We start from the raw sequence: 123,849 nt of genomic DNA, 5'->3' as shown, positions 1-123,849 counted from the left end.
GGGGGGGCACCTGGTGCCAGCCCCAGTGATTGCAGGGGGACCAGCTGGGGCCAATTCCCACACAGACATAGCTGCTCTCAACCAGGTCTCTGCCTGCACCTTGTCCCACCCTCGGGCCAATCCCAGTCCTGCCTGAGGGTAGTTAAGCAGCCCCCTTAGCACCCACCTCCATTTTCTCCGAGACAAACTGATTATCTCCATGACCTCCCAGCTGAAGCATCAGTGGAGAACCCAGCTATGCAGGTGTGTTCATGTGGAGGTGTTGGGAGGTTCATGCACGTGGGAAAGGGGCATGTGGGTCCCACAAGGTTTGTCACCTCAGGGAGTGTATTGGTGCAGTGGCATTTCTTACTTGTTCTCTCAGGGACATTAATGGTAAATCCCATGGCAGCAAGAGGAAGAGCGACTCAAAATTGTACTTCCATTGTGTGGAAGGAAGTCTAGAATTCTGACAACATGTGTGATGTTTTCTATAAAATCCCATTTTAATCAGTGATGACAGTTTGACGTTTTTCCAGCTGCTCAGAAGCGGTAGACAGTCAAGCATCTCAGTAGGGCATGGGTTGGCATGCTGGGCTGCGTGTAAGCTTTAACTTTCCTCCCACTCACCGACTTAGGCTGGTATTCGAAGAACAGGAGGGGAAAAAAAGCTTTCTGCAGGTTTCACACCAGCTTATGCTATCTGTGGTTTCAGTCTTGTCTTGTAAAAGTAAAATCTTCACTTTGAAAGTGTATCCAGATGCTGCCAGCTAGTATTATCATTCCCAATAGCAAGTGAGATTTTATTTATAAAATGTCCTGGCCTTTGTTGAACAATTAATGATTATGCACGCTTGAGGGATGTGTAAACAGCAATTAAAATACAGTTAGTGTAAAGCTTATGCTCTTAAAGAAAGCAACATCAATTTAAAGGAAGGGATAATGTGCTGTGGTGAATATTGATCAAAATGAGGAAAAAAAAGTCTCAAATGATGGGATAAAGCACCTAGGAGAACAGTCCCCACAGGGTAGGGGCAGGCAGATACCTGGTGCCCAGGTGAGGGTGCTGTGCTTGATGAGAGCACCTGCCCCCAGTGTACTGGCTGGAGATGGCCTCACCTCTGAGGGGCACGGCCACAGGTGTGGCCCTGCAGCCTGTTTCCCTTGGTGGGCACCCTCAGAAGGTGAGGGAGCAGACATTCCCTGGGGTAGAAGGGAGGAAATTGGTTACTTATTTAGTGTTTCCATCTGCATCCTATTTGGGTCCCTTACCCAAGCCTGCCAGATCATATCTTTCCTAGATACATCCATGGTTTTGGCCACTGTTGTCACTATTTGGTCACCACCTCTTCCTCCTTACCCTATTTATCTTTGTGTTGCCCTTCTTAAAGTATGAAAACACTAAAAATCCCTTCTTATAAATGTAAATCTGACGGGAAAAGTGCCCACGGTTCCCGTGTTTGAGGCACTGCTTTGCAGGGCATTTCCATTTACCTCCAGAAGTGTCTAAGTCCCAGGTCTTCACCTATGCCATGAACTCTTCCATGGCATGAGCCCAGTTATCTCCATTGCACTCTGCCCAGTCCCTCTGCCTCACTGTTTCTGTCATCTCTTGCTGCTTGTCTTAGTTTTTCCTCCTGTCTGTTTCTCAGTGAGGACCAGCCTGTTCTCCAGTGCTCAGCTTTTTTTAGACTGCAATTCCTTTGGAGCAAGACATGGTCTTTGCTCACAGCACACTGTGTGCACACACATCTTGTTAGCTAGCTGTATAAACAATGAGAATAAATTGGATTCAAATTATCAATATTGTAGTAGCATGGGGGTAGGCACATAAAATCAATGCTATGGACCTAAACGGCATGTGTAGCTACTACAGTTACACCTAAAAATAAACATTTTGCAGATCAGTAGGAACATCTAACTTGACATGTACTTGCACAACTCTTTGGTGTTCACATAGTTTCAGGCACAGAACCAGTGTATGATGTGTATGGCACTGGGGATGCTGAGACTGGACTGCTAATCAGAAGCTGTTGGTTTGTTTTTAGTTACAGTTATCCAGTTATGTTACTGGATTGTTTTGGGGAATTTGTACATGTCTAAAAACTTCCTTCTCAACAACTCAGCCTCACATCTTGCAGCTTCAGAGAGGCAATTGGATAAATTAATGTTAGTGCTCTATTTTTTTATGAAGAACAGACATTAAATAGAGGAAATAGTTATTAATAGGTGCTGAACTTGCACCTGCAGATAAAAATCCTGTTTGAGAAACCAGGATTGTTTGTTGTCTTTGTTTTTCTGTACCGAGTATATATTTTTAAATGAGTTGTATGTATCAGAATGCATGGAAAAAAACCAAGACATGTAGATCAAGGAGTCAGATGTAATTGGAATGTTGATGACTTATTTACAAATGTTTTCTCAGCCCTGTTGCTTTTCTGTAATTTCTACAGGATATCCTTTTCCTTCTAAGTCTCCAGAAATTACAAGACAGGCTGCTTTTGGGGGGCCATTTGTTAGGAGGCTGGCAAGGTGACTTAGTCAAATAATTGTTGCTGAACTCCTGCAGTACCTGCTGCTTGAAGTGTGTAGTTTGCCTAAATAGTTATGTTAGGGCACAATCATTCTCTCAAAAGTATACCACTTCTGATGCACTTCCATCTTTGTTCATCTTGTTCATCTCACCTTTTCTAATCTGGTGTTTCTGTGCACTGCCAGAGATTATTTGATTTTAGCCTAAAAATTCAATTTTTCCCCCCATGCAGATTACAGACCTTCATGGCATGGGGGGGGGGGGGGGGGAGGGGGGGGGAGGGAAGGCAAGGCTCAAATCCTTTATTTGAAAATATCGATTCTGGTGATAATTATCAAAGATTTAGCTCCTCTGAGTTTAGATGAACCACTAACCATGTCCCCAGCTCATAAATCCAGTCACTAATGAAAATCTGCAGGAGTGAACTCTGTCAGAAACTTCGGTGTGTGTCTGTGGGTTTGCTTGGTGAGGCTGCAGCAGCGTCCATGCTCCGAGTCCCCAGGGCTCCGAAGATGATTAATGATAACAAAGCTTTCCCTATTGTGTTAGCGGGTAGGAAGGAAGGAAGAGTACTCTAAAAAGAGAGTGCATAGAATTTCTGAGTATTGAAGTTCAGGGGTAGAGCTTAACCCTTTAGACTGGCTGTGAAACTTCTTCCAGTTGTGCGAGGAAGGTGTCATCTGCTTCATCGTCACCACAAAGTCTGCCCAGCGGCTGCGTGAGCCCGTCTTTGCCCCAAGCACAGGAGAGTACGGGGGAAACCATCATGCTGTGATGTAGCAACGCTTTTGGATGAGGTGGACTGCTCGCAGTTTAACAAACGGGTAGGCACGCCCACAATCAACTTAGGTTCAGCTTTCTGAAATGTGCTGGAGATTTCTGCTAATGGGTTTTCCCTGTGGGCAGCATTACCAACCTGATTATACAGGTTTTAAGAAACTCTCTTAGGAAGATTTTTTCATCGTAAGTTTTGACATTGACCTACTAAACTGGGTAATTTAGCATTTTATTTTCTAAGAATGAAAAAGAAAATTGAATATTTCATGGCAAGAGAGGGATTATGGTAACACTGCTCTGTACGGGAAGCCTATCATGTCTGGGGGCCAAATCGTGCTTCTGAGATCTGGGCATCAACAAGATCTCAACCCCTGCCTTCAGGACCACAGCTGGAGTTCTTCAGCTGCGATACCCCCAGATTACTGGCTGCAAGAGCCTCTAATGTATTTGTGAGTATAGCTCAGAGCTGCAATGTGAATAACACACCCCTTCCTACTGGAGAAGTTTCCAATAGAGAGGCGGCACTACAAATTACGTTAATTTTTGTAGGGACCTCGTATCTCAGTGAAGGCAGGGATGGTCATAGCAAGGATAACTCTTGCTGGTGGTGGCAATCAAGGGCCTGTGCATGGAGAGCTTTGGCCTCCTGGAGTCTGAAAGTTCCTCTGGTTTTACGAGCAGCTTCTGAACAGAGGTGGAGAGCAAACCTTTGCCTTTGACACATTGCAAGAGAATCTCCGTGAAGAAATCTTGGTGGAGGTTGCATCATAAAAAGCCCACTCCTAAAGCTAACTTGGAGGATGTGGCAATATAGCCCCAGCATTTTAATTGCTATGTTCCTTTAATAGCAATTGTTCTTTGCCATTAAGGGCCACCACATGCAACCTGATTATTAGTTGGCTGGAAAACAGAAACGCTTTGTTTCAGTGAGGCACGTTACCTGATACACCTAACCTGGGATTCCATTAAAGAATGTACTGGGAATTTTAAAACTGGTTTTACAGCAGATACATTTTATCAAAATATTTGCTTTTTAAAAGAAATTCAAATGCTGTAGTACTTGGCCAGTTCTCCTGTTAATATGGTGTGGTTTAAAATAGTTCTTTTCCCCCCTAAGTCTTACATATCTGGGCACAATTCATGGTTTTGGCCTATGCAAAGCAGCAGTATACAGAAGTGTTGTTCAGTATCTGCTTTGAGCTTTAGAGTCAACTATATTGTGCTTGTGAGGAGTGTTCTGTAGCCATTCTTTTACTACGTTTACTGGGTTGTAACAGCCTTGCTACTATCATTTGTTAGGCATGGTGTTAGAAGAGTATTACAAACCCTTTAGCTGATCCTACAGAAAGCAAGGGCTTGTTGGGACTGTGACATTTGATAGTTTCCTTCCTCTCACTGCCCTCATCTTTGTGTTCTCCTTTGTCGACTTGCCTCTGCTCTCTGGTGTGCCCAGAGCTGGAGGGTGGCCAGGCGCAGCCCTGCTGCAGGGCAGCTCGGCACTCAGCTGGGCAGGGGATGCCTCCCCCGAAAATATCCAGAAAAGTGAAGAGTAATGTGGTGACTGTGTGTATGTTCATGAGTGACCATGCTTACCTGACTGCATTATTTATGCCTGTGTAGAAAATGTAATGTGCGTGGCAGAAGTAGAACATCTTGCCATTCAATAACTTTCTAAATATAACCTTGAAAAAAATACTTAGCATTTCTGTGATGCCTGTTATAATGTCTTGGAGCACTTCTTCACCACGACTTTAGTCTCAAGGTAGGATGCAAGCAGGAGCAGCTCAGCTGAGGTTTTTTGTCCTGCTTTTGGGGCTTGCATTAGCTCTGGCTGCAGGAGCTGTGCTGATGACCGAATCCCACATGTGGCCAGGTCCTTGGCTTCGCAGCACTCTCCACCTCAAACATTGGGTTAAGATTTCTTCCTGTGCTCTGACCCCTCCATGGTAGGTAAACAGGCTGGAGCAGCATGAAAGGGCTAGAAGCCCTGTTTCTGCTGGGGCAGAATTCCCCAGGCATAGGCGCTGCTGAAGACGGCGAGAAGGCACCGCACGGGCTCTGCCCCAGATGTCTCCTACCTTTGGTGTGCAAATGGGGGGACCCTGATAGGCGGCCAGCACGGCTCCTTTCAAGTCCTCGTTCAGCTCCTGCTGTGTGTCTTTCCCCTCGTGCTGTGGAGAGAAGAACACTCCAGTTTTGTTGTGCTTAAATTATACCGCCTTTTATATTAGGACAGATCAAAAACTAAAGCCCAAACCATTTTCAGTTCACATAGCTATATATAAGCAACCGGGCAGTAATTAAAATATCTAATTAAAATGTACATATTCCCTCAACAAAAGCAAAATTGTTCTGTAATGTCACTGCTGCTGTGAAGTTTATACAAGACAACATTCAGAGATTTCTCAGTCACTTACAAATAAAAGCAGTTCCAACCCCACCTTTGAAAAAAAAACCCACAAAATTCTTCACATAAATAAATATTCCACTTGCATAATTTATAAATTACTTTGGTTAAAAATGTTAAATTGCCAAGAAGTCTGACTGCAACTGGCCTGGCTTTTCTTTTATATACGTACTAAAAAAAAAAAAAAGGAATGTTGAAACAGCTGAAGTTGGTTTGGTTGAGGGTTAATGTTTGGGTAAGAAGCCTCCAAGGAAACTCGAAGTGCTGAATGAACTCCACTCCATGGTAATTAGCGAGTGGTATTTTTCCTTTGGAGTCATTTTCTGAATCAATGTAATAGCTAGTGATGAGAACGGGGAGGGACACTGGATGGGGAAGATCATAATTCTCAATGAGGCGTAACATTGAGGCTTCGCTGTTACGTTACAGACACGTAGGTGCATCCAGCAGCAGAAGGAATACAAGTTCAGTTGCATTGGCCAGACGTGGAGCAATTAGTTTAAGTTAGAGCTATTTCACTTTTTTCCTGTTTGGTTTTTACATATCCTCAACTTGTACGTGGCATTGTAGTGTCATATTAAATGGCTGCTGTCTTCCACACTTGAGATACCTGAGTTCAGTGGTTGGTAAAATGTTCTCTTTGTATAGTTCTGGAATCTAGTTCTGTAGTTTAGGATCTCTGAATAAATATTGGTCATTGCATTGAACTTTGAGAAGTTCTTTTCTGCATGTAGAGTAGGTACTTTTCTTCAAAGACCTGTGAAGTAGTGTGCATCCAACTATTCATACGTATCCTGAAAAGACTGTTCAGAAAGATTTTTTGGCTTATTCAGTTCTTTGGTTTCCATTACTGATATATATTAAAAAATATGGTATCGGACCTGACATGGCAGTTGTAGACAACAGTAAAGCAGTCAAAGTTCTGCTCTTGCTGAGATTTCTTGGACATGTTTAAGGTCTGATAAAGTTTGGGTCTCATCGTAGGATTGCTTTCTTTCACTAACGCAACTCAGCTTGAAGAGATCACTGTTTAATGCCACGTTACATCTGTGATATAGACACAATGGTGATCTCAGTCAAGGTGCTGAGAACACTGGAAGAATCACTGCAGTGTGTGATTCTTTGGATTCCTCTGCGGAAAGCTCGTGGCTATAGAGAAGGAGGCTTCTTTCTGTCCCTTGGAAGGTATTACTGTGAATCAAGGCTCAGAATAAAACCTAAGTGGGGGACTTCCAGTCTCCAGAGTTGTTGATGTTTTTCTGTTGTTTGGACAGCTTTACTTCCCTGCTGCTTCAAGAACAACTTGTTCCTTAAAACATATATATAAGTGGAGTTGCTTCTCAAGACAGAAATGTCATTTGCTTTTTTTAAAAAAAAATGCCATATAGCTGCGCAGTCATCGAATTTCAAAACATGTAACTGAATGAGGCTTTTTTTTTTTTCAGAATGGCTTTCAAAACTGTGCAATTGTGTAATAAATCAAGGAGCTAACTAGTGAAAGGTCTGTGAATGTCTTTCCCTGTTCCTCCTTGGAACTGTCAGTCAACTGAAGGCTTGACATTTTTTGTGCTGGAGAATTTGATTTCTGTGAATAAAAATGCTTTTTCACTAAATAGAAAATTTTACAAAATTTTATTTATAATGTTGAGATTTTTTGATGATTCAGACTAATTATTTTTTAATAAATACGTAAATATGAGTGTGCAAACTATGAAGGTGCAGCAGAAAAATGTACCAAGATGGTCTTTTTTCTTCCTCTTGCAGGGTCTGTGGCCATCTTCTTAGCAGGCAAGATGCAGGCAAGGCTGGTGTTGCAGTTGGAAGGCTGTCTCCATGGCCTGGGAGAAGTCCTGCTCCTGCTGGAACAGAGCACAGGAGATCTGTGGATATCAGCGAGGTCAGATTTTCTCCAAAATGTTCTTTATATGGCTGCAGCTGCTTCTCACCATCATCGGGGTTATTGCTAATCCTTGGGATGCTCAATTCACCCGTTGTGGTTTTGGAGGTGGGCTGGGGTTATATTGTGGTATGCTGGGCATGGGTTTGGCAGGGTGCTCAGACCGATGCTTCACTCCTAGGCCTGTTGAGGTGTTTGGGAATCAGTGGCTTTTAGGGAATACGTCACACATGCAGAAAACTAGGCATATGCCAAGCAGTGGATTAGCTAGAGCTGTAGATCAGATTTTGTGTATTGTGGCTGTGGACTGTTCTTTCCATCTATTAAGTGATATCCTGTTTTCCCAAGAATATCATATTTAGGAGAAAGCTGGTCAAGAATTCTCCTAAGTAAAAGATGTTTTTTTCTGTACTTCACATAATAACAGTTCAGTGAGATAAAAATAGTACAGAAAACAAATTAAACTTACAAATGAGAGGATATTAGAGTTTGGTCATCTTAAAAGTTGGTATTGGCCTTTTTTCTGAGAGATGATTTTATTTTTTTTCTCTTATTGATTTTTTTTCAATGTTGCTAAGGTTTCTCACTGTTTTGTTGTTGCTTTCTCATAAAAACTCTCCACAATTCTTAAGGGAAACCTTCTCATTAAGGTCACAGTGGTAAAAGAAATCTTTATGGCAAGGTTAGGAAGTACTTCTAATGATTTGGAGGTCTTTTTTTTTTTCAGGCAATTTATCTTTACAGTGGCCATTTTAAACTAAAGTAAAATTCAGAGTAATAAGACCCATTCCCTTCCACTAGACCGTACAGAGTCCTGGACTTCAACAAGGAATGACATATGAAACCATTGAAAATACAGTAGAAGAACAGTAAAACCAACTTTCCAAACAGAAGGAAAAAGTTTTAAAGCCTAAACACAAGTTCTGCTACTTCTAACTTTGCTGATAATTAAGTTGATACAAACGTGCTGATATTTCCCATCCATGTGAGTGAAGAAATGCTTATCCACATGGAGGAGCAACTGCCAAGCACTTTTGGTGTTCACCCTGCTCCTCATGCACTCAGGCTACACTTAGACTCAAATTCAGCAATTCTGGGAGTGTGCAGGAGGGTCCTCAGTGGGCTTTTTACCTTTACCAGCCACGTGCTCTGCAGCTGCCTGCCTGTGGCTGGGCTGTCTGGTGCTGGCAGCCCTTGGTGCCCAGCCATGTTCCCAAGCATGTTTCATTTGTTTTACTGCTCAGGCCTCTAGACGTAGCCTTAGCAAGCAATGTAAGTGCATCTGTGTGAAGTGGTTTACTGTTTTGCATAAGAGTAAGCTACCTCACTCACCTCATCTGAACATGCAGTAATTAGCGTGGAGTTAATAGTATACCTGAATGCTGCAGATTATTATACAATCACATTACTGTGTAGGCCAGCCCTATGTCGTACAAAAGTAGGGCATGTTTGCACTGCTGTTACTATATCAACACTACAGCTTGTACTACACTGGGTTACAAACATCTATGCTCTAACAAATATAATTAGATGAGCATGCAAATGTGTGAAGCTGGCCTGAGCTGTAATGAGCTGTGAAGAGGAAAGTAGAAGATACCAGTGATGACTTCAAAAAGGATTTACTGTTTTAAAGTACATCAGGTCTGCAGGTTTCCAGTGTTACATTAGCTGTTGGTTTTTTAAGTATTCAAAGCATTCCTAAATACATTATTTGAGGACTTGTTTCTGAACCAAGTATGTATTCACCGAGCAGCTTTGCCATAGGAGATGGAACTTCAGGACACCACAGCTCATTGCATAGTACATGCTATATGTGAAGGTGCCTGTCAAAATGTTCTAGTTGGTTTTCTCCTGGTTCTCACTAACTGAATGACACTAAACTCTCTATTACTTCCTTGTGTAATGAGCTGGTGAAGTGGCCAAAGGCAGGCATGAGATGCCAGCACCATGTAGCCATCCAGCTCCTTTCACATTGTCATCAAGCATTTCAGGTACTGCTCTAAATGTGCTCTACCAACCTCAGGCTCAGAACCTACATGCTTCAGACTTAATAATGGAATTCTTAAACTTAGAGTTAGAAAACAAGCCATGTATGTGTAGATGTATTGGTATAGCACAGGGTTTTAGAGATCTGTGGGTCAGTCTAAAGCTAGCTAGTCATTTCACAGGTAGTTACAAAGGAGTGGGGGAGCAGCACAAGTACCCAGTCCCCTTCTGAGGTTTTCAGGTCATTATAAACTTGACTGTCCAAACTTCTTCACATGCTTGTAAAGTTGATATGAAAGGTGTGATTCTCCCAGGCCACTCAGCAGAGCCATACTGGAGCACAGTAACTGTAAAGCAGTTGTGCTTCCTACCACATACTGCACTGCCAAAGCACGTTTTCTGGTACAAATCTGTGTGTGGCTGGTCAGGCTTCTTAGGAGCTTTCTAAAGAACGAAAAATCAAAATGTGAAGTGGTAAGGTCACTGTGATGTGATGTTAGCTTGAGCAAGCTGCATAGATACTGACTGCAGGGTTTTTGAAGCTGTAATGACAAATACTGTTCAGAATCTCTGAACGAATTTTCAGTATTTTCAGTCCTTCCTATTGGCACAACATTGTGAATATACCTCAGTTTTTACTGGGGTTTACAAGTCCTTACTCTCAGTTCTGTCCATGTATATATGTTGGAGCAGAATTCATATATGTGTAAATGGTAACTAAGCATTCTCCATGCATGTTATTAATAAATGAGGTTCAACATTTTGCTAATCGAAGTAAAGGTCAACAATATTGGAGGATAGTAAATGTGAATCTGTCTTCAAAATAGTATGACGTCCATAAGAGATTACATAAAAAAAAAAAAAAGCGTCTTCTTCCTGGAAACACTGTTTAGCTTTTTGTCTCATTCACAGGCATGCATTAAAACAGGCATTTTCCAGAGAATATAGTGATCCCGGTAGATGATTATTTGCAAGTGTCATTTTGCATTTGCTCTTCGAAGAAGCAGGGCTCTTCATGTTTTAAGTTCCCATTTTCCCCTTACTTCTGAAGGGCAAGGTACAAGATTCAAGCAATGTATGTAGGTTCACTATACTAATATGATGGCAGAGCTACCAAAAAAATAACTTCCTCTTTATGAAGAAACTTCCACATCAGAACCATGATTCTGGTCCAAAGTGAGGGAGAGAGAAAGGCAGGATGATCTACAATACCTTCGACTTTTGAATTCCTCTGAGATTTTAAAAATTGTATAATCCTGTTTGCAATTGAAAATTAATTCTTGACTTCAGCAGTTTTATGTCTTACCTCAAATTCAGTCAGAAGTGTTTCTATTTAATGTCATCGTGGGAATCCGTATTTGTCCTTCATTGACTCCCTTGATGGTGCATACTTACTCTTTTTTTAGTAATTGTTGCAGAGCCAGCTTGGGATCTGAAAACTGGCTGGTGAGCTTTGTTTCTTGTGTGTGTTATGACCAGCAATAATGGCTTTATCATCTGAACTGAGATGCCAGTTGTGCTGATAACCCACGAAGAGGACTGCTGGTGGTTGTGCTCCTGCACAGCTCGTGGGTTCTGCAGTACCAGCAGCTTTCCGGCCTCCCTGCTGGGGTGGCTGCACCTGCGCTTCTGAATCCCAGGTGCCAGAGTTCCCCTTCAGATGGATGGGGTTCAGGACAAATGTTGATGATGCAATACATCGTCATAGTCAGTGTCTGTTTGGCAACGGCGACGCCTCAGCCTCTTCCCCCTGACCCTCCAGAACTGGGCTGGGTGGCCGGCAGTGTGTGGGAATAGCAGCGCTTGTATTTAACGGGACATGTCAAACCAGGGCAGGAACCCTCACAAGCTCCCCCGCCACAGGTGTAATAACAGATCAATATTTTACCATACGGTGACCTGTGCTTCTGCAAAGCATCTTGGTAGTGCAGCTCTTCTCTGCAGTGTGGTGTTCCTGTGCTGCTGATTGTCTGCATCTCCGCTTGCTGTTTAGGATGGTAAACAAAGCAACGTTTGGCTGGTGATTGCCAAATCCCCCAGAATGGATTCTGACTTCTCTTTGGGTCTGGAGACCTCTAATGCAGATGCTTTCCTCTCAACAGTTACAGAATTGCTTCGACTTTGGGTTTAGAGCTACATCTGGAGTAGAGGCTTTCTTGGAAAGGATGTGTTCAGTCTGTCAGCGCAGTGCTGGGGAGCTGCCCCTGGAGCAGTTGTTGGAGAGCATGCCCAAACCTGGCGCTTGGTGTGCTCTTTGGTTAAAGGACTGAGCTATCTGAGCAGGGTGTGCATTTTGCGTGTACCTCAGAAGAGAGGAACAGCTTTTCAGGCAGTGCATGTGGTGTGTAAGCCAAATGCTGCCACAGCTGGGCCTGAACTATTGTTTGGTGACAAGCTGGAGGCTGGCTTAAACAAGGGCCATCCTCCACTAAACTTCTTTGGGAAGGCTGGCTCGATCGTGCACCATGGGAAGCAGAATAAAAACAGCTCTTCAGTGTCAACAGAGCACTCAGTTGTGGATGGGATAAGTTAAAGCCTTGTCTGAGACTATTAAATAAGAGACTAATTATTGTCGTGCTTTTGGTAGCTCCCTGATTTCATTCTCTGGCTGTAAGCTGAAGAGCATCACAGTTGTGGAAAGCCGTTGGTACTCTGCTAGTAGTTAAGAATTGTTCTCCAATAAAAATACAGTGTTGAAACAATAGAACAATAATTTATCCAGTGCAGTGTCTCCCGGGGATTAGAGTTGAATATGTTTGTTTTTCATTTTGAGCGCATTCGCTGAAATTTGCAAATGCAGATTAGCAAATGCTTACAACAAACTCAGAACATCTATGTCACATGCACTTAATCATGGGTTGCTCTGTGAGCAGGGCTTGTGCATGGGCATACATCAAAGCTGATATCTATCTATGTTGTAATGTATTCCTCCACATGACCATATCCAATACATGGTACTTATTATTCCATTAGTACCCAAACCACAAACCCTTTCCAATACCCATCTGCGAAGATGCAAATAGCTGCGTACTTTGTTTTATTAAGGATCAGCCATTAGGGGGTCACTGGTTAAAAGTCTGAAGATCATTAGAGGGATTTTTTAAAAAAACAAACAAACAGCTGTTGTCATATATCTTGAAGAGTTTCTGTTGTACCGATGCAATTTTTATCTGTGGTGATGATGTTGTCATGGGAACATATGCACAGGGGAATTAAATGATGTCAGGAAAAGTGTAAATGATGCAAACACACCTCATTTGAAATGTTAATTACCACCCTTCCCTCCACTCCAAAGAACAGTTCAATTTGATTTTATTTCTGATGTAGGGAAAAATATGACACTTTTGTCTAACAATAAGTAGCTTACATTGTTGTACCAAAGTGAGTATGAGTCAGTGAGTTAATCTGCATTGGCAGCATTTGCACTGGGGACCATCTGCAGCCCTGCTTGTCTGAGCATCAGTAATATTCCTCTGTGAATATCTCATCTTGATGGTCAGGGGAGGCAGGCAGCCTCTTTAAAGAGTTCCATAAATGCTTATAATTGCTGCATTAAACTTCAGTTTATTATTTTCTCCAGGTGCAGGTATGCGGATGATATGAAACCCCACTGCATTTACATACAAATTGAAGATTTTTATTAATCAGCCCGGTAACAGGAATCAAACAGCAACACTCCATCAGGTCCTTAAATACATTTGGTGACATTTTTACCATGCATTAGCATGATAGGGCAAGCAGAATATAATGTACCAATGATTGCTTTTCCATTGAAAGCACAAACGGTTTCATTTTTCCTGTCATCTCAAATAAGTGTTAAAGAGGGTTTGGAGGCTATTGTGTACGTTCCGTATGCTAGGGACTTACAAACACTGATGGCCACATTAAATAACCATTAGTGGCTCGGCTTAGATCATTGCAACATCCCTCCTCTTCAGAATTTATTCTTTGATTTAAAGTGAAAGCAATCTGTGACTGCTTTCATAAAGTCCTTCGGCTCCTTCCATTTTTTTTTCCTCAAACAAAATGCATTACAACAGTAATTTTATGACTGTTAAGATAACTGCCGTTAACAAGCACTTAATTAAAATGTACAATAAATAGCAGGCTGCAGTCTTATCTCCTCTCATGAGCTCCCAGCAGCCTGAGACTCCAATGCACAGCCCTGCTGTTCCTCGGCTTGTTTGCAGATTAATTGCTTTTCTGTCTGGCAAAAGCTGCTTCTCCTTCAGCCAGATCGTAAATGACCAGATAGGGACTTTATCAATCAAGCTACTACTTTCTGTGATCACTTCCATTCAACACCTTCTGAATTTCGCATTGAGAGAAACAGAAGTTATAGAGATAGGATTTAACATCTTAGTTTTTGTGTGCTTGGAATTTACGATAGTGCTGTCACCGTTTGACACTGTTAATCTTTACATACAATACCCTTGGAGCAAGGCTGGTTTTGTTCCTGAGCTGGAACTATCCCTTGTAAGGACTGTGAAGAATACGTATGAAACACAGCTGAGGTGCTCTCCACAGCACAAGGTTACATCTCTCCCGTAATCTGCATGCACCCGCCGATGTGCCTCGGCATCTCCCTGTAACCTTGGATGCTGACCAAGCCAGCAGTTTAGTTATATTATCTGAGAGCTTGTTTTATTGTGATGGCTTATTGTTTATATTGGGGTCTGGAAGCCTCAGCCATGGATGAGGGTCCCGCTTTGGTAGGTGCTTAATGTGCCTAATTGTGCTGAAAGCAGGCTTTGTTCACATCAGGAGTTGGTTTCCCTGTTTAGACTCTGCCTATCACCAAGACCCTAGCAGACAGATTTTGGGAAGCAGGGATGTTTGCAGATGAATTGCGATTTCTGAATTTAATAAGATCTAAACAAGTCTAATCACAGTAGAAACGGTATTCTTTGTTTACCAACAGGCTTTAGAGAACAACTGCTACGTGCAGAATACACAGGAGTTACAAATGTAAATACGGCACTGGAGTGCAGATGTACTGTAGGCCACTTCAGGAATGCATTGCTTGAACTGCAGTAGGTATGCTGTTTTCGTGTTACCTGCTCAGAATATAAACAAATTTCTAATTTAGCAGATGTACCTCACATGCTGAGTGAAGGGAATGGATTCCATTTGGAGTTCTAAACATGCGCTGTCTAGTAACTCTGAAAATACACTATATTAACTTAAGGTTGGCTTCTGCATACACATGAAGCTGCAGTGTTAAACATAATTTGTGTAGCTGCTGCGGTGTCATCACTAAGGTCAGTTGTTTTAAACTAAACCAAAGTACCTGCCCCCTCCTTGCACGCTCCTCTTGGAAGGCAGCAGCCCTGTGGACATGGGTTTGATTTTTATTTTTTTTTTCCTGCCAATCAGAGAGGTGGGAGACTTTCCTTGGGTAAGAACTTATGCTGAGGAGAGCCAGAAGGCAGGAATTCCCTGGCAGCAATGTGTAGACTTGTTAGCAACCCCCGCGGACGTTTGAAGCATCTTTGCCAGGGGTCTTTTCCCATCTGAACTCTTGAGCGGTCTGTTCTGAGCTTCATTCTTAAAGCATCTCTCAAAGAGCTGGCTGTAAATGAAGGAAAAGGAGAGCTGCCCTTACCAGGACCTGGCAGCCGATCTCAGGTCGTCCCTGAGCAGATCCACCAAGGGACTGGAGGAGCCCTGGCATTTGGGTGAGGGATGCATATCTATCGGTGGAAGAAAAACCCCAAAGCAAGTGGGGGTGTTCTCAAGGCATGGGAATGGAGAAGCTACTGATAAAGAGTTGTTATGAAGCTACTAAAGGAGAGAATACTCAACTGCTTGGAATCCTCCAAGCTATTTGTCATGGTCAGCACACTGCTACCACCTAAATAAGCAAACAAACAAACACAAAAGATAAAGACAAGAAATAATCACTGAGCATATCAGCAAGAGGATAATGCAGTTCTGTGAAGATAGTAAAATTACATACGGAGGTCAAACCACTCTGCGTTGCCATCCTGCCGCTGCAGAATAGCCCCGGTGTAACATGTATATGCATGGACATTGGCAGCTCTAATGTGGTTATGATAGGGAAATGGTATCAAGGTGTGTGTGTGCACTAGGGTCAGAACGGCATTTACATCTCATGCCTACAACCATGAGGTGAACACAGAATCAAAGAACACTCCTTTGAAAGAGGGAGATGCACAATAAACAACCCTCATCCTGTATTTTTAATATTTTTTGAAGTGGCTTTATTCTTAAACTGGGCCTTGCAGTTACATAGTGCTCATATTTTCCCACAACACCTGTATGTTTGAAATTCTGAGTTCTCACCAGATTTCCCTCTCCCTTTACATATCAGGGAAGAGAAGATGTTTCACTTTTGGATACCTGATGTCTTGAAAGAAAACTTGTGTTTAAAGTTCAGCTGGTATGTGACTTTGCTGAGCTGGCCTTGTTGGATGACAGTAATGGGCTGAGCTTTCCTGATGAGATCTTTCTCCTTCCAGACTCTCCAGAAAATCTATTCAAATACTTGGTCTGCCCTCTTTTTCTTTTTTTCTCTCTTTTTTTTTTTTTTCCTTCCCTGATGTGTTGTTTGTGAAAGCTTTGTCCTGAATAATGAAGTGACTCAGTATTTGGGCTGAACTTTTTCAAATCATTTCAGACACACTTGACTAGCGGCTCAAAACTGGTTGCTTCATATGCAAGATTTTTAAGCAACTTGATGTAGGTTTCATCGTGTTGTGGGAGAGAAGAATGCTAGGACTTTTAGGGCATTCCCACTAACAGTACAGCTGTGGCTGATTAATCCAGATCATCTCACTCCACTTGTTATAGGGTGCTTTAATTTTTTATTACTTAAGAATTTATTTTGAAATTACGGTGATTAAAAAGGGTTGTATTTCCATCAGTACCTACATTAATTCAACCTTGTAAAGTTTACTTCACCCACTCAACTGGGTGGAGTGACTCTTTTATGGATGAGCAGATGTTATAGTTGAGCTGTCAATTTTTATATTACTTAATTTATTCATGAGAAATATTTCAATCCCAAACAATCCACTGTGAAGAAATGGCAAGATTTCTGGATTCTGTGACAATGTGGAAATTCAATGATGTCATCTTCATATTCTGAAATGGAGACATTTGCAAATCTGACATTAAAAAGCTGTTAAATCCTGAATAGAGTCATATTATGAGACTGCGTTCAGCTTGATAGTTCTTGGTAGTTCAGCGGAATGGAGCAGTCATTAACTGTGTAAATCAGTATAACTCCACAGAAGTCAATGAAACAATTCATCAGATGAGGTTTTCTTGTTCTCCTGCAATATTCTTATTTTAGCCCTCCTAATGATCTTGATTCTTTCTTAACAAGAGTACCATCTGAAGGGAAAATAAACATGCACGTAGACTCCAGTTAGTCTTATTTGTTAATCCTTATGGATTGTATTTTAAATATACTGAATATTTTTATTCTCAGTTTGTGGAAATACCTCATAGCAGCTACAGTAGGGAGCACTGAATGATTGGGTACTCGAGAAGGACTAATGAGAACTTAGAAACTTTGGGGAGGCAATGCAATTTCCGGCTGTGGCATTAGCACATTGGTTCAATGCTTCTGCTACAGAGAGGGGTAGGCGTTGGGAAGTACTGGGCGTCCTTTAGGTTTTGGAGTTACCAGTGAAGATATCTTCATGCATTTTGAAGACTGTTTTCACAGCCAAAATAGCTGAAAGTATGTATTTGGAAAGCTCACACCCTGAACTGGAGTCCTGCTGTAAGTGGCCAGCACTGGGATGGCTTTTGTTGTAGAGCCATGCGCAAGCGTGTGACGTGGCACAGTTGTTGGGAAACTTAGAGGTGTAGCCTACTTGGTATGGCGATGACAGCTTTCCTAGCTCTGCAAGGACAGAGCTGCGTGCTGCACAACCTCCAGGCATGTATTCAGGGCACTGCTGATGGCACCGTGGAAAACCAAAAATACCCTTCTTGATGCAGCCGGTGTTGAGAACTTCATTTCCTTAAAAAGAAATCTGGAAGACTTCCCAGATTATGTGTGTGTGCCTCTAACTTCAGAGGATAGGACTGTACTGGGAGACTATGAGTAAAATTAATAGGAGAGGACTTCCTTGTTCTCTTGCAATATTCTCCTTTTAGCCCTCCTGCTGATCCTGATTCTTTCTCTCTCCATCATTGCGTAACGGGTACAAATCCAAAGGGAAAATAAACATGTACATTGATCCCTAGCTGGCTCAGTATCCTGTAATTTGGGGTTGATGAAGAGCAAATGGTGAACTTGAGTGGACTAACTTTGAATTCTTATTTGCAACAAACGAGTAATAATATTTTAATTCACTTATCAATGCATTTACCGTACATTTTAACTGATTCTCCTCTTAATCGATTTTTGTGGGAAAAGACAATCCCCAGTGAGGAGGCTGTCTTGGTGGCATTTGTAACACAGCTGCATGCAGGAAAGATTTTGAAGCTTCGAGTCTGTGCTACAAAGGCTAGGCCAAAAGAGATGTTGAATTCAGAAAATGCTGTTTGTGTGGCTTCTGGGGTGAACTTAAGGTGCTTGGTCGATCTTTTATCACTGGTGGTTTATCAGGCAAAAACCAGTTACACTGTACTGTTCAAAGGCTGTTTTTCAGTGAAACATTTAAACACGTTATTTGCTTTCAGTTAAAGTAAAAGCTGGATCTGGGCTAGAAATCTAGTCTCCAAACATTTTCAGATGTTGGTGGTAATTGAAGTCTTTACAGTGAACCAATGCCCTTCCCCTTAAGACAAGCACTGCTGAACTTCAGGGTGATCAAAAAGTGCATCCTTTTCTGATCTGGTGGCTTGAAGACCACTTGCAAATTTATTAAAGACTTTAGTATTTAACCAGTTCTTTGTTTTGTTCCCTCACCCCAATTTCTAGAAATCTTCATTTGTGTTCAAATTAATTATTGTAAGAGCTTTTGCCCTTCTCCATGTCTTATTTCTGCCCTCTGGCTGATCAGTGGTCCATGGTCAGCTCTCAAATCTCCAAGAAGCTGAAAACACGTAGAACATTTTGACATTTAGGAAGGTCATGTAACTGAAGAGGTTGAAGGACTGGTTTAACTAGCAGGAGAGCAGTTCATTCCCTTTTACATTCAGGTTGTTTAAACAATTGTTTTCCACTTTGAAACAGGCCTCAAACTTGTTCTTTTTCATGTGACTGGTCTATACTGCATAGCAGCCAAACAGGAATCATCTCGTAAACCTTCTCCCTTGAGCGTTATCTTCCAGCTCTCCTTCTCTCTGTCCCATGTCTGTGTTTCACGGGTTGGAGATGCTACACCAAAGGCTGATGAAAATAGCAATAGAAATCTTATGGCAAACATAATGTCTTGTTAAGGGGAGGCTTCTAATGTCTGAGAGAGGGTGTCCCAAAGAGGCATGGTTTCAGGTGACAAATCCATAATTGTCTTCTATGGCAAACAGGGAAAACATTAGCTTTCATCTCAAGCTGATCTTTTTGGAGTAGGCATGCATTGAACCCAGAAGCTCAGACCTAGACTTGAGGACAGATATGAATCAAGACCTAGATTTGAGGACAGATATGAATCAAGAGCTGAATTTTACTAAGCTTTCCTACTTCTAGATTTGATTGCAATAGGATCTGCCACCAGTGTTTCCAATTTGGCAGAATTTCATGCATGTGTTTGGTGCAGGCACTGACTTAAAGCCCCAGGTGACTTTTGGTCCTGAGTAATTAATTTACTCTCTTCCATCCCTGCCTGTGCTGTGGAGATGAGCAGGCTCTTCTTAGAGGAGAGCAACGTCAGGAGAGTTTTCCTTACATCCTTTTGTCATAAGAAATACTGTCTGATCTGGTGTACTTGATTCTAGGCGTGTTAAGCCGAAATTCATGTGTTCTCTGTGGACGTGTACAGGTAGCTATGAATTGATAATAGACAATGGTATTTTTGCCATGCATTTGTTTAGGCAGAGGAGAGGCAATTGCAGTAGTTATAAGCTGTGTGATAGGATATTCTGTGAAATTTAAATTCAGTAAAGGTAGTCTGAGGATTACAGTGGATATTAGTATTAACCAATTACAACAAAAAAATCTAAACTAAATGTCAACCCCCACCCAGGTGTGGTCATTGAAATTCAGATCCAGATGCAAGATTGGCATCTTGTGTGTATCTTTGCTGTGCTGAAACAGTGGCAAAAAGCAACAATATTCTCCTCTGTCTCTTAGCGAGCAGTTAATCGAGCTCTCTGTCTCAAATATCTCCTCAATGATCAGGAGTTCTTAACCGCTCACATTTTTCATTCCTCCCATCACCTGAGAAGGCTTGTCTATTGTTAAACCAAGCAGCAGCGACTTCCCGCTGAAATAAAATGAAACAAAGCAAAACCTTTCTCTCATTCTGTGAGGTCTGTTTAATTTTAATTCTGTTGCAAAATAGTTTGTCTAACTTAGTTATGAGTGAGTGGAAAAGACAGTGTCACCTTGTGCAGTGTTTCAGTGCCAAGCTCTTAAAAGTAGTGTAGTTGGAAAGGGTGAAGACCTGGGAGGCCACCTAACAGCTGCTATTCCCAAGCAGGATTTGTTCCTATAGTGTGTGTGTATATACGTTATATATCTATATATAGGGTAGTACATCTATATAATATATAGGATAGTTCATCTATTTAATGAACTCATTATATAATCCACTTGTTAAAAGGAAATCCAGTGATTTTCTATTATGCTTTTGCTCTGATAATATTATCCCTCTATTTTCTCTTTATGTTTTATGTTTTTGAAACTTCTGTAACTCCTACTGTGTGCTTCAAAGCTGCATCCAAAGATCCAAATTTGGACTGATTATTCTGCTTTATCCACCACCAAAGGGCAGCCCCTCTGGGCTGGGCTGTACCATGCAGGATCAGAGGCACTGACTACAAGCAATGCTCTGGGCAAGGAAAGTAAGAAAGTACAGTGCAGTTACGGAGAGAGTGATGGGGAGTTCAGTAGAGAGAATGGAGTTCACATCCTGGCAACTACTATGTGCTGTAGCTCTGGTCAAAAGTGCCATTAGATCTTTAGTGCTCAAGAGGATCTTTAATAATACTTTAAATTCAAAGGGCTCTCAACATAGAAGTTTTGCTTTTGATATAAAACTTGTTAGAGCAGAGTTCTATTTTCTTCTACACTAAAAAATGCAAGCTGTTTTCTATAAGATGACAAGCTGTCAATCAGTTAGTTTGTTGCTCAAACACCTACATTTTTACAGCCTTGTTTAGCATGCTTTTTAGGGTACACCTACCAGAAAGTATTCTGTAGAGAGGGGTTCTCCCACTATGTGAGATAATTTTGTCAAATGCTGCCCAGGCACTTGTTCTTGTCTCACTGTATTTGTACAGCCTATACAGCAGATTCATGCTCTGCAGAACCAAAGAGTAGTAATTACAGGTAAAGGCTCTGAATCTGTAAAATGTGTATGTTTTTGGGGGGTGACAAAAGCAGATTTTGGAGGAATTGGTCTCTAGAGGCTCCTGTTGATGTTGCCTGGATTGTGAGTGCTCAGGGTCATGATTAGAGAGGAGCTGTACTTCTGTCCTCACCTTTGTCTACAGTATCTCCTTTCAGGTGTCATATCGGATGTACGCTCACCCCTGGATATGGATTTCCGTTCGTGCCAGATGAGGTCCTGGCCCGTCTGCTTGAGTTCATTCTGCCAGAGGTTTTTTCTCCAGGGCTCTGTCAGCAACAGTACATGGTGACCAGGCATCTGTCCGTCCTAAAAAACATTTCGCCTTTGTTTCAGTAGATGCCACAGAAACTGTTAAAACAACAAACACTTTATGCATATGGTTTTTGATGACTGGGCGTTGTGATCCAGGAGGGCCCTTGCTGAATGGTGGGGGCATTACAGCTCTCAGACCAGCACTCTTCAAACAAGAGTTACTCTTGCTGATGGGAAGCTTTCTTTTTAAGCTGTTTGGGTTCCTTTCTGTGACTCTGCAGTCTGCAGAGAAGTAAGTTAATCTAGTTTGTTACTACTTTTCCGTTCATTTTCTACAGATAGCCCTCATTTCAGGTTAAACCCAAACATTAAATATCCTGATAGCCATGTCAATATTCAGTATTCTTTAACAGTTAAGGGTCAAAGCCAGAGCATTATATTTAACACTTCTGGAAAAGAAAAGGCCCAGGGCATCTTGTGCTGGTTGTCCCTAAACCAGTGGCTGTTTCTGAAGAATGAGCTGTATACTTCCAATTTCTTTTTAACCTTTCAGTGTCTTAAGTTTTAGTTTCTCCAGGACAGGCTGTCAGAGGTAGACAAGTAGTTTTGGACAGCCACTTCCTCAGGACAGCCACTTCCATCATGCCCTCAAAATACTCCTTGAATGTGTTATCATGAAGCGCTGGGCATTTTAGAAGGTGGCACCAAGACCACAGTACTGAATTCTACAACTTGTACCTAGAAGATCCTACAGGAGGCCAAAGGGAAGACAAAGTAACTGGGGTGAGAATCACCTAGATGTGGAAGGAAGAGCGATGGCAGAGGGTCGGAGTGGTGCAGGCCCATTGTGAATGCAGTTGTGACAACATAGAGCTTCATGTTCCAGGGCGATGTGTCAAAAGCAGTTGTGCACTAGCATCACTGAAAGACCAACTGTGGGTTTTAATCTGGTGCCTTGGTCCATGCGCCCCTAGCTGAAAACAGAAGTGAGGCCTGTGGTGCCGTGTGGGGAAGGATAGGTAGGTCTGGTGTGCTAAGTCTTTATCCGGTATCTTCTAAGGCGATTTTTGATCCTGTAATTTGTCATCTCTAGTTTGGATTAAGAAGAAATCACTTTATAAGAGCTTCCCATTTAAAAAAAAAAAAAGAAAAAAAAAAAAAGAAAAAAAAGCTTCAGATTACAAGATTCTGCAGAAGAGCTCTGTCTGGACTTAGTCTTACACAGACTAATATAACTTTCTATGTGGGTTTCAAAAACCACATCTAAGGCAAAGGACATTAAATGACAAAGGTTTTCCCTGTAGTTCCTCTTCCCTAGTGCTACGTCTCATATGTAAAGATCATCAGGTCTAAGGTTATTAATTGCTTGTCAATTAGTTTGAAATCCTCTGGATCCGAAGCTCTCACCCTTAGTGCTTAGCTGTTTTTTATTTCCTTGCAATATAAGAAGTGTGGACCTGGGCTCTTTATCCCAAGTTAAATTAAAATCCTGTGTTTCAGTTGGGGTGCACGGGCTGTCTCGCTGCGTGCAGGTCCGTGCAGCTCACTGAGCTGGGGCCTGGCACCTGCTGCCTCTCAGTAACTATAGACAGTGGTGCGGGCTGGATCGTGTGTCCGAGATGGGATTTCAGCCTCTTCTCATCATTTTAAGAGTTTAAATTGGATAAAAGGCTGACCTCAAGTTTGACAATTTCAGCTTAGTGGAATCAATGCTGAGCACAGAGCGAAGAAGGCGGGGTGGTTTGTGCCTGTGATTTGGCTAGGGTCAAAGTATTTACATTGGTTAAAAAATAAATAAAAATGGAAGTTTTCCATTTCATCATATGCAAGGTAGATAAAAGACATGGGTGAGCCTTGAACCTCTTCAGCTCCTCTCCCCTCCCTGCCCCTCTGGTGTGCAGAGGAAGAGGTGTTTGGCTTTGGGAGGCTGGCAGGGTGCAGGTTGCTGTAGGTATGGCTGTGCTTGGGGCAGGAGTCTGGCCTCCAACGTGTTAGTGCTGCACCTCGTCCTGTGCTCACACAGATGAAGGAACCAGCGTTTAGCTGGCACCGGGCTCTACTCTTTTGGCTGATAAGGTTCAGTGTAAACAAATGCAGGTCTGTGAATTATCTGGCTTGAGCATCAGTTAGGGGTGCTGGCTTCCTATAGCCTTAATCTCGTTGGCCTAAATGATTTATAAACTGGCAACATGATAAATGTTGTTTTAAGTGGACAAATCACATTGAAGAGGTGTAACTTTCTGTCAGTGTGTAACATGACCGCTTCTCTTAGGGGAAGAATAACAATCACAAGGAGCAGTAAGGGTAACAGGATCACAAGTAGGCATATTCCTTCTCTGCAGCATAAATCATTCGAAGGGCACTTCTTTCTTTCCTCTTTGCTTGTCCTTCTTCGTCCTTTCTTTTTTCTTTTTTTTCTTTTTTTTTTTTTTTTTTTGGTGCTATTTTCTAGTGCTTCCATACCATTTTGGAAAGCTAAACCCTCCACTTGATTTGTGCTGCAGTTTCTTCATAAATCTATGAAGCTTGTCTCCATCAAGCTGTATTTTCCATTAAAATATGGTTCCCAGGTGATTTCCAATACTATGAAAAACATGTAGCCATAAGTCTTTCACTGATTGTTTATTATCTGTTTAGGTGCTCCTGAGGATTTTGACAGCTAGGACTTGTATCATATGTAATGTAATAAAAGTGAATGTATTCAGCATAACAGGGATAGCTGGCCTTTCATTTCTGTCTGCAAGGGCTGTATTTGTTTTCTGTGTTTTTTTAACGTGAAACTTTGGGTCTGCTCCAAATTGGGTCAGCTTAAACTTTGTGTTTTCTTTGCTATATAGATGAACAAAAGGCAAAAGAAAATCCAAATAAAACACTACAAAAGCTTTCCTGTTATAAACAGCACAGGAAGCAGTAACAACAAAGCTAGTATTTGTGCTGGTGGAGGAATAGTTTGATTTCAGCTGGCTTCCAGCATGGACACACTATTTCTCCTCTGGCTGCAGGAGATGGATCAGGACATTGTTCGTCTACAAAACTGCAACTCTTTCGCAGGCAAAGTTCTCCCTGCCCTTAAAGACAACTTCGCATAGCATTACAGGGTATGCCTGTATGTTGGAACTGACACGTGGTGATGCACAGGAAACCTGGGCTAGAAATAAAACCTTACCCAAACTCGCACAGCATGTCTTGAGTTCAGTTCATCAAGTCTTTGTGTGCTGCCTCTGCTGCCAAAAGAGATGCTGCGCTTCCTTGGCACCTGTGCTGACACGTGTGATGCATTGCAAAGAAACCATAGCTGGCCTGGCAGCGGGCTCTGGACAAATTCTGCCTAGGAAAGGATGACAGGGGTGGCTCCATCGCAGAAGGGAGGGAAAGAGGAGACGTTCTTGAAGGTGGGCCAGGAGATAAGGGAGCTAGCTTGCGTTTGCAGGCCCTGTGGTTACTGTCCAGGCAGTCTTGTGCGTTGCCTCATTGTTTCCCCATCAGTGGATCGGGGAGGATTGGTTATTATAGTAAACCAATGCAGGACTCAGAAGGAAAATAACTAATAATTATTAGTAAGGTTTGTAATTTAAAGGTTGGCTTTGTAACAGGCTAGCAAAGTGATTTACTGTGGTCAGGAAAACTACCCAGTTTGGACTCCAGTGTCTTTGTAAGATGGAACATCCTCTCCCTGCCCTGCGAGGAGATGTCCTTACTTCCCTTCCCAATGGTATTCATGCAGTGGCTGACTAGAATTGATATAACCTTGGGTTTGCTTTGTATCTTCTCCAGTTGGACCTCAGAACTGGTTTTCCAATGAGAAACTACTGTTTCCTAAATGCTTGGTAAAGCACTTAATTGTGAAAATGACTAGTTTAACTTACGCCATCAATTTGAAAAATTACTCATTAATTTTTGAGGTGCAGCCACCTTCCCTGGAGGACAGAACTACTGATCTCATCTGCACCTAAAACCTTGGCTTCATTTGCTAGCAGGCATTTCTGATCTGCAAATGAAATTTGGCTTACCATCTTCGTTTCCTTATAAACACCCCTGACTGCACCTCTGGCAGAACACATGATAATTAAAGAGTTGTGGCTTATACTGTGCAGGCTGAACAGAACTGGCAGGGAAGAGTTTAGATGAGTAGCATGCCACACAGAAATGATGTCTTTCCCTCCACTTTCCAGTGGCATTTAATAGCAAAACTGAAACTCTCAAAGAGCTACGTGAGCTAAAATGTTTGGGTTGCTTTCTTATTGTTTGCTTAATATATCAGATTATTTAGGCCTAAATTATCTATGCAGCTGGTAGACAAATAATTCAACATAAACAGAGTGCAGGAATTGAAGGGGGTGAAATCTGAATAAGAAGCACCGCTTGAGAAATACTTTACCTACCTACAGGAGTTCTAAAGCATCCGGGGTTTGAATTCACTAAATGTAGTGGATGGTTCAAATCCTTGGCTTTTTCAGACCTCCAGAGCCGTCAGAGTTCCACCAATGCAAACCCCATCCATTGATAGGCACGGTAGACACATTTTTCACTGAGATTAGACTTTGTCAGAACTGAAGTAACTTCAACTGCTGCAAATTGACTTTTAAAAGTATTTTTAATATGTTTTGTTTTCAAAATAAGAGTTCTTTGGATCTTTGTTTCACCTGGATGCTGGCCATCACTAGCAAAGTAATTCCACATGGAGACCTCTCCTTTCCTCAATTCTCATCTTCTGTGCTACTTTTAGTCTGCAGAATTGCCATTTCCTCCCTTTAGCCCTGACTGTACAGATTTCATCTCCTGAGTCTCAGCCCTCCTCTTGCCCGCAACATCCAAGGAATGTTCCTGGGCACACCAGAGCAATTGAACTGGGATGCCCTGAGACATCCAGAAGGTGAGTACAAAGTGCACAAAGGTTTTGTCTTTAGTAGTTGATTGGCTTCCAAATTTACTCCCAATGTGTTCTGTCATCATTAGTTTATAATGTTAGCACTGATTCACTCCCGAAATGAAAACCTCTTAAAGAGCAAAGACTGATGTAGATGAAACCCTCTGGGTTATGATCTGTTCATTTAGAGCCAAATGGCCCGCTCGTTAATGCCATTTGCCTTATGACCAATTACTAGATATTTCCTTATTAAGCAGAAAATCACTTTTGCCCAGTGTTGTAAACTAGCTTAATAGCACTTCACCTTCTTCTGCATCATGGCAGTTGAAAAAGATTGGGAACGTAGGGTTCATTTACTGACCAGCTCAACATTGAAGGGGGCTCTTTTTTTTTTTTTTTTTTTTTTTTAATTTTCTGAAAATGAAGGTGGATGGGCAGAAACTTTGTCCTTCCTCAGTAAGGACATTGAAACAGGAAGATGTCAGAGCTTTAGCTCTGACACTCTAAAAGGCTGTTATTCCCCAAAATCTTGGTGCTCTTGTTTTGGGGACTATATGACTGAACCCACCAGCTTGGGAGACAGAAGAAACTCTAATTCACAGGTTATCTTTCTTGTCTCGCTACTCTTTCCAAGCCAGGCATACAAGTTCCACTTCTGTTCCACTTCCATCCGTCTTAGTCCATCAGTCTTCCCTGAAATAGTAAGGACTGTGCGGGTTTGAAAGCAACCTGCTTCACCCAGCCACGTTATACCATTATTTTTGTAATTAAGGTTCCATGATTATATGGCATGTGCTTTTCCTCATAGCTGTTCCAGGAAGTTGTCATTCTCAGCTTTCATAGCCCCAGATCACTTATTCCTCTTTTTCCCTTGACAGGAAAGGATAATTGCTGTATACTTAGTGCTTGCACACCATGTTCAGTACGTACTTACTAAATACGCACATTTACGTGTTTAGGCAACAGCCTTCTTTTCCTAGCTGAGCACATTTTTAGCCTCCTATTGTGCAATACGTTCCTGAAGCTCCTACTCTCCTTTCTCTGTGCCTGTTTCAGGTTGAATTTGCCTCAATTCTACTGCCCTCGGTGAGGGGATCTGTGCCCAGTGCTCCAGGCCTGTGGGGTGCAGCCTGTTGCCCTGTCTTCCTGGGGCTGACATGCTTTGCCTCATGTTCTGGGATTTTCTCTTCTCTTGCAGCCACATCACCAAGCTTGCTTGCCATTTTCTTGTGACTGACAAATATACCCAGGTGCATATCTCAGTGCCAGCTGAAGTGTTTGTACTTCAGTGCAAAGTTACTATTTTTACACAGCATTTGCTTTTTATGCTGTTTTTACCAGTACTTCCAAATCTCTAGTTCTTCCCGTTGTTCTTGGGGAAGATGCTGATCATCCCCTCTACGCTGATAAAGCCTCCCTGGGGCTGAAGCATGGTTACATTCTCACCTTTGTAGTTTGCATTTAGAAGAACTGATCCAGCACCTTTGGCGTGATTGTGGTCTGCTTAAAGACAGCAAACGTGTGGTCGGAGGATGCACCAAGCCCTGCAGCTGGTTACTAGCATGGACACGGTTACTTTGGGATATCCGTGGATATTTCCCAGCAACAGGTTGTAGCTAATACACTCTGACAGTGGCTTTAAAAGAATCCTATGCTCTGGACTAATCTATCTGATGGAATAGGATGAGTTTCAGCTGCTAAACCCTCCCTCCTGAGGCCAGATGCTTTAAGTAGGATCTGATGCAGATCCTTATCCTCGGACTGTCAATAATGGCTTCGGAGCACGTCATCTCTTTTTCCTTTCAAATATAGTTTATTCATTTACTGGTGTTTCCAAGTCAGCCAGCAGTGAATATACAATATTGTGTAAATTGGGTGGAGCTGATTTAATTTATAAACAGCACAGTTCAGTTAAAAACGTACATTCAGTATTGCATGCAAAAGTCTGATGCATACACACGCACAAAAATCAAGAACTTGGTTATCAGTTTTCCAAAGGTTATATCTGAGAATCCTTCCGTGTGCCTTCTGACTCTGGACCTCTCATGTTTTAGGCTTTTGTACGCTAGTGTGAGCCTAACAGAAACCTCCTTTGTATAAATGTTAATTGAGGTTCTCAAGTAAGTTAAATTGTCCATGGGGTTTCCCACTTTCTTTAAGTTAAACCAACAAGATCCAGAAGGATGCAGTGAAAAGCATGAAAGATTCCCTTTTTTCCTAAAAATTTACCTTTGCGTTGGTAGACCTGGAAAAGATTTCTCTTTATTTCTTGTCATGACCCAGGTTAGCTCCCCAGCTGGTGATGCGTCTCAGAAATGTGTGAGGTATTCCACAGTGAGAAGTTGGCACCGACCGTTTGAAATGGAGGTTTGGTGCCGCAAAGGGCTTCGTGCGCCTGGGCACTGCCACCACCATGCAGTTGCATGGGCTCCGGGATTGGCTTTAATAAAGGAGACGTCGCCAGAACTGTGGTAGGACTGTGGCTTCCCCTGCCAAGAATCACAGGCTTTTACATTCCTTAATGTATTTAGGAAAATTACTTGATGCTGTGAATAATTCAGGGAACTTGAAGATTATTGGGCTGGCTTTTTAATCTTGTGCTTTGTTTTGCTTTTAAACACGTTCATTTTCAAACTTGTGGTTTCCAAACAGCAACAATTGTCATTTCTCTCAGACACAATTAAATTAAGGAAAATCTCATGACACTTCATATTTTGTAGTTTATATGTAGAAATCCCTGACAATAACAATAGCATTTTCTGGTGTGTGCGTTCTTGGGTTTGCAGTCTTCCCATGTTTTCTCTATGGGTCCTCCTCATTTTTCAGGCTAGGGTGAACATTCCTGGTTTGCTCCTTGAATATCTGGTAAAGCAAAACCAAAAAAGGTGAAAAGCTAATAGGTATAAAGATGGGAATTAATGTTATGAGGAATTTCCAAGTATTTGCCCAGCAGCTCTCTTGCACATCTCCAGCTTTTGTTCAAGCGATTGGTCTTACTTGAAGCGTTTGCATTTGAGCAGCAGGATTCAATATTGAACCAACTACCAAGAAGTGAGGGATATGGCCTTTATCAAATTTAATAAACCTTTGAGGACTGCAGAAAGAATACACTTGTCTTTAAAAATCAGGCTCTTCAAGTGAAAACTAAACAAACTTGAATCAAATTCTTGGCTGTAGATGCGTTGCGAAAGCCAGCTATTCATTGCTTTGCAAGAGAAATTAGTAATTTTAGCAAAGTATTGTATTTCTTTTGATGCTCTACAATGTCAGTTCTTTGCTTTTTTGTTTGTTTTTGTTTTTTTCTCCTTTGACATGGAGATCAGGATCTGGCCTATACGTTGTAATTACGGTAAGAGAAGTATACAAATACAAGCATGTCTAAATATGTGAATACAAGTCAGGCTATTAATTCAGAGAGCCTTGCCACAATTATTAATGTTCTGTGTTATGAGATTAAAGCTATAACATAGTTATGTGAATTATAAGCATCTCTTTAGCAAGTCATATATTAACCATAATAATTTTTAAAGGGTGGAGTGTGATTTATTGAACATTGTAAGAAAAAAATAAGGTAAATGAGTTAGCTCAGGGGTGGGGCAGCAGCAAACTGCTTGTGGAGACTCTTACTCCCTGAGGTGGTAGAGGTTAAATGCATTACAGAGCTTATAGGCTCGCTCTCCAGAGAGAAAGGGGGGCAGACGTTTCTAGCTGACATGTCAAGGACACCACGCGTTTGCCCTCCTCGCTAATGGTAAGATACTGAGCTGATAGCAAGGTTGCAGTGGCAATTTTCAGAGAGAACACTGGAACACAATAGGTGGCTCCTAATTAGGGAGGAGGGCAGTGTGCTGGGACAGGCCTAGCACTTCAGAGGTCCCCTAGCTGAAGGCACTGTGAGTTTGAGACCACTGACGCAAACTTGGACTATTCAGAAGCGTTAGCAGCCAAGAGGCATTTTAGTTGAAGTTTCCACAAAAACAGCACTCTCTGCTTTACCTTCGTATGGAGAGCTTGCACATCAAACTCAGTCCTGGTCCTGCACCACTGAAAGCAGTGTTCTTCAAGCAGCTGGTGATGGAGATGGCTTTTTGCTCAGCAGTACCCACGTAAAACCACTAACTTTGCTTAGGAGAGCTGGAACAGGTACATAGGAGCAGGACACGCTGCTGTGATGGAGGGGGTGTCAGTCGGTATGTGCATGTGCAAGAAGATGCTTGGGGAATGGAGGGAGTGCTGTGTGAAAGGAGAAAGTCGTAAGGAGGTCAGGTTATAAGAGTGAGGAAAAGGAGGAAGAAAAGAAGGACCCTGAGCAGGTGGGTGGAAGTGCAAGGAGGGAAGGGGAACTGGGAAGGAGCAGCACCTGCGGGTCTCAGTGTCATGACTCAAAAACTGCTTCACATTAAATTCAGGAACTCCAGACTTAACTAAAATCAAAAAATAAAAATCCACTTGTGTGGCGGAGAAAGCTCTTCCAGCTGGCAGACTGCCCAATGAGATATCCATGAGGGTTGGTCCTGGAGAACCACAGCAAGCCAAACTTGTGATCTGTGCTTGCAAAGCTGTTGTACTTCAGGTGTTCTAATTCCCATCAGAAAGTGATTTGTCTCCATGAATATCCTTCTAACCTCGCTCTTCACAAAAGTCCCGGATACAGAGGGATTACACAGGTAAGCAGACAGAACATGTAGCATGCAGGTTTTGCCGCTTCTTTATGAAAAATCTCTTGACAAGTCTCAGCCATGGTCCTGAAGAGCACGAAGATAAAATGGGGATGTAATAGCATGGGAACAAGGAGGACTTGAAGAAGACCCGTTCCAGGGAGCAGTGCTTTCTGCTGCACCGAGGCAGACCCTCTAACAGAGGAAGTGAAAAGGCAAAGCCGTGGGTTTTACATGTTGCCTAGGACTGGCTTTGAGCTGAGCTGCTTGGTAGCAGAGAGGTGCAAAGTGTTGCAATAGATCACACTGAAAGGTGGAAGGAAATGCTCCATTGTTGTAGGTGCCCGCGCAGCAACCAAAGGCATCTACCTGCTGCTCGCCTGCCAGGCTCCTGCCTTCCCAGCTACCTCGTACCCAGCGAGCCCTGAGAATGCCCCCTCCCTTAATCCTCTGCTGGGAGCTTTGGGGCTCAGTGGAAGAAAGGACCTTGAGCTGAAGGAGGGAGGGTTGTTTGGAGAAGGAAATTCAGTAAACTCCAACCTCCCAGTGAACCTGCTGGGGCTGATTTGCTGCCAGCCCCTGGGAACAAAACTGCAGCGCTCGGTTCCTGACTCCCATCGGCTCCCACAGCCTGGAGGGTTCACACTGCTCTATCTGGCACCTCTTCCCGTGTCAGAACAAGGCATTGTGTGCGCGATTTCAACATGCTTCTGGTTTTGTTCTAACTGCCAAGAAACACTAGTTGGGTTATTATGAAATGATTGAGAAGCATTTGCTCATACAAATTATTTGTTTTAAGAGTTTAGTAATTAAATGTCAACACACAGTATTGGTGTCTGAAAAGCTCTCGGGTGAAAGCCCTGCTCTAACTTGAAACTCTAATGTGCTGTTTCTGTTCTCTCAGGAGAGATTTGTCTGGAACACCCTCCTCGGTATAAAGCACCTCGCTGCAACACGCACCATCCTTGGCCTTCAAAGGCACCCTTGTGCAAAGGGCGTGTTGCATTAATTTGTTCAGCCAATTTAGGGTGTGTGGCATTAATTTGTTTGGCCAATTTGTTTAGAATCTGGCAGAGCATAAGCACCCAACGCAAGGGCTGTGCATAATGCCTGTGTCATCTCTGCACCGCATCTCAAGGGCAGCAGATTTACCCCATGGGGCCTGGCCACACCTTGAGTCCCTGCTCAAAAGAAACAAAGGTAGGAACTGAGGTGCTTTATGAGAGCGAGTACGAGAGTGTTTTGTACTGGGAACTGATTTCTAGCTGCGGGAGTGAGACAGCATTGGAGTGCCATCCGCTGCTGCTGCTGACCGTGGTCATCTGGGACGTGGAGCAATAATCATACCCACGGGGAGCCCCGCTCTCCCTCGATGGAAAACCACATCCAATTCAATGTGAAACAACAAGCTTTTCGTGCAGTAGTGTGTAGTGCACTGCAGATTGTTAATGCCGTGCCTGCCAAGCGTTTGATTTGCATAGCAATCATTGACTTTAATCCTATGTGGCTTTGTACAATCATAGAGTATCCCGAGTTGGAAGGGACCCATAAGGATCATCAAGTTGCTTCTCTGTTATTCTTGTTCCCCTGTAATGTTGGTGAGGGGGTATCAAAGTACTTCCCAAGATATTTATTTGGAAGGACCAGCTAGCTATAACTAATAATTACAAATTTTGTGAAGTCTGATTTTAAAATAAGCGACCATTGTTCCAAACATGAGCGCCTATGGACTTCAAGAAAAGCTTCCAGACATCCAGCACTAGGCTTTACAGTGAATTGTTGATGCAAATCCTTATCTGAATATTTTAACAGAACAGGTGACAAGAGCTGGAATTAAAGCTGATTGGCAAGACTTGTAGCATTTTCTATTTCCCGTTAAAATTTCCTTCTCACAAAAGACCGTGCTACCAGCTAGCTTCCGTCAGAATTTAGACTAAATGTCCTGAGGTTTGTGCTGTCATTCTGGGAACACATCTGTATTCCGAGCAAGACAGGCAGCGAGTTCATGGCAGAGCTTTTGCTCGACTTGAGGAAGTCAGGTTTGTGCCCTGGGTATCTCTGCGCTGCCGAATGTAACAGCAAAGTGCAAGAAAAGGTACCCAGCCTAGATACGGATCCATCTAGAGCTTCAGGTACACATACATACTGCGAGCTGCTGTCAGATCAGGGGCTAGGTGAGAATTTTGTGAATTTTGTAAAGTGCTTTAAAATGTGTCCGAATTGGCCAGGCTTGTTCACTGGGTGCCTGGGAATAAGCTGAGCTGCTGGGGAGCGGGATGTATGTGTGAAATACTGCAGGAAGCAGGTGTGCAGAAACGTGCACCTTTCCCAGAACAAGCCTGCACGTTTCAGAGCACCGTAAGGATACTCACGGATGACCTACAGTGAGCTATACACCGTGCGATCTAAAGCCAAGGGCTTTATGTCAGGCTTAGAGATTTTGAATGGTAACACACTTTTCAAAGAGCCTCAAAGTAATTAGCCTTTCGCTCCAAGTTGACACGCTTACACTTTTAATATCAGGAATAAGGAAAAAGACTAAGGCTTCTAACCTCAAATCCATAGCAGCTTAGGCACTTTCACCTCGCCGGTTTTGTTATGACAGCTCTTTGTTTGGCTGATAGTGAGTGGTGTTTTGAATAGAAGTGCTTCTGCTGCGCGCTTTGCTACCTTCCCGTAATAAGGGAGGACTTGGAGGTTATGCAGCAAGGTGCTAATTGACATTAACACTCAAGACAGGAAATGCTGACACAATTTAAAATTAACATCCTGTCAATATACTGCTGACCTGTGTTAAACGTGCGCTTTGTCAAACTTTCAGAATTAGATTTTAATACAGAAACAGCGTAATGCTGGGAGTCTTGCTGGTCTTGAGAAGACTACATTTAATGTACTGAGAAGTCACCCAACTGCTTTCCATTTTAGCTTACCTTTTCTCAAAGAGTGAAGTTGTTCTTTGCCAAAAGAAAAAGGTCAAATATATAAAGTAGTCTAAAAGAGCCAAAAATAATACAGTATTTGGTGTTTGTTAGTAACCAAAGACTGAAATAAATTGTCCTTCAGTTCTCGGTTTGTTTTAGATGTTGCCTTACCAATGACTATGAATCCTGGAAATGGACTTTTCCCAAGACTGCAGCACACATATGGCATTTTGTACCCAGCCAGCCTATCCTAGTAACCTCCCTCAGTCAGCCTGTGTTCAGCATTCCCTTTTGCTTTCTGCTGTTTCTGCATCCCAACCTTAGCCCAAAGCCGGTGGGAGCAGACAGGTGACATGGAGCCACCCCTACCACTTGTAGCACGCACTGTGAGCTGCTGTGCCCACGTTTCTCTGCTTTGAAAAAGGCAAGGGAATAGTTAAAGGTGCTGGGAAGATGCTGTGTTTCACCCTTTGTTTTTTGGGGTGATAGTAGCTGATTTCTAGATAAACTGCCCTGCTGCCTGCTCGGTGAGAAGCTGTGGTGGTGCCTGCCCAGCAAGCAGCCCGGTCCCGAACGGTTGGGTCGCCCTGCAGAAACGAATGGTGCTGCTCACTGTCAGAGCCGGAGCCTTGCTTTGGGAAGGTGGAAGGCACGAGTCAGAATAATGCCGAACAAGAGAAAACAGAGCACGCTCGGGCGTGGTCTGATCTGTGGAGGAGGCTGTTTGCTGAACATTAATCAGAGGTTGTCCCAGGCATTAGGAACAGCATGAAAAAAGGCACGAAGCCAGGAAAAGGTGATGAAGAAAAGGAAGCACTTGGAGGAGAAGATTGGGCTGCGTGGAAGGAGTGGGAGGTGGAGCAGGGCAGGTTGAAATGAGAGGTGGTGGTAAGTGCCGACCTGTGCAGGCTTGGGGAGTGTGGAAATGTTTCAGGAAGGTGGTGCAAGCTACATATCACTCCTGGCAAACTTTCTCTAAGAAAATAGTAAGTGGGTGGCCCATTGCTATATGTGCTTCCCACTGACGGTTCCTGGGAGCAGGCCAATATTGTGTGCTTCAGTTCAGCTTAACAGTGAGACTGGGAAAATATTGGCTGTAGCCCTGGTTCTACAAACTGTTTGCACAGGGCATCTATTGCCATGTGTTAGTAACAGGGTGCTCCAAGAGCTGGCCACTTCAGGTCGTGTGCGTGTGAAATGGGGAAAAGTGCTCCCGCGGTGAGGTGGGGCTCCGCTGCACAGGGGTTTTTAGCTGCAGCACTAGGTGGGAAATCTCCCAAGCCACAGCCACTGGATGCACTTATCCCATGCTACCAGGTACTAGCTGGGCTCGTAGGATGGCTGCCCTGTGCTGGGATAAAGAAAAATAAAATCATAAATGGGATATATGTTGGAGTCTTGGCCCTTCTCTGAAATCACTTGGCAAAGGGCACTCAGAGCAAAATAGTCCCTGTCAAATAGGCTGTGCTTTGCTCCGCATCCATCATCTGCCCCCCGCCCCGCCCCCGCCCCCCCCCCCAAAAAAAAAAAAAAAAAAAAGTTTTGCTTTTTTTCATACAAATCCAGTAGGTTTTTAAGTAAGGAACTTAACTATCATGGTCATACTGTGCTCTTGGGGAGCCAAAAAATTGCTTTCGCCTACAAAATGTTTACATTGGCTGCCAGGTTCCTCCTGATTTCCTCTGTTGGGAATGAATAATTAAGGAGTGAAGTGAGAGGTGAAAAAGGCCTCTATGTGTTTAAGCCTAATGTCACAGCTTTCCAAGGACAAAGCTTCTAGTACATAGAAAGGTTTCTCTGTCAAGCAGATGAATTCAATAGCTAAGCAAGATGCCAAGGAGAGGAGTCAAACAAAGCGGCGAATTCCCAGTAGGAAGCTTTTAGTATGCACTTAGGACAGGTATTGCATGAAATGGATGCAGAGCACACATATGTGGGACATACAGGCAACACACATAAGGTGTTAATAGTCTAAGCTGATGCCAAGGAAGAAAAAGAGCAGACAGGGTCAGCTACTGTTTCCTGAGCTAAATGTTCCTTTTCTAACGGTGGTCAGAGCCAGGGGTAGTTTTACAACGTGCAAAACATGCACTTGTAATTAAAATGAAACTCACACTGACAGAGAGAGGGGATGGCGAATGTTGACCTCACAGGCTGCATCTGCAGAGCATTTGGGGACACATTCTTTTAGCAGAAGCGATGTTGGCTTTTGATAGTCTTTTTTAATAAAAGGTAGGCAGGAATAAAGTTCTGTTAATTTGTATGCGCTGCATGAAGCTGTTTCTCGGAAGGCAGTGCCGGTGGTACTTCAGAGCAGAGAACTGCCCCACTATGGTTTTTAATTTCCATTCTTCTGTTTGAAAACAGAGGTGCTGCTACTGCTTGCAGGCAGTGGAAATTAAAATAAAAGCAAACAGAAGAAACAATAGGAAGGTTTTACTTTACTGTTCTGCTTGTTTTCTGCTGGTAGGCTTTGCAGTGCTGTGCTCGTGCAGCTATTTAGGCAGGTAGGTCCCTGGCAGACCTTGCCAACGCATCCAGGTTGGGCTTGCAAATCTGCCCTTCTGAAATTAGACTTGGGACAGGAGCCATGGATAACTTCATCTGTGCTCCAGCACACCCTGGCTAACACAGGCGGGCTCGCAGAGGGAAATGTGTGGCACTTCGGTTTCTGAGCCTGTGTGCCGCTGACCCTCCTCGATGGCAAGGCAGGACCTGCGGATGCACCTGGCTTGCACCGTGCTCTTCTGCTTGCCTGGGGGAAAATCTCTACCCTGGTCTTTTGAATGTAAGATTCCTGGGGAGAACGGGTAAGTCTGCTCCCCGCTTCCAGCCCTCCTAGACTTTTTAATCTCCTGCACCAACCAAAGAATCAACAAGTATATCATCTTCCCTGCAGCGAGATAAGATCCCTTAAGAGGCAGAGCACTCTGCCTTCCAACAAACTCATGCATAAAAGGTTAATTTAGAGCATGGGGATATCTGTGCATGTTGAGCAAATGGAGAGCTGGAGGGATTCTTTTTATTCCTCCTCCTCTCTTTGCGTTGGCTAGCGAGTGCAGGTTGAAGGTAGGACTCCGCGTTACGGAGCACCTCTCCATCACCCCAGCCTTTTGTCAATTCACCCAATGTGACAATTACAGCATTTCAGAGATGAGACTTTCTAATCCTATTACTCATTCATCAACCTGCAGATGATAGCAGAAGCCAGATCGAACAGTGCCAAAAGAGCAGTGAGGAGCCTTCTCCAGTGCTGTGAAACTAGGCTTAGCTCGGGCACAATAGGTGTGTAATTTAAGGTTTTGTTGAGCTGAAATCCAATCACATACTTGACTGGTAGATCACAGAAAGACACAGACAAAAAGAATGAGATAATTCTACCTCACACAAACACTTGAATCCGGCTTTGACTTAATAACAAGTGTGTGATCAACCTTACACTGTTTCTTTCTTTTTTTTTTTTTCTTTGAATCTAGAGATGGGATGGAGCTGAAATATTTTACCTACTTGGGTATCAGCCAACAATTAAAAAAAAAAAAAAAAGCACCAGAAGATAATGGAGGAACTTGCTTAGACAAATAAATGGAAAAAGTACAGATGCTTATTATATGAAAGATAATATGAAAATATAACGTATGGGCTTAGCTCAGTGCTATCTTGTCAGCATCTGATACCTACTGCTTTCCCAACGATGGAGAGGATCTAGCAGATACGAGAAGAACAAAGCTAAAAAAGTAAAACCTTGACTACAGAAGGAGAAAGTACACTCTGAACCTTACTGCTGTCTTTCCTGTAACTAAAATACTCCTTTTGTTTTGTCCTCTTTCAGGTACATGCTGTAATTGCTGGAGGAACGGTGGGAGCTCTCATGGGTAGATGAAGCGAATGCTGAGGTGCTGCAGCTGTGAGCAGGTGAATGGGAATGTGGGGAGGTGGGAGCCTTAGCTGTTACCTCCTGTGGAAACAGGAAGGTGGATTCATTCCTTTCTGTGTTTACAGAGGTAGCTTTTCATTAGGTAGAGTCTGTTATTTGGATTCACTCTCGTAAAGGGGAACGTTCAATACAGCCTGCTCTAGACATGGCCTTTATAGGTTAACAAAGTGTAGGGCACGTAAGGTAAATGGTCTGGCAGGAGAGCTCTCTGCAACAGGAGCATCCACATTTATTTCCATCACTATCGTCAGTGGCGTTTTTCTGTACAATGTAGCTGTCCTGGCCAAGTAAAAGCCTTCTTAAGACCAAACTTCAGAAAACACATTTCCACAGTTTTGGTGTCTGTCTTGAGCTCTTCAACTTAACAAGCCTCCGCATGTTAGTGGAATTAATGGTGCATGAGATTTAGTACTACCTTGTAGGTGTTGTGAGCTGGACACTCAGAAATACAGAAGCCCCAAACTAGAAGAGACAGAAAAAAAAATGACTATGAAGGCCCTGCTAGGAAGAATGATTCACATATGGCAGAGTGAGTGCTCTAGTGTTGTGGTTGAAAAAGCCCTTTTTAAAGTCTGCCAATCAAGAAAATGCCTTCAAGCCACATGAATTGATGCGTAAGGCTCCAAACGCAATGGTCACTAATATGCAATGAGCACAGTGGGATGTGTTACTCAGATGTAAGCTAGTTGTCAGAGCTAATCTGCTGCAACAGGTAACACGCAGTCCTGTGCCAAAACAAAGGAGCAAGCAATGCAGAGACTGGCAGAAAAAAACATCACCACCAGCAAAACCAAGAGGCTCAGAGGGATGACCAGGAAAAGGAATCCTGGAGGTCAAAGAGTTAAAAATGAAGTGTGAAGTTTGGCATTAGTTGTAAGAGACCAAATTCCAGGCAATGTTTTCTTAAAAATAAAACAATAAATTACCAATTTGCAAGATATTCGGCTTGAAAGCGTACAGAAGCAGCAACAATGAAAAGATTTTTTTAAGAATAAATGAATTAGTGGGGGAAAATCCCACAGCAATGAAACTGGTGTTGAAACATGACACAAAGTCTTTCAATAGTTTGCAGGAGTATGGGGAGATTGAGATATGTTCCAAGCAGAGGGAGGAAAAAAAACATATCCATAACCCAGTATAATCTGAGAAGCTCACGTTGGAGACTAACGTGGTTCCCAAACTGCAAAGATCTCAGAGAGATTTCATTCAGCAATATAACCTCTGACATTTGACCAGACAATTGCCTTAGGGGCATTAGCTAAAACAGTCTCAGCGTTAAAATGGAGGTATGAACTTCTGAAGGTTTTGTGAGTTGTTTTCCAGTGACACTGAGGCAGCCATTCTGAATACTGGATATATCAGCATCTCTAATTTCAGGAGAGACCGAAGGTTTTGCCTATGCTTAGCCACAGCTGCCCTCTCACCCTGAGACGTTCTTTCCCTTTGGTTTGCAGACGTAGGCAGCTCGGCTGTCTTGCCACCAGCATTAGGACAGGTACAGTTTTCACCACAGTTTTTTTTTTCCTGCTGTCATCTTCCACATTTGGAGGTGAGGCGTTAGGCATTAACCCTCCCACTCGGCACGTGGGCTTTACCCTGCCTTTTTCTAGTGAAATACCATTTGGGTTCCTTTGTGCTGGGAGCCTCAGCCCGCACTGGAGCAGATCCCGAGGATGAGCGACAGTTGCCAGAACAAATGCAGCTGTAAATGCCCCAGTGGTCCCTGGGGGCTGCAGCTGCTCTGTGGGAGCCTTTTGATGCCACTGACCCCACACTGAATCAGGAGGGGAAGGAGCAAACTGTTCAGTGCCTTCTCTATAAGTACATCTGCTAATGACCTGTGCCTGGCAAGGTGTAAATGTGTGCACGGTTCAGCACTTCGAGTGCTCCATAGACACGCATGCTAGTATTTAATAGGCATGCTCTTTTTGTGATGTTGTACAGCTCCAAAGTCTTACCCAGACTAACAGTAGAAAATAAAACCGTTTTGTTGCTGATGACTTCTGGATGTCCAAGAGGGGCATCTCATCTTTGTGAGAACCTAATAAAGGGCAGAATGCTGCACAGGCAGTGAGGAGCAACGGGGGAAAAGTGTGGAAAAAGTCCTGTGAACACCAAGGTCAGAGAAGAAGGTGGGGAGAGGCACTGCAGGCACTGGAGCATCCCTCTCCCTGCAGCCCATGAAGGACCCAGGCAGGAGCAGGCGGATACTCCCTGAAGGACCTGCAGCCCACGGAGAGCCCACGCAGGAGCAGGTTTATCCTGAAGTGCTGCAGCCCGTGGAAGGAGCCACGCTGAATTAGGGGAAAAGTGTGAGGAGGAAGGAGTGGTGGCGAGGAACTGCCATGGAATGACTTTAACCAACAAGCATAAATTAAATATTCTTGTGGGCAGAGCATTCAGTTTCGGCACTTTCCAGATCCAGACAGTGAGGTGGAGTATGTTATAAAGCAACACTCCTTCGCTGACTTCCCAAATAAAACCAGCCAGGACAAAGAGACACCCCCACCCTTTTGCCTCTTCTTCGCCCTCCCTTTGCTGTGCCCTGCCCTGTATGGCCCTTTGCAAACCCGTGTAAGCAGTGACAGACCCAGCCGCCTTGCTAAAACCCTGCTGTCTGCAGCAACCTTTGAAAGGTCAGACGCCGTGGGCCAGTGGTGGTTGTTTTTGCATGGCTCCTTTCTTTTTGTCTTCACGCTCTTTCCCTCGGTTCCTTGTCAAACTCTAGAAAAGAAAAGCTCTTCAGGGCCACAGAACTGGGGGCAGGTTTGGCCTCGAAGAAATTTAAGTACCACGTCTCTGTAAGTCCCAGGCCGTTGCTGTCTGTTGCTGTGAAGTGTCAGACTGCGTATTGGTTGGTAGCTAACAGCAGCAACACTTAACGAAGTTGAGTGAGGATGATGTTTAAGCATTTCTCATCCTAAGGAGCTACCATGGCAGCTGTGGAAGGCTCCTACAGTCTGGGTGTGCTCTGAATAACCTCTCTCACTATGGTTCGCATTAAAAATTTTGATTATCTGTCAGACTGCTGCTCCCCTTCTCCTGAGCTATCAGGGTTGCAACACTCTGTAGAAGTCATTTACTTGCCAGTGGTACCGTTAGCCCTTTGTGAACAATTAAGCTGAGGTCGGAGGTTGCAATATATCAAATTTGTGGACCGCATTAAATTTTATTTTTACTGAAAGGAACTTTTTGTCTCTTTTATCAGGAGGAAAATTAAGCTGTGAACTGGAATTCCATCAGGCTGTCTACTGTGAAGCCCTGTGGCTTTAGCAAAGGGGCAGCAGTGGTCAGAAATGACACTCAAAAGGTAAATTTATTTCTTTTTTATTAAAAAGGATAAGTTATGACCTGTACAGTATATCTTAAAGAAGGAGGGAACTTAGCACAATATGCTGTATTTTCCCATTTCTTTTAAAAAGACTGATTTTGCAACACACAGAGAAGCTCTGGATGGGAGGGATGGGGTGCTGGGCTACCAGCAGGGAACAGTCATACCATCACCCTCCACGCCTGCCCGCTGGCAGCAGCCACATGAGATGTGGGTGGCTCTCATCTGGTCCCAAAAAGGCATGGAAGTGTGAGCTAAATGTTCTGCCCACCTAATTGTAAATGGACAGGAAGTTCAGGGTAGGCTTTTGGAAAGGATATTCTTTTTGATTCTGGAGTTGAAAGTTTTTTTGGGGGTAAGATTTTTAAACCCTTTGAAAACACATCTTCATTGTGCGCCTTTTCTCTCACCAAACCCGCTAGTAGTTTTGCCACTAATTTCTGGGAACTGGATCACTTTCAAAACTGTTCAAACTTGCTGCCTCTGTGAATTTTTGCCATTCTAAAGAATTGTTCTTTAATAAATGGAAATAATTTTATTATAAAACCAAACTACAGTGAAACCCTGTGTCACTCCCTGGCTTCCAAAGAGCAGACAGTTTGGGGATTTAAACACCAGGTTAGAAATTCCCAGACACGCTGGCTGCCCAGCCAGGCTGACTCTACCATTGGCCTCTCCAAGGTTGTGTTCAGTATTGTAGTGTAAGGATTGTCTTTTGGGTCTGAACATGCAAGTATGTGCTTGTTCTCTTCATATGGGTATAAAATACCTCCTTCTGCTTCGCACAGGCATCAAAATATATGTGAAATCCTCAGGAACTTGCATGTTTATGGTGCTGTTTATGCAACCTGCTCTGCTTGCCTGCAGTTGGCCAGCTGTGGTTTGCATGCAGACACGTTTGATTTCTGTGCACAGTGGCTGATGATACCAAATTAGGCTGCAAAGATACTACGGCCTTTTCATTTTTCAATGAGATTAAAGGTTTGCCCTGCTATATTTGCCATGCATTTCTTCTCCCCTCTCTGCTGCACAGCGTTATGTTCCGCTCATCCATATCTCCTGTTTCCACCCTAAAGAAGGCAGAATTTCAACAGCAAGAAAAGGGCTTCTATTGTGCCCTGTATAATTCAAAAAACACCCTGTGGGATGAGTTGTGCAATTTTAATATTCATTATCTCAAATGGAGATAATAGAGTAGACCGTAGTAGGAAAGACTGATTAGTAGATCACTGAAGATAGAGGTTTTTTGTTTTATTTTTTTTAACTTGGCACATTATTTGGTGATAAGCAAGTAAAACAGTTCCTCAAAACCAGAATCTTTGGAATTTGAAAATGCAATGCAATGGCTGTGTGGGAACCATTCTTCAGTAAATACATCCACGGGAGCTCAAGAGCCTTGCATGGACTGAACTTACTTCGTTTATAAGTCTTAAGCCTTACTGGTTAGCAGCTGAAACGAAGAGATTTCTGTTGCTCCCTCAACTCTAAATGAAAGGCTTGTATCGGAGGGAAGGGGAGCATGCAATCAATCCATAAAGTGAATGGTAATGCTTTAATTATCATTCTATTGTTATTCGTCCTATTTAGCTGCTTAGGGGTTGTGTAGTTTGCATATTCATTCCTCTAATTCTCACAAAGGTTTTGTTGTTGTTTTTTTTTGTTTGGCAAAAGTTTGACTCCAAAAAGAGAGCAAGCTTGTCATTAATGGGCTCAAAGGGAAGGAATGAGGAAGGCCTTTTTTCCCCAGATCTCAAAGATTTCTGTGGGGGAAGGACACGAGGTAGGTATCATTTTGCAGAAATAGAGATACAAAGATTTTCTTTGTAGGCAAGCGCAAGTGAAATTGGTTGTGGCAAGACAGTTTGAGAGTGTAATGAAACTTAGCCAAACAAAAAACTCCCCTAACCATCACCCAGTGCAGACAAAGGGAATTCACCATTTTTTTAAAGGCTGCAGCACTTGGCAGTGCCCTTCAAGTGAAGCTTTCCAGCAACTCGCTCTCTTAAAAACTTCAGCGAAACACAGCACTACATACTCAGTTAATTCCTTTGCCATAGGAGAAAAGTAGTCACAAGATTTTTGTTTCATTTTAGCAAATGACGTGTAATTCATAGTGGACTTCCTACTCCTGTGAAAGAAAGGAAGAAGATGCTTTTGCTTCACACAATCTTTGCATCTAAGGAGGTAAGTTGATCTCTTTGTAGAAACATTATCACAGCTACAGCCTTCTTGACTAGTTTTTATGTCCTCCTGTTGTGCATTATTCCCATTACATGAACACTTCTCGAGGCTTTGTGACAGTACGGATTAGACTCATAAGAGTGTGCTGAGGCAGTGGGCAAGGTTGCAGTATCTTGCATCTCCAACTGTTCTGAGAGAAAATGGGATTCCACTTCTTGCTCTGAGGTTAGGGCAGTGTTAGAGGTCTTTCTTCAAGCCTAAGACAGCAGCAGGTATTCTTGGAGAATGCACGTATACTGGAGCGGACTGGGGTAATGCATGAACAAAGGCCAGGTTAAGGATGATTTGAAGACATTTTTGGTGATTGTAGAATTAAAGCCATTACAATCAGTCCTTCATAGAATTAGGGAGTTCTGTGCACCTACTGCACGTGAACCAGGAGCAGGGGGAGTCCCCTGCAGACTCAGCTCATGTAAGCTGTCTCCAGCTGTCACCAGAGATACCGAACAGCAAGTCACCATCAGAGGTATTTCCTGCTGTCATCAGATGATGCTCAGTGACTAAAAGGGTTGCCAAGGATGAGCAAAGAACAGACTGCAATGGTCAATATTTAATAAGTGTATCTTGAGATTTTTTTGCAGTCATTTCCATATTTAAACGTAATATACTTTAATATAGTTGTGCTTATCCATATACTGTTTTTTTTTCCTAGTCTAAGCAATCTCCAGGCCTGAGAACTTTCTCACTGTTGTCTTCTGTCTCCCAGGCATAGTATAATGACAAACCAATTCCTCTGCTTCCTAGTTAATGAATAGTCTCTAGTTTTTCAGGCAGGAGTATTAAAGAAAGCCTAGCTTTTAGCTATTAAATGTATTCAGTGGTATTTATGACAGATTTTCCACTTCTTCTTTCTTGCTGCACATAATCTTCAAGATCATTAAAGGGAAATTCTGAGATTTGCCATGCTCAGTGCTAATGTAGCACTTGTTTCATAATGAAGCTTGAAATGGTGGGTTTTTGCTCTGCACACGATTAATGCTGAAGTCCACATCCTTATCTGGTAGAAAACACCAAGAGCTCCACTGCAGTAAATGAAGTTAGCATAATTTGCATCGGTTGAAGATGTGGCCCTGTATCTGGTTGACATTATCGTGCCTGCTACAGTATAGACACCAGCTGGGGTGCTGTTGTTTCATTCCTCCATGGGGTAGGAAGGGCCTCAGTGGGGGAGAGTGAAAGTGGAGAATGGCCATTGCTAGTGCAAGCTACAAACGAGCCATTTGAAGTATAAGAAGGTTGAAATAAAAAGGCAAGCTCACCATAACATAGCGAGATGCAACAGAAAGGACGTGAACTTGGGTTGCTCCACTTATGTTACTCCAGAGGGATTTGTGCTCAGAACAGCTCCTCCAGCCCACGTCTGTGATCAGGGGTGGGAAAATTCTCCCATGCCCTGTGGTTTTCAGGTCAAACTGAACTGCTTGGGGGCTGTACCTCAAAGCCACATGGAAGCTCTAACTACTGCCGTGCAAAATGCCCTGTTTCTCAGGTGGAGCTGGCAGGAACCAGTTCTTCAGCAGCTGTGTTGGCTTTCTATTTGCATTTGGATGAAAATCAAGAGGTTGCTTTTTCTCGCTCTGACTTTGAATATAAGTCTCTCTCCTCCCTTCAGCTGCCCTAGTTCTTAAATGTTGGTGCTGTTCGCAGCGCTGTAGCTACCTGGTTCTAGGCTTTTGTTTCAGGTGGCTTGTGCCACAGTGTTCTCTGCAGGAACAGTCTTGCTGGAGGCACTGTCTCCCCTCTGGCCCCGAGGAGAACACATCTGCTCCCTCTGACACAATGGAAGCTTCTGGAATTGTCATTCTGTTGGGCAGGACCGAAATAGCCATAGGATTTGGTATGCATTTTTAGTAGGTTGCAACTGTGCTCCTTGAGCCAAAGGAAGATGGTTCATACAGCAAAGCAAATAACATTTTTGCTCAACTTTTGCTCAGTAGCTTTTCATTATTAATCTTCAATAAAACAAAAGCTTATAAATGCCCAATCCAGCTGCTGCTAAAATATGAACAGAATTGCTATTGAATTGGATGAGGTCAGACTGGGGCTCCAGATGAAGGTCAATACAATTTTTAGTTCCCTGTCACTCTTTTTTTGCCCAGCCTGGCAGTTGCACATAAGAAAGTTGGCCAGCTGTGAGATGGTGATTCAAGGAGGATGGCTATGCCTCTGAATCCATTGCTCCAGCTGTCTCAGGCTGTTCCGGTGAGCCAGAGGTTTGTGCTCTCCAGCCCAGGCACAGGGAATTACAAATGTGTGCTGAAATAGAAGCCAGGGTTCAGGGTGAGGACACACTAGAACAAAGCCTGTTGGTATGGGAGAATTACAATAAATGGCATGAAGAAAGCATGTTCGATTCAAATTCTTGCCGAATGTGACTTAATTGTCACTTTTCTTGGGAATATGGCCTTACTACCAGAACAAGAGAGAGAAGCTGGTGATCCCTTTGGAATTAAGGGTTTAGGGTATGACATGGGGAATTAGACATGGGCCTCCCATTAGCAAGAATGTTGACCTTGGTGCATAGTTCTGAAAATAAACCCTATCTCCAAGCTCAGTTGTGTTTTTCTTCCGCTGAAGAACAGGCTTAGATGTTACTGAGCAGGAGAGTAGGTCTCATGATTGGAAACTTCTGATGTCGTTTTCAAGTGCAGTTATAAAACTGAGTGATGACATGTGGGTGTCCGCACCCAAAATATTTACAAATCAAACTGTGTGGGTGCCTGGTTTTTATGGTGGCAATAAAATATTGCTTAGTATTTCCTGGTAAACTTTTAGTTCTGAGTAATTATTATTAAATAGATGGAGAAACAGGGAGCTACAGCAGAATCAAGAGCATTATTCATTAGCCCTGTTTTTTCCCATGGGCTGACAGTCAAGAGACAATACACCTAGGCCCCTCCAACAACCTTCATCATAAGCATGTGCTTTTGGCAAGTAGCTCCACTGCAGTCTGGTCAAATGATGCCACTGAAATCAACAGAAGCATAAGGTGGCAGTAAAACATAATATGCAGAACTCCCAGCTGAGGCTTGCAAGTGAGCTTCGAGTCCCACTGGGGCACAGGATGTGATTTGGATTCTCTTATGCCTCAGTTTCCCTCTGTGGAAACAGCAATGATCCCCTTTTTTTGAAGTCCTTTGACATCTGGAAAAGCTGAGTACTGTAAAAAAGCTTGCTCGCTATTATGCCTATATTTAAAACAAAACTTAATGCTTTGGTGCTTTGCTAGGTTGGGGGTGAATGTGCTTAGTGCTTTGTGTGATCGAGCTGTAGATTACATAGGCAGTGGTTTGTAATAAGAGCCTTATCAGTAACAAAAACCCTTCTGTCATCCTCACAGAAGCAACAATCGTATTTTAAAATGGTTGCCAAACGTGTTTATTTGAAGATGGTTGTTTCTAGCATAGCTCAAACCATTGTGTGGCAAGAGTTCAATTGCTTCCCACTAAAGCCAACATTCAGAGCTTGGAAAACTGTAGATAAATGTCAGTTTCTGCCATAATTTGTGGAATCAATACAAACTGAGTCAAAGAATCACAAACAGTAATGTGAAAATAAAATGATCTGTGTTATGGTTTTTAAGTAAATGATGATAAACTAATAAATGCCATTAGCTGCTGCCATTACTTTGTTGAATTTAGCTGATGTTACTGTGTTGACTTTAAAAGCTATCAGCTTAACTATATAAATCCATTTGACATGTCTTTATTCAGATAAAACTTTAATACTGCAAGTGTAGCAAATTAGATGCAAATGCTCTTTTTATTTTAAGTATATTTAAAGCTGCCTTTTCAATGCAAATTTTACAGGAAATCTCAACAAGCTAGGACAGACATCTTAGCTGTCAGCGTGCAGCACTTTCATTTCGGTCTCAGGCATGGGAGCTGCATTTTGTCCCTGCAGACTGAGATAATTAAAACTACAGAGAGATGGTTTTAAATATACATGATACACAGTTACTTAAATTGTGGGATAATGCATAAATGCAGTCCTTAACGTTTTGGTAGCACAACACTGACCAGACGACGTAGCAGGGTAAATTGTAGAGAACAATTTTATTTCTGCATAAACAGTTTTATGGTTTGTCTGGTTTTGTTTTGTTTTACTTTTCACCTGAATTATTGTGGAGGCGCAGAAATACCAATTCAAAACCTGGGTTGTGAATGCCCTCATTAAAGAGACACTGATACCATTAACTTTTTTTCCCCTTCTTTCTTTTTTTCTTTTTTTCTTTCTTTTTAAATTATGCTTTAACTTCTTTGTTTTTGAGCAGTCCATAGCCTCCTCGGAATACATATCTATTTCAGCTTTCATTTGCTGAACCCCCTGAATGAGTTTATCCAAACAATGTGAATTTACTCAGATCTTTTTAAAATCCCACATCTCTTGTGGTTGATAAAGCTGACTTTAGCTAAGAAGAGTTGGATCAGGGTGATTTAAATTTCACAGTGAAAATGATAAGGGCTTTACTAGAAATAATAAGCACATTCAAATACTGTCATGGGCAAACAGTTGAATGTGCAGTGAGAAATTCGGCAAGGCTAGTCGTTTTCAGTGTTGATTTAATGAAGCAATGGATAGTGAAATAGAAAAAAATAACGACTCGCATTCGGAGGTAAACTTATGTTAATGCCTTATCAGTAGTTTTATAAAGCATTTTTCATTAAAAAGCAGCATTAATGCCCTAATAACTTTTAAAATGTCATGCTGTTTAAAAGCAACGAAAAGCCCAAGCCAACCCACCAGCCAGGGAAGCAGAAGAGTCTCTTTTTCAGCCCTACAAACTGGCTGAGCGATACCCTATTATTGTCAGGAGCCGCATGTCAGTTTGTTGAGCCCGAGGATAACTTGTGTTTCAGGGAAAGAAAAAGAAAAAAAAAATCCACTTAAGCTTCAGGGCAAACAATACTGGCCCACTGTTTAAAATGTTTTTGAACATTGGCTTGTCCATTTCAACAACACAGAGCCTCACCTTTCTCATTCAAATGGGGTGAGGAATCTGCACAGAGCCCATTGCAAAGGAAGGCTTGTCTGGAGCTGCTGCATTTCCAGGATCAAAAGGTTCAAATCTATGAATCCAGATGTGCTTTGGAGCGATAGGGCCAAGCTGGCTATTGACCGGGCAGGCGGGAGGAGCAGAAGGCGAGATGATTTTGGAGGCGGTGGGGCAGGCGGTTTACAGCCATCATTAGTGGGGTTGTGCGCGGCGAGGAGCGGGCATCCCGAATTAGCCAGCTCTGAGGCAGCTGGAAAACAATAAATCAGATGTGTATGGCACTTCCAAGAAGGGCTGAGCAAAAAGAAAAGGGAAGAAACATCACTGTGTTGCCAAAGGGCTGAGGTTAAGGATCCCTCTGTGCAATTTATCAGTTTTTAGTTCCCCCATTTGAATGCCTCACTGTGTCAGTTGTCCCTAGCTCCTCCAAGGAGCCACCTCGCTGCTGCCAAGTGGGCAGCCTGTGTGGGATTAGCTTGGGTTTTCACAGGTAGCCCGTGGCCTTTATTTATTTATTTATTTATTTATTTCCCTTAAGGAAGGTGGTAAAAACCTATGAGGAGCTTCCTGCAATCAGCGCAGGGGAGCAGCAGTCATTAGCAGGCGGGGCGAGATCAATATTCCTGCCCAACCTTTCTGCTTGCACTTCCAGCTAGTGATTATGGAGCTGTTGTAAATTCACGAATCCTGTGTATAAGGAAAATCTAATCTCTTCCAAACAGCTCATTTCCATAGTTAACGACCAGAAAACTACAACCGACTTTGTCACTGACAACTTCTTTGTGTTTGTAAACAGGTTTTGTGGGAATAAAACGTTTCGAAGGTTAAAAGAAATAGGAGCTCAAATCCTCCCATCGACCATCTCATATTCCCTACGTTTGGCTCGTTACAGGACATGTATGTCCTTTAAGACCCAGAGATTAATGAGGCATTTTACGAGACTAATACATTTTAAATTTTAACACTGGAGTTAGCATCTATAATTGTACAATTATACGTTCATTTAGATTTTTTAAAGATAACTAATCACAGGTGACTAGAGCTGTGTGAAGAGGCAGAATTTATGTTTCTTCAGCTGTAGGAGTACTAAATCATGCAGGAATTGAAATTGTTTTCCTTCTGACAGATAGCTCAGGCAAGATTAGTCAGTCACTGTTTCAGATATAATGCTTTTTTTATTATGCATACTTTATGCGGGACTATTACATTTGTAACGTATACTTCTGCATACAGCAAATTAACTATTGTGTAATGCACGGACCAAGAAAGAGTGTCATTAGTTCTTGCTATCCCGCAGTTTCGAGCAGCTGGTGAAATATATACCAATCACCCAACAGCCAGCTTCGTGTTAACATGTATAACAAAGCCTCAACGACTCCTGTTTGACAGAACTTTACCGTGTAGTAATAAATAAGGCTGAATTATTGATGGTGATAACGGCTAATATTATTATGACCTCAATTAAGTGCTTTTTTCAGACGCATTAGCAACAAAAGGTCTTCTCTTTGCTCGGTGCTGTTTTGTCAAGTCCCACTTTACATTAAAATCGAATTGATCAAACCTATTTGCCATTTCGCTGTGAGTGGATAACCATAATGGGTAATCTATCAGCATGGTGCTCCCCTTAAAGCTATTAACACCTTTTGTTGTTTTACTCAAGTTTCCAAACGTGCTGAGAGGTTCAAAAAGGCAAACCCTACAATCTGTTAGGATTGCGCGGAGCTGTGACTTGTGGCACTCTTTTAATTACCATACTTTTTTAACTCGGCGGCTAAACACTGATATTTCTGACACTAAGTAAGTCTTTATTTACTTATGAAGCTGTGAGACAGCTAAATTAAAGCTGATTAGCAAGATGGCAGCTCCGCCGCTTGCAGCTGAGGTGAGTTTAGCTGCGGCGTGGCATCTCCCCACAGCTCGCTGCTTGACTCGTCGTCGCTGCGGCTGAGATCACTCAGCAGCAAGGCAAATAAAGGCAGCTTAGAGTTTTTGCCCTTTGGCAAATTGGCAAATTGTGTTAGCTACATGGGTATGTGTGTAAAGTGTGGAGCAGCCTGTTTGTTTGTGAGAGCGCTTTTATAAAAGGCAGGGGGAGATAATTTCCAGGGACAGGCTGTGGAGTGTGCATGCTTGGGGAGTTGTGGGATTACATTCATTAAAAAGTGAAGAGCTAATGAAATTAATCAGAGGAAAGACTGAGTAAACCGGAGAATACAAATACAGGCCTGACTTGGGAAGGTTGCCACTTTTCGCTTAAGTCTCCGCTGGAAATTTCTACCCTCCTGGAACCATTCCTCACGTTTGTGTGTCTGGATTTTGGAGATCTGCCTCCTCAATACTTGTGTGGGGCTCCATGGCAAAAGACGGAGGGAATTCCTGGTTTACTCACTCACGTCAAGCCTAGACTAAGAGTGCCTGGGCTGTGATTCATCACCGTTTGTGTAATGCTGATGCAAAGACCAAGGGAAAGTAGGTGGTACCGCCTTCACCAGCACAAAACCCCAGTCATATTTTTGCTGACAATCTCAACAGAAAAGCCTGAACGGAATAAGCGAGGATGTCCTTTATTGCCTCACATGTTCCTTTTGCTTTCTTTTTGCTTATATCAACAACAACAAAACAACCCTCCCTGTCCGATTGCACTGCTAGTAGCCTTGGTGCGCATCCCATTCACGGAGGAAGAAGAGCCCGGGAGAGCCTTGCCTGGCAGGAGGGAGCTGTCAGCACAAAGCAGTGGCTCCTGCTCCACCATGGGCTCGCTGCTGGCACAAGGGGAGTCAGTGCCACTGACATAAAGGAGGTTACACCTTTTGTGACGTTAACGCCAGCAGTGGCTTTGGCCCTTTTGCTTCTGCATACTGTAGTGAGTCAAAAGCAGGGTGAAATGAAGAAATATTTATGTTGGCTTCCAAACCAGATTGAAGATAAATTGCTGTTAAGCTCCAGTTCTGTCTAACCATTGATACGTGTAATATAGCAAATTAATTAAAAGCTTATACTCACAATATATAGGGATTTCAATTGTTTTAAAGTGGTGGTTAGTCTTTCAGCAACTGGAAGTTACATGCGACTGAGTTATTCAGTAGTCAGTGCTTCCAGAACTGTCTGTTTCAAGTAGTTTACTACTCTTCCAATTTCTTCATGCCAATCACTTTTTGTGGATTTTGATCTTGCATTGAACAAACCAGAACCGTCCTTTGCCCTTTTTATAAGTGCCCCCAAAGCAGGGTATGAAGTGGGTTGATGACAGCCCATCCATCTCGCTGTTTTTGAAAGGGATTCTCCTACTGGACATCATGCGGGGAAGCGTTTTTCTGAAGCCCACCCACCTTGCCCCCCTTCAGAAGTGGCTGCATTTTCCTAAGGCATTTCTTGGAGGGGTAAGCCCGCATATCAAACAGCAGATTTCTTAATGACATATAGCGATGTTGACTTTACTGATGCTTCAGCTGCAGTTGTCTTAATAAAGGCTGTCGCTCGCATGTCAGCTGGAAACAAAAATCAATAAGCAATGAGAATGGGAGTAAAGGGAAACCAGAGGAACAAAATGATGAACAAGAATTTGGTATCTCGCCTCGTATACTTCCAGTCAGCTGCTGTGCACCTCTTACCCTTTCAGAGGATCTGCAGCTAATCCCTGCAGCCTCGTGCTTGCAGGATTTCAGGGCTCTGCCCGCTGTGGGCAGGAGAAACTCCAGGCCCAGTGGCCACACAGGGCCTGCTCCGACCCCCTTGGACCCAGCTGCAGAACACGCAGGGGCCTCGCTGAAGGACAGCCCCCCGGGGCTAAATGGCCGTGGCTACCCCATCCTTGCTCCCAACTCGGGTACAGGGAACCCAGGCGGCCCAGATCTGTGTGCGGGTGTCACATACAGATATACAAGTAACGTTGTTTTCTAAAATTCTGTGGGTATTTACCTAGCTCATGAAGGGGTCTGCGCGGGTTGCTGGACCTGGCACTTCCACCTCTGCCCCTCTTGGGGTGTGTGGGGTTGGTTGTTTGGAGTGCGTGTGTAGGTAAGGGGTGTGTGTGTGTAGGGGCACTGAAGTGGAAGCAGGAGCTGGAGGAGGAAGCAATCCGTTTAAATGAATAACCGTGCCAAATGCCCAGTCATAAGGTACAGACGGGGGAGGCCGTTAATGAAAGCACCGAAGCAGCCACATCTGTGATTGAATACTCAGTCTTTTAGTCCCTACTGCTGTGTTTACTGCTCCTTAATGTGGTATTGTTTACTCACAATTAAACCCTTTGCCATTAATTTAACTCTCAGATGTCGAATCGGTCACAAGGCCCCAGATCCCGGACAGCTGGGCTCTGTACACTTGTTTAAGCACAGCTCTCGTTAGGAGGGAGAGAGCGTGGTGCAGCGAGCTGATGGCAGCACGGGGCTGGCTGCTCTCCGTGGTCATCAGCCCCGCTCCCGGTCCTGCTCCCAGCCCCAGGAGCCGTGTGGGAAGCGTTAACCATTGTCAGCCGAAATTTCACACCGGAGATAACAAATGCTTGAAACCCAGGCGCTGCTTGGAGGAGATAAACACGTTTTCCCCCATTAATTAAAACGTATCTGTAAATTTAAGCAGAGATGTTCGCTGTAATAAGTTTTGAACTGGTGACAAATGTCAACAGCAAAAGGGCCGAGATAAGGCAATGTCAGATCCGCGTGTGGCGATACGCGCCTTCGCGCCGGAGCCTTACACCGTGGGACTTCGTGGTCTGTGCTGGTGGTTGATAGCAGGGAGGTGAAGTGGCCGGCAGCATGGGATGCCAGGGAGATGGAGGGGCCCTAGCAGGAAAGAGTGGTTTTTGTCTTCTTGTGAACCTGGGGAATTTCAGTGGTTTTTAATATTTGGTGTTTCCCTAAACTTCTCTTGCATTTCTTTTGTCTAAAATAAAATACTTCAGTGTACGTGCTGTGTGTCGAGCCGCCCAGTGCATCTATTCCAGTGACGCCCACCTATAGAATAAGTGTACATTTCTTCAAAAAAAAAAAAAAAAACACCTTTTCAAATCTAAACAGACTTGTTTAGTAACATACTGTTACTGACATATCCAACTGATTTTAAACCATGTGGCAGTGGGATTGCACTACTTAGTGGGGCTCAGTATGTTCACAGCAGAAACCGAGGGCAGTGCCTGATCTTGAGACAACCAGCATTACAGCGGCCATGCAGCCCTTTCTTCTCCTCATCAGCACCTTACAGGAGTAATGTGCTGGATTGCAGCTGGGAGTTCTGCATGGGGACGGGGTCCGCTCACGCTGCCCCGGTAGCCCTAACGCTGCAATGGTTTCTCCATGCGGAGGGGTCACAGAGGCAGGGACATGCCTGCGGGGGAACACGCCTCCAGTTTACTCTCAAAACCAAAATGTATCTTTCCTTCTTTGTCATCTCTACTGAATGTGCCAGAAATGTTTCTCATGAAGGTGGATTTTTGTCTTTGCTCGGAAGACCAACCAACTCCATCAGATAACCTGGTGAGGACACACAGACTTATGGACACTCCTGGCTAGTCCCTTATTTAAAGCAGTGTCTGAAAAGGGGAGGTCTGCTTGTCCCGAGTCCATCCTTTCAGATTATTTAAATATAGCTACATGAATGATTCCCAATGTACAGCTTATTTGATCACCTTGCCTTCTTTTGGTAATTGCGGTATATCTACAGCTGTGTTTGAATTTCTTTAAGTTTATTACTAGACAAATACACTGTGCACTTTTCCTCACTAAATCGATCATAATTTGAAACTTTGATCCGAATGTAGGTGGCTTAGTTCTGACTGTCCATATAAATCAGCAGATATTTGTGCCTGTTCTCATAAGGCAAGCCTTGTAAGTACTGTGCAAATTTAAAATCTGGTTCCAATAACTGGTTGTGTTTTACTGATTTGCCTTTTAAATTTGCCTCCTGTGAAAATCAGTGCCTTCGAATCAGGGGAGCATGTTTAGGAAGTGAACACGGGAGCCATAAAGTGACAGAAGTGATTTTATTTAAAAGTCTGAAGTCAAAGTTAACGTTGTGCCTTGTTTTTGCATTCACCCTTTATTGGTTTCGGTGCAAACCCAGCAGCATGGAGCAGGTGCCTCCATGCACACCGTCCTGAGCCACCAACCCACCACCCACCCGGCAAAACAATGTTCCCACGAGTCCCGCATCCCCCTGCACATTTTGGGCGAGGATGTGTGTCCCCCCTTCCTAAACCAGGTGCCAAAAAACACCCTTGGCAGCAGCCTACAGCCCCAAACACCGCCCCATGTCCCCCTCGGGGATGCTGTCACGCCCCGGGCAGGCACAGTTTGGGGCTCGCTCCCTTTGGGGACGGGGATGGGGACGGGATGGGATCAGCCCCAGTTTCTCCTCCTTTGGGGTCTGCCCCGTTTTATGGGGCGCTGGCAGTGGCTACACCTGCGGCTCTAACCGAGTTAACCGAAATGTTACAGCGGTCAGTCAGAGGGAAGGGTCAGAGTTCAGGGGTCAGCCTTTTGGCAGTGGCAGGGAAGAGGAGCGGGATAAAGGCTCGTTAAGGTTACTTACCTCGTCCGGCTGAGAAACGTGCTGTGCGCCTCTCTTGTGTCCCGGCATTTGCGTGGGCAATTCTGGGCATTGTCATGGGAATAGGGGTTAAATTATTCTGCTTTGTCATTAAGTGATCCTCGATTGGCAATCCGCTACACAATGGGTGATCATTAGGAAAGGCCATAAAACTGTTACACCAGTTAGGAGTGAATGGTGAATGAAGCCAGATATCTCCAGGACCAGTTCCCCGCCCTCCCCCGCCGGCTGCAGCTGCTGGAGTCGCGATTGAAAGCAGAAACGCGGAGTCTCGGAACAACCCTTTCTTTAAATGCTCCTCTGATTTCATTTTGAAAGTGTTTACATTGAAGGGAACAGCAGATGAACCTTCAGACGGTTACCTAAGGCATACCGAGTGTGGTCGCTTCCCGAGATTCTGTTGTCTCAGTTTAGGTGATGCTTTGGTTAAAGCCCAGCTTGCTGGAGTACCTAGACTGCATCAGATCATTACCCTTAAAAATGTAGTGCCCCCTGGCTTGTTAGTTTCAGAGAAAGTCGTGAATGCGAGACAAAAGCCCCAAATAACATGAGAACTGCACGACACAGATGGACGTACAACTTGCTTGATGGAAGTGCCTCCAACCCCAGAAGCTCGTGGTGTCCCACGGCCTGAGCCATAGCTTCTGAGGGCTCCAGGCTGATAGTTGCCAGGCCTAGACGTGTGCTTCCCAACCCGAAGTCCCCACAAAGTAGGGCTGCTTTGCTTCCCTGTCCTCTCCTTTTCCCCCCAGCGTGGTTCTTGCTTCAGCTCCTGCCTGGCCCCATGTCCTCTGCCATTTCATCTCCCTGGAGGAGCAGGAAGGCAGAGGGCAGGAGCTTGTGGCTTAGGTAGGACAGTGCTGGTCCTGGCTTGCAGCAGTGAAGTTGCCAAGGGACCAACACATGAGAAAGAGCTCTTGTTATAGCTGATTGACAGCTTCCGTCCAGCCTTACCTGACTTTACCACTCTTTGTTTTTGCAGTCCTGGTGCTCTAGGTGACCCTTGGGGACAGGGTTTTCCAACAGCTGCCCAGATAGTTCCAGCCGTGCTCCTGGGAATGGTGATTTTTCCACGACTGAAAAGCCAACATAGCTTTTAACTAAAACTGGAGAGCTAATTAACTGCTTAGCGATTTGTCCTTGCTTTTTTATATTCCAATTATGATTGCAGCTCATCTCACTTGAGAAAGAACATGCTCTGTGGCCTGCAAAGAGACTTATTTCTTTGACTACAATTAACAATAGGATTTCTTCCTAGTAATTAAAGATATGCTGTTGCAAGCTGTGTAAGTGGGCTACAAACAGGCCACTGTCCACTGGGAATGCTCTGAATTGTGTCATGTTTTATTTGTGGTTCCCTACATCCCTAGATGTGCAGTCAGACCCCAAGTCTGCAAACAGTCGCTGCTTTGCATGACTCGGAAAGACCCATTGTCTTCAGGGCCTTTGGAGAGTATCATGGTGATGAGTGCATGAGATCAGATGTTATGCTGTAAATCTGCCTTTAAAAGGGGAAAAAAAAGAAAAGAAGTAGGAAAACATCACAATTTCTACATTGAAGTTCTAGAATAGCAATAGTCAAAGATGTTGTGAATAACAATAGACGAAGGTGCTGTAATAGATCCCATGCATTTCCAACATTTGAATTTCCCTTTAAACTTGTACTAGGTAAATGTTACTCAGTTGCCCTTTTAGAAAACAACAATTTGACTTTTTTCCCCTCTTTCTATTCTGACAAATATTGGTCTTGATGAGTGTTAAGGGACTAAAAACGCTAAACATCAAAGTGCTCATTATCAACCAGCCAGCTGCACTCCTTGCTGCACCTCCTCATCACACACAAACCCGCTCTTTTCTGTAGGGACTGCCCCCCGCCCCCCCGAGACACGGAACAAGTTCTTCTCTACGCTAACAGTGCACAACATTGTCAAATGATGTGTAATGATTTTATAATGTGAACTAATGCCACTGGGGACCGAACTGAGACTTCTGATTTCATTACACTCCCTGCTGAGACTGGTTTGGAATATGAATTTGGGGCAAAGATAAAAGGCTGTGCTCACATCCCTTACCCATCAACCCTTGACCAGTATTTTTTGGCGTGGATACAGGCAAGGATCCGGCCCAAGGTATCTCAGGAAAAAAAAACACCTTGTGATTTATCTATGTTGCTATAAAGCACTAGGAGTGCAAAGGAGTACCTTTACTGAGCAAACCTGCATGCCGTGACTGGAATCTCAGCAGAAGTTAGAAGCTGCCCTGCTGGCTCGGAGTCTGGCCTTGGCTGGCCAAAAAATGTGCTTAAAAGCTACTCTTTGTTAATAGTGGGCCACAGAGTGTCTGTTTTATGGTAGGTTAGCTAGAGGTGAGGGTTTGTTATTTCTGTTATTTATTTATGTATTTATTTTATTTATTTTTTAATTAAAATAATTGTATGACCTAACAAAATCTTTAATTTGAAATAGCTCTAGAAACATACATTTAGTTCATCTGTGTAAGGTCTTTTTATACAGCGATAAAAATGTAACCACACTAACAAATGATGTTCTTTTACATACTGCTGTCTGTCGCCAGGAAGCCTAGGACACCTGTCTGCTTTAAGTGATTTCATCTTCCTGTGTCCTAAGAGACCATGAAAAACAGAAAAATGCCATAACATTTTTCTCTAGAATGGATAATATGAGAATTAGTTTCCTTCTTTATTCAGATGTAAGGGAATAAAAAAAAAAGGCTCTCAGTCAAACACTTGTCTATGGTAACTGTGTCGGGTTCTATTGTTTTCAAAACAGTGTATCCCATTTGTACCAACAAAAAATGTAGGCCATGCTAGTGACAGCAGGCAGACAAACACCCCGAATGTCTAGCTAATTTTCAAATGTGATTTACCTGGTAATGTGTGATATGGAAACTAACTGTCGTTTATATACTCTTAAAGCACTTCAGATGCAGGAGGGATAGAAACTAATCTGCCTTCAAAGGTAATTAATTATATTGGGAATTACACTACTTCCTGCAGTAGACTCTATTTGGCACCCTGCCCCTTTTTTCCAGTCCTACACCATTGCCCCTATTTTAGATATGAGTTTGAGTTAACTGTAAGCAAATTAAATTCAATACGTGAAATGGAAGGGAGGATCCTCGCAAAGATACAGAAGCTCCTGAAATAGGAGTGGTGATTAAGTTTGTTTCCTGTTGTGCTCATACATACCAGACAAATGATTTACTTTCATCATCTAATATATTTAAACTATCTTGGTTGTAGGGGTCGCAGCCGCTATGAGATGGGAGGAAAGACCATACTAATCAAAAGTAAACCATGCCACTTTTTTCTCTAGTGCCGCTAATCTTAATTGAATCAATCTCATGGCAGATGTTGACAGTGAAAGATTGCTCGAACCTGGGAGGCCAAGCTGGACAGAGCTTCCAGAATAAATAAATAAAAAACTCTTCCTTAATCATTAATTTGTTCATTCACTCCCATTTGCTTCCATTCTTCAATGTCTTAGAAAATGTACCCCACGCAACCTCCTTCTTCAGCAATCATTTCCAAGTGTTTCTCCCAATATACTCATGTGTTTTTGAAGAAACTAATTTGCCTGGGACAAATGCAGCAGAGATGCTATTTTTTTTTTTAAGAGAAATGTAGATAGATTTTATAAATTGATATTTTTGTTATTAAAAAGGATAGCATTTCTAATGAGTTGCAACAAAATGGTGGCATTTTGGTGCTGAAATATTTCCCGTTAGAGGATATTAGATAAACCCTACTTATTAGGATGGAGTTGAGGAGTAGTTTACAACCTATTAATGGATTTGCAGTAGACCTAGTCCTACTAGGCAGAGAGGTGAAAACCTTTTGAAGTTGGTGGAAAAAACAGAGAAAAACCTTTGTACCCTCTGGGTTAGGTACCCTGCCAACATATCTGAGGGTTCCATGGTGTTGTAACAGCACTTTGCTTTATATACATTGAGTTGTAAGTTTGTGAACGTTATAAAACTACTTACATTTATTAACACACAAGACAGGTGAAGACATAGTGTAAGAGCTCTTATTTCTCCTCTGGTCTTCCTATCAACAGCTGACTGTGTTTGCTGAACTACAAGTGTGAAAATCTTAAAAGCCTAGGACCTGAAAATGAAAGGTGAAAGGATAGAGGCGTCTCTGCAGGATCAGGACCTTAAAGGGCTACACTGAAGTCTCTCTCAGGATAAAACTACAATAGATTTATTCTTGCTAACAAGTAGTTTTACTTAAATAATATTCGCAAGACTCTGACGTATTAGGAGAAAGGTTTTGATGAACATCATAGTATTGTATTTTATATAATCTATTATTGGCCCATATAATTTAAAACATTGCTATATCATGCATTAATAAGGCTCTAATTGTATGCAATTTAATGACATTTGATGATGAAAAGCAGATTTACTGGCCATGTGCAATAAAATCTCTGACACAGTAGCAGAAGCTCACTAGAGATGTAATTGTTTGTGCTGAGCATATATTGTTTACACTAAACTTAAGTATAACAGTGTGTACATAACATTCACTTGTTTCCCCAATGTGTTTATTCTGTCTATAAAGCAGCTCTGTTTTATTATTCCGTTTGATTTGGGTTTGTGCAGACAGAGTTGCTCTTAAGAGAGGGCCGCTCTTAAGTCATTCCTCAGGGATCGATTGCACTGTGTTACTTGAACTTCTTCCCACAGCAAGGAAGTCACATTTCACTTCATACTGTGGCATTAAAAAAAAAAAAAAGTAAAATATTGTTCTCAGAAATTAAAAACCCTTTATGCTTTAGTAGTTCAAGCTAGTGTCATTTACAAAAGCACCTGAGAAATTCTACAAGAAAAAAAAACCAACCTTTTCAAATGACAAATAAATCATTTCATCCCATGTTTAAAATCAAGACAGCAAATTTGGTCAAGTCTCTTCCTCAAGCCTACCCTCTTTCAAAGTGCCTCCTTGTTTTATTTTGATGTATACCTGCAGCAGAATAATTAACGTTTTACAAACCAGAGATGGTGAAGTTGTTCACATTATTCTGAGGGCAATAAATCCACGTGCACGTAGTTTTGTATTACAGAGATCATTTAAGTGAGTGTAATTTTAACATTTTGGTGACAGTTTTAGGATCCTACCAAGTAGTGATAAAGCTAGCAGTTATACTATGTGATAATTCTGCCTTTCATTATAATGCAGAGTTTCTCCATACTAAATCAGGCCAAGATGCAAGCTATTACCCCTGGGCAAAATTCATTCATTATGCATGTACGTTATTCTTAAAATTATTGATAAGACTTTTCATAACAGTTATTTTTTGTGCATTAACTTTTGCTGTTATATTAATATTAAGGATACCTCTATTATACTTGGGTATTTCCTGAATAATAAACACAATCTTAGGGCCTCTAATAGTTTCTTTAAGTTGAAAGCTATCGTCAGTTATAGTGCTTTCAGTCCACAGTGTCGTTATGAAGCGGTGTATTGAGCTGTGTTAAAGGAAAACATGAGAAAAAGAGGGTAACGGATGACCTGTGCATCCCTGCATTGGGTTTCAAGACATGGCCCAGAAACCTCTGTTATAAGGAAAGTCAGAAATGACTCTGCTGAAGCCGATTATGTTTCACTAGTGCAAATTTGGTACCAGCCGTCATCAACTTTTATACAATATGGGAACATAGGAGCTGCTCCAAAAAGCAGGAAGGTGCAGCCTTCGTCAGCTGGGAATTTCATCAAGAAGTAAGTTGGGCTTTACTGGCAGAGATGCTCATTTGTGACATAGGATTTTGAGGCCCAGACTGCAGTTTTAGTGATGTCTCCGGCAGCTCTGAGGACACGTGGAAAGGAATGACAATTCTGGCATAATGCATTTCCTTACCTGCTCTTTAATCTCCTTACTCTTGAGATCATTGTGGTCTGTAAGATTAACTACTTTGCAAACCAGCAGTTTTCAAGGCAGATCTGGCCATCGCCAGATGTTGCATATGAGATGATATCATCTGTTCTGTCACTAATCACCTTGTGCAGCCTGGCCGTGAGAGAGGAAACTCAATAGCATAGGAGACAACATGGCAGGGGAGAGCATTTGAGATCAGTGGGGCTGGGTATAAAGGGAAAAGGCATTCTGTGTTGTCCTGCACGTGTCCACCAAGGCCTTGTCTCTTTGGTTGGTGAAGAGCAATCAGATGATTTGTTTGTTGGGCTTTTGAGATGCTGTAGTGACATTTACTGTCACATCAACTCTGTTGTACCCATGGCAGAAAATGGGGTGGGCTGGCGGGATTTGTCCCCAGGGTCAGCTCTGCCCTGCAGACCACAGGCGGGACCTGGTAGAGAGGACGGTGCCAGCTGACCCGCATCTGTTCCCAGGGTGAGCACGCAGGAGAGGAAAGGCTCTCTGGTTATCTATTCCTGAGCACATTTCCATAGGGGCAGGTACAGTTCAGCCCTAAATCTCTGTATCAGCATAGCTCATTGTTTAATTAATATTGTGTTTGGATTACAAGCTGTGATGAATTCTCCCTTATCCTTTTTTCCTGGCATATTTACTAGTACAGCATTGTGTTTTATTTTATTTTTATTTTTATATGCTGTCTTTTCCATAGGATCCCAGCACTTTACTTTCGCCTAGTCTGATAGTGGAGAGGTTTTGGTCATTTCAGTAACCGTATGGGAGCCAGTCTCAGGAAACAGTCCTCACTTGATGTTATGGAGGCCTTATTTAAAAGCCTGGGGGCACAGGCCACTGAATGGACATAGCATCAGAAAAATGGTGCTCATCTGTGTTTATAGAACAGAGTGCCAGGACTGGGCTGAACAGAGGGAGGTGCAGTGCAGGAGCAGGTGGCACTAAGGGTGCTGCTCATCACCTTTATTCTCCTGGGGACCAATAGCTATAACAACTCCAACATGTATAAGTCCTACAGGATCTGTATATCTGTTCCCAGCATACTGTACCTTGCCCTGGATTCATCTCACTTCACTTACAGAACATCACTGAAATGTCTGCTCCCTCTGTAGCTGGTGTAGGTAACTCCACAGAGTGATGCAGACACTTGCCCAGTCACTAGGCGGGAGAGACAAGTCATGTAGTCTGTGGCTACAGAGGCACCCCAAGGCAACCAGGTTCTAGCTGACGGTATTCAGCAAATCTCTCTCCGTTCTTGCCTTCTAGTCAGAGATGTGGTAGGAGCAAGGTGAAGACAAGAAGAGCCACCATATAGGCAAGAGGAGACGTTTTTCCCCTTGTTGCTTGCATGGCTTTTATGGCTTTTGCGCATCCGAGAAGAATAAAGGAGTGTGAGGAGAAGTGAAAGCTGTCCCTTAGCAAGTCCCCATGCTTCTTAGAGCTTCCATTTCTAATGAGCCAGCAAACAGCTGTTGTAAGGACAGGCAGAAATAGTCAGTGTTACATCAGCTGATAAAATAAAACCAGGAAAAAGTCTAGTGTTCATTAGCCATTTTGTTATATTCCAACCGGAGGAAGTTCTTTCTTTGGGGAATGACTTCAGAGACTTGGATTTTCATGGTTCGCTAACTGTAATAAATAAATCTGAATAAATCCAAACTTCAGTGCCAAGGATTGAATCACCCCCCCCATTTTTCTACTGGAAATATCCTGGCATTAAAAGGCTTAGCATGTTGGGCTGTGCTGCTTAACAATGAGGTGAAGCATGGTGCAGCTGACTGTGGAAGTAACTGAAAAATGCTAGAGCTCTTCTGTAGCTTTCCTGAAGGAGATAGTTTGAAGTTGTACACTCAGACTTTTTCTTCAAATGACTAATCCACTCTCTTGTGACCTATCTTTAGTTTGATATTGAATCAGGAACAGGAACTGTAGCTTCAGCTGACCCCAAACATTTAGTTACATTAATCACAGGGTGTTTTTGGACTCTGAGCGTACTGAATGAAAGACACTTGCTTTGCGAGACATTGATCAAACAGTCTACAGGTATCAGTACATCGAGGCACATTAATCATCTGGTGCGTTATCAGTTCCACCAGGAGAATATGTAAATGTGATTCCTGTCAATGATAAGGGAAAGCAGAATTTATTTTTAAAAGTGGTCCATCTGGAGCTGTTGATATAATCTTACCTAAGACAATAGGTTGTAAAGATACATTTTAGCAGTGCTGCCAATGAACATAAAGAACAAGCAAATTAAACCTATCACAAAAAAAAAAAAAAAGTTAAAAAAAGAAAAAGAAAAAGATAGTGGCTATGCTTCAGTCACTTGTGGGAATTGCTGTTCCATATCATCACGGAGGAGATTTTTTTTTTCTGCTTAATAAAACTGTGGTTTTATGAAAGCTCTTATACTTATTCTGTAACCACAAAAGCTTTGTTAAAGAGTGATGCTATTCTACTCTCTGCTTCAGTGCTCTTGCCCTAGAATACACCTGTGCTACACTTGCCTTGTGGCTAAGGATGGGATGCTGCTACGCACTGTGAAGCTCCGAGGCAGTGGCTCACCTTCACGGGTGGCTCACCTGCGGATGGGGCCTCCTGTTTGAGGGATGCAGCACACATCTTGCTGAAACCATTTTTGCATAGTCCTTCTTATATAATTAATTAATTTACTCTATTTCTTTGGAAAAAAAAAAAAAAAAAAAAAAGAAGAAAAAGTCCATTTCTTTTCTTCTGTCTTCTTCTCTCTGTTTTCATTCTTGCTTGCTTTCTTTTTAACCTGAAGCCAGATCAGTATTCTGCCAGATGGGCAGCCACACAAATATGTATACTGTCAGTGTGGGTGTGTGAAAAGCTCATTCCCCTCTCATGAAGACATGCTTTCTGGCAGAAATATTTCTTGAGGTCTTCCCTAAAGGGATTAGAGACCTGGGGCACAGAGTATGATAAAGAAGGAATGTGTAAAATGGTCATTTCATTTTTACTTCATGTCCCTTTAGTATTCTTTTGTACTTTCCCAGCATCTTTGGGCTACAAAAGTGGAACAAGGAGGCCTTCTGGAAGATGAGTGATTGTCTTTAAAGGGCATGGATCTTGCTAGCGTTTGGTCCCTGAAGGCTGGAAGAAATGCAGTGTGAGCAGTATGCAAAGACCAAGGAGAGAATTTGCTTTGGGTCTGTAATGTTGGCTCAGCTCAAGTCGTGAGGAAGCTCCCTACAGTGTAGGATCAATAAAGTTTTTAGAATTTCTAAGTATTTTGAGGGGCACGTGGACTAAATTTTGAAGGTTTTGAATGAACAGAGTTAAAAAATATTTTTGAGAGATTCAGGTTGTAAAGCTGCATAATGAATGCCTCGCCATCTTGTAGCTGAGGCAAGATTCACAGGGTTTGTGTTTTCTCTCCCTGCAGGAGGGTATTTGGATCTGTCATACAGTCAACATTATGGTTCTCATTTAAATGTGCAAGAGTTAGGAAAACTCAAATATAATTGTATTGTGTTTATATAAACAAGACATGATTAACTGCACATGCACGATGTTGCTTGGGACGCTAGCAAGGAAAACAATGTACAATTTCTGCACATGGAAAAAACACTCTGAATCTCCTTCCTTTTGCAAGTTTAATATTGTTTGTCATCATGTTGCAACCATATGCCCTTCATAATTATATTTACAAATACATTACTTGTACTTTTTTCAAGGTCAAAGGATTATGTCTGCACATTTCAATAATTAGTCATGCAGCATATTAGAAGTGTCTTACGGATTCTCTTTATCGTATCTCACTGTTGAGCAACACCCCAGCATTGCTGTTAAGTGAAAGTGCTTGTTGGAATGCTGGCTTTTTGTAGAAATGGCTCCAGCTTTCACTGACTTCAGTAACGATGGGGAGGATACCAGCATGCCCTTGAGATGCTCAGCATGTAGCTGCACCTGTGGAGATAACACTGTTAATGGCATTTTTATATAAAGTTTTAAAGATCTTAGTTTTGGGGGAGCAAAATAGGTACAAGTTATTTGTGGCTTGCAATTCACCTTGCATTTCTAAAGGATTTTTCATGAAAAGACCTGCTACTGACGTTTTCCACGTCCTCATCTGCTTCTCTAGAGAACACAGCTGGAAGTTAGCTAGATGTTTACGCAGTAAATTAGCTAGGCTTTCAACATGCCTTGCTTGCAGTTAAAACTGTAAAATAAACTCATGACTTGTTTAGGAAAGGGATAAACTATATAGGGTAAATGGGTATTTAATATACTCCAGTGGTCACCGAAAGCTTTGGGAACCTACAAGCTCGGTGAGTGAACACATGCCAGCTGATGCGTTCAGGGAGAACAAGGAGAACAAAAAGCCTCCAAAATGACCTGGAATCCACAAAGTTTCTAGAACAAGAAGGAAAACTTGTCATGTCTGATGGTAGATGAGATCAGCAGAGCTCAGCTGGGCTGAGGACTCCAGGGCTACCAGGAGAGGCCAGGAGCCACTGGCATTGCCAGGGTGGCCCAGGGGACAGGCTAGGTGGCAGAGGGACCCAAGGGACAAAAACAGCCCTGCCTGGGCAGGGGCTGAGCTTAGCAGTCTTCTGCATGGCTGACGAGAGCTGGAAATGACAAGTCAGGAGACTGTCATCCAGTGCACCCATTTCTCTCTTCCCTCCATCCCTCCCTCGGTTTTTGCTGTCTTTCAACTCTCTCACTCACTTTCCCTCTTTCTTCCTTCTGCTTCTTAGTTATAGTATCACGCTGGAGCATTTAAGAGTGTCTGTAATGAAACAAGACTCCTGCTGCCAGCAGTCATTTTTCTAAGGTGTAATGAACTAACTGATAAAAATAGCTGATTATAGTAGCAAGTTCAGGCCATAGCAGTAAAGGGAGACTCAGCGTTTCCATTACAAGCCTCATTATTGAGGGGTTTATAGCTCAGTTATTAAAAAGAAGGTGCTATGAGATTTGGCATTTGTTATTACAGTAGAGAGATATTTTTTTGAGTGCAGTATTTAAAAATCTGGTTTATTATATGGTATTCTCTTTCATTCTCGTGGCCCATGGGCATAGGAAAGGTAATGGGAAAATGTGCCTGTGCTAGTGGCAGATGGCAAAGGTGGACAAATAGCGTATCGCAGAACAGAATAAAAATTGCTGCCCAGGTCTTGAAAGAACTGCTCTTTGGGCCATTCTGAGCCCATCACCCATCAGACAAGCAGACAGCTGGTGCCACATAACGTGCCCTTGTTGGCTTGGACGTTGTGGCCCTGGGATGGCCAGGGTGTTGCAGGGCCTGAGGTCTAGCACCAGCACTAGGGCTTGGACGTCCCTGGAGACTTCAGAAATTTGGAGTGATGATGAGTCCACTTCTGAGACCATTTCTTCTATCCGTTCTTCCCTCTGAGAAGCTCTAATTAATGGTTGATGCCTTATTAATAACACTGATTGTATGACTATGTCATACTGTGTCCATCTATGACATAGTCATGCCATGGTCTATCCCAGAGGAAACTTTCAGAAGAGGAAAAAGTTGTCTGATGTTGGCCTCGGGCTGCAGGAGCCTCTGTGACCATGGGGCTCTGTCCTCTTCCCTTACTATAAGTTGTGTCTTCACTCGAGGTTAATACAGTTAATTACACATCAGGATCATCTCCCTTTAAGCAAAGTAATAGGCTGTTGGAAATCCCATTCGGGGACAGTAGAGCAGTGTGTGGCATTGGGGAAGCAGTCAAAGATCCAGAGGCAGAAGTTGAATTCGGACAATTAAGTGGGTATCATTAGAAAAAAGAATTTTATTAGTGTAACATTGAAGGACAATGAAAATAACAAGAGATGGAATGCAAAGGCTGTAAAATGTGTGGTATACATTGGATAAGGATATAAAAACATACAAATTTATAAATTGAGTAATTTTGTTACCTTTTCAAAACAGTTTTAGTGACAAACTGTGATCCCAAAGGATCACTACAGTGAGGCTATCTTCCATGTTTCAGTAAGCTTCCTTTTTTTTTTTTTCTCTCCTTTTTCCTTTGCCTTTTGAATGAAATATGTGCTCAGCGTTAAGAGTATGAGCAGCCTCGTTGATTGCTACAGAACTACTTATGTGCTTACAGATAAGCAAGTAGGGAAAGGTATGCAAGAATTGCCTGCTTCTTAGTATGTGTCAAAGCCTTCAAGTAAGAGGTAAGCAGATTTAATGTCAATATCCTATCAGGTCTGGGTATGTTGCTTTTTTATTTCTTTCTTTAGCAATTGTGGAACGTTCCGTATCTCAGTAATTTCCAGGAGGATTTTTTTTTTTTTTTTTTCTATTTATGATTCATTGAGTTCTGGGAATATTTTAAAGATTCTTTAGACATTTCTACATGGAGGTTTTCTTATCTCAGTGTATGTGGTTCTCTGCATATGTCTCGCTAGAATGGAGCTTTGTTTTTCTATAATGTTGTGGTTATTTTTTCTATGTTATTTAACATTATGGATACCTATGTACTTTTTGTTGTTGGTGGTGTATTTTTTTTTGGTTTGTTTGTTTGTCTGTTTTCAGGTGAAGATAGCTTTTAAAATACAGATGGATATTCAAAAGTCTCTGTTCACTGCACCTGAATTGTTCACGTTTGAGATGAGCAAATATTAGAGAAATGTTTACCTGGAATTTTCAAGGTTGCCCAAAGGCAGCCAGCTGGAAATATTAAAGTAGGAGAGCTAAGATATGGGGAGCACCGTGGTGGCTCTCTCCATCAGAAGCACTATAAGACACATTGTTTATAAATGGATTATGAGCTTCAATCCTTTTATTAGGATTTTTATTTGTGCACGTTACAGAGAGGTGTGTTATAATTGACCCACACTTACTGCAGTTGCTAAGCAAGTCTGTTCTCCAGTTATCTGAGAACATACTCACAGCATGCTTGGTAGCTGTGTAATTCAGGAATGCGAGCTCACCTTCAATGATAAGTTTCTCTTTTCTTCTAAATAATAAAATACTTCCAGGAATATGGCTGCAGATAGGAAATTCCAAGCCCGCTTTTCCAATGCCCCCTTTGTTGGCTGTTGTAGAGCTGGGGTCTTGACTGCTTCTCTGTCTGGCTGCCCTGTTGGAAGGGGAAACGCCTGCAGACACGGCGTGAGAGCAGATTGCTGATGAGCTGCCTCGTGCCTTTAGGTTTGAGTTTTCTCTGGCTTTAACTGGACCGGACTGAATGCAGTTGCTTTCATGTGTGCAGAAAAGATGGCTATGTGCAAACTCCCCGTTGGACTCCAATCATAAAAGCCTTTGGGGAGGAGGAAGTAGATATTTCATCAGGCTTGTTGGTCTGAAAATTAGCTGTTTGCCCATGAGTCTGTGGCCTGCATGCACAGTGACTGCGGATTACCCACTCAGTGCTTGCAAATGGTGTATTTTTAGTGTGCTACCACGTTAAACCATTGCTTTGCTAACATGTCCCTTGGGCTGCAGTCGCAGCCTTGAGTCAGAAGACATCTCCTTTGCTGAATACACGCAGAACAAAAACTATCCCCATTTGAAAGCGGCATCTCATGGGGGGAAGGGGATGAGGGAGGGTGCAGAAGCAGGATGCTGCTTGTGACTGACATGCGCCTTAATATCTGATGTGGCTTTCACACTTGGAAATATTCAGGACTCCATATGTTCCAAAAACCCCACTGAACAGTGTATATAACATTGCCTTTATCATTCTTTAATCTCAGTTTAATTGCTGTGGTCAAATTACCCCACACTTAATAACCCACAGCTTGGTGTATTATTTAATATGGTTGACACATACTTTGTTTTAAATGTCAGTGCTGGTAAAGCCCTGGAGTTGGCAATGCTGTGCATGATAGATGGCAGAGGAGATGGATCATCTGTTCTTTGTCTGTGCTGTTGGTATGTTGGCTGCAACTTTTTCAACTGTGACACTAGACTCATGCCAAACCCAAAGCTACTGAATGGGTAACATTATCCCTTGTATCTGATGTTTGTAGCTGATCATTCTCAATTTCTCTGGCTGTTTTTACAGGAATGTGTAATACTATATCACCCAAGTCGAAGTGGCGAACTAGTGTTGTTTCAAATAGGCTGATTTAATTATTTCAGCACCCAGTGGCACCTTTGTTATTAAAGGATTTTCACAAAGCAGTACATAGTCTAATTACGAATTTACACGAGAGACCGTAACAGCATCTGCTGGGTAAATAATATACATTTGTAAAATGGTCTAGCTACTAATTTACACAGCCGACCACTGAGACACTGAAAAGCTGTTGCATTCTGTCATGTCAGCTCTCAAACACTTCCAAGCATTCCCGCCTCTCTCTACAACTGTTAACAAAACAGGGAAAATCACGTAACTAAGACTCCCTTTCAGGGGAAAAAAAATAAATAAAAAAAAAAAATAGACTGTTTGGAGTTTGTGACTTCAGCTGCAATTGCAGCCAAAGCTGCCTTCTTGCCCCCAGCTGGATAGCAGCACATGGGAAGTGGTAAATCACCTACATATATATATTCCAGGGCCTGCTTTGACACAAGCACAAGCGTGCAGGTTAAAGAGGAGGAGAGGAGGTGTGCATTTTCACTGGGGACTGCTGGCTTTGGTTCTGGTGGTGCAAATCTTTTGCTGCTCCCCAGAGACTTTCTCCTTGCACGGGAGAGCCTAGGGTAGGAGATGTGTTGCTGTAACTCCTGTGTCACATCCCAGCTGTGTGCGGTACTGCAGCCAGGACATACTTATCTGAATAATCTTTGCCTACAATCTTGGTCCCTTGCAGCTACAAAAGGTGGGTACCAGTCACAGCAGGTCAGAGCTGTCCTGACTTGTTCTGGAAGGGCTGGTTGGTCCCAGATCTGCAGATGCAAGCATGGTTTCCTCCCTGAGAACACTCTGGCCTTATTTTGGCATCTGGGCGTCGATGCAGAGGCACAAATTATCTGCTTTTGAGAACTGCTATAATAGATTAATGCAGCTCCTGGGTAACAAGACGATGACAGCTGGGAAGCGAAGTGCTGGTGTAAGGTAAAATTTTTGCCAAATTAGTGAGACTGACATTCGTAGCATGGAAGCCATTAGTGATTACTGAGAATAAGATTTAAGATTTCCCAAACCCTCAGCTACATGCAGCTTTTCAAAGTGGAAAGAAGAGGTTTAGCTATGGCTTAGTGCTAAGAAGAGAAGAGCTCAACATTAGGAAATGCCTTCAGTATCTTAACTAGCCATGGAGATGCAGTTAGCCAGCAAAGCAAAGCCAAACCAAAACGACAAAGCCTTGGGAGAAAGAAATGTAAAGAAGCATATAGTGATTGATCCTATCTCTTCTGTGTTTCTGGCGCACTGGAGATGAGCGTGGAAGGAGCACACAATGGGTTCATTGCCATCTGTGCAGTAAGACGCCCATCAACTCAAAGCCATATCTTTTTGCAAGCAGTGAGCTGGACAAGCTCTCGCATAGCAAATCCCCCTGCATTTCCTCACAGCTGTCTCACCTATGTAAGCCACAGGGCCTTGTCCAGCAATGCTGAGAAAAGATTTATATCTGCAGTGCCGGAGAAGGTCTCCTTCCCTCGTTCGGTCTGAATTGTACATTAGCGGGCTCCGACTGGGGAAGGGAATTGGGACTGGTTTTCCCAAGTGCTCTATTTTCCATTTAAGCATCGTGATTAGGAAACGATCCCATGTGTTCATAACAAAGCCTGTGTGTCTGAAAAAAACAAAACAAAACAAAACAAAAACAAAACAACATTTTCCTGATTCCTTAAGCACAGAATGCAATTCCTTAAGCAAAGACAGGAGGGAAGAGTGGGAAAAGTTGGAAATGGGGACTCTGCTTCCTCAAGGGCAGTGGTGATTCTGATCAGCCGTGCCTCCTGCTCCTGCATTTGTGGTGGTTACTCTCAAAATAATAGGACAATGATGCTGGAGAAGGAAATTACCAGAAAAGATCCTTCTGAAATGCATAATGAGGGACTGTCAACCTCTGTGGAGGCTTCTCCTATTAAGTGCCTGATTTGTGTATAAGATGAGCTGATACAGATAAGCTGCCTTTGAGCAGCTACATCATTTTAAGCACAGCCTTGCATCCTTCACTGAATGAGCAGCTGGATCTGTGGAGGAGCCAGTTTTTGGATGGCAGACACCTTCTGGATAAAGGAATAAAACATGTATTGATCATGTCCATTGCCTCTTTTGCCTCACGTTGCCTTCACGTACAGGACAACACGGCAATTTGTTAAAGGAGCCTATTTGTTAAAGGACCAATTTGTTAAAGGAGAAATCTCTTTGCTTTGTTCCAGGGAGCACAGCAGCTTTGCCAGGCTCTTAGCTCTCGTTCAAGTGTATCACACCATTTGTGATGGCTTTATAAACTAAGCATAGCTTGAGAGAGTGAAGGGTGAATCAGCCTGAAAGAAAACATATAATTAATATTGTAGTGTAAATGATTTGGGAGTAAGATTATCCCTGAAAATTGGAACTATTAGCTGGCCGTGCGTAATGAATGGTGGCTGGGGTGGGTAAATGGGCAGATGAGAGAGAGAAAAACTGTGTTTAAGATGAAAGCTGCTTTCAGTGAGACAGGATCATAGCAAAAATGTAATAGGAGAAGTGAAATATAATTAGGAACGTGACATTAATACGGGATTTGCAGAATGTTGCCTAACAGGTGGGTGGAGTTTATTTGACTTTGTTTCAGCTGGAGTATTGAATCACACAGATGCAGTCTTTAAAATAATTTTAGACTGTGAGAAAAAAGGTAACAAGGAATGTTCAAATCTATGAGCTCCCACCACCAGCATGTGTCTTCGCTCTTTCTCTCCTAGCTGTAATAATCACCTCCCAGTTAAGACGGTTCTTGCTCGTCCTCTGTCATTCCTTGTTTCTGCGGCTCTTGGAAAGCAGAGGGGATATTGGGTTTCCTTTCATCACAATGACAAGTCGGGGAAACATCTGGTTAAAAAAAATGTGCAAAGGGTTTGAAAAAGAATTAAGGGTGTTTTTTGTGGAATTTTTTGTTTATGCCTTTTAGACACCTATTTTTATTAAAATAAAATTTATGAGTATAATACGAAGGGAAGACATTTGAAAGATTGAATTGTGGAGTAATCAGACAGGAAATCTATGAAAGGCGAAATGTCCACCAGGATGGACAACTTTCTGGACTCCAGGATAGAAGCATCAATACAGAAACATTTGTTTCAGTTTATGAACCTTTTTTTTTGCAATCCAGCTAAAATATCAGCACCACCTGTGATACGAGCATCAGATTTATTATCAGCTTCTCAGGAATTGCAAAACAGCCTAACTCCACCCGACTGTTAATAAATCAGGTGCTGAAAGCACTTCAAATGAGAGCCTTGCTGAAGAGACATGTAACTCATGAGGATCAAAGGCTCAAGTCAGTTAAACTGGCCATTTGCCCTTTTGGCATAATCAAAATGTATTTAAAACAAAACAAAACAAAAACGAAGAGAAGAGAAAAATAAATAGGAAAAATCATGTGACGTGAAATTTTTATCTAACTTGAATAAATGATAAAGTGGGAGCGGGCATCGGTAATTGGGTGACTCTATTCCATATATTCTATATTTTCTGCAAAACTGAGTTTTATAATGTTGCAGAGTTACTAGAGCTTACAGACGTGATCCAAAGCCCACTCAATTCAATGAAAAAGAGTATTTCTTTTTACTTTGGTGGTTTAAATCTGGCGGCTAGAAGCTGCCTGCTGTAGACAAGCCTCCACTCCCCAGCGAGGCTGACTGGTCCCTACACCATGTCCCTGGTACTGCACGCATACAGAAAGCCAACCAAAAGCCACAGTTCCCGTGAAAGAAGTTGTCTGAGAAATATTGCACTACCGACCATCCTGGATTAATTAATACAATTACTTGCTCATCACCATCGATTACAAGCTGGGCAGTTGGCTGGTACGCTCTAGGGAAAGGGTGAGAGGAAAGTTCAGAAGTGGGTGGAGATGCAGGGAGAGGAGGACACAGCTTAAGAAATACCATGACTATCGATTCACGAGCACAGGAATGTTTTTTTAAACCCTGTGTAGCTCTGATTTGCATTAATAACATTTGCATGGCTAATAAGCTGAAGCTGTCAGCAACATTAAGTCTGGCAGCTTTAGAGGAGCTCTATTTTCACAACTCCTACTTCTTCTTTTTGTCCATGCAGTGGACATATTATAAGGGTTTTCTCCTTCAGTATCAGCGGCTCCCCACTTGTGTTTGAGTTTCCTTTCCCGTTCCTGTGTCCTTCTGTTGCTGGTCTGTACTAGAAGACAGGTGATTATTGCAGAACGGGTGGGTTTGCTTTTTCTGGATGACCCTTCAAGAAATAAGGAGAACGAGGAGGAGTTTTTGGATGAACGTACGGCCAGAAGGGCTCTGCATGTCAGGGTACGTATGGGCTGCAGGGTGTCTGCGTTTCCCGTGGTAGGTGACGCATTGCCCCTGTGGGCAGCAGGAACAGCCCCGGGAGGAGCGGTAACGTGAGCAGGCAGGGCTGAGGCACTTCTCCCACACTTGATAGTGAAGCATCTGTGAGTCACAGGCAGCAGTGTGGGTGGAAATGGAAGAATTTTGTGCACAAATCCACACTGCCAGGCTCACAGTAGTGATGCTGAGGGATAGAAGCTCGCTTTCTCCTGGAAACCCAGGCGCAGTCCAATCCGAGTGGAGTTACCTGGCTTATAACTAGTGCAGAGGGAAACCCGGCGTGTTCCTGCGGTGGTGATGTACGCCTGAAGTCAGGACAGAAACGGGTGACTCACGGGGTCAGCGTGTGACTGATTTCACTGTGTGCACACGCGGTTGGGTCTGTGTGAGAAACTGGAGAGCAACCCAGTTTACACTGGGCTGAGGGTGTTGGGAAATCCAGGGAGCGGAGTGGCTGAGAGCTGTGCAGTTTTAGTTGGGCAAACATCAGAGAGCAAAAGAGCACTTTTGCTGTCCTGCACTGTGGTTTTGCAGGATGTCTGGCATTAGCAGAATATTGTTGTTCAGATTCACCCACAGTGACAGGTCCATTCACCCCCAGGACTTTGAGCAGAGTCATCTCGACCCTCGGAGCGATGTCTCCAAACACAACACGTCCCCATCGGTCTTCTCTGGTAGGGATCTGCGGAAGTGCTGGTGTTTGCCGTGCCAACCAGAGGAATCTCACCAGCCAGGCTGCGGTGTGCAAAACGAGAGCTACTGCTGATTCAGCCCATGGACTCATTTTCAGAGAGCTCCTGTGGGTTCTGTTTTATTACTGGCACTTGGAAAAACATTTTTCATTCCTACACTTTAAAATTAACATTGAGCAACAGGCCTGTTTTGTGTAGGATTTACTTCTCCATTCACGGGGTTGGCAGCAGAGCTGATGCTGGCAGCAGAAAGGTCAATATTTCAGTCCTTGGCCTTCTTTGGAGTATTAAATGGTACTTGAGTATAATAATTCTCAGTGTGGAATACATTTCTCCTTAATTAGTTTTAAAGGCAGCGCACTGCAGCTTGGGCTCCCCTTCTGAAGCCCGGCAGTGCTTTCCACAAAGCACTTGAGCCCGTGTACATCCTTCCTCGACAAAACATCGCACGCCTCACAGCGTGAGCTTGCAGCTCGGCAAAACCGCCACAGCAACCCCATCTTTCATCAGGCTTAATTAATCAGCTGCTTTTTAAAACTATGAATGCCTAATGTGGGGTACCCTGGCGGAAGCTTTTTGGTCTGTACGTGTACTAGGAAATTTCAGCCTTGCTCCAGCGTGCGTGCTAAGGGAAATTTGGAGTTGTGCAGTTGGGGTTTTCTGGGGCTGGGACTGGGCTGCAGTGCTCTTTTGATACAGAAATTTTAGGAACATTGATGGGTGAAGCAGACACATGCGCTGCATGTAGTGATTCTGTCAGCAGGCCTCATGGTGTACAGCCAGCCTAATAATCACAAGTGCTTCTTGCTGTTTAAAACCCAGAAAAGGAACTGACATCTTTTATCAGGAAGACAGACAATCTGTATCCCGTGACAATTCCAGATTATGGATCCCAAGAGGCTTTCCTTACATTCGTATTTTATCACGGAAATCACAGCCAGTGCTGTTTATTTTCTATACCTCCGCACAGTTTTCAAGGTGTTGCCGGCAGGACCTGTGCTGACACTGACATATGTTGTTGTCACATTGCAAGATCTGATAGAAAACCCCAGATATATAAATATCAGCGTTTTCTTGGATCTTCCACTTCTTTCAGTGGTTTTGGAAACACTGGCACTAGTTAATTCACATGCTTCATATGTTTTGTAGGCTTTTTTCTTACTTCTAAGAAAAAGACGTGTTCCTAGTAGACTGGTTTGGAGTCTTGCTCTCTTTTGTTGCTATTTTTGAGGTAGGGAGCTACCTACGTGCCATTTCTAGCTGTTACTACAGAGTGGGAAAAGAATAAACGTCTGGGAAAGAAACCAAAATCTTGGTTATTTGGTAAAATAGGTTGCTTTTGGCTGGTGCAGGACAGCATTCTGGCCCTTAGGATGGGTTCATTGCCCAGCTCCACGCCAGGAGCTGGGAGGCTGGGCAGCAGCATTGCCAAGGCATCGCAGGGCTCCGCAGAGCCACACTCCGTGCGGCCGCTTGCTGTCCTCTGTTTTGACATGAAAGCTAAAATGTCACTCAGGTACCTTCCCTCCAGGCTTCCCGTACCCTAGGGATCAGTAGTACATGAGAATGACCCATCCCTGGTGTACTGACATCCACAAACTCATAATTTGTCATGGTTGCAGTGCCTTGAAACTAAAGTTTGGGTTTGTGAGAACAACAGGTTCTTCGTGCTGGTCCCCTGTGATTTGACCTGCTTTGCCTGCCAGACTGTCAGCCTTCTTGAAAGTTATAATCGTCTGTTTAAAGCTTGGGGCAGATTTTGGCTGAAAATATCTGTTCCTGAACTCACCTACATCTTACAGCTTTAAAACAACAGCAACCAAAAAGATAAAAGTGTGTGTGTGAATGTAAATGCACATATACATTCCCCCCCCCCCCACAAATATACGTTCATATGCATTTTCTCCTTCAAGGAGGCATCTTAAAGACCAGTTCAGCAGTCCAAAGTAGGTCACACAGGAGCCAAATATGCCAGACAATTTGTTTTTCTTACAAAAAAATATATGTATATGATATATATCTATAATTATTTCATATGTCCATATGCAGAAGCCAGGGACACTGCTTTCATGTTTCCGAAGCCCACGCAACACGGTAGGTCAGCCCAGCGTATCGATCTCAGAAAGAAGCTACATTCCTCTTGCTTTTGTTTGAGCTCAAGATGCCCAAAGATGCTTATGCCTAGGTTCCTCATGTTGTTGTTTAGTTTTAAGCCCTGTTTAGCTTACTCCTGCACAGAACGATGTGTTATTGGACCTGAGGGCTTTGTGTCATGTGTCTGCAAGGCAGACAGAAGGAATCAACACAGAGATCCAAAGTTTATTTTACTTCTTTCTTCTCTCAAGCACATATATAAACTATCCAGATGGTTTTGGGCAATAGAATATGAATGACAGTGGGTTGGTAATTTCATCTTAACTTTTACAAGCTAGAGGAGGGGCCAGGAGGAAACCAGGTATGAAGGTTGCCAAATATATCTTCAATTTATCATTCCAGCTAGCAGGGGCTAAATTATTTCTGAGTGGCAATTTTAGAAGGGAGGGGAGAAAAGCAACATCCATTAGTGTGTGCAAACATGTACCTCGTGCTGCAGAGGAGTCTTTTAGGAGTGGCTGGTTTGGTAAGCCCAAGTATCGTCCTTCCTGCAGGAGAAGTACAGCGTGTTGGGCTGGAATTCAGGCCATGCAGCTCCAGCTGAAGTACCAGCGTTTCAGTTCTGCACAGCGTGCACCAGGCTTTTTTACAGAGAAAAAAGGCTTGCACAAGCAAAAGGCTTCGTATTGAAATACCCCCAGAATTCAGCAAGGGGAAAGGAGAACTTGCTGTTTTGCTTTGCCATTTCAAAGAGGAATAATTATTGTTTTAGACTGTGATAAAGACTGGGTCGGTGCTGATCTAACCAGTTCAGGATGTGGCCCATCACATCCACTCTGTGAAGGTGTTTATAATGTTGTTCTGAGACGAGCATTAAGTTGACAAAGCATCCGGTGAATGGAAAACAATGTGCTTGAGTCATGTATACAAGGCTGTTTTATAACATGGTATTTCCAAGGTGCATACTCACATTTACTTGTCTAACCATTGCCATTATTATTCTGTAGTAATTATGATTTACCTGTACAAATTAGGTGGGTAAGAGGAAGGATTAAATGACATTTAAAAAGCACACTGACCGGAAAGAAACTGAAAATTCCGAGGAGGAGTTCTTAAAGCAACTGTGGAACACCTAATTGTAGAATATAAGCTGTGATCTCCCAAAAGACACTGTATTAGTCTTCTGGTGGTTAGCCATTAGATTTGGTCATTTTCAAATCACTTTGAGCTACTTAAACACAAATTTTAAAAGGGATCAAACTTTTTTCCCCCACTAATAATGCCAAGTGCTTTCCCCATAGCTTATTCATCTTCAAAGTTCTTCGCCAACATTAGCTAATTATTCTTTTTTTTTTTTTTTTTTCTAATTAGCAGAAATTGAGTGTGGTCAAAAGGGGCACTCAGCCAATTAGCACAGCTCTACCTCCAAATCTCCGAGCTTCTGACCCAGAGCTTTCAAGTGGTTGATGAAGATATCATAAAGCAGTTGTGCTGAGCCCATATGAAAGGGAACCAACTGGAGAAAAAGAAAAAAAAAAAACACATGTAAGGGAAGTGTATCAAATCTCCTCATTCGCAGCTTTCCCCAGAGGCAGCAGCATGGAGAATGGAGGGCTGGATGCAGGGCTCCTCCTGCTCTGCACACAGCTGCATGAAACGCGCTGCAGGTGGGGTTTCCCTAGCCCTGTTTGAAGGCGTAAAGGCACGTAGGCTTTGTGGTGGCCACCTGTTCAGAGGCTGCTTTTGTTCTGGTGTGCTTTTTCAAGCTGGATGTGGCAGGGGTCATTCTGGTGTTATTTGAGCATTGGCCCCATGCGTGCCACTCCTGCCCGCGGCTGCCTGCAGAAGCAGCATCTTGCTCAGCAGTCATTGGCTTTGCTCTGGTGGGTGTACTCCTTCCATTTTTAATGGCATGGTGGCAAACTAAGGGGATAGCCAAGCAAGAGGGATTTGGGAAGTGATTTGTTTGGTTTAAGCTGTGTTTATGTTCAAAATATCTCCTCAAAAGTGTGTCATCTGAGTTTCACGTGTATTCGTGCTGCTCGCCACGAGTCGCATTGCTCACTTTTAAAGAATCTTTGTGCACCCATAACTCAGTGGCTGCAAACTGCAGGTAAATGTATGGAAATCTGAACATTTTCACCCTCCCTTTTTGCTCTGCAGTTCTTGATTCCTTTTAAAAGGGCTGTAAAGTGACAAATACTCCTCGAGCAGCAGCTCAGTTTGGCTACTCGAGAACAGCTGCGTATGCGAGACTTGTTTATGTTTCAGAAACTGGGAATGTTTTAACCCCGAACAACAGTGTGTGCTCCAGGAGATTAATATCTGCATTACATGGACTTGCTGAGAATAAATTAACTCTTGATGACACGATTACTGTCTTAGCAGTGTTCGCTGCATACAATTGCATGGTGTCTAAGATATTAATGTGTTTTTGTGAAGAATTTAGGAAACAATTTATTTATATGACTGTGCTTCATTCCATATCACACCAGGACGTCAATTAGCTACTATCGCCTGTAAAAGAAATGTAAATCATGTGTCTTATTGGTTACGAGGATAATACTAGGCCAATAATTCACAAAGAATAATTCATTCCACGAACCGTGCCCCATTCTGTGCTCATGAATTGTTCACAAACAGATACAAATTTCTCAAGTTTTCATTTTTCAAACAATTTTAATGGATTCTTCTTGGTTTGAGTTTACTTGTGGAGTTTTTGCATATTCAGGACTTAAAGTTTGGAGTGGTGTTGGTTGGACACAGCACAATACGCTTCTTTCTTGAATGAATCAGCACAATTCTTAGAATCAGTTATGTTGTGAGCACTTTTGAGACCTAGGGCGTGTATCCTTTACCAATTTTTGTAAAATATGGTGTCTGGGGAAGAAAAAGAAGTTTGCCCCTGGTCAGAAATACAAAATGAAGTGAACCTCCAGAATGGCAAAAACCAGAGTAAGCTTTATAAAAGGGTTTATGTGGAGATTTTGAGAAAAAACATATTCTGGGAAATAAGATGTAGAAATATAAAATCACTCTTGCCCCCAGTGCAGTTTCTACAAGTAGGCAGAGAAACAACTGCCTTAGGAAGTTAATCAACTGCAGACATATTTAAAAGAAACATATTGAAAAACAAGTAGTGCATAAATTTTAGATGCTATTATAATTTTTCTGCAGAATTTTGGCTTTAATAGAGAAAAAAATGAAAGGTTTGACATTTGCATTACGAGAAGGACTTGGGTTTGTGTTGACAATGTGAGAACTAGGAGGAAAATGTGAATTTTCTACAAGTGATGCTTTCTGAACTACTTGGAAATAAGAATTTTTCTGAATACCCTGGCCATAAGTAAGCAAGACAGTAAATATGTGTAATTAAAAAAGATATATTTAATATAAAGTCATTTTCAATATAAAGCCTAAAATGGTCTTTCCAACTCACATTTATCTTTGTTTGCCTGTAGGTACTGGCACAAACTAAAGACAATTTTAACTGTGCCAGTTTTGGAACCTACCCTCTGTACAGCACAGGCATTGGCAGTGAGGTACCCGGGTTTCCATGATACTGCGTGTGTTGAATATTGGATGGGAGGGTTCAATCTGGATTTTCTTCCTTTTGCAGAAAATAGATAAGATGGACAAATTACACGTGTTTCATTTTTTGTGTGTGTGCTTGATTCACACAGATACCCAAGCCTCTAAACTGGCTATTGAGAATCTGAAATCCATCCTCTTCTCTCATATTGCTAGGCATGCCTTTCCCATGCTAATACATTAGGAAACTTTATTGCACTAAAGAGCATATAAAGTTCACTGCTTTGCTGTGACCTTTTCTCCTTTAAATTGTTTCATTATTGTGACCAATACGGACCAAAGGGAAGATGTAAAAATGTTCAGGACGTTTATTTCTAAGAAGGTTAAGCAACTTTTCCTATGCCCTTTTTACATTCTTCTAGACCTTCTAAAAAGAGACCGTAACATGACAGAGATGGCCTCCTTAATTACATTTTGTTGTCAGAGGAAGCATGCTTTAAAAGAACAGTAACCCAACACTCCTCTAGTTGAGGATCTCAATAATTTCAACCAGGTTCACAACATTTGGAAAACCCCAAACCTTCTGTCAACCGATTGAAGCGAATTTTACGCATGCAAGAAATACAGTCATCTGGCACAAGGTTCTGTGTTACGGGGCTCGGGCAAAAGGATCCAGTTTCAGTTTGCCAGAGTTTCATGAGCAGTTGGATAGATTTCACAATGGCAGTAGCTTATCGAAAAAAAAAAAAAAAAAACAAAAGCTGAAGAGCAATATGCTGTTGTCGTGCTTGTTTTCTGTAATGTTCATCTCCATAATAAATGTAAATTGGGTCCCGAATATTGCCAGTCTAGAAATCTTAATAACAGCTGATGATTAAAGAAAAATACAGCTATCAGTAGAACTTGGGCTGGGTAACACTTTATCTCCTTCCCCAGCCCTTTTTGGTTGGCCAGCTAGACCTGGTTGCTTTGTTTCTAGCACAACTGCCGGTAGCTTTGTATGAGACAAAGGAGAAAATTGCTCGGTTTTATGTCTGTATGTATTCTGTAATGGTTTTAGCAGAGATTGCCAGCGAGAATATACAGACTTATGGTGGACTGCTACAGTGATATAGGACACAGGGACTTAAAGCCCAGTGAAGGTGGGCGAAGGGTAATGCAGTGAATTTGGCAGGAGAATACTGTGGGTAGGAAATTTGTGTAGGAAATAGGAAATCCCAAACAAGGGCATGCACATTTCCCTGAAATTGGAAAGGCGATCTGTACTGCAGGGCTCCTGTAGTATGCCTGTTAGTTAGGTTGGTGAACCTGCTGGCTTTCCCTTGCAAGATGAATTGCCTTCTCTCAGGACTGTCTGGGGAACAGCAGAGGATGGCATGGCATTAGCAAAAGAAGAAGGGGGAAAAAAAAAAAAAACGGGGGGGGGGGGGGGGGTAGTTCTGGCTGTCTCCCTCTGGGAGGACACAGCCTGTGTCCAGCTCCTGTGTTTGTAGAGTGATCGTTCCTATGGCCTGTACCAAATGTAAGGTGCTAGGAGCAAATCTTCCAGGTTCCGACTCAGGACTTAATCAAAAACGGATTCGGTCCCAGAGCAGGTTGGACATGACTGAACCCTGTATGTTTTGGGGAAGGCTTGGAGAGCCCATATAAATTTCTATGTAGTTCAGATCAACAAAGCTCATACTTCAGGCATCTGCCATTGGCTCTCATTGGCAGGATTGTAGATGTTCCCTGTGGCCTAAAGCATAATTCTCAGTTGGCATGGTGTGAGGATTAAATCCTTAGCATGTGAAAAGTGCCTTCTAAATGAGGCAGGCTAGATGTTACACCCTGTGCGGCTGTACCCACAGCCCTCAGATACTCAGTATGGATCTGCAGTGACTCCTGAAATACCTCTCTTAGGAAGAATACAGAAAATATCATTTCCTGAAAAAGCTGTTCCCAGAAGGGGAAAGCAAAAAAAAAAATAAATTCAAACCAGTGACAAGGAAGAAATAATGTATGGTTTTGCTATGCCTTTAGTTCTTGCAACTGTGGCTGCACTCGGTGCCTAACTTCTGCTGGGGATAGGGACGAGGAGAGCTATGTGATGGTGCTGTTACTTCTATCCGTGGCTGGGTCTGCATGACCTGTCTATTCCAGCTCTGAGAGGACTCACCCAAAAGGAAGGATGACAAGAGCCTTATAGAAATATTTCTGCAGGAGGAAAAACATTGGGAATGTTGATACATTTGGCCATAGTACCATGCTGGGCAAAAGTGCTAGATAGGGTGAGGTGTGAGCGTTGTTCCCACAGGATGTCCATTGCTGGTCATGGTGAGAAAAAAGGAGAGGTTGGTATCAACTCTGGTAAGTTGACAGCTGCTCTCAAAAAGATGAAATGAATTAAGAATAAACATTTTTTTTAAAAAAAAAAGGGAAGGATCACGGAGGTGTTGAGATAAAGAAAGAGGCTCTTGCTAACATCAGTTGTGCTCCATGACTGGGAGAGGGAAGAAGGGGTGGTTGTGGTAGTGGTATGTGCGACCCTCCAGATGGCCATGGCTCAGAGCGGTGTGTTTGAGCTGGCCATGCTGCACATGGGAGCATCTCTGACTAATTCAGGATCCTAGATTAGCCTCAGGATTGCCTTCGTGCCCGGTGCGCTGGTGCCCTGTTGAGCGCTGCCCAGCAGGAGGTTATCAGGGCAGCTTCAGGAGCCAGGTCATTCGCGCTGGCTTTGATGGACCATAAACCCTTGCTGTGTCACAGCAAGGGAGCCTTTAGCCAGATTTGTTTTTTCTTTGTGAGATGGGGACCCTAGACAGACATTCAAGCATTTCCTCACTGCAGGCTGCCCCATCCAAAGGTATTTGCTTGGGGGCTATGGGCCCAGAGCTGACTCATTAAATCTGTGGTAGGAGAAATAGCTGACTGCCTGGGCTGTGCTTCAGTCCAGGTTACTTAGGCTGAAAATCTGTCCTTGCCTATCTCTCCAAGATGCTGTTGTGTCAGCATAAGCCTCTTACTATTGACTGCTCCATGTTCTTGCCAATGCAGCCTGTTTCTATCCTGTGTCCCAAATGCAAATTTTTACAGACAACGCAGATGAAGGTTCCCCTTTACAGCTCCAAAACTCTAGCGCCCTGAAAAATCTGAGATTTGCTTCAGGGGATTCAACTGCTGTGTACCTCAGAAGCATTAATGGCTATATTTTCCACTCGAAAAAGCTGATTAGAGGAGAGATTTCATCAGATGACCACCATACTTCTGTATAACTTCGGATTTGCAGATGCTCAGATTTTAGCAGTGTTTGGAAGGAAGGTTATAGTGCAAGAAGGTGACTGCAAGTTCTCATTTTAGTCCTTTATTAGATACTGGAGGGAACAGAAGGCAGAATGGATGAGTAAGTATAATTTTAAGGCCTGACCGGTTGGGCAGGAGAGTCACATTCTCAGAGCAATAAATAGCTCCGTCCAGATCATGATGTGCTAGCAGTGTTGGGGAAGCAATAACATGGGAATGGCCTAAGTTAATGATATATATTAAAGGAGATTATGCAGATATCAAGGACACGTTTAGTAAAGCATCTATTGTCTGCATCTGTCACCACAATTCTGGCAAGTATTGAGAAATATAGAAAGTGTAAAGTAGGAGGAGAAAAACCTCCTGCATTTGTTGACTGCTTGTTGACAGCAACTGGTTGAGACGTTTGCAGAATGCTTTAAAAGATTTTAATTAATTGTTGGGATTGTTTGTGCATGACCTATAAAACCCATTCTGATCGTGCTTCTGGCTGCCAGAGTGGGGAAAGATGTTACAGGGAGAGGGTGCGGTTGTGTGCGTGTGCATGCGAAGGGAAAGCATCCGAGCCTCCTAGTACAGGCCCTGAAATAATTTTGGTTGCTGCTACAAGGATCCTCACAGAAGAAGCTGAGATGGACTTTCGTGACGGCAGAAGAGCGGATGTCTCAGATGGTGGCCCCTGGAGGTGCCATGAGCTGTTTCCTGGGCACCTACTCCCTAAGGAAGGTGCTGCACCCTCTGGGAGATGATCCCTGGGGCCGCCGCGCACCGCCCATGGGCCGTGCCCCCTGAGATGGTGGCTGTGGCACAGCTCTGATCCCAGCTCTGCAGAAGGTTGTGGAAAGCAGCCAACCACCCGTGAATCAGAGGCCTTAATGACTATTTATTTGCCTAACGTTTTGTAGTGTAATTAAGCTGCCATTTTTTAAAACAGAATCTCCTCCCGCTGCCCAAATTGCCGTCAATCCTTCCAACAGGAGTGTGCAGCAGCGTGATGTGAATTGGGCCCCGGGTGTGGGAGCGTGCCAACACAATGCTCATTTTCACTCACGTAGTCCTCCTGAACTACCAGCATGGTCATGAATTGAGGATAGAGTGTTTTAGTCTGTGCTGTGGCCTTCGCTGCCGCTTAGGTGAAGTCTTGAGAAGTTTCAGTTGTGTCTTTGTCGCTCGCTTGTAAATGGGACGAGCTGTTTAGCTGTTTGCTTGTTTCAGCACTCAACGAGCCCAAACAAGAGTTTCTCTGCTGCTTTTCAAACTCTATTTCAGTCCTGAAAAGGTGGCAGTTGTGTCATGATTTATGGCTCCTATTTGGTGTTTTTAATTGGGAATTTACACGACAATTTGTGGCTACATGATTATGTTAAGATTATCTTATAAAAGATCTAGGACAGTTGTTTGTGAAACCCTGGGGGCACATACCAACCTCCTTAGCTATCTAACCAACTGTTTTGCTCCTCAGTTAAAAGAGTGGGGCCTTCAGAAGTGGTTTGATCTTCCTCTGGAAGGTTAAAGGTCAAATGACTCATAAATGAAGAAAGAGTGATTTAATCCAAGGAACCTGTGCTGTTATTGTAAAACAATATTCACCAGCGATGGTACACTGCTGTATAAATGACAAACTGCGTGGCGATGGAAGTTGTTATTACATCACTGAAAACCTCACCTGCACTACATTTATGACTCAATAAACATAGGTTTATTTAACAGCTGTGGGAACACCTATGGCCATTTTGTGTGAAAGGTCAGGAGTCCTAAATTTCAGTTCGCACGTTAGTTTTTGTGGGTGAGGTTCATAAAACGTGATGACTAGCATTAAGTGATCAGAACATAACCAAAATATAACGTTGGGGGAAATGCATGCTAATATAACCATTTATACCCCGCCACAATTCCTGAAGTGTCTGGGGGGGGGGGGGTTGTTTGTTTGCTAAGTGTTGCTCTGAAAACTGATTTATATCATTTGGTCACAATTTTGTCACCCTTGCAATGAGAGTATGTAATTGTGCCTGCCGCAAAATTGGATTTGAGCAGGGCTTTGCCTTCTAGGACATTTTTAAAGGGGGACAGGCAAGTGCAGCCCATTTCAGAATGTGAGTTAAAGGTAGCCGTACACACAGCAGCTGCTCCTCAGTTCCTCTGCCAAACGAGATGATTAAAAAATATTAATATTTATCCTTGAAGTTGCCATGTTAAACAACAGGCCAACTGGCTGACTGAGCAGTGAGCTGCATGTTGCCAAGTGCACAAAATAAAGGAAAAATTAAAGAAAACCAGTGCATGTGCCTATAAGTACACTTCATGTGGAAGCGTGGCTTTGTATAGATGGTGTCCCCATGCAGTGGGTCCTCCACAGGAGCATGTGGCCCCTCTGTAAAGGGTAAGAAATAACTACTGGGTGAATATATATATATATATTTATTTATTATTATTATTATTTTTTTTGCATTTGCAAAGTTAAACCAAATCTTGAATTGGAGATGAAATTACATGCAGGCTGTGGGCGGACAGGCATCTCCTGGTTTGTGCAATATTGTTCTCAGCTCCTCTTCTGTGGTCTTGTCCAAGTGCTCCTTTACATTCCCCACCCATGTTATTGCTGCAGGTGCTGTACTGTTGCTTAGTGAATGGTAGCAGATTTTAACAAATTTGCAACAGCAATCTGGACTACTGAAAGGATTATGACTAAACCAATAAATTACTATTGTCTGCTTTCATCACATGACAGATTCCCATAACTTGGTCCAGTGTGACTGAAGTTTGTATGCTGATAAAGATTACCAGGTTTACTTGCATGTTAGAAACACTATTGTTCCATTAGATTCATAAACAATTGTTAGTCAAAGATCAAACAGAGATAATTACTGTTTTTTTGCACTTTTGGAACACAGATGAAATGATTAGAAAAATCCAAAAAAGATATGAAGCAATAACGAAGCCTCTCTTAAGCAACGTCAAACATATCTTTCTTGTTTAACAGCATTGTGTATCTCCATCAATAATCTCGCCAATGGTCATATAATTAACTATGCTAATAACGCTCCGTTTAGTCTTTTTATTACTATTATTGCTGTGAACCTACTTAAGAGCAATCCACTGTAATTAGTAATTAATCTGATGATCATGTTGCCCTATGCAAACGTGAGATGGAGCATGTTGATTTAACCACAGCAGCCTTGGTCTCCAAACGTCGCTGCAGCCGTGAGCTGCTGCCTGCAGCCCTTGCCGCCCGGGCTGGGGTCTGCCGGCTCGGAGCTGCCCTTGTGGGGCCGGGGACAAGGGACAGAGCAGCCCTCGTGTCCCCTCCTCTGCCTCACCAGGCTGCTGCTGGCCCCTGAGTTTTGGGAGCACCTCCCGGTGCCAAGGCCATTTTCTTGCATACACCATAAAGGGGAAAACATGAGCTCTGCTGGCTTGGTCAGCACATACTGCGAAACACAGAGTTGAGCATTTAATATAGAAGTATTTCTGCTCGAGTTTGGTGTTTCACATGGAAGCCATTTCTCTCTCCCTTTCTAAACCTTGCCTTTGATTCTCTTTTCTTTAAATCCCCAAATTATCCTCATCCATTCACTCTTGTTTACTCTGGCAATCTTGTAATGCTAGTGTTTGCCAACATCCCACATCCCACTTTTTTTTTTTCTTTTAACTTGGAATAGGAAACAAATGTGATAGTATTTATTGGCAAGTGGTGATATTCTTGTGGCAGTCATTGTGCTGAGCCCTAGCAGAGAGGGAGAGGTGAAGAGAATTGAGAATTCCCACTTGAAAGCAGTGCCATTTTTAAAAATTATCACTGGGGTTCCTGGAGTAGTAGAACTGCCACCACTTTTTTTTTTTTTTTTTTTTTTTTTGGGGGGGGGGTGTTGTGCACACAGCAGAGGAAACAAAAATTCAGATTATCTGGTAAAGAGGTATTACACACCATGCCTGAAGCACTAGAGCCGTGAAAATCCAGCCTTACATTGGCTTCATCTTCTTCCTGGCATTCCCTGTTGCAACAATGCAGAAGAGGGAACATCAGGTACTGATCTCACCACCTCAGTGTGTGTTGTAATTATTCTACCTGTTTTATAGCACAGTTGAAGGTTCTTGAAATTTTCTATTAGTAAATGTGTCCATGGTATAGTTAGACCCCCCTATAAGCTGCAGCTACAGCGAGGCCCATAGACAGCGAGGTGACTGTGAGCCATTATAATACAGGAAAGTGATACTAACCCACATAGTGAAAAAAGTAGCTTTTATTTTATTATTATTATTTATCATATGTAAGTGTAAAAGCTGAAAGTGCAAATCAGGTTTAGGGGATATACTGCTATTCATAACTAGAATTCATTAAAAAAAAAAGGGGGGGGGCAAAAATATGTTTCCATCCAGCACTTACAACGTGGAACCTAAACCTGCCTAATCCCAGCTCCACCTAATCACCAAAAATACTTGTCAAAATTCTGTCTATCGGTACGGAGCTGGAGATAGTTGACACTTTGTAAGCGTCCCTGAATTATCTGTCTTAGCAACATACACCTCTGCTGAGCTGTGCAAATACAGCAAAAGGTAGGGTTCTGGTGAAACCAGTATTTACACACAATCTCAGTGTTGGAAGTAATTAATCTTCAACTGTATGAGGCTCTTTGTGATGTAAAGCAAGTGCTGACACTTTTGTGTAAACATGAAGATTAGCATATTTACAAACTGGTAGATGTTACTTTGATCAGTTGCTGCTTGCACTGGAAAGGCATGCTGGCATGCAGGCTTGCTCTTCATGTGACAAAAGACGTCTAATCCTTTTACACTATTCTCAGATCCATATTTAGAATTCTGACTGGTGTTTTCTATATCCACTTGAGCTCACTGTTTAGTTTGTTTAGCAGTGTTCATCCACTCTTTATACTCACTAGTGACTCATTCCCGTTTGTTTTCTTTGCAAGGCAAGCAGTAAAATTCCAAAGTAGTAAATGACCTGGGTGAAAAACCCTTAAACTCCTTTCGATTTAATTACTAAAGCAAATTGGAACCACTTGCAGCCAGGCTTTTTGATGGCCTATATAAAGATCTTCACTGTTTTCCTTCTTGCTTTTAAGTAAGTTAGTGTGAAAATTAGCCAACCCAGCTCCAGCCTCCTCGTAACAGCATTGCATCAAGGCTTGGGTTTCTGTGTACATTTACACTTATCTGGAAGACTTTGAAAGAGGCATTCTAGGTGCTTGTTTTTGTTCCTCTTAATTTAATGGTAAACTGTAAACAATACATAATTCATTTTAGTGCAAATTATAGCTTCACATACTCTTACTGGTTAGTGACAGGGGATCTTGTGGTAACAAGATAATGACCTGAGCAGGTTCGAACAGGCTGGGTCTTATCTTTTCAGAAGGATGAAATAATGTTATGACATTGTCAGCATATTGTCTAACATGCTGGGATGCTAGCAGCTCATTACTTGTGTGCAACCCGTGCGCCTGAGTAACCGCCCGCAAGATGGGCCCTGCCAGGTGTGCGTGCGCTGACAGGACCGGACAGGCCGGGCGGCCGCCGACCCGCAGGAGGGCTGCGCTGCTGAGGTGGGCCCACACACGCTCGCGGGGGAAGGCTGAGGCCGAATCTGTTCCGTGGGTGGGAACTGCTGCTGTTCTCAGCGCCGGGGCCTTCGTCTGAACGCTGCCAGATGCATTCACGCAGCCTACCTGCAGTTGTGGGAGCCAGGAGACACCAGCCTGCCTGGTTTTGGAGGCATTCTGGCTTTCCTCTGGCAAGCTGGAGCTCTGCCTTCGTCTCCAGGCACAACTGTTAGCTTGTCAAAGAGGAGGAAACTCCTTCTCACCAACCCACTGTCTTCTAGAAGGTGTGAGGTTAAGCCTGGAGTCTTCAGGCACTAACTAACCTTGACCTGGCTGCTGTCCACAGACTAACACCTCTCATCTGATTTTAGGGCTCTGACTCAGTTTCCATTTGGCAACAGCTCCCGGTGATAAATGCATGGTTGGGAAAGGCAGCTGCCACCCAGCTGTTTGCCCTAATGGCACAACTGGAAAGACTACTTGGCATTTTACCAGTGTTATGTCTGTACAGAGATGCTGAGGGCACCCCCTTCCATCCTGCAGTACTAAGGCTGGAGGAGGTGCGGGAGGCACCTGATGGTGGCAACAATTAATGTGAGGTTAACTGCAAACCTCAAAGGCTGTTGTTGGTCTTTGCCAGAGCTGTATCCTCCATGTACAAAATGAAAAGCCATCTCTAGTGCCTTTCAAGTGGATCATTGATGTGTAATTTTACCTACTGAGGGACCCCAGCAGCCTTCCAGCAATGCAGGACATCTGTGCTCATAAGGTTGTCCCAAGCCTCTTTGGTGGGATAGTCGATATTTTACTGTGTTAAGAAAGAGCCGTTAAGAATATCTCGTGGGAAAGGCATATACTGATGCCTTGTGTCCTATCTCAGTTTTTCCGGGGCCAGTGTCCCTGGTGCAGCACTGAGGGCAAGGTTAGCATTTTTCCCTTGTATTGCTGCAGTCAGTAGTCTGCAGTTACGCAAGTTTAGAGCAAGCTGGGTTATGTGGAGCTTCATCCCAATTGTATCTAGCATACGAACAATAAAGACAGGATCTGTGTTTTGATTTCTTGTTAAGCAAAGTAAACAGGTGAAGTGCTCAGAAAAGAAAACTGATATACTTGCATTACTCACAAAGCGTCACATCTATGTTAGATCTATTACTGATTAAAACTCTTGTTCAACCGAGGATCAAAAAGAAAGCTCGACACCTCATTTAGCTCTTTTCATGACTGGATTAGCCTAAGTAGAACAACTTGTCTATACGGGAACAGTACAGGCACTTAATTTTTAAAATATTTTCCTATCTGGCAAAAGAAGCTGTAAATAGAATATCTATGTGTAAGGAGGAGGAATACATTTCATTTGATAGTGGTAATGAAAAATTATTGGGTGGAATCCTGACCTCACCAAAATCAATACAATTTCTTCCACGTGTTTCAGTGAAGCCAGGATCTTGCCTACTGTATTTCATATTGATCCCTTCAAGGGGAAAAGAATCACTTCTGTGGCTTATATTGTTACTTATTTAAAATGGAGTAGCTGGTTGCATATTTATGAAGCAAAACAGTGTATTAACTGAAACCTTCCTAAGTATATATTAATCTCTGTGGTTTACTAAAAGCTTGCAATATGTTTGGTTTGATTTTAACTTAATAAACAGATTAGAAGACATGCAGTTAATATGCTAAATAAAAGGGGGATTTTGGTAGTTCGGCTCCCAATGCCGTTACTTGTGTCTTTGTTTTTTCCAGGTTGCTGCTGTTCAGCACTCCCGCAACTTAGACACACAAAGAAGTGGGAACCCTTTGCAGCCCATAGTGGAACATGAGCGTGGACCCTTCAGGCTTAGTCTGATTTTTTCCTGTTTCTCCAACGTGTTGCTATATCATGGCAATGGAAAAGCTCATCTCCAGGCTGCCGAACCCGTGCCGCCTTCCAGGTCAGACCTAAACAGACATCAACATACTTACAGCTGCTCACTTTAGTCAGCAAGGCAGGATCCGATTCTTGGGATTATAGCCTGACTATGGATTGGGAGTATGGGAGAAACTTCTACAGGGGCTGCAAAAAAGGAATAGTCTCAGGGCTACAGCAAAGCTGCGAAGCTGCAATAGTCCTGAATTGCAGGATTTGGGGTTGGCAAGCTGATTATTCAGCTCTGCAGCACTCAGACCCCAACTGTGAATGTCATAGGAACTTTGATGTTTTTAATGTTTTCCATGGCTGTGCTATAGTAGGCAGGACTGACCCTTTTATGCTCTCACAGGTCTTTTTTTTCTGACAGTTTTATGGGCATAAATAGATAAAAATCTTCATTTTAGGAAAAGCATATATTTAGGAATTTTAGGATACTAATTTCATGTTGCCCTAGAGCATTTTCTGCAAATGTTAGCATGCACATACTATTTCTGGTGATTAAAGCAGAGTATTTTGACTTTAAAGTGGCATCTTCTGAATAAATCTGTCTCCAAATGATTTATGCATCCCATTAGGATTTAGTGCTGGTAGTTGTTCTGGGAATCCTGATCTGGTCTTTCAAGAGTCGCCTTAGCTTTATCAGTCCATTTACATGTGGTCATATTTCAACCTCCAGGAGCTTTAAAATGTTTAGTACACAGAACACAAATTTAGGCCTGTGTTTGTTTTTATTGGTGGAACCTCTTTCCTTTCTTCAACATTCTCAAATGTTCCCTGGTTTAAGTAGAGTTATCTAAGGTAATCCACTCTTGCCCTTACCAGGGATATTCCACTTTGTTCATAAGCACATAACATAACTCTAGTCCCCAGTGATTTCATTGTGAAATTAAAACCCAGACACTCATCCAGATGTCTTAGAAGATAAGGGCAGGCCTAATCCGTATGTCACAGAGGACTTGAGGAGCAGGAATTCACCTATACATCATCACGTTGTTATTAGCCCGGACCATGGCAAGCCCAACACAAACATTTTCCACAGGGCTTGCATTCAGGCTTGGCAGTGTTAAGAAAATACCCTCCAGCGATGTGTTATTTTAGGCTGAAATAAAAGTAGACATGAATGGCAAGAGGAACAGAGAAGTATTGTTTTTATTTTCAATGTGAACCCATAACTCGTGTTAAATGAAAATCTAACCAACTAAGATGTAAATACCATCGTGTTCAAATGAGCTATCAAATATCAACACATTTATTTTGTGATGGAGTACTGATGCTTGTCTTAGGCAGTGTAATGCACTGTGGGAAGGGCAATTTAGATAGGAGAAGCCAAAAGCTTTATCTGATTAAAACTGATATGATGATTGATTTTGACAGAGGGAAATCACTTCCATTGCAAAAGAGACGGCAACAAAACCATCTTGCATTTGTCATTAATATGAGCGGTGGTACCAAAATTAGAAACAAAATGCGGATCTGTGAAGGACAATTTTTGCCTCTATTTTTACAGTTCTGCCACAGAAGTCCCCCCCCAAGGCTGCCATCTTGTTTGTATTAAATAATTATTTTACAAAATCCCTGGAAAACCCTTAGGGTAGGGACTGGAACCCACCTCTCTGGGAGGTGACCTAACCTGCACAGCAGCCCGTTTCTGTCTGATCCTGCCTCCTCATTCTGCTTCTCCATCTTGCCCTGGGAGCATTCCCAAAAATGAGGGGAGAGATGCTCCAGGATAATGATGAGGCCGAGTTTGTGATTAAAGCATTAAATTGGGAGTTAGCTGTTTTGGATTCAGCTCCTGCCTGTGCCACAGATGTTCTGCGTGGCCATGGCATGCTCTGTTTTTGACAAAATTCATCCCTGTGCTGAGAGCCAGCTAGAGGCTTGGATGCCATCTGATGCTGAGAGACACACAAGGCTTACGCACTGGTTGAACATTATACAAGTATATTTAGAGAACTCTACTGGACGTAAGCGTTGTGATATCCTTCAGCAAGATGACTGAACCTCTTGTGCATGGTCAGTGCTGCAGTGCTCCCTCCCACTAAGCAGGAAAACTGCAGGGTTAATCACATTAACGTTTGTGAAATACTGCTGTAACGTAAGGGACGAGAAGTGTGTGTCCATTAGAAGGAAAGCCTACAGGCTGCAGATGCTCTGCCCAGAGCTTATGCACTTACTACACTCACAAGCATGAAAAAATGCCCTGGAAAAATCTTCGGAGACAAAGGATAAGCCTTATTAATGAGTTCCAAGGGTTTTGTTTGTTTGTTTTTGAAATAAATATCAGTTGGAAATTAATGTAAAACTGTTTTTGAAAATCACTACTAGAGGAAAGGGATCCAGAAAAAATGGCAGAACAGAGAAACACTTTTTAAAATGGAATATGGGTTTGATTTTTCATGTTGGGAAGCAATCCAGGCTACCCTAACAGAAAGCAGAGGCACATTTCAGCTGGGGTTTCTTTGTGCACAATGCAATGGCAGAGCAGTTCAAGACCAGTTCATCTGTGTGAAAATATGACCCTGTATGAGTCTAGAGGTCAATGAAACCACTGTTGATCTGCTCAGGGCATGCTGGTCACTGCTTTGGGGTCACTTTGATTTATGTGCTTAGCTTTTCCACTTCCAGAAGAGTAAAATGTGGGTGACTCTCTTTTCATTGACTCTCATTTGTTGTCACAGGCATGCATTTTCCTCCAGAAATATGTACGATATGAAAAAGTCTGATAAATTTAATGCAATGATATAAAGTGACATTTTTATGGAGGGTGAGCGTATGCTCAGTCATAATTAGAAAAGAACCTGAGAACTGTGGCTTTTTCTGGTTTCTTTTAAGCCATGTAGGAGCTTGCCATCTCTCTCTGGAACTTAAATGTCCCCTTATTGTGGTATGAGCATTTCACAGTTTTAATGGATTGACGCTTGCCATGCTCGTGTGAAGGATGGAGTTAATGGTATCACAGTTGTAGGGATGGGGGAGTTGAGGGAGAGGCAGACCCAGCAATAAGCTGAAAAAAATCCGTAGCAGAAAAGAAATTTAATAATTATTTATTGCTCTAACTTATCCTATTCAACTTCAAAAGTAAAATGACAGGAAACTTTAAATTTCTTTCAGTGCTGAGACATCTTGGGTGCATTACCATAGCTGGTCACAGATCCACAGAGGATCTGGGGCTTGATCTTGAATACCTCCTGAGGCTTGTCAGGGACTTTCAGGCCTTCACGGTGCAGCTGTGGACACCAGCTCTGGAATGGTTAGTGCCTCATGAGTATTTCACTGGCATGCACTGATACCAAATAACTTCTTCCAACTGTGCAGCTCACTGTGGTGGGAGAGGTGGAAATGCAGAGATCTGCTGGAGCATCAGGAGGCACAGAACAACCTGCCCCTGACAGGAGGGAGAGGAGACAAAACGCTGTCTCAATCGACACCAAACATTTTATTTGCTCTATCAGTTCCTGTCATTAATTTCAGTGGAATTAACACAGGGGGAGTATGAGTCAATACAGCTGAATTTTCTTTTCCTGGTTTCCTGCCATACTGCAAACCTCAACACTTCTGTCTTCTCTGTCACTTGTCACTCAATTTGTGAAAATGGATTTTCCCTATAAAAATTGCTATTCTAATAACTTCTACCAATTGAGACTCCTTAATTTGTCCTATAGGACTCTTTAACCCCTTTAAGCATCCATAAAACCTGCTAATGAAGGTCACTGCCACCTGCTCTGTATGTGACTGCAGTAGCTAGGACCAGACGAGTCGCTTGGAGCCTGAGACCTGCTGCTTGCTCAGTGTGTTGGAAAGTACATTCTGATTAATGTTTACAAAATTTTGCCTTGCTCTTTCTCTTCCCTGTGATTAAGAACATTTAAGGGTCTGAATTTTCCCTGTGCCTTGTCTTGTTTCATCTTGTAAGTGTTAGTTCAGCTAATTTTGTGGCTACAAGGGAGAATGTGTGTCATCTGGGGAGGATGGGAAGAGTAGTGATAAACAGTGTGGAAGTGTAACATGCTTCTCTGGTATGAATACCTTCCTTCAGAAGAGCTCTTCTGTCCAGGTTGTATCTGTAGGAGTGTTCAGAAGGCATCAACGAGTGGTTGAGAAAATACAAAAAGTCACTTTGTATGGATATATACACACCAATTTCACTGCCGTTTAAATATCAATTTAAAATCACATAACTTACATCTAAGTGAACAAACAGCACATGTATGACTACTCCATAACTGCAGTGTCTCACGTCCTGTACCATTGGTTAGGGAATTTGGCAAAAACCCGAAACATTGTCTTCTGTAAGCTCCACAAACAAAGCACAGAGCTGGAGATGCCACAATTATTAAATGTTCAACATGCTTCTCAGTGCTTGTTCCTTAAATAACTGCTTCACGAACCTCCTGCAAGACATCCTTAAGGCTGTTTAATACCCTCTTAGTCGTCATTTCAGGCAGCACTCAGTACTCTGAAGAGCTGCTGAACTAAACCATATTAGCAGGTCTTTACAATTATTTGTAAATGTTGGGATACTCGGAGGATTATTGCACTGGTACATTGCCTTTGGTGCCTGAGGGGAGCACGAATTATATCTTATCTGCAGGAAGAGCTCTGAGGAGCCAGACCATCTTATGAGATGCTGTGGTGCTCAGCCCACTTCCAATCCCATCCCTGGGATTGTCAGGGTACAATTTCTATCAGCGAGCAGAATGGACATATCCCCTAACATTAGAGTTTCACATGAATCTAATGCATGGGAAATGGATTTTTTTTTTTAATGGATAAAAATATCTTCTCATCTGAACTCTCAAACTGATGACATTTCAGAATTCCATTTGGAGAGACAGAAAAACAGATGATCTGTGTTTTTTAAAACTCTTTCTGATAGCTGGTGCTTCTCGCCCATCCAGTTCATTGAAATATTACCAACAAAGCATTTCAAATCTCTGACTATGTATCCAACTTCAGTAAGGTTTGCCTATAATTGTCTGTATTTAACTAAGGAAAACTACAATTTTCTGAAACCTTTTAGTCCAGGATTGCCAGGACTGGAACCTGGAGGTTAGGTTCCTAACATTTCCAAGGAGTGTTCCAGTTTTCAAAAGCACTGAGCAACCTCCAAGTGCCATGGAAATTGTCTAGGGTTTAAAGCTCTGGGAAAAGGTCAGGCTGGTTGTTTTGCAACCTAAATTTGAGCTCTTATGTACTAAAAAGGCCAAGGAAGAAACATATCATAAACCTTTTTTTTTTTAAAAAAAAAAAAAGACCTACTTTTAAAAACTGACTAATTGAAAGCGAAGCTTATTTTCAGCCTGGTAGGTATTTATGCTTGTGGTTACACAGTCTATGTAATTCCCTGCTTAGACGGATGCTGGTTATTGTATTATATTATTGCTGGTTATTGTATTATAACTACTGGTGAGTGAGCCATTTACACTGGCTCCTGAAATAGAAAATAAATTTTGATATATTCTTTATAGCTAATTAGTTATTTGTCTATTGCTGAGGGAGCTACCAAGAGACCTACTGGCATACCTGATGGATCAGGTGGTGGGGAAGGCTGACCTGGATGTCATGAAATGCTCCAGGCTTTTCCACGCCAGGGCACTGCAATGGGAGGCTGCAGGGAGCTGCCATCCAGGCTTGATGAGAGAAACCTTCAATCCCCACTGCATTGCCCATGGTGGAGACTTAAAATACGATAGAGGCTGCTCTCAGGACTGCAGAGGGGAAAACTGTGAGGGAATCAGTTACTCCCTGCAAAATTCCACCTAAAAGGGGGCTCTTCGGTGGCAAAGGTGTTTTAATATGAGAGCTTTGATTTTCTCTCTGTATTTGCTTGTGTTTGGGTTTGTTTGTTTATGCTTTGTTGTGCTGGAGGATGATGGTTTGTTCTCAGGGTAATTACTGTTATACTATAGGCTCAGAGGATAATTCAGGTGGGAAGGACCTCGGGAGAGCCCGAGTCTACTGGAGCAGAGAGGAAGGTCAGAGCAGGGCTTCATGCAGGCGGGCCATGAAAGCCTGCAGAGATGGAGGCTGCACATCCTGCTGGGGCATCTGAGCCTTGATGGCCTTAGGAGAAAAGCTTCCTAGAGGCAGGCCTGGGGACAGGAGCCAAACCCTGGCTGGGAAAAGCTCCCCAGTCCCTTTGCCCACTTCCACCTGTGGGTCATGGACAGTTTGTGGTGTAGTTGCTACCACAAAGCAAGAGCCAACAGCATGGCCACAATCTTTGGATAGAATGCATGCCTTTCCTTTTCTCTTCTTCTTCAGTGAATTGTTAATAAACTCATTAAAAATCAGAATAACATATATGTTGAGGGGAGGTCTGCAAGTCCACATTCATGTCTTCTGCTTTTCTGAATGGTCACTCATCTTCACACTTCTACTGACACGTTGGAAGAGCTGCACGTAGAGATCGCTGAACCCCTTCCTGGAAAGAAAGGGAATCGCAAGAAAGGGAATTCCTCTCTCAGTGAAAGCAAGGTCAGCTTTTTTAAGAGGCTTGAGGAGACCCACAGGCCAATAATCGCTGTCTGATTTTGTAGCTCAGAAGAAAACTTTGCTCACTGCAGTGCTATGACCCCTGTAGAATCAATGATGCTCCATCAGCATAGAAGAAAGTTTGTCCCAGTGACTCCTCATTTTTAAACGACCGACACATCTCTCTGCAAAGGCTGGTGGCCAACGTGGCTAGCTTTCAGAAGCAAGCTTCTTTTGCTGCCTGGCTGCCTTCAGGGAGGGAACTGTAGCAAACAGTGCTGGTTCCAGCAATGTGGTCAGAGGAAATGAGGGGACTGATATGCAGTTTACAAAAAAAAAAAAAAAAAAAAAAAAAAAAAAGTTCTTGTTTTGAAACCAACGGCAGAAAAACCAAGGCTGCTAAACCTAATGTTCTGGCTGCTCTGCAGATTGTATTGCACAAGGTTTGTTTCTGTTCTTGTGGTGCTGGTGTTGTTGGTAAGGCAACCGACACACAACTGAGCACAGGTGAAGCTACAGATGGGGCATGTCTGTTCAGAAATGCCCCCCTTCGAGGAGAATGTACTTGCTGGCCTGTTTACCCAGGAGAAACTTGCGGAGGTTTCAGAAGCAGAAGTGTGCAGGCGGCCAGCATGGAGGCACCTCGGCTGCCCTGTGGCTGCATGCTGGAAGCGTGGCTTGGTGCGGCTGCCCCAGGCTGGCTGTTGGTCCCACTGAGGTCCCTTCTACCAGCTCTGCAGGGTCCTCCCGGTGGCATGTCTGGTTTTGCCCCCCAGATGTGTCCAGTTTGCTAATTCAAGCTCCCCGTGTTTGATGTTTCCTCTGAACTCTCTGGCTCCTGGAGTCATATGAGAAGCTTCACTAGTGCTAAAAGTTTTCAGGCTTCATTAGGGATAGAAAAAAGCTTATAGGCATGAATTTCAAATACAAACCTCACAAACAAATAAAATGAACTTTTACATTTATTGAGCTTTAACATCTCCTGGTTTTCTAGGGCATCATTTCTGACTTGTGACTATGTGAGGTTAGCAGTGCTGCCACTGACTCCTTGTGCATTCAAGCTGCATTTATGTTGCTTGGTTTGACATATTCCTGGGAGACTTATTTCCATTCTCTGTGCATTTAGCTACAGCCTGGGCAAGGCAAGAAAATCTGCTTTTAAATTCAGGCTTTTTCTTTCCCCTTCCTTTAGCCTCAACCTTTCTGTCTTTTAGGGTACTAACTTGGCTATTACTCTCACTCACTGCTGAGTGTAATTATTGGTGATAAGTCCTACCAGTCACTGGCTAAGTGTGTACGAATTGAAAAGCACAGCCCATTGGAAACTGCCTGGTAGGTCTGGAGGGGTATTTTGATGGTAGCAGATAAAGAATTAGAAGGAAAATTCGTACATGCAATAATTCTGAATCCACATTTTGTGAATGTTTACCTTGCATGTATTTCTTTTAATTTTCATCTGGTATCATGCATGTGTTGCCTCTTCTTGAAAACAGAAGAGGAATTTAAAGCTTTTTGTAAATTTTGAAAACAGAAAACAGTTTTATTTATATCATCAAAGACTTTTGTTAGGTGTTACAGAAAGTAATAGGAGACGGCTAAAGGCCAATGCTGTGCCTGTCGGATCCTCCTCATCAGTTCTTTTACAGGACATGATTTTACTGACTTGTGCTTAAACTTTTGGTTTCTGGTTAATACGAAGATAGGCGCTGCTTTCTGGATCTTGGCCAAAGACTCTGAAGTCTTGTAAACAATATTTTACAAGTTTTCTAAAAGAGAAAGTCAAGAACTCTTTTCTCCAACCAGGTAAATATGTGACTATCATAGTAATAGAAGGATCCTTGAAGTGTTTTCCTTCACATGCATAGAAGGCCCTCAAGTACAAGGCACCAAAGAACCACACCCAAGAAGATCTAAGGTAGTTTTGTTGTTTGTGCTATGCTGGAATTTTTTTTTTGTTTGTTTCACAAGTGTTTGTCTAATAGGGCATGGTTGAAACGACCCTCTTAAAATCCACTGTTAAACCTTGAAATGACACAAAGCTGAATCATGCAGGCGAAGGGGCATTACCGTGGATTTATGTGTTTGAGTCGCTTGGCAGAGGCCAGACTTCCAGAAAACACAGTCTTAATGAGGAGAAACGCTCCCAAACAGTACAGGTGTGCTTTAGACCACAGTCTGAACATGTCTCCCTTCTTTCCTACCCTCCAGTAGACTCACATTGGAACATGTCCAGCACTTTAATGAATTACAAATCTGTATAATATTTCTCTCCCGCTGCCCGTGGTGATTGCTCTTTAACCTGGCAGCGAGTCTGGGTGCAGGCAGGCACTCGAGGCCGAGACCTGCGGGGAAATGGCACCATGTGTGGAAGCATGAGGGGGCTCCCGAGCCATCCCACCGGGCCTTGTCGGCGCAGCAGAGGGGTGGACGGAGCCCCCCAGCAGCAGGGCAGGAGCAGGGGGGCAGGAGCAGCCTGGGCAGGAGGAAGAGGGGCCTGGGGGCAGCGCCGGGCCTGGAGCTGCATTCCCTGCCTTTCTGCTCCTGGGCTGCGTGGGGAGGCTGGTGCCAAGAACACGCAGGCTGTGGGCATCACCTCTTGCTTGTGCTTCTGGAAGTCATGAACTACTCATGGCCAAAGCCAGGGGCACCTCGTTAATGTTAAACTGATGTAAGTGGAGGCTGGGGCATATGTGTTTCCATACCTGGAAACCACCAGGCCTGATTCTACTTTTTCTCACACCAGTTCACAGTTACCAGTTTCTTACACCTGATACAGGTCCTCGGGCTTCCACAACATGAATCTATGTTTCACCCAGGTCAGCAAGATCTCAGTCAGCTTCATTAGCTTCAGAAATGTGTGCCCAGAGCTGCTGGGAGAGGATGGGTCTGTGAAAGAAGAGCAGAAGATGGTAGGTGAGAATAAGAAAGGGACCAAGAAACAGGATGGACCTTTGTATTTCTTGTCCTTGTTTGCCTACTGTTGGTTGTGTTTGTCAGTGAAAAATGGGAGAGATGAAAGAAGGGAATTTCTCTTCAGCTTGTGGTTGTCTTCAGGCGGAGCAAAGCCCTGGGGTGGAAGCATGTCATCCTCCCTCCTGCCCTCGTTTCAGCTCTTCTGCGCGTTGGGAAAAAATGCTCCTTTTTTTCCAATACAAAATAGGAAAGAACTACAAGGAAACTGAGCACATTATTTTTTCCAGTTTGCCTTAGGGTTTCCTGGAATTTTTGCTACTGTACATTTATTTAAAGTAACGCTATCTGTTTAAATACATGCTGATCTTTGGTTGCTCTGAGATCAGAATCAGCCCCAAAGAATGTCTTTTGCTTGCAGTCATTTTTGTATCGTCAGTCCTTCCTCCTCACCCCCTGCTAGGCTGACCTTCGGGGGATCAGGTGACAGGAGGATAAACTGCAACATATGTGGTCCCGGGCAGAAAGAAAGTTATGATCCAAACTGATACAGGAATTGTGATCTATTGTCAATCTCTCCGAGGATGACAAAGCAATCTGTTTCCAAATGAAAGTAGATGTAAGATAAATTCTTTGACTGCTATTATATTTTTCTTGGCATTAACCAGATGCTATTACTGTTTTGTGGCTTTGTCACCACCAATTACGAACTAAAATAACATCATCTGTTGCAAAGTGTCGCGATCCAAAACGCCTATTCTCTTCCCAGTGACATTGTTAATAAATAAAATCAACTCCAGTGATCTGCTAATACATGTTTAATAAGACTTATCAAAGTTATGTCGGAGACTTAGAGGGGAAGTTTGGAAATAAAGGCTCCGTCCTTCAGTGTCTCACCCAGACGAACTGCCTCCTTAATTTTGCTCAAACAATGGGCGCAGCTAAGGGTTTGTAAGGTCTCTGGAAAGATTTTTGTTGAGTGCGATATTTAAATATTCTGTGCAATTGTCATCATTACATACCTGAAATGAAAACAAATCTTTTATAGTGAAACTCGGGACATTATGCAATAAGCTGAAATTTATTGTTTAATTCTCCAACCGAGCTATTGCACAGCAAATGGAATTAATTAGGATTTTTTTTTGTTGGCTGTCTCAATTTCATAATAAACATATTTTTATTTGAGCAATGTGTGTATATCGTGAAAATATTTCAAGCAAAAATAAATTATTCAAATGGGGCAGCTTTGTTGTAAATCATGCTGTGCATTTTTTTGCTTAAATGTAATTTATATCAACATCATTTGTTATACTGGTAAAATACTAAAAGCTTTTTAAAAAGGTAAAATGATTTACTTTTTTATTGTCTAGACTATATGTAAGCCATTGCTAATTAATACTGCCCTTTCTGATGGCTTTGCAACAGGCATAACTCAAACAAACCAATTATAAATGATTTTTCAATGTAAACTTTTAACAGCATAGCCTAAGGGCTTGCTGAACATAAAAGTACGATTTAGAAAACATAAGTTTTAACTAAGGTCAGGATATATCAGGCGATGATGGATGTAAATGTAAAAACATCTGACTGTGGAATGACAACGTTTTCTTCAAGACTAAGCAAAATGTTGGTGGCAGTGATAAGTGGAATGAAAAATAGCCTTGAATGAACTAGCCAGAAGGTTTGGGTTTGGGGTCTGTTAGCTGGGTTTCTTTTTTCTTTTTTTGTTCTTTTTTCTTTTGGTTATTTTGGTTTTCTTCAGTGTTTTGCAAACCAAAGCTCCAGAGACGAAGTGAGCAGCATAGTGAGAGCTCTGTAACTATTTTCTACGGCAAGCCCATGAGAAAGTCAGACTTTTTGACATCATCTGCTGTCTTGGGGCTGAACAAGAAACCAGCTCCCTTCCTTCCTTTGCCCATCTGCTGGAGCAGAGCCCCTCTGCAGCAGGACCGCGTGTCCCCTGCCTGCGTGTGGTGCAGCACGGGCTGCTCCCGGTGCCACGGCTCCGAGCTTCCAGTTACCGAATGGAAAACGGCACGGCCCTGTGATGGTCTGATACATCCTAAAATGGCAGACTGGAGCTTGCCTCATCATTTTGGATGGGTTAAGTCTGCAGAGAAGATCTCTGAAGAGGTGGTGGCTGGCTGCTCTGCTCTGTCTTTAAGACTATTCATCCTTATTGTCTGTCTTTCAACAGCCCGAGCGAAGCTGGCACAAGCGCTGCATCATGTGCTGTATCTAATTTGGTGGAAGTAGTCACATGCCCATAATGTGATCTGTATCACATTTGTACGGCTGACTCATCTGGTATCAATTCTTGCGGAGCGAAGCCTCCGGAGCTGCAGCCCCTCACGTGTTCCGAGAGCCCTGGCTCCTGTGCTGTGGCTTGTCCATCACTGCCCTGCCGTCGTGCTGCTCCTTGCCCCCAGCCCACCCGACGCCTCCTCAGCAGCCCAGGAGCCCCTTCCCCACAACACATCCACCTCCTCCTGGCCTCGGCAGCCCAGTAAGTCCCACAGGCTTTGTGGAAGTGCCCGCTCGCTCTTTGCTGTGGACACCGTAAGGAGACTGACACTATTGATCTGTCTCCTCCCTTCTCCTTCCAGAATTCCATGGCTTCACCTCCCTCCATGTGTGGCATCTTCTTATTCTGTATGGTTGTCCACATCCCTGTCCGTCCATCCCCCCACCCCTTTTCTTCTTTTCTGGGGGCTTGTTTTGCTGTTTAAAGGACCTCTTTCCCCAGAACCTTTCCTGCTCAGGTTTCCTCTGTTTTGGTGCATCCAAATCATATAATCCAGTACGTCTCAGCTCTCTTCTGCTTCCGCGAGAAATCCTGCTTTCCTTAAAACCACAGCCTCTTGCAAAGAGGTTGCAGAAAATGCTTTTTCTTGTCAAGCCACCTCCTCCTCTTCTCAGCCAAAGAACTTTGCCCTGCTCAGCCTGGCTTGGCCCATCCCCTCCACACACAAGGCCTGGCGCTTCAGAAACCGCGGCTGGGAGCCATAGGTTGAGCTGGGTCACTGGCCCATCAGCCAAGCTCTAGCCAAGCGTTTGTCCTTTTTGTTGAAGTAAAAGCTAGTTTTGCTAACAAAGACTAATTTGTTTTATTTTTAATGAAAACACTGCCTTCATTTACGCTTATTAGAATTCCACCCGTATTGACCAAATATTTATACTGTACCTGCGTGCCGTTGAAACCCAATGGGAGCTACTGGGATAAATAAAATATATCGCTTAGTTGAATTAGAAATATTTATAACTTCTGCTGTTGCACTTACTTGTTCCGTCTCCTTGTGAGTGAGGTGGTTCTGCTGGTGCAGGCACTGCTCTTTCCTCCTGCGATCTCTGATTATGTTGAAGGGATTAATAACCACACATTTCATCCGGGGTCTCGGCTTGATGACGGCATTGTTTAATGAGAGCACAACCAGTGTCCTGGCTCTTTGGGAGAGCAAAGGCAGTACTCAGAGAGCAAAGGCAGTACTCACAGTGGAAATCATTGAAAATAAACGTGGGAGCTTAAGCACTCTTTAATAACTCCTTTACTCCTTCTGCTTGTTTGGTTAGCAATTCTGATGATTTTTTTTTTTGCCCATTGCACCTGGCTCTGCTGCTGTAGAGGCACAGTTATTTGCAGTACCAGAGGAGGTTATGGGCTCTTTATATAATCTAGGGGATTATATAATCAGAGGTAGGAGAGCGTCAATTCCGGGCCATTGTAAGCTCTTTAATTTTACAGCTCCAAGGCCAAAAACAGACATCCAGGAACAAGCAGCATAGAGTGGATATTATCCTCCCCAAGTTTTCAGTCATTAGGAAATGACTGTTGATATCATTAGTATTAAACATTAGCTCAAGAATTAGTCATTTGACTGTGATAGAGTTAATGAAAAGGGATCCTGGGCTTCTCTAGCCAAGTCAAGCTAGAGAAGCATGGGTAAGCACCGTGCTTGATGTTAGGGCGCTGGTGTGCCAAGTAACTAGAAAAGCTTTGGATTTATTACCTAGGCATGCTTTGTCCCGCTTGTGTTTTTATTTCTACTTAGGTACTTAGATTATATTGGCTAATGGCAGGATGATGTTGCAAAAGGGCACTGCCTGTGTATTGGAAATAATTACCCAATTATTTCCTTCCCACGGGTACCATAGGTTGAGGTACGGCACTTGGGTACTTGATCTGAAACTTGGGTGCTTGATCTGAACCAAAGGGTTTACAAAGCTCTGTGTACAGGAGGCAAACATCTGGTTTTGGGGGGCTTGGGCTCCGGTCCCAACTCACTGCCTGCACCTCCTGGTGCCAACCTCCCCTTGGTGACATCTCTTCTGTCACGTGCATTGGTGAAGACACTTCACGATGCTCCCCAGGTCTTACTAATGAAGGAATTGGTTTTCCCTCAGAGCTCGGTAGATAGCTAGCGTGTTACTGGGCAGCCCAGGCTGCACGCAGTCCCCTACATTATTGGAGTGATTTGGATTTTTGTGTAATATATTTAATTTGTAACTTCTGGATGCGGTAATTTGGGAGGCATCTGAGTAGTACATTTCCTTTTCATGTTACTGCTAATACTGGAGATGATGAAACCCTATTCTTTCTCAAGGGAAGTAGATGGGGAAGGGCAGCCAGGTGCTGAGCCCATGGGCAGCAGGCTGCAGAGCCAGCGCTGTGTTCAGCAGCGTGTAGTGATGTAAAACACGAGGGAGGGACCTCTTTGTTTTTCTGCATCTACTTTATTTTTCAACCACAGAAAGCACTTTGAAAGACAAGACAAGACCGGTACCTTTTGAATAGACTCTCCTTTCCCTTCAAAAACCCCGTGATAGGGCTGGGGTGGGTTAGCTCGCTGTTCTGCATACTTCTGCAGGGCCTGCTGAGGAAGGGGAAGAGTTTGAGAAGAGCTTTGCTCCTTCCCAGACCTTTTACCTCCTTTGTTTTAAGGTTTTGAGCAATTTTAAAAATACCACCATTTATAATTTCTCTATTATGATTTTTATTTATTATATTATCTATTCTTATTTATTATTCTGTATTTATAAATGTTACTCTCTTTTTCAAATGGTTGAAAACTGTCAAAGTTCGAGGAAATATCAAGGAAGAGGTATCTAGGGCACACCACGAGAGTCATTAGTCCCTCACTGACCTCATTAACAAGGCCTACTGATGGGAGGGTGGCCTCAAAGTCAGGCTGGGTGCTGCCCTTGTGCCTGCACACCCAAGCAGAGGCACGGCGATGCCTGAGCCCAGAGAACCCAACACGGGCCTGAGGCTGGGCCCGGCACTCAACCATCACCCACCCCAGCGCCATCCCTGCTCACAGTGGTTCATTACACCAGAATACTTTTATTCTGCCCTTGCCACCCCACAGCTCCTCAGGCCCCACTGTCCTCACCACCTCTCCTTTGTCTGCATCAGCTCGGTACTTTAACCCCATTTCTTGCCCGCTCTGCTTCAGTGGTGCTGGTACAACATCTGCTCTGAGATGCCTGCGAGGAAATGCCCTGCAAATCGCCTTGTGGTTTGCAGACTGAATTCCCTAATGACACTCTCATTAATAGTTCTTGCTGCCAAATGCTGTTTGCTTTTACTTTCAGAACTGTCTGCATTAATAACAAGTACCTCCACTTGGAAATTATTTACACGAAGCATTGTTCTCGTGTCACTGCCACCGGCAGCGGCTCCGGACTGGGTGGGAGCAAGACACTGCGGTGAATTCACCCATGCCCTCCTTGCTGCCCTGCCCAAGATGAGGAGTGCTTGAGCACTTCAGAGCAAATAAGTCCTGGGAAAAGCAGAACTATTTCTTGTGATAAAGACTGGTCACACAGTTTGAGCAGACGGGCTTGTCAGGGACGATGCTGCACTCCGTCTGAACCTGTGGGAAGTGTGCCTGTTCCTAATAACTGCTGTGTGTATTTGTGTGGCAGTCATTGTGCTTTGCAAGAGGGGAGTCACAGAAATAATTAGTTAAGAGCGTGAGGGTTTTGGCGCAGATTCCCTTTCTCAAGTAGCTGTGATGTTCATATATAAGAAAAATTGATTTGGCATCTAGACAGGATTTCAGCACGCTCATGGTTATGGAAATCAGCTATGGGCATGGAGGAAATCTGTATATTGATTCATAAACTGACTTGATGACTTGTTCATGCTTTAATATTTTCATGGGCTTTTACCCAAAATAAAAATGTCAGTAGGTACCACTTGACTGTGCTGCAGCACTGCCTGAAATGATGGGAAGAATGCAGGGAAGAAGAGGGATTTCCTTTTAAACAGAAGCCTTTACTGTCTGTGCTAATGATTTTTTTTTTTCATATATATATATATTTTGCCATTGCCCTTGCTTACTGTGTTAAACTGTGTATCTACATAACACCCACAGGAAGTTTATCACCTACAAAATCCAACCCAGGTTCATGTAGAAGAGATTGGAAATAGCAGCAGGCCTTCTCAGTAGGTAGAATTTGGTTAGGACACAGAACAGCCCTGGGAAGCAGACCATTTCAAAGGTGTCTCTCTGAAAGAAGACCCCCCAGGTTCACAGACACTTGTTTTTCTGCAAGAACTCAGGGAAACCTCACATCAGCACATGCCGATGTTGCTGGCTGTGTGCATGTAACAGCACAAGGAGTAGCTTTAGTCGGTGTACTCTAGCAGGGCAAACAGCAGCATCATTTGCTGGCTCTTTTTTTGGTCGAACTGGTTGGGTGGTGTTTAGTCAGCACCAGCACCCATACCTTGTGCCTTGTGAAAAACACCTCCTAATACACTGACTCCTCATGAACACGTTTCAGGTTTAAACTCTTAATCCCTGAATAATGCCGCCGCCTGCCTCCCAGCTTCCTTTGGAGACCTTCCAGCTCTGGCCAGCCCTGACCCTATTTGACTTAAGGTATGTGGGGCTCAAAACTGGGGCAAATATGGCTTCTGGCCATTATTAAAATGAATGAAAACTATGTAATGGATAATTTCATTTAACACCGGGTGCGATAAGAGTTTGTGATCAAATGCTGATCTCATTTGCAACAGTGTGCTTCCGTTGTGACTTCAGAAAAATCAATGGGTGTAAGGCAAGATGAGTCATAACGCACACACTGTACCAAAGGGGAGTAGAAATTTCTCTGTAAATAACATCTCTTTTAGCAAGATGCAGAACCAAAACCCTGAAAATCTATACCATATTGAACTGCACAGTTCAGGAAAGAGGCTGTATCTATAGCAGCACGTTTTTGAATCTGTAGGTTGCTCCTTGTGGACGAAACCTTATTTTGGGACAGTTGGTTGCCCATTTTTGCAAAATATCTGGTATGTAATTTCCATGATTGGGATGTGGGATTAAAAGATCTGTGGTTTTTTTTGAAACGGCTGTGTTCAGAAGGCACCTTGCACCCTACAAACACTGGCCAGGGAGATGCCTCTAGGTGGGCTACTAGGAACACTGAGATGTTTTCACATGCTTGGGAAAGGACAAGAAGGCCATTTTGTCATTTGGTGGTTGGCTTCTTGCTGCTTATTAAATAGGCTGCCAAACTTGTGGCTAACGAGTGATTTTAATGTAGTTTGAAGGCAGCTTTTGTTTCCTTCAACTGCTATTTTAAGAAAGATCCCATAAAATTAATTGACTGATGAACTGTATAATTGATGCTGTCTACACAGTGTGCACCAGCCAAAAATGATGGGTAGCAAGAGCACTGGCATCTTGGTAGGGGCTGCGCTAACCCCTTCGGAGAACCTCTGCCTGCCCTCCCTTTATGCTCTTGGGTAGGAGAGGGCATGTTTAGTTTTCTGCTTACTCTATTCCCTTTTGTACTTGCTCATTTGCTAGGTGCATAAAGGAGAGGAGGTCACTTGTGCACATGGGATAAAGAGGTATTATGAATTCTAAAGTGTTTGCTTTATTGGGAAAAGCACACTGAGCAGGAAGGCGCAGGAACATAATGTGTGAATTTTTAATGAATGCTGTGCCAAGTGTTTGTGCATTTTTTTTCTACCTGTAGCAGCTTTATTCATCTGGGAGAGTACTGCCTACAAGATATTCTTTAGTAGTATGCTGACTGCTGTTTAGTTTTAATAAATTAAATCCTTTATATCAATGTAATATTCTTTAGACAAGCACTTCCAAGACAGATTAGAAATGAACTTAAGGGGATTAAAAGCTTCTCTTGCTAAAAACAATGTTTCAGATGGGAAATCCACTTATTTATGTCACTTTCAGTGGAGTACATTTGTCTTTAATATGTTGCTACTGCTAAAGAAAGCGGTGCTTTGCCCATGACTGCAGCCTGTCTGCTCTGCTTTACATACACAGCAATGTTTATTTTCTTCAGTACGGTAAGTCGCTTTGGGAAAGATTGATGGCTTCCCATAAAACTGCAAGCAACCATTTTCTTTGTTATTTAGAGAAAACAAAAGATTTAATGGAGCTGGAATTTTAAATAGCATCAGTCTCTGTAAAATGGGAAACTGCACAAGTGGAGCGTGTGAGCAGAGAGAAGAGTCCGCTTTGATTTTCCCTTGCTGGCTTGTGGCAGGCAGAGCACATCTTCGGGAAGGTTCTCGTTATCTGTGAAATCCTGGACATCTTGGGAGCAGCCTGGTCACGCTCAGGGCTGGGCAGCAGGCCCGGGGAGAAAAAATCAGCTTGCAGGAAACGACCTGACCCTTATCCAGCTTATCTGGTTCTGTATTAAACGTTTGTCCCAGTGCGTGGTTCAGTGACGTGCCGAGCCTGGTGTTCGGGTTGCTCATACACCTCAAAATCTCCTGAACGCGCTGCGGAGACCCTGTTTGGTGTACCTGCTGTGCAGCACGCAGGCTGGTCATCTGGTAGGGAACGGGCAGCGAGAAGGCCAAGGTACCTGAGTACTCAGTCACCTTTAGGACCGTATTTCAGCCTGGTGGTGGTTGTCCCCAGGACAGCCTGCTAACTGTGCTGGCAACCTGAGCTTTTGGTTCGCCTCCTGGGGCACGAAATGCCCCGTTTGGGCGTGTGTTCCCCTGAGTGCTGAGCGCAGGGAGGTCGGAGCAGGTGCCAGGACACAGCTCACTGACAGCTCAGTTACAGTCTGTGGAGATGTAATTATTTAATTGCATTGCAGGTGACTTCATCAGGGGGAAGAGGTTCGACCCTCTCAGCACACAAAGTGTGCCTTGGTAGCTGTGTCTCTGACACAAAGCTGGATTTTATTAGTTCAGGCACACCTTGCTCCATCACCATTTAAACCAGCTTCAGAATAACTTCTGTGCCATCATGCTGCACTATGCTGTAAGGTATTATTTATTTAAATGGCTTCCAAGTGAGTTATCTCCCAGTGCCTGGTTATAACTAGATCATTTCCCATAGGGCTTTCGGGCAACTGATGCTCCAGGCTCCCCTGCCTGGTTTCAGTCGCTGTTCACCCACTGCTCCTGGCCCCTTCCCGTGCCAAAAAAAATGATGCCCAGCTTTATCTGGGGCACATCTGATAAAGCAGGGGATAACTTTTCAAAGCAGTGCTCCGGGATTGAGATGTTTGACTCCTCTGGGATTCAGTAGGGCCCTACACTGAGGCTTTGTATCAGCCTCGTATTCCTAAGGCTGTACGAGACCAGGCAGCTTGGCAGAAATTAAACCACTATCTTCATTTTATCTCATTTTGTGCCGTTTTGTTGTCTGAAGTCAGATTTAACTCCTCTCCCCCAAAATATTTTTATTTTTTGGTGGTCTTAGCGTTTATCAGACTTCTAAATCCTTACATATTGCTTGTGATAAGAGGATAACTTCACCACTGGTTTCACAGTGGAAAAGGTAGGTTCATTTTCTGCCAAATAACGATGGGCTCTCCTGTCAGTGTAGCCACTCTGTGTGCACTGGGGATAAAACGTATACACTGCTGCAGTGCTGAGCTGAAAAAGAAGAAAACTTATCACTCAAGAAAAAAAATGATATAATTAGGATCAGGGCTGGAATCTCACTGGGAAATGTGGTGTAAAAATGCTTCTCATTTTAAATTAAGCTTTCAATGGCAAGTGCTTGGCTTTCAGCAACTCCTCTGAAACTCTTTTAATTGAAGTTCCATGAAAATCTGGGGAGTTCAGCTCAAGTTCACCTCCCAAACCCATCCTGATTTCATTAAAGATCTGATCTTTTTTTATTTGCCAATAAAATATATATGTGTGTGTGTGTGTGTAAATCAGTATCTGCTCCATAACTGTTGTGCTTTTTTAATTTTATTTTATTTTTTTAATTTATTTAAAGGAACAGTTTCCCTTCTCTTTATGACCTCTGCTCCCTCCATCTAATGAGAGATGGGAGGAACAAGCCCCAGCAGATCCGTCCCGTCCCCCACCCCAGGTCGGGATTTGGGGCTCAGGACACACCTTCTTTTTGCTTTCCCCATCTGCCTCGTGCTCTGCATCAGTTGTGGCAACCTCTGTGCTGGCATAACCAGTATCGGACGTGATCAGGTCACCCTGGCCTGGTGAAGGCCGGCACGGTGCAGCCCCCGTGTTCCCATGGCAGACGTGGTGCGAGCCACCAGACCCAGGGCTGAGCGTGCCTTGGTCGGGCTCCCAGCATGGCCATTTTGTCTGCGCCTCATAATTTTCTTTGCCTGTCTCTAGGACCCAACAAAGGTCCTGATTACTCAGGAGGGTCTTGCTCTGGGCTTACATCTGGACAGTGAGGTTAGGATTTTTGTTCTTTCATCCCTTTCCCAAGTTTTGTCCTGCTTCCAGCTGCAGGGGCCAGATGTGCCTGTGAGCAAGGGGCTGAGTGCTGCACACAGCCTGCCTGTACCCGGGCTCCATATCTCTTTACTTAACACACCAGCTAGTAAGGCAAGCGTTCTGCAAGGCCATCCATGTACCCAGGGTTTTTATTTATCTTGGGTGGTGCTGGAGCCCCCTGCGGTGCCCGCCGTCCCCAGCCGCGCTCCCTCTGGCTCCTGCAGAAGCAGCGGGCGCTGAAGGCTCCCCGGGGACCCGCTGGGAGGGCTCCAGGGAGCTGCCTGAGGGCCCGCTTCTGTGCCGTACGCTAGGCGAGATGAAAATGTGCTGGAAATGCTGGAAATCTGCCTTCCCCAGGGCAGAGATGGGCGATACGCTCAAGTCCTGCATCAGCCCAAAGTGCAGCAGCGCGCCAATGAATATAAGCACAGCTCTTCTGTTAATTGGTCAGTCTTACAGGTATCCGATTTTGTTTCGTCCCACTCCTAGGCTAAAGCTTTTCTTCTAGTATTTTATTCTCTCATGGCTGCAAATACTACCTGTGCCACAGCCTCCCCCATGAGCCCAGCACGTTGCTATCTGCAGTTTTAGGGAATCAGATCTCAGTGTTTCTGATCAGGGTCCAGCTGGAACCACACATCTTTGTTTCATGTATTTAATATACTCAAAATGCACTAAATGACAGTTTATAATATCATTATCAACAGTTAAAGACATTATAACTTCAAGAAATGAAAAGAAAGTGCAGCCATATGTGGAAATGCTTTATTTTGTGCACTTTTAACCCTCGCAATAGCTCAGCTGCGAAAACGGGGACAGCAACGCGAGGCAGGAAAAAAAATTCAATATCTGCAAAATCATTTTTCAGTTTTCCCTGTGCTGTTGTCATGAAAGAGCGCTGCACTATTTGGATGGTAAATAACAACCAAGGACTAATTTATTTTTCTTCATAAAATTATTTCTTGAATTGGATTCAAATGTGTTCCTTATTACACGGTTTGATAATTCAGTGATGCTTTCCCCCCATAACATACGAGCTGATTTAAACCTTCACTCCAAACAGCCTCGGGCTTATTAAGAACAGTGTGGACTGAGTATGGATTAGGTTTAAAAGTAATAAAAAAGTAGACCTGTTGGTTAGGTGAAAAATTCACTATCAGATTCCTGAGTGCAGCTTTCTTTTCATGTGCAAACTGCATTAAATGAGGCATTTAATTCAACAAATCCATAGTTCTGATCCACCAGAAATAGAGACTGGGTTAGTTCAATTTGTAACAAACGATCTCCATATGATCAAAGTCCTGAGAGCTGATTCCAACATACTGCTTAAATTAGTCTAACACCGAAGTGTTTGGCTCTGGGACAATATTTGGAATGTCTTACCAGAAGAAAAATTCCTCCGCACACATGGTTCCAATATCAGGGAATGCCAACCTTGCTTTTTAATGGGCTGACAGGGAGCCTCCGTGCTAACTTTCTGACTCCAAAAAGTTCTTGTGCTGTCACCCGCAAACCAGCTTGGATAATTTTTCCTTGGCTTCCTTATTAAAGCCTGAATGAAGGGATTGTGTGGCTTTCTTAATGTCACTTGGTCTGCTTGCCATAAATTCAAGCACTCATGATGAAAGCTCCACTTATATTTCGCTGGGAAATGGAATCAAGGAGAATGCACCCTCGTTCACAATAAATAACTAAAGTTGAGTTATTAAGTGTATTTCATATACCAGCGCCTTATTACATCAGCAGTTTAGATAATGGCTTCTTAAAAATATTTCTCCACCAAAACCCACGAACAGCGGGTCGCACATAGGCGTCCCTGTGCGCGGAAAGCAAACCAGCCGGCCACGGCAATAACTTAGGCCTGTATTAACAAATAGCGAATATTTACATTTTTACATGCTGCTGTCTGTTCAGATTAAGCAACCATCACACTAGTGGCAGCGAGCGGAGAGAGCTGTGTTGGCCCGAGCCCTGACAGAGCCCCGGGCTGGGACAGGGCTCGCTGCAGGCAGGGGGACAAGAGCTGCTTGCTCCTGAGCTCCGCCAGCCCTGGCCCCGAAGCAACCAACAACATTTTCAAAGGCCAAAGCTGGATTTCCTCTCACTTTTTTTTTTTTTTTTTTAACTATTATTATATATTTTTTATGGACCGTCTTAATGTGAAATTTGTTGCTGTAGTTAAGCCAGAAAGGTGCCAGGTACCTATGCACGTACCGTGAATGTGCACGTCGTTCTTTACATTTTTACGCCGTTATACATGCAGTGGGCTGTAATAAATTGGTGTTCACCCAGGACCAGGCAGGACTGACAGTGAGTAAAAGCCCTGATTAGCATGTTATTGTGACAACTTTGCAGTGCCCCTGGTTGGCTACCATACATTTTGGATGCCGATGAGATTATTTTTAAGTCTGGGCTAAGCATCGCTTGGTATTTCATGGCAAACAGAAGAGGAGAAGGAGGCAGAATGAAGGATGAAAGGCTGGCACTCAGAAATTCAGCAAACCCGCTGTTTTCATGGTAACTCTTCTGAACAGGTGGCTAAGTAAGCCAATTAAACAGACTTTAAGAACAAATTATGATAGTAATCCATTGTCTGGGATCATTGAAATGCGCTGGGTGGAATCTGTTCCCCAGAGCTGCCTGAATAATGAAAATCTATTTTGGTGTAATTTTATTGTTTTCCTATCTTCATTAAATGTTCAGAGAAGGAGCGCTCTTTTTTTTTTTTTTTCTTTTTCCTTTTCCTTAGGGGTGGATGGAGTGTGAAGGAGCCCGACCATCCATCCTTCGCGGTTTATGAAAAAGAGCTTGATCTTTTTTTTTTCTTTTTTTTTTTTTTTTTTTTGATATTAACACGTAAGGACATCTTTTCCTTTAAATGTAACACCAGTTTGCTAATGACATGTTAAAACTATTTTAGAGAAGGAAATTTCTAGTATAATTTGAAAACCTTCATTAACATGGTAGACATTAATGAAAAATAAATAAATCTCAAAACATTTTTGATGGAAACATTTTGATCAACAAAGTGTCTGGCAAGGGCCAGTTAAAAAGTGTGAAACACCAGAGGAACCAGCTACAGGCCCTTAGCCCCAGCGGAGGGCTCCAGGGAAGGAGCACCTCTCCAGGTTTTGTGGTCAAACCTCCTGTTGTCAGAGCTTTGCGTAGCTTAGTACGGAGGCCCTGACAGAAAGGCCTTTGAGCTCAAGCTGGTGGTGGCCAACACAAACCATCTCCTCTGCACAGTCTTGCTCAGGGATGTGCTGGAGGTGATTAAAAAGTACACCAAGTGATGGGCATCACTATGGATGTGAAGAAGAGGGCAGTGGAGAATTTAGGCCGGGGTTTTCCAGACAGCTGGGAACCATCAGCATCTGATTCTGCCCCCACACAGGACAAAAACTGGGCCACGCGACTCAGTCAGTGTTGGAGAACGACAGCCACCACCTGTCCTCAGGACCGTGCCACATGGACACCCTCCTTGCCTTCCTCTGCCCAAATCGCCAGCAGCGCCCCTTCCTCTATCAGCTGCATTGCTGCAGGTTGCTGTGGGGCTCCTTTTATTTTTTTCTTTTAAAATCTGGGACAGAAAAGAGTTCTCAGGAACTATTTCAGGCCATCGTACGGTAACGACGCCGCGTTGCCACGTAGGGCTGCATGAACCGGTGACCTAGGGACAAAATAAATTACGTGCAAGCTGAGGGCTGGCGATGGTGAGTGACAGAAGAATGGCACTCCACATTGTGTTCAAGAGATTCTGTATTCATTTAAGAAATGTGACTGTTTAGCCAATTTATTCATTTGACACGTTTCTTTTTAACCTTCTTAATTCACCATTTAGCCTACAATGGCCTTCATTAGTTTATTAGATATTCAGTGAAAGCGATTTTTTAGCATAAATACAGTTCCAGAGAGGATTACTGCACAGGGAATCTATTCTTTTAGCCTCCTTATTCGGATATCAAGTATTTGTTGAAATGGTCTCATATTTACTTAGTCCCTTAATGAAGTCTAGAAAAGCTTTTCTGCAAAGGGAATATTGTTTTGTCAAAATTAGCTTACTTAAATAGTTTTCAAAGTCATCTCAGAACAAAGATTTCAAAGATACTGCGCCAGCCTAATATTTACTTTTTACACCGTACAGTAGTTTAGACTTGCCAGGAAAAGTGCACTTGCTTTTTTGTGTTGTTTTGTTTAAATTTCTCTGTTTCTAGTTGTGAGATATATATGTCATTTCTAGGGGTATGGAACTAATTGAGGAATATGTCCTGCCCTTGTTGAGGTGAACAGGGCAGATAAATAAAAACTCCATTGGACATAAATCTCCTCCACTAACATCAAAGAAACAGGATCCTGCTAAGTGTATTTGTATAATGCAGTAATTTATGCAAAAAGCAGCTTTTGTCAGCAATGCAACAAAGCAGCTTTGATAAATGTCCCCTAATTTATTGTCATGTATCTCAAATCAAAGTAAAACATTTACAGCCTGCACAGTGAAGGAACCCAGGCCCAGGGCACTTAAAGGGTTTCTCTCCCTCTCCATCTCCACGCCCCCCCCCCTTTTTTTTTTTAAAGTACAAAAAGCTAAGTTGGGCAAAAGGTTAAAAAGGCTCTGTTTTGAATGCTAAGTACTTTATACAAATTATGGGAAAAATATTAACAGAGCTGCTTAAAGAATGAGAGAAAAGCCTGTACAAATTCAGATTAAAAAATCCACTTAGCTTTTCTCTTATGGGTGATGTTTAACAAATCATAATGCAGACACTAACTGTGTTTTACAGGGACAACCCCAGTGTCTTGTTCTGAAAAAGGAGTAAAACAGTGACTGGAAAAGGTAAGTGTTTGGCTCCAGTGCTTTCCTCCTACCAGGCCTTTCCCTCGCGGGGGACACTTTAAGTCAGCTCAAACTTGATATCGTTGAGGGAAATGCTATCACTGGCCCTGTGGGAGATTGGAAACTGGGCCCTAGAGGGGGAGAAGGCCAAAGAGCCAAAAGCTGCCTCCCCCTGAAGTGCTGCTGTTGTTTCCACGCTGCAGAAGCTCGTTGGCTTGAGCGTGTCTCAACTTCTTGGCAGAATAGCCCTACCTACACACCCAAGAGGGCCATTTTGTAATTAAAGAGCTCATTAAGTGGTGTGACTGATAAGGCACAGTCTGAAATGGGGTGGCCATGATGCAGGGGAGCACTTGGGAGCCCCTGTGTCCGGGCAGGGTGCCTCAGGCCTGGCCTCCGTCGGAAGGTGCCGCCAGGCACACGCCTCCAGCACCACGGCCCTCACGGAGCCACACGCATGTCCCACCCGGCTGCCACGGGCTGGGCAGCCTCAGGGCGGCCATGTCTGTGTCCCTAGGCCGGGAAGTGACAGGGAGAAGGCCCATGGGGCGAGGGGGTGGTAAGAGAGAAGACGGCACTGATGTGTGGGCACAGCCTCTAGCAGTAGGTCCGGCCCTGTGGCGCAATCCTCCCCGGGGATCGACATGTTGTCCATCAACTCTCCTGTGAGCACGTGGGGAGCTCGCTCGGGGAAGGCCTGGAGTCAGCTCATGGTAGGGAGAACACCGAACGCCCGGTGGATGTTAACTTAAAACTACGTGGGCTTTTCAGTCACCCAAGCTGCCTCCCAGTTAAAAAGACCCAAAGTGATGCGGCTGCTCCTCGAGCCCCTTTGACATTTAGGGGGAGCGATAAATTCCACCCTGTTTCAGCAGAGCGCTAGTGCAGCTCCACATGTCAGATTGCTTCAGAAGTAGACAGCATTTCTATGTTTTTTACTTAGAAAGCTCTGTTCATAATAAAACAAACATACAGCTTCAGGAGTCTAATATCCTTTGTGTGGAATTGTTTCAAAGTGTTTTACAACCCATCTGGTAGACTGACTTGAACCATTAGGCGTGTTCTTGGAGAAAACGCTTTATTCACACAGATAGTTGTATGTTTCTGGTATTGCAAGCCAGGAGAATGAAACTTTGCAAATCTGGGTCTGCTGCACCATAAAACAGAGACATGAGTTCACTGAGAAAGTGAAAAGGAGACATTAAAAAGGGAAAAAAAAAAAAAAAAAAAAAAAAAAAAAGTAGTTTTATTTTCTTTGTGTAGCAGTTGTGCCTGCTGAGAACAGAGTCTGCCTCATGCCAGTGCCACCACTCCTGAGAGGCCAAGTCATTGGCACGCAGAGCCCTCACTGGAAATCCCCGTGTGTGTCCGTCTGTGGTGCTGGTCTTAAGACACATTCAGATGGTAAGTCAGGATCATAATTACTAGGATTATAATTAAAATTTTATAAAAAGGATTCTGCAGCCACAATCACTGAAATAAGAGCTTTGCACTTAGCAAAGCCTAACACAGGTGCTCTGAAAGTAGTGTCTGAACCACAGGAACACCTTCGGCAGCTGCAAGGCTCGAGGGGCATTCTGCAGGAACAGGTGGGTTGTGTAAACATATTTATATATATATATATATATGTCTCGCTCTGTACATATACACATGCGTGTATATGTGTAAATAGTTATGCAGCTATGTGGACGTAGCAAATTCTGTGTACGTACATGTACAAACATATGTATAAATAGTCTCTGTATAGACATAAGCATACACATAAGTCCACATCCATATAGAAGGAGCTAGAACTATATACTGACAAGTGTGTGTGTGTGTGTGTGTGTCACATGAGATGTCCATACAGCTGTACATAAAGATGTGAATGTGCGTGTCGAGCCATGTATACCCTTATCTACGTGTCTGCCACTGTATCTGACTGCTGCCTGCATACCTTTCTTTGATGCTACAGCAAAGATGAAGGCTCCAACTGGGGGTGTGCCGGGGTGGGAATGCCTCTGCACCCCCTCAGTATTTGGGAGCTGCAACAGCATCTTTATTTTAAAATGAAACCTGTGAGGTCTAACGTGAAGCCATGCTGGCTGCTGGTCAGTTGTCCTGGCTGTCAAGGCAGGGTGTCCCCGGGAAGCTGGCAGCATGCTGGTGGCAAGAGGAGCTCACCACAGCACTGAGGGGCCTGTGGCAGTGCCACGGCTCAGGCCCCACCTGAGCAGAGCAGCCGGCAGTGGAGTAGACAACAAAGAGATGGTGAGAGGCGCAGGGCGGGTGGTGGCGAGCCCTGCCAGCTGCAGGAGCCCGCCGGGCTGCGATGGAGAAGCAGCGGAGGCTGGCACACAGGAGGGAGCTGGCTGGGGCCCGCATCTGGCCAGGATGCCAGGGAGGTCACGGGAGAGCCTCAAATTAAAGTATTTAAAATAAAGTTAGAGAGAATGCATACATGAAAAAGCGGCATGGTCAGCAGAGCTTTTCCGCAGGCCTGTCATGCCCAAGTCAGCTTCCTGCAGGTACCAGAGACACTGCTCAGGTGCAGCACCAGCACAAGGGACTTGCACCTTCCCTGCAATATGCTGCTGCCGTTTTACAGGGCTGCTGAGATAGGTCCTAGTGCGAACACACCCAGTGCCCTCAGACCCCCAGACAGTCCTCCTGGATCCTTTTTTTTTTTTTTTTTTTTGCATCGACCGGGTTTTGTGATGAAATTTTATCCTGATACGTTTAAAGCAGAGACAGCTGTGAGTAGCTGTTAAATAGACACAAACAAGAGCTTGGGCCAAAATATGCGTGTTCAACACAGCTCTTTAGCTATAAGTTGTGCTACGAGACCACAAAAATGAAGAAAATAAAACATATTAATTGTTTGAAATTGAAACACTCTCGTTTTAAAGTCAGGCACCCTTTTTAAATGTCTTATTTAAGTGTCGCGTTGATTTCTAAGTCGCTGAAGCCCCTTTATCTCAGTGCACTTATTTTGTGAGCGGTACGTTTTGACACATGGTTTTGGTTTATTATGTAATGCTTCAATAAATAAATGCAAATTACCAATAATGATCTTTATAATCTGAAACATAATAAAAATCAAACTTTTTTCACATAAATAGATGGAGAATTTTTTTTGTTGGTTCTTTGTCTCATTTTGCAAATTATTCTGTCTGACACAGATACACATTTCAAAGAAGTTCACATTCAGTGTGAGCAGGACAAATTAAAAAAAAAAAACAACAAAAAACAAAAACAAATTCCCCCCTCCATCTTGGAATGTGTCATTAAAACCACATGGATTTTAAATTCTTGTTCTCATACAGAAAATTGCATTAACAGATTTTTGACCTCAAGACTAAGCCACGTTACATGTGTGAAAGGCCCAGCATCTCTGCTCTGATCCGCAGCACCGCTCCTGCATACTGAGTAAGTAACTGCAGCCTACTGATGTAATAGCATCCTGCATATGTCTCATATTAATGGTATTTTCCTAATAGTAATAGCATTAAAAGCCTGCCTACTTTGCTATTGAGTTACCCTATTTAGGATAATTTGCCCAGAAAGACTATCCTTGAGCATGTGAACAGCCATATCATTTTATAACACTTAACTTAAAAATATCAAAATCAAAGCAAGCTGACAGTTTGATTCCAGAACTAGTATTTTTCCATTAAAAAAAAAAATCTGTTGTGTTTCTTGAATAATTTATTATCAGGATTTTTGTTGTATTTTCCACATGGAATTGATGAAGAAAAAATACTTTCTTTTCTAAAGAAAGTTTGGATGAGCGAAAATTCACACATGGAAAACAAATGAGCATCGGGAAACACTCCTCGTAGCTAATGGCTACTTGGTATGTCGCCAGAATTCATACAGATCCTTAAAATCAAGTAAATTATGCCCGTAGTGATAGCTCCCTTTCGCTGGAGTCCCACAACAAGCACCAAATGCTGGAGCGGAGCAGAACTGCCAAATTCCATTTTTCACCTCCCGATTCCTTTCAATTAAGCAGCCTCATTTCCAGCAGAAGGGCCTATGCATATTTTATGGCACCGCAGCGGGGTGCAGCCGCGCGCCTCTCCCGGCTCGCCGCCGTGCACCAGGCCCCGCTCGCACGCCGCAGGCCCTGAGGTGCTGGGCCCCGCTCGCTGCCCGCACGTGCCCATGGCCCAATCCTGCCCACGCCGAGGCCGGGGAGCTGCAGGGGGCTTTGAAGGCAGGGTTTGGCCTGCAGGAGATAAATAAGCGGCAGAGGGGAGCGCAGTCAGGCGCGCACACACGTCTTCGTTACGCAGCCTGCCGAAGACTCAGACCATGCAAAGGAAATCATCACGAAACGGATGCATTCCTCTTGTGGTCTGCTCGTTTGATAAGGGATTGCACACGTTCAAATCGCTGTTGAACGCGGAGGTTAAGAAACCTGCTGCTCAGTTAAACAACTGGTGAATTTGGCTAGAAAATTAGGATGGATTACACCAATATCGGTTAAGACTGCAATAAATATTTATAAACAATCTTCCTTGCAAAACACATCTCTATCATTCATTTCCCTGCGATGAAAAATCTGGAACAATGGAACTAATGACAACATTGTTCCAAAGTTAAATAGTATATCTAATAAGGAAAACACTAAAATGAGCCAAATTCCTTATGAACACAACAGTGAAGCAATTAAAATAAATGTGATTTTTCCAGATCAAAACTTCTGGCTGTTAATTGCTATATGGCACCTATCCTAGTCATATGAGTTTCCCTTGCAGCTGTTTTTATTTCATGATCCATGCTGAACTCCCCGGAGCCCAGGCCTGGGCTCCGACATGGAGACAGCCCGCCCAAGCACCGGAATCGCTGCCGCCAGGCGCCTGCGGTGCCTGCGGGTGCCCTCTCAGGACAGGCCTTGGAGGAGAGGCTCTGCTCTCACCATTTCATTTTGTTGGCCGTGTGGTTCCAGTGCAGAAGCTGCGTTGCCTGCTGCCCCTCCTTTTAAATCTCAGGATGACTTTTTTTTGGGGGGGGGGGGAGAGGTAAGAAGAGGCTGTCCATCAAGTGCTCCTTCCTCCTGGTGGTGCCACACTTCTAATGCTCTACATCTGACTGCTTCTCTCACTTTTTTTTTTTTTTTTTTTTTTTTTTTTTTTCCAATTTATGCCCTGCCGAGTGCAGCAGCCATGGGTAGGTGGCTGCAGCCTCGGCAGGGCCAGGGCTCTTTAACCCACCCCATGTTGCCCCCAGAGCTCAAACCACATGCTGGAAATCTGGCACACTCCAGCCGGCTCACTTGAAGCTGTATTTTAGTATCTGTGGGTTATTAATGAGATTAAAGAACTCCGTTACAGGGAATGACAACTGCAGTTTGTCCAACATTAAGCAGATATTGGCATCCTTAGGTGCAAGTCGGGAGGCAGTGATCTCAGATATTGAACGAGCTAAAGCCATGAGCAATATGATATTGATTAGACAATGGGTATTGTATTTACCCACATAGCTTTATTGGGTGAGGCTCAATGTGATGTGTTTTTATTTGGGAAACTTAAGGAAGATAATTAAAAATGTTGTAAGCAGAACCCAACAGCCTTCGTGCTTTGCTTTTTAAAAGCTGCAGATGTCCTGTCTTCTTTCTTTAAAACTGCATGCGCTCCCTCTCCACCTTCCAAAAGATCAAGGGTAATAATAACAACAATAATAATACAGTGTCCTGGAATTTTTCTACATGCCTCAAGAGAACTCTAATTTTTTCCAGAAACTGTTTTCTGACAACAGCCGCCTCTTGGACTTTTCCTGTTACCCAGTATGGATTTCCAGTGCTGTTGAGGCCAAGTAAAAATGGTGTCTTTGGATATCAGGCCTTTCATGTTGAAAACACCTCTCCTGCTAAACAGAGCCTTGTAGAGGAGAACAAAGCCAGTGCCTGGGGTTGGACTGCCCCCCGAGGAAGGAGCACCATGGCACAGAAAGCACGGCTGTTGGGAGCAGCTTTCCCCACTGCTGCCACCACAGAGCAGCGAGGCTGGTGGTGCCAGCAGCCTCACGGAGAGGAGAGAGGTGTAGAGATCTTCCACGTTCATTTTTTAATTTTTGAGCAGTGCTGAAAATCCGGTCAATCCCAGAGTCATCCAGAGAGAAGGCCTGGAGCTTAGGTAGTGCTTTGAACTCCACACATATATAACGGGCACACCCACTATGTCTCTGAACTGCAGACTGCAGGCCAGCCTCCGTGCAGGAGGCCAGCCCTCGCTGCCCTGAGCCCTGCCTCCCTGAGGCTGCCACGCCATGAGGTGCGCTGGGCAGCCTGAACCTGATGGGCACCTGGTAGTGCCATGAACCGTGGGCACCCCAGCCCAGCACGTGATGATGGGGGATGTCTTTGGGATCCTCACACCCAGGGACATCTCCACCCAGCAGTCTGAAGCACCCCCAGCAAGCATGTCCTGCCAGCCTGTTCTGCTGTTTCTCCCATCGATTGCATTCCCTTCCCCCAAGGCCTTTTTTTTTTTTTTTTTTTTTTTTTTTTTTTTTTTTTTGTAATCCCAGCAATACCACAGTTGCCAGCCCAGCATCACATTCCTGCCTTTCATCAGAAGGCTGACTCACAGCATCTTTTAGTTTGGGCTCACTTTTTTTCCGTGGTCCCTTGGCCCAGGCAGTTGCAGGCAGGCACCCAGCCCAGGGCTGAAACCAGCCCTGCATTTTTGCCATCCTCCTTGCCCCCGGGAAGCTTACCGAGGCTGTTTAACCTGAGGTGTGACAGCTTAGTGTTTCTCCTCCTTCCACGGGTGGCTGCTGCTCTAATTCCTCAGGCTTCTGGCCAGGGGGCTTTTAATTTCTTCCTCCAGTTCGGTCCATCTCTGGTGCACCAGAGCTGCTGCCAGCCCCGGTCCCACTGGGGAGGCAGCTTCTTGCAGCCACCGCTGCCCCCTCCACTCTCCAACCTGATGCTTTCCAGCTCCGGGCTTTGCAAGGGGAGGCAGAGGCAGCGTGTGCCGAGCCTCCATCTGCACCACATCATGGGAATACAAAATGGCACCGAGTCCTACTTCTCATTAGATGTGGGCAAACTTGGCTGGAGCGCAAGTGCGAAAGCTCATCTTTCTTCAGCTGCTTGTAATTCGGGCTTGAGCAAGAGCATTATTTGGGGCTTAAGTCAGTCTTCTAAGTAGGTCACAATTCTTCTCCTAGACCCAAATTCCTGCCTATGACTTCTCAGAAGCATGGATCCTTACGGTCTCTGGATTTGTGAAACACCTCGGGTGCCCTCTTATCAGCTTCATCAGCTCCTCGGATGAATCCACAAAACAAACAGTCACTAAGTTGCTGCCTGCTCAGGGTTCAGACTTGGAAAATCTCCTCTGCCTTGGGCGGCAGCCATTTCTCTGTCTCATTTGCGTGGCTGATTTTCCCATTTTAGCGATACTCCACTACTAGCGCTGTAAAAACGTAAAAGGACACAGCCTGCAACTCCTGTGGTCATTGCCTCAATGGAAGGACAAAAGGCGATGGAGACGGCCACGAAGCTCCAGCCCATATGGAGCTGGCTGTCAGAAACAGATGCAGGGCAGTCTGTGCTATAAAATGGAATTCATTTTAGTGGTGCAGAGACTGATTCCCCAAATCATCCCAGCATGTGTTAGACATTAGTCCTAGTCTTAAGTGTAGCACTATAAGGGCTTCGGACACACCCGGTGATAAAATGAGGCAGATATGAGGGAAGGGAAGGGAAGGGAAGGGAAGGGAAGGGAGCACAATGCAACACCAAGCAATACAACACAGCACAATGCAAGGATGGTTTAGAGCTCTTTGCTGCACCCATGGTAGCTTTCTGGTAGTTCTGCCTACCTACAGCAGCCCTGTGCCTGAAAATTACCGTAACTTGCTTTTTTTCAACCATGTAGAAAGAAAGAAGTTTTACCTCCCTGCCAGTGGAGGGATGAGTCTGAATAACAACACAAGTGGGAAGCATGAACCAAGCAAACGCTGTATCACTCACCAGAGGAGGAAACTTGGAGGTAAGTGTAGTTTTAGCAGGGTCATTTGGCCAGAGGCGATCAGCCATAGGGTGGGTAGAGCTCGTTAGCAGCCAGATGTTGGGGCATTTCTCTGCATCACAATTCCAGATATTTTTTTTCCCTTGATTGCAGCTTTGGTGTGTGTGCAGTGGTGGAATGTTGGAGCTGGATCAGAGCTTGGTTCTGTGGTCACCTTTGTATCACTGAAACGAGCTGAAGTGCTATTTTACAATGGATTGCAGGATGCCCACAGCTTTTATGTTGTATTTTTGTTTCTGTGAGGTTATTTTTCACTTCCTCTTCTGAATAAAAAGAAAACAAAATGTTAAATATCTAATTGAATGGACTGTTGGAAAAGGTGCATAGAAAGGTCTAGCATGTGAACTTCTGTGAAGCAAATGCCTTTGTTTCCAAACAGGCTAGTGATAGCAAATATTTATTGACATTTTCCTTCCACAGGGGCGTTAACAATTATAATTTGCTAGTACGTACCTCATGAGTACTTTCAGGTTTTGAACAGAACATCTGCTGGTCAAAGATGAAAAAAAAAAAAGTTGAAAAAAATCTATTTTTCCAGGGTTATGAATCTAACGGCATCACAAATTATCGCTAGGAAAACAGTTCAAAAGCCTGAACTTGCACTTGTGGAAAAAGGAACACAGATAGAGGAAACAGATAAATACGCGTCGTGTTGGTAGGCTTTGTTTTCTGAAATGATGTATTGTTCCGGAGAAGCGGTTAACAAACAAATTATTGTCTGCGTCCAATACAGCCAGATCTTTGGTTCCACC

At 43.4% G+C, this 123,849-nt stretch overlaps 6 long non-coding RNA genes across 7 annotated transcripts in view; 3 read left to right on the top strand and 3 right to left on the bottom strand.

Annotated features, from left to right (window-relative positions):
- The first annotated feature begins 2,818 nt into the window (after positions 1–2,818).
- LOC118172472 lies at positions 2,819–4,348 on the top strand. Its single transcript, XR_004753719.1, has 3 exons — positions 2,819–3,336; positions 3,531–3,738; positions 3,839–4,348. It is a non-coding gene; the product is annotated as an uncharacterized LOC118172472 (long non-coding RNA).
- A 33,219-nt stretch (positions 4,349–37,567) lies between these two features.
- Positions 37,568–98,520, top strand: LOC118172925. Of its 2 annotated transcripts, XR_004753900.1 has the most exons (5): positions 37,568–37,624; positions 40,855–40,956; positions 43,071–43,161; positions 89,985–90,172; positions 98,431–98,520. It is a non-coding gene; the product is annotated as an uncharacterized LOC118172925 (long non-coding RNA). The 2 variants fall into 2 exon arrangements; XR_004753901.1 differs by lacking the exons at positions 89,985–90,172; positions 98,431–98,520 and adding an exon at positions 50,867–51,690.
- On the bottom strand, positions 47,255–49,759 carry LOC118172932. Its single transcript, XR_004753909.1, has 2 exons — positions 48,191–49,759; positions 47,255–48,065 (listed from the first exon to the last, which is right to left on the bottom strand). It is a non-coding gene; the product is annotated as an uncharacterized LOC118172932 (long non-coding RNA).
- LOC118172929 lies at positions 50,829–51,998 on the bottom strand. Its single transcript, XR_004753906.1, has 2 exons — positions 51,826–51,998; positions 50,829–51,702 (listed from the first exon to the last, which is right to left on the bottom strand). It is a non-coding gene; the product is annotated as an uncharacterized LOC118172929 (long non-coding RNA).
- Positions 98,521–115,037: 16,517 nt separating the features above from the next.
- LOC118172931 lies at positions 115,038–118,511 on the top strand. Its single transcript, XR_004753908.1, has 3 exons — positions 115,038–115,073; positions 116,337–116,477; positions 118,379–118,511. It is a non-coding gene; the product is annotated as an uncharacterized LOC118172931 (long non-coding RNA).
- Positions 118,512–119,328: 817 nt separating this feature from the next.
- LOC118172924 overlaps positions 119,329–123,849 on the bottom strand; it is an 86,584-nt gene continuing 82,063 nt past the window's right edge. Inside the window, exon 14 of the long non-coding RNA XR_004753899.1 lies at positions 119,329–119,507. This is a non-coding gene — a long non-coding RNA (uncharacterized LOC118172924). The remainder of the gene's footprint in view (positions 119,508–123,849) is intronic.

This window comes from Oxyura jamaicensis, chromosome 11, assembly GCF_011077185.1.
Source record: "Oxyura jamaicensis isolate SHBP4307 breed ruddy duck chromosome 11, BPBGC_Ojam_1.0, whole genome shotgun sequence".
Classification (NCBI taxonomy): domain Eukaryota; kingdom Metazoa; phylum Chordata; class Aves; order Anseriformes; family Anatidae; genus Oxyura; species Oxyura jamaicensis.
The sequence above is the reverse complement of the archived record's forward strand: the minus strand, read 5'-3'. Positions and strand labels throughout refer to the sequence as shown.